Raw genomic sequence first — 132,309 nt, forward strand, 5'->3', positions numbered from 1 at the left:
TGCTTCGGAAACCCCCCCCCCCCAACCCAAGCTTTGCAAAACTCGAGTTCCTATTTAGATTAACAAGGAAAGCCGCGGAAAATTGCTTCACCATATTTCTACAATTGCATCAAAATATCAGCCGCTCTTGTTATGCTGAGCAGTTGACCACAATCCCACAGAGGCCTTGAAATAATATTATGATGGAAATTGAGCAATACTTGGTGTGTCTATACTTTAAATTTCAAAGGTAGATATTTCAAGGCAACATTTTCTATTCTATCCTCATCCGTTGAAAGACTAATTGAAGGGTGGCTTTAGTTTTTTTTTATTTTTCCACAAATCAGAATACTTTCCAAATTCCCTGTACATACATACCTTTGGTTTTGCAACCATTTTACCGAAGCAACTCTTGATTTCTCTTAGGGGACAGATTGTTCTGTTTATTTGCCAAAGTGGACCTCCTCAAACAAGCACCCCGCGTTGACTACTCAGTAAGCAAATTCAAACTTCATGCCCAGGCTCCTGGGTGCTGAAAAGAACCTGACACAACCAAATGTTAGAGCAATGTAAAAGAGCAGTTATTGTCTGAGAGGTCATCCCAACAGATGTACTGGATCAGGGATTTGAAGGACATTTATTCAAACTGGGCCCGCTGTCATAGTAGATATTCGGCGTTCCGCTCTGTTTCTCAGATCGAGGGTCAATCAAACACAAATGCATTATTTACATACACTGCGCACACATACACACACACACACACACACACACACACACACACACACACACACACACACACACACACACAGAAAGACCGACATGATGTCCCTTAAAAGATAACGACTTTTTTTTAAAGGCAGTAGATGGTCATAGAAGGGTTCTTCTGGCTGAATTACTCAAAGAATAGAAAATACTTCTGGTGATGTCAGAGTTGATGGCGTGAAATGGAGGCTGGAGTCCTTGGTGCTTCAAAAGGACTAAAGAGAGAGCCCCGCCATTTGTTTCAGGGGTGACTATGTTGTATATTTTGTTAAGCGCTCCACCATGTTAAATACCTTGAGTTAAATTACCACATCCTCGGGTAAGCCGTAAGTCATTTTTACTTTTGTGCAAAACAACCAAGTGGACAAGCGGACATTTTGACAGTGTTTTAGGGGAGAAAATCGATCTTTGAATTAAACTCAAACTATTTTTCTTGCATGGCTCTCTCATTGTTTAGGACAGAGCAGAGTTATCCAGGGTCAGCTCACCCGGAGGCGACTTTGACCACCAGCCGCCTTGGTGGGCAACAACTGGAGTTCTCCACGACCACCTACCTGTAGAATACACTAGTGGACGACAGTAGACCCAGCCACCCAGATTGGCTGTCAAGTGTTGTACAAAACAACTTAAGGGAGAGGTCATGCCACATGGCCATTCAACAAAGAAGCGAAAGGGGAGACAGATAAATGTCTCTTTACACAAAGTCACCGGCACAGCACTACTCACATGACCGAGTCGGTAGGCCGTGCTTGTTGAATACCTCTCTTAAATCAGATCTGCTGAAATGGTGTTGACCATGGGGCTGGTGTGTGTGTGTGTGTGTGTGTGTGTGTGTGTGTGTGTGTGTGTGTGTGTGTGTGTGTGTGTGTGTGTGTGTGTGTGTTTGCGTATGATGGCTCTGCACCTCTCTTAAAGTGGGATTTTCCAATGGACGAACCAAAAGAGAAAATTGGTAATCAGTAATTGGCTATATTTGTGAGACAGTTAATCACGAGAAACTTAAATGGCCTTAAATTTTGGTTCAATATCACCGTGCGTGGATCGTAATTGTCAATGACTCTCTTCTACCATAGTCTGACCGATGGGGAAAGGAGGATGTCTGGTACAGCAAACCCTTGGAATTATTTGTACGCCATATTTTGTGTTGATTTTAAAACTGACCCTGATATGAAAAGGTTTCTGTTTTCTAAGCGGACCTTTTCACTCCTGCAAAATCAGCCACTTCCCTACCAGTTTAGGTAGACTGTGCATTCACAGTAAGTGGTAGCTGTGAGCTGAACCTAAAGTAGCATAGAGAAAGGGTATCCTGTACAGGTGGTAGTTAGCAGAGGTTTCCAGACACTGGTAAGCACAATTTAGCCTTCCTGAGGTGTTGAAGGCCTAACTTAACAACATGTTAATGAGAGATGGCACCTCCCAAGATAACCCCAATGACTTGCCCCTACTTAAAGGCTTAACCCTCTAACAACTGATATGACACAATGTATGAACAAATCAAATTTATTATGGCAATGTTGAGGTCCAAAAACACCCAGTATTGGTAACAAGCCCTCATTTAGGAGGATTTTCGGCCCATTTTTTTCACTCTGAAACAGTTTTTGAAGTAAAAGTAGAGGGACTGAGTATTATAAATCAACTCAAACTAAAAGTGCTATGAGTTTATTATACTCATAGATACACCATTATGGGGATCAATTGATTCAACAGCACAACACCTTGTTGGTAGTTGCTGCCAGAGGGAGGGACAGATCTGAGAAATTATGGATTTCAACTTTAACCCTAAAAGTTAGAGTGGTTTGGCCCTGTGATGGCCTGACAGCCTGTCCAGGGTGTCTCCACGCCTGCCGCCCAATGACTGCTGGAATAGGCTCTAGCATCCCCGTGACCCTGAGGGATAAGCGGTTCAGATAATGGATGGATGGAAGTTAGAGTGGTTATCTGTGTTTTTTTTCCAAGTAAAAACTGAGATATTTGATACTCTTCCCCCAGTGGCATTTTGGAGCAACAGCCATTCAATGTATGTAATTCATTCTCTGAATGCTATTTTTCACTGGTGCAGGCCGGTATTTGAATGTAACGGCACCCAGTGGAAATGCGTCAAGTCAGCCACAAAAGGAAGAGAGTAAGAAAAAGGAAGTTACATGTTGAATGCAAAAGTGTAAAATACAAACCTATGCATCATCTATTGTTTAATTGGGTTGACTTTAATATTGGATTTGTTGCTCAGTATTACCACGTGAGATGATGTTGATCAGTCCTCTTTCTCCAAAAGATGCACGCTATTGCTAGATTATCTTGCTGGTGTTACACCAAAATCAGCAAATGTCAGAAATGATGACCTGCATGTAATTTGTGAGTTCAGAATCACGTCCGTTTCGGATGGAACACCGGGATTTGCAGGATGAAAACAAACTGTTGAAGAAATGAAGGATCGCCACTTTAAGTGACCTATCAAACTCAAAGCGGTATTGGCTTCTGTAGGGGCACTAAACTTGTTCATGAAATGCTTGTATAGATCCCCAGTATAGACACAAACACAGACAGGAGACAGTGCTGCTCGGGTGATAAAGGTCTGGCCTCCTTGCCTTCTGAGAGGCCATTCAGCTCCTGAAGACCCAGCACCATCTTTTCAGTTTGACATCTACTCGAACCCCAACTCCTATCAATCAATTGATAAATCTATCTCTAATCCTAGGGTTCGACCCTATATATAGTCTCCTTCACAGTCTCGGATGACTTAAAATGCTCCCAGCAGGAACACCCCCTCGGAACTAAAGCAAAGTGGTCAAAACCCATTCAACTATACATTGACTAACATAATACATGTCATATTACCTATGCATTCTCCATTTTTAAAATAACTAACAGCAGAACATTATTTAACCCTGAACTCAATCTTACCCGATTTCCCCTCAGGGATGAATAAAGTATTCTGATTCTGATTCTGATTCTGATTCTGATAACCTTACATATCTTTCTATTCCTATCTATCTCAGACAGCATGAGTCAGCACTGAGGGACTCTCCCCCTCCCCACTTGTGTGCATCACCATGACAACGTGGCAGTTAGAATTCAAACGGTCTGACAGGTCATTTTTGAAAATTTCTGCATCAGTGCGTTTTCTATGGACGGTCACTCTCCGAACAAATGCTCGTATCTCAAAAACTGTACATCTCACAGCATAGATTTTTACGTCGTGTCACAAGTATCAGTGTCGGTGTCACAAGTGTTGGTAAACCAGCCCCAAACTCTTCATATAGAGAACCGCATGACCTCCAGGCTCTTATTATAGAGCCACGTAGCCTCTTCAAGTACAAGGCACGAGCATGTGTATGAGGCGGCACGTGTGTTTGGATGGATGGGATTTCAAAACGGGACTGGTTGAGGTCCCTCAGACAGACGTCTGGGCCTTCACAGGTGTCCCCAACACCTTCCTTAATGACTGACAGTTTCAGATAAAGGCAGATCTTCGTGCATTGCTGTTTTGACTGATAATTGTCTCATTATAGAAATGATGGTTTGAAACTATTTCTTTAAATTGTTTTCAAAAACACTCCCGTCTGCAGCTGTGATTTGGCGTATTGTGAATAAAATCTCTTGTCGCCTACCATAAAAGACATTCCAGCGCAATCGCTGTTGGATCCGACCCCGAGTGATTCCTCCCCCATCCGTGCTTATTCAGCTCAGCAGAATTTAAACTATAAGGGCTTAAGACTTGGAACTGGGAAGACCCGACAGCTCTTTAAAAAACAGCCATGTGGTCGGATGTAATTTAGTCCATTGTTTACACATAATAAAGGACATTAACACTGCGAAAAAAAATATTCGCTTTTTAATCCGTCGTCCCCGTTACAGGGATTTAAGAGAATACCAGTCTCGGCTTGGCAACAAACGTAAATGTTAAAAGTGAGATTGGTCCAACTAGTAGCATTCTGTCGCACGAGGGCTTAATGAGAGACAGCAGTTCTTAAAACGGCTGCTTACTCTCAGCGGTTTCTGCAACAACAAAGCAGAGCGACTTTGTCATGGATTAAGAAACTGAGATGCTCATTTGTGGCAAACTTTATCGGTGGAAAATAGAAAAAGTTGGCAGCGGGCTTCAGTCAAAGACAAAACGTGTATCAGCCAGGTTTCAATAATCTCACTATTTTCAGTTTGATATTTTTGTTATAATTTTCCAATGCAGAGTTCATGAAAAAAAAAAACACGTAATACGATTCAATTCTAAACTCATGTTCTAAACTCGTGTGTCACCAATCTACAAATCCTCTAAAACAGTGGTTCCCAACCTTTTTTCCTCGGAGCCCCCCTTACTTTACTCTAAGAAAAGCTGAGCCCCCCCTGGCCCGCACACACACACCAAGAGAAAAGTGATTCAATCCAAATATTTATTTGCAAAAATTAACGTCAATTATAGTTTTTTCCCCACCTTCATCTTCAATAAATGTCTCGTTTCCATCCTCAGAACATCTGTGTTTAAGTGTCTCTTGTCTTATATAAGCTTAACATTAACAACCCAACAGAGTAGGCCTGTTGTCATCTGACTCAGGCTCATTGAAACATCGAATTATTAATACTGTTGTCATTTTACAACCCAACAGATTAGGCCTGTTGTCATCTGCCTCAGACTCACTGAAACATCGACATTAGAACTAGTTTTCATCTGACTCAGGCTCATTGAAACATCAACATATTAGTACTAGTTTTCATCTGACTCAGGCTCATTGAAACATCGAATTATTAATACTGTTGACATTTTACAACCCAACAGAGTAGGCCTGTTGACATCTGACTCAGGCTCATTGAAACATCAACATATTAGTACTGTTGTAATCTCACATCCACATGCACATCACGTAAAGTTGTGAACACTGTTTTTTGACAGACAGTAGGCCTATGTGTTATTTTCGCACTAACAGTAACATTTTTACTGAGTCTGTACTATCCTTTTCATTCATAAACCAATAACACTGTTTGGTTTTTGGTTTTGTTTTTTTGACAGGCATTGTGTGTTATTTGGCTCACACAGTCACAATAACAATAACTTCTACCTTACATTTTTTACTGAGATAACTTCTTCCTTACATTTTTTACCGAGTCTGTGCCATCCTGTTCATTCATCAACCAATAACGATGTTTGTTTGTTTTTGTTTTTGACTGGCAGTGTGTGCTATTTTGATACACACAATGACAATAACTTCTTGCTTACATTTTTTTATTGAGTCTGTGCCGTCCTGTTCATTCAGAAACTAATGGCCACCTTGGGTTTGCATACCTTTGACCAGGGATGGAATGTCAGGTGTGATGCTTGTGACAGCAGCCTAAAGTCCTGATGATGATACCACCCTCGTAAAGGACCAGAAGCTCATCACAAAAAGATGGGCAGAACATTTTGAAACCCTTTTGAACCAGCCCTCCCCAACAGATCCCTCAGTCTTGAATGAACTACCTGTCCGCCCCACCATCCAAGACCTTGATCTTCCACCAACTTTTGAAGAGGTTCATTGTACAGTTAGGTCACTGAAAAACAACAAGACCACTGGCCCTGACACTATCCCTGCAGAGATTTTTAAACAGGGAGGCTACCTCTGCACCCGTGCACTTTTCCTGTTCATCTCACACGTATGGAAGAACGAAACCGTTCCTCAGCAGTGAAGGTATGCTAACATCATCTCCATATGTAAAGGCAAAGGAGACAAGTCCCTCTGTGGCAACAGCCATGGCATTTCACTACTGGCTTTTGCTGGATAAATCCTGGCCAAAGTCATGTTACACAGGCTGTTAAAAAACATATCAGAGGAGCTGTTGCCTGAGTCACAGTGTGGGTTCAGGAGGAATAGGAGTACTGTGGACATGGTGTTCACAGCACAGCAACTCCAGGAGAAATGTAGGGAGCAACACCAGGACCTCTTCATAGCCTTCATCGACCTGTCAAAGGCTTTCGACACAGTCAATAGGGACAGCCTATGGAACATCCTCCTGAAGTTTGGATGCCCACGAAGGTTTGTCAACATCCTTCAACAATTTCATGAGGGGATGATGGCACGTGTGACTGTTGGAGGCCAGGAGTCCGAGCCCTTCAGGGTGTGCCCCGCGGTACGTCAGGGGTGCATCCTTGCTCCAGTCCTTTTTAACATCTTCCTACTTTGTGTGTCATTGCTGCTCCGCGAGGAAATCAAGAAGGACAGTTGGGTTACTGTGGACTTCAGACTTGATGGAAATCTGTTTAACATCCGTAGGCTCCAAGCGGTCACAAAAATAACATCTGAGCACATCATCGTGCTACAGTATGCAGATGACTGTGCAGTTGTGGCCCACACATCGGAGGCACTGCAAGCTACCCTTGCAGCTGCTGCAAGGGCATATGGTAGGCTGGGTCTTTCTATAAACGTGGCAAAGACTGAAGTAGTATGCCAGTGGGCATCTACTCCTCCATGTCATTCACCAACCTTCACCATCTCCGACAAACCACTCGCAACAGTGGAATCCTTCAAATACCTGGGCAGCTTCCTCTCTGATGACTGCAGCATCGACAGGGAGATATGGTTTAAACAAGCGTCATCCTCTTTTGGCAGACTTAGGAGAAGGGTCTTTCAAAACAAAGACCTCAACCTCCACACCAAAATATCTGTCTACTTGGTAGTTGTCATCACGACTCTCCTCTACAGCTGTGAGGCGTGGACCCTGTACAGCCCCACCTCAGGATGCTTGAGGCCTTCCACATCAGATGCCTAAAATGAATCCTGAGGATAACCTGGTGTGACCGAGTGCCCCATACTGAAATACTCCGCATGACCAACTGCATCAGTATGGAGGCTACCATCACTCAGCACCAACTTTGCTGGCTCGGTCACGTCATCAGGATGCTGAAGGAGCGCTTACCACGTAAAGTGCTGTATGGCCAGGTACATCTTGGCCTCCGCTTGGCAGGGGGCCAGAAAAATGGTACAAAGACCAACTGAAAACCATCATGAAAAAGTGCGGCCTGAACCTGAGCCAGCTGGAGGACATTGCCACCCAATGATCCGTCTGGCGGCAGCTCTGTCAGCAAGGGGTGCAAAAGCTCAGGGAGAACCGAGGTGATCAACGGACCAGGAGATGTCTAAAAAGACATGAAGCCAGTACCACACCTATACCCCCAGTCAGTGCTCTTACCTGTTCTGTCTGTGGCAGACAGTGTGGATCATGGATTGGGCTTTACAGCCACAGGAAGACTCACAAGTAGCAGAGGCAGGATTGTCATCGTCGGACACGACGGACAACCTTAAGCTAAGCTAAAGTCCTGGTGTACATGGAGTGTGTTGCGGGCTTTTGTTTTTATTGTTAAAAGGGCACTGAAGGCTGTCTCAGACACATATGTAGTGCTGAATGGGAGAACAACCCTTGTAACTGCGTGTTTGGCCAGTCTAGGTGTAACAGCGTGTCCTTTGACTATCCAGCACTTTTTGTATCCGTTCTCCTGGAAATATTTCTTTGACACCAAGTCGGCTTGAAGGTCAGCAAACTCATCATAGCTGCAGCCCCACTCATGCAGCATGCAACAAGGTTCTCATAGGGCAGATTGTTGGATGAGCAATAGGAGTCCACAGCCATAAAAAATATCCTGGCCTGTTGTTGTGGTTAGATTCGTAGACATAAGAATGTCTTGTTTCGAGTCATCACCGTCAACATATTGAACATAAACGATGACCACGGACTCATCTGACACTTGTCTTTTCATCCAACTGAATGGCAAAGGGATCTTTCCTAAGCTTCTCGTGCAGCTGGTTCTGACAATCTCCAGCCATTTTATCAATAATGTCTTTGATGGTGTTGTCAGAGAGTGGGACAGTTTTCACTTTATCAACTGCGTGTGGGCCAACAGCTGCTGTCCAACAGTGTGTGGCTTTTTAGCCTTGGCAGTTAATAGCCAACACTCAAATGACGCCTCCGTGGCTCTGTGCAAATAACTGCTTGCTCATTCAAATGCTTTTCTGATGTCGTTGGATCTTCTTGATAGCGCCACCTGCTGTTTCCTCTCAAAACATTCCTGACTTTCACCAAAAGTCTCTTGATGTTTTGTCTCTTGGTGTCGTTTCATTTTGCTTGGCTTCATGCTGTCATGAGCTAGTGTCTCACCACACATGACACATTCTGGCCGAGACTTGTCCTGTCCTTCCATAAAACCAAAGTTAAGGTAGCTCTCGAAATAAAGCCTCGCTTTCTTTCTTGACACTGAGTCACCTGCACTTTTACGTTTCTCAGCCATGTTGTTTATTCATAAAGTGCTGCTGCTGACTGCAGGAACAAACCAAGATGAGCTAACGTTAGCTGTTAGCTGAGTAGCTACCTGACAACACTGCCCGCTCAGAGTTTGACAGCGCAGATTGACAGGTCACAGAGGTGTGGTTACTAGGTGTAGCCCAACTATATTTTAGAAGGTGGGGGTACCAAAAATTTAACTTTTAAAATATTTTTACATACAGATTTTTGTATAAATTAAATTATCCAGTAAGTGAGTTATTATGCTTTTATTTAACATGTGCACTTGACTACCTCAGAGCAGACAAAGCCTCGCGCACCCCCTGGGCTCTCAGGCGCCCCCCCCCCCCAAGGGGTGCGCGGACCCCAGGTTGGGAACCACTGCTCTAAAAGACTCTTAAGAGAAAGACAACAAAAAGAAAAAAAATCAAAACAAAAGGCAAGACGGGTGAGGATCTGCATCCTCATGCATCACTCAGAAAAACAAAACATCCTCCAATATCTCTGTTGATACACCACTTATTTCATTCCCTCCTATAATTTCACATGGATCCCGGAGCCGTGGAGTTCTTCCAATACGTAAAGACCAATCTGAGTGTTGTTATGATAAACGTGCACAGTATTTCAGACTTTATGTGGGGTTTTCGCTTCCCTTTTACCTTAAACTTAACTACCAGCAGACAGCCTGGTGTTTCAGGTAGAGTAAACCAAAGACCCAGACATTTTCGCTCCCGTGCATCTACAGCATAAATCCCCTTCTTGTGATAAAAGTTTTCAGGTCGGGGCGTCCGGGTGGCGTGGCGGTCTATTCCGTTGCCTACCAACACGAGGATTGCCGGTTCGAGTCCCTGTGTTACCTCTGGCTTGGTCGGGCATCCCTGCAGACACAATTAGGCGGGTCTGCGGGTGGGAAGCCGGATGTGGGTATGTGTCCTGGTCGCTGCACTAGCGCCTCCTCTGGTCGGTCGCGGTGCCTGTTCAGGGGGGAGGGGGAACTGGGGGGAATAGCGTGATCCTCCCACGCGCTACGACCCCCTGGCAAAAGTCCTCACTGTCAGGTGAAAAGAAGCAGCTGGAGACTCCACATGTATCGGAAGAGGCATGTGGTAGTTTGCAGCCCTCCCCGGATCGGCAGAGGGGGTGGAGCAATGAAAAATGGGGTAAAAATCCAAGGGGGAAAAAATGGTTTCCAGTAGAAGGTATCTAACACCTTTCTGGAGATCAAGGGTTACTTTAACTGAGACTGTACATTCAAGATGGCTGACCTAATTTACTTATTGAAGGCAGTGAATGTTCACCTCCCTTATGAAAGGAAGGTGAACATGTTGCATGGATGAGGTAGTTCTGGCGGGAGCATGACAAATCATCTCATTTCCCCCATACACCCCAACCACACACATGCACGCACACACACGAACACGTGCATGTGCACAAAAACACACAGGTCATGTCTCTGTCCGTGTGTTGAAAAGTCCCGTGCAGACAGCAAAGGTAGTGGTAGTAGCCTGAAAACATGATAGCCCCTGAGGAGGAAAAGGGGATTTCAATAAATCCTTCAGCAGGGTGAGTAGGGAGGAAATGGAAAGAACTCTATAAAAAAAAATTTGTTCCATTAAAAACAATAAGCCGCCATGATTCTCCTTTGGCCACACATCAGAGTGAGGGATCTCAAAGTCGACCACTTCGCTGTGACTGCTTTTCCAAGAACAAGGGTAAATGGGGCAATTAAAATGTTTATTTGCTTGGGTGCCAATCGAAGGAGGTTTTCAGCTCAAGACTATAGCTATATATATCCGTGAACATAGACATACCAATTTCCAAGTTATAAAAAGAGATAAACTAAGTGGCCCGCAGTAAAATAGATAGATTTGAATCCATGGCTGCATGGCTTTCATACCTTGGTCATTGTGGATTTGGTACAGGACATCCAAGTTGGTAATATTAAGTAATGATCCTATATGACTAAATGCATCTGAAACCATACTACTGCTCGCTAAAAAAAATCCCAATGCCCCAGTGCAGTGATGGGGACACTGTGCTGTAGGAGATGCCGTCCTTCAGATGAGACATTAAACCAAGGTCCTGACTCACTGTGGTTATTAAAGATCCCATGGCACTTATCGCAAACTGTAGGGGGGTTTCCCGCTGTCCTGGCAAAAATTCTCAACCTGGCTCTCTCCATCTGGTCACCTAATCATGGTTGAAGTGAGTTTCCAATTTAAATGTGAAGTGCTTTGGGTGTCTAGATAAAGCGCCATATAAATGTAATCCATTATTATCATGCAATCAAAGGGACGTGAGGCCTCTTCCTGGGACAACAAGGTGTCTCTTTCACCTCACAATGAACTGATTTGTTGTTGATCAGGTGGAAATGTGCTTTAACAATTCAGAAACATACACAAAAGTATGCATTAATGTACATACATCGCTCAGTTGTGACATATAGCATGTTGATAAAAGATCAGAGTGCCCCAGTGCCCATTGTACTGTCCAGACTGTTTGACCCAAAGCACTAAAGAAACAACATAATAGAGACGGTGGAGAAAAAGCTCAGAGGAATCCCTTTGACGTTTCTGATGCAAAGCACTGATTTCTGTGTGAAGCAGGTCAACTAGGGCAGGATGTAGAACTCTTGACTCTTTTCCAACTCTTCAGATGTCAGCATCGTCTTTTGAAGCCCTGAGATCACATTACGGCATCACAACGCCTAATGCACAGAAGACAGAGAGAGAGAGATGTAATTTTCCCTCCAGCTCTTCAGTGGTGCTTCACTTGCTGACACTTCACTTGGTTTTCCATACCATCACCGTTGTTGATTGTCGACTCTTTGCCCCCATGCACTATGTCAGTATCCACAGTTATCACTAGAAGCTCCTCTCTAATTGGATTTAACAGCCAGCAAGTCACGGCACACCACCTCATTTTAAGGCCTGTCAAAACATTGGTGATATTTTTCTTCGATGGTTATTTCTAATTTTGCATTGATTATAAGAGGACACCATAGACTCATATTGTTTTGGTGACCCGTTCATGTGTCAGAGTTTTGCTTCTGGAGAAGAAGATTGGATATGGGATCAATGTATTTTGTGGATACCAATTTAGTCATGCCGAACATTATTTGGCCACTGTTCACCAATTCTTCATGAGACCTTAGGCTTTAGGATTTATTTGTCTATGTGTCACAAGTGCAATGTGTTTATTTTGCTGACTATGTTGCCCATACAGAGTACTGCACAATGCTGCAGCTGCAAGGCACTCCTCTGCAGCTGCAGCTAGTTCCTGATACCCGCAACCCTCCGTTTTCCAGGCCAAACCAGGATTACACAGCCACTCCTGGGATTCAAACCAGCAACAGCTCGCCCGTCTTACTACAAGGTTATGGCCATCCCTGAAGACTACATAGTTTACAGCTCTGAGCAATGCAGGTCAAAAGGCTTGTGCTTCATTTCCTAGAGTCTTGCATGGGGCATCTCTATATCATATGAATCTGTGCTTTGACCTCCATGTGGAGTGGACAAAACGAAGAGACTTTCTCTACCTTAATCAATAATAATACTTATTACTATAGGTTGCTGTATTTCTATCGGCCCAATCTTGTGGAATGTGCCTACTCAGCAAGCTTCCAAAATTTCATTTCAGAGAATAAATGTCCAAAGATCAGGGCCAAGCATTATGCCTGTACTCTCTTATTCTACAATTTCACTTAGAAAAAAAACCATGCAGAGGACTACTGTTCATTTGTCAGAAGTACATCAAGAAGCATTACGCTCCTTCTATTTTTATCCTTATGCATAGCAAATTTGAAAATATGTTCATGAAAATTGAATAACGAAGGCCCTTTATATTCTCTTCCAGGCCTCCAAACTCAACTAGTATCTTATCTTGGCTGTGTGTCTCACTCCTGACGGGGTCTGGAAAACATATCACAGCAGGGTGCTCCACTAGATGTTGCCATTCATTGCTGCAGCCCAGCATGATACGGACCCCCGCACTATGCTTCCCAGGGGGAGCACCTCCGGAAAGTGTTAGTCACGAGACTTTGCCATCCACAACCTGGAAAAACCAAAACACTTAGCTTCTGTTTCTCCACTTTCACTGACACAGCACTATAATGAGGGCACATGCCTGCTGTAAAGGACCTCCAGTGGAGTCAAACAGCCTTCGGTACAGATCGTAGCAGCGCAGCAGCTCTAACTCAAGAGGGACTTGGATATGAGTTGGTGGATAATTATGAAACTGGCTCCCTCAGTGGAACTGTTGTGCTGTGTCACGTCATATTGAATGTCTCATCCATCAGCCTCAGCTGGCTTACACCACATCGCCTTTCAGCAGATGACAAAATGGCCTCGCAGGGCCAAGACTCACAAGGACAGCTATCTGTAAACACACCGTGGGTACAGTTGCATGGTAAGACTGTCAGCAGCACTGACCCTGTGATCACAGAGCCTGGTAAATCTCTGCTTTTAAGCCTTGAGCTGTGATGTTGGTTCTGGTGTGCACTATGGAAAGCCTTATAGCTGTTTGATGTGAAAATCAATATCTAATAGCCATTTTAGAGGAAATATCCAGAATAAGTGACATGGCAGTTGGAATATTTCCTGGCACAATTCATGTCCAATCAGGCCCGTCTGTGTAAGTGGCAGAAAAACAAAGAGTCTTCAGTGCAGGACTTGGGGTGCGCAGCAATCTTTGATTGATTCACCAGTTCGTCCACATCAGCAGTTAGAGGAGTTTGATGAAAGACGCTTTGACCCTTCTGCTGATTTGGAACATTACTCATCCCCTGCTATTTCTTTAAGCCCTTGATGGACTCCTGCCTTCTCCTCGGTCTGGTATCATCTGCTAAAGAAATCTTAATTTGGACTACTGGTGATGTATCTGTGTATGAAGAAGCACCACCGACCCGGTTTACAGAAACAGGCTCCCTAACCAACTTATCCACATCATTAGAGCGAGGCCACCCCGACTAGGTAAATGTACCATTCACAGGTAGTGTTCTCGTTTGTAGCACGTGCAAACTCAGATGACCGTGGATCAAAGTTTCCTGAACATAGCAGTGGCAAATAGTGTTATGCTTAAGCGTAGTCTTCTGTGTGGACAAAGAGTCATCTGTCAAAACCAACAAGGAGCCAAGGGGTAAGAACTAGAATGTCCCCGGAGCATGCACGTGTTCCCGTTTACCAGCTCTATCCGCAACTGTCGACTGAAAAAAAGGTGGCCATCACGTTAGTTTCTTTACTTCCATGCAAGCACGCTCAACAGCAACACACACCACAGTCTACTTGAGTACATGGGCATGCAATCTGCCATTTGTGGTATTTGTTGGTAAATAGTCATGGGTAACAGGATAGCGGTGCCCGACATGTGCCTACGAGGGAAAGGGTAGCTCAAAGAAGCCGTAACTGTATTTCAACAGTGCTCAAGTTATTGTTATATATAGAAGTGTTGTTTACAGTAGAGACACGTGTTATCTATAGAATAGACCCCCCCATTTCCCAATTTTCTGTTCTATTATAAATTCAGATTTTCTTGCCTAGTGATATATTTGAACTCCCTCCTGCATTCACAGCCCCTTTATATTTCTGTTTAAAGCTTTCTGCAGCATCTCGTAGCTCTCTGATAGCATGCTGTCATTGCATTTATGCGGGCTCTAAGATTGTGTGCCTACTATATCATCATCTTTGTTGTTATTTTTCAGTTTTTTTTTAAGCACGGAAAAAACAGAAGTGTTTGGAGGTAAAACTTTATGACATGTTAAAAGGGCCCAAGCCATTTAGTTATATGTGTACGATTCCGGTCCGTCGTTGCTATTCAGTCCGCTGGAGCTGCAATATCATTGCAGAGTCAACCCCATTCTTACTCCATGCTGTAAATATCCCTTGTCTCCTCTCTTCATCTAGGTAAAGCTCTAAGTTTGTCCAGAGACATCCAGACTGACGCCTCCGCTCACCTAACTTCAAAACAGCCGGAGGAGAAAAAGGCAGGGTTTCCTTTGGGTCCCCAGAGAGATGACGGCTCGTGCATGCTCCAGCTTTATCATGCTTTGACATGCAAACATGAGTTATATTCCCACCGCTGGGCAAGAGGGTAAAAAGGGATTCCCGGTACTCTTAAAGGTTGGTGAACCAATATATCACCTCCTTTTCTCAGAAGCACCCTCTTTTTTTATCAACTAGGGAAACGAGAAGCCCCTAAAAAGTGTGGAAAATTCTTCGCATTCTTACTTGTTCCAGTAAATCTAGGGGGGTGTTCAGTCGGTTAGTGTTTCATACGTTGTACTTGGGAGTCTCTTCCATCTTTATGACACACTCGGATCTTGTGTTTATTTCCATCAGCCTCCCTACAAACCCAGGATTTTGTGCCAAAAGCTAGAGAAATGACTTTTAAAAGTTATTCATAGTCTAATTATAGCAGAAACTCGCCGTACATGTGGCCAACACATGGTGTGAGGCTTGCGGTGGCTGTTGATGCAAATGTTCACCATATTATTCCCTTAAATATGTAAGTATCTTTAAGTTGCAATTTACAGCATTAAGGGCAATACACATTGTTCTTATACCACAGGAGAAGTCCCGCTCCCATGTTTGAGGGCCATGTTAGAGATCAGCACCACCATGCCATGCAAATGTAAAACACCCTGACCAGTCTCTTAACATTTTCAAAGACTACACACGATCTGACTGCCTTGTCATAATTCTCAGAAAGACGACTTTCTTGAGAAGTGTAACAAGTAGTGTCCAGTAGTTGCATGCACTCAAACCACAGCAGCCAACATCTGCTTCATCTGCAGCATCCCAAATGACTGGAAGTGATGCACAGCCCCCGTGAGAGTGACATCAGAACCCCGTCGGCCTTTAAAATGGATCACTCTCCCCAACATGGATGCTGCCCCGTTTGTGGCTAATACAGGAGTCATCTATACTGGTTATACACATCTACTGGTATGACCACTGCAGTCTATGCTTCACACTTGTTAGGTGCTTATATATATATATATATATATATATATATATATATATATATATATATATATATATATATATATATATATATATATATGAGCACGGGGAAAGGTCAGTTTCCATCAGGTGTCCAACACATTTCCCCCTTGCAGGAAAACTAACACAGTGTTACAGTCACAGGTAACACCTGTTGTTTGTCCTGGGAATACTAGAAAAATTGACATCCCGCTCTGTGGATTAATCGTATCATAAGATTTCAATAACGAGCCGTGATACATGTTTTGACAATGGTCACCGGCGTGAAGGTGAAGCTAAACCTGGCAAGAGGCGTTACTCAAATAAATTAATTTTATATCCTTCATGTCTGTCTGGAGCCTTCCAAGAACTGAACAATAACAAAAGCCAATGAGGTCAAGCAATGTGTAACTCGATATTTTTCACCTGAAAATGATTTATTAAGTCATGCTCTAATAACGTTTTAAAATTATGCTATTGCCATATTTTTAAACACGGTGTGTTGCTTCACTGAGCTTGACCTAAAAGACAAATGATGTAAAGTATTATAATGTATTATAATGTTTTAGTGGCCCCCTGAGCGACCCAGACAACCTCAGGGTGAGCTTGCACCCTTGGCACCAAATGACCCATTTTTGAACAAGTCCCGTTCGGACTCTGTCTGATCCACCAGGACGCTCAGTAGAGAATTTAGATCTGCACCAGGAAGCTGGCTACACTGCGATAAAGACAAATGTACCATGTTATTTCATGTTGTTTTAAGTCTCATAATGCTTATTTCAAGATACTGCCAGTTGGATTTTCTTAACCCACTGGCAGATTTTATTGCTCGTTTCAAGAGCGACTACTTGTTTCGTTATAATAAGACTTGTGGGAAATTTTCATTAAATAAGTCAAGAAATCTTAAAACAAGGAACTTTATTTGAGATAATCCTGGGTTGTTTTTATTTTTTTAGAGAATACATGTCTTGAAACAAGTCTTATAATCAGGAAACAAGCAACATCATCTGCTAGTGTAGTATGGACACTTTACTAGCAATGTCTTGAAATAAGCATTATGAGAAAACTTAAAATACCTTTATAAGCTGCTCTTTTTTGCAGTTTACATAATAAATGATGTTGATAGGGCGGCATGGTGGCGCAATGGTTAGCGCGGTCGCCTCACAGCAAGAAGGTCCTGGGTTCGAGCCCCGGGTTACTCCAACCTTGGGGGGTCGTCCTCTGTGTGGAGTTTGCATGTTCTCTTCGTGGGGTTCCTCTGGGGGCTCCAGTTTCCTCCCACAGTCCAAAGATATGTAGGTCAGGTGAATCAGCCATACTAAATTGTCCCTAGGTATGAATGTGTGGGTGTGTATGTCTGCCCTGTGTGATGACCTGGCAGCCTGTCCAGGGTGTCTCCCTGCCTGCCGCCCAATGACTAGTGGGATAGGTTCCAGCATCCCCCTGACCCTGAGAGCAGGATAAGCGGTTCGGATAATGGATGGATGAGTTAATAGATCCAAACCCTACATAATTAAGCTGTGATACTCACTGTAAAATTGTTGCATGCATAGTTTCAGGTTATTAAGATACAATGCATTAAATGTTTAGGAAATATGTCCTATCTTATGGCATCTGAATTCATGCAAATGGAATAATCACAGCACCAAGTCCCTGTGACTCAGTGTTAAGTTACCTCAGCCCATGTAACATATCTGGACTTCATTCCCGTAATATCTCACAGTGAAGCCAAATCCAGGTGGAGAAATTTACTAAAATCATACCTAAGAAAATGATATAACTCATCTTCATCTCTACGTCTACCAATGGGAACATTCAGCTTCACTTACATTTGCACTTTTCTTCAACCACCCCCTGCAGCTCCAACAGGAGCAAAGAAAATTGGAGGGCTGAGGCGAATGCCATGATAGATTTTCAAGATGTACAGACTGCAAACAGTCATCAGCACTTCTTCATATGTATCCTCCAAGATGTTAGTGAGGGCCTTACAGGCCCAATGGTAAAAGATTCACTTGGAGTCAACAGAAGCCAAGACAATGTCTGTGCTTGGGTACATTCTTAGGCAGCTTTCCCAGACACCGACAATGGCCTCTGTGGCTCTTGGAGCCAGAGCTGGCTTCGCCAATTTTACTTAAAACAAGGTAGTGTGTAGAAAATCACCCAAGACGGTGATTGATGGAGAGAATGAAAGGTTATGTATGCAGTGGAGGTGAGTTTCCTGCCATGTCACAGCAGACAATCTGAGAATATTAGCGATAATATTTACTTCTAGAGATGCTATCATCAAGTGTGGACCATTTGTCTATGCTGTGCATGGCTGTGAGTATGGTTAAAAAAAAAAACAACTCCTTTTCAAATGAAGTTCTTGTCTTTGTTGCTGCGCCGGCGGGGTTTGGCAGACGCCTTGCCACTGCTTGGATGGAGCAGTGCAGCAGGCAGTAAATAAAGGTTGCTCTCTGCTAAATAAAGAATGATGAAGATGATAAAATAAAATTAGCCATTAATTAGCTTCTTTACTATGACTCCGACAGCCTCCGTTGATTGGTTTCCAAGAGGAGAGCAGTGGAATGGTCTGGCATGGCAAACTCCCCAGAACCCAATGGACACCTCTTTGCAAGGCCGACTGCTTGGGTCACCATTGAATCAAAGAGCTTGTAGGAGATGAAAATCAGCAAGTGTGAGAAACTAGAAGCAGGCAATTTTCATGTATGTATGTCTGGACAAGCTTGGCTGTAAACATACAAGCAGGGCTGATCTAAGTGCACGTTTTGTAGAAGGTTGACCTGAAGTCATTTAATTGCTGTTTTGAAGGCTTCTCTTAAATCAGGTCATACAGTGACAAAACTTTAATCATGTGCAGTCTAAGTTGGGAATTCCAGTGGACAGCATTTTTGAAGCATATCTCCTATAGCTTAGGGCAACTTTGTGCAATAAAGCTACTGGAAAGTATTGAAAATACCACCTGGTTCTACTCAACAAAAACACCTGTGAGCATGTGGAGAATTCTATAGATAGTGTAGTTTTAGATGCAGAACCTAGGATTTTGCATCATTACATAGATTTAATCAGTAGCTATTACATACAAACAATATAATGTGCCCGTTACTGATAAGGGGCACCCAAGAAATTGAAAGAAATGACAGCACTTCACTCTCAGAGGTTTATTTATCCAGGTCAAAGAATGAGTCAGAGGAGGCAGTTTTACAACTGTAATCTCCAAAGTAGGTCAGTCATGTGCCATGGGTCCTAAAGGAGAACGTGAGGGACACATCTCACCAGTGGGGGTGTGGCGGCAAAGAGATTCCTATATCAAACCCCGACTCGGTGGGGATCCTCTCTGATCCTCTGGCTTAAATAGTAAAGAATGTGCTTCCTGTACATGAGCGATGATATTTTTCAAGCGTGTTTTGTGCCTGATTTGCACGGCCTGTTAACCCTAAGCACACGTGAGTAAATCCTGATGGCAGGGATAAAAGAGACCCCCCCCACCACTGGTGCCCAGAAACGTAACCTGCTTTTACGTTGCACCCCGTAAACACAAGCAGCTGACACAGCTGAAATGTATATATGACTTTCATGGATGTAGAACCGATGCGAGGCTTGCTCTTCTATAACAAGAGATATATAGATGGTGCATGCACGGTGCCAAGTGCCTTTGATTTTCAAGTGATTGATATTGACATTTTTTTTCTATACGGGGATCATAAATTGCATGACTGTTGCACATTTTAAGCCATGGTGTGTCAATGCACACCATTGGGGGAGTGATATTTCGTGAAAGGTGTTTTTAGGCTAAAGTGGTGAAAAATACACTGCAAAAATGCCATGTAAAAAAAAACAGAAAAGAAGAAGACATACTTCAGCATATTCAAGTAAGAAAATCCCCAAGACAAAACAAAACAAAATCTGCCAGTGCATTAAGATATTTCAACTTGCACATATTTCTTGAAACAAGTTAAATATTCTTAAATCATGATGAATAATCTTACATCGTCAGTTCTTAATGAGTAAATTATTCTTGAAACAAGATGACAAAATATTTCTGTGAATCTAAGACTGTCAGACTTGTTCAGATGAGCAGTTTTTGCAGAGTAGATTCAATCAATCAATCATCCATCCATCCATCCATTCTCCGAACCGCTTATCCAGCTCTCAGGGTCGCGGGGATGCTGGAGACTATCCCAGCAGTCACTGGGCAGCAGGCCCCCGGGGAGACACCCTGGATAGGCCGCCAGGCCATCACAGGGCATTAGGTTATATTTTATATCAAAATATTTTTTCATCAAAAAAGGATATAAAACATATTTTTTATTGGATTTCTCCACATTCCCATGTTGATGGCCTCGTGTGCCACCATAGGCACACATGGTAAGGGTTGCCAAATCCTGGCATATACCAATACCAAAACTCTACAACTCATCATGCCCATATATGATACTGTATGCACACACTATATTACACTATATTATCTTATATACCAAAAGTATACACTATATGTATTCACCTACCATCCAACACAACTACATACTATATTCTAAACCTATGTTACAACTGCATCAATAACAGCAAAAATTTGTAACCAAAAAGTATTGCACATCTGGTTTAAAAAGAGGTAGTGTATATTATAGATGTGTTTTTGAGACATCCTGGCCAGAGGGGGCTATTTACAAAGTATCATAATTACATCAATCAATCAATAAAGTTGCATTTTATATAGCACTTTTCTAGCTGCAACAGCCACTCAAAGTGCTTTACAATTAATTAATTAATTCACATACACACACACACACACACACACACACACACACACACACAAAGAAATGGTCTTCAATGCCCCACCTTTGCTATGACATGATAGTCATGAATATCTGAACCAAGTTCGAACAAATTCATTCTTCACTTATGCCAGTGGCGTTTCTAGAATTTGAGGACATTCAGGGCTCAGCCCGGAGCTCGGTCCGGAGGAATCCTCCCTCAGAGAGCTCTATTCTTATGCCTTTCTGCACTCTGGCAGCTTATCTACATTCAAAGTACATGTCATAACCACTGAAAAATGTAAATGTGTACCTCAAAAGCTTTTGTTCACTTTCCAGATTAATTATCTCTGCCAGGCAGTAGGTTTGATTTGTGTGTGTGTGTGTGTGTGTGTGTGTGTGTGTGTGTGTGTGTGTGTGTGTGTGTGTGTGTGTGTGTGTGTGTGTGTGTGTGTGTGTGTCTGCAGCTAATCTTGCAAACTACTGGACCTATCAGCCTAATATTTTTTGTGCACAGTTATGACTGTATGATGAAGAACCTCTTGTGGTTGCGGTGATTCAAAATCTTTGAAAAACATTTTGTTCTCGCTCCTGCCGCTCCCTCTCTTCATCCACTGTCTAGCTCGCTCAACCAATGCTCTCTTGCTCTCTCTGTCTCTCTTCTCTTTCGCTCTCCCTCTCTCTCGTCTGAAGCCAAAGCTGACCTGACTGTGGTTTTCCACAACATTAGCAAAGGCACAGCTACTGGACAGCGACCAAAATGGACACATACCAAACCTTTTCTTTTTGGAAAGTGCAAGTTCATATTAGACTTGGTCACATTCGTGTGAGGGATCGCTTAGGAGGCTGCACATCCACAGACTGACAGGCAAAACATTTTTATTAGGTAGATTTTTTTTAGCTTGAGCACTGCATACTTAATACTAAAAACATGCTAACTTCTCAGCTGGTTTTTCGCCCAAGTCCGAGCACCGGAGAAGAGGAGATACACCTGGTGGAGCTCTGCAGTCTACCGAGTCCACTCTTGCAGTTATGAATTGTGATATTAAAAATATTAGTAGTTGTTAGTAATTAGTATTAGTATAGAGTAGAAGCAGAATAATTCACAACTGTTCTCATTAAAGTTATTGGCATGCTACAGTACCAGACTAGAGAAAAACAGTTACATTTATTTATGTTAACATTAGCTTATTAGAATATTACATTTTCTTTCACTAACATACACACACACACACACACACACACACACACACACACACACACACACACACACACACACACACCATTTTCTTCATGCAGTGTAGTGCTTTACTGTTCACCTCTCTATCATCCCCCAAGTACTGTATTTTACTAAAATGTTATGGGTTTCATTTGACTACAATACAGCAGACCCGTTATTAACCTTCAAAAACCACATCCAAGGATGTAGGGTAGCACTCACCAATTTGAAAAAGGACAGGGGCAGTGCCTCATTTTCACCAATTTATTTTGGCCAGCACAACATGCTAACGTTTCGGCCTACTGCTACAGGCCTTCATCAGAGCATGAGTGTAACTAATGGCATGTGATCCATATAGGGCTTCATCATAGTGGTCACATGGTACAGGACATGAAATGGTCACATGACACGCCAGCAAGGTCACATGCAAAGGTTACATGACATAGATCAGCAAAGGTCACATGACAGACCAATAAAAAGGTAATAGGTTCAAACTTAGTTCATACTAATACATTCCTGAGGTAAGATCAACATCCAATTCAGCAATTATTAGTCACAGAATAAAGATTAGGTACCTGGGAAATAGACAATATAGACAAAACTGGAAGAAATACAAAAAACACAGTAGGCTACTGCTATTAATTTACAGCGCATGCAGTAGCTATCAGCAACCCTAGGGGGCCAAGTAACCAATCCAAAACCACATAGGAAATAGTGGCCAGCAACAAAGCAACAATTCTAGGGGCAAATCACAACCATTACTCCCATTGCTGCTGAGTCTATATACAATATATACAAAAGATCTGAGTGATACAGCTAATAATTGATAGTTTTTTTTGTTTTTTAAAATACATTTAGAAGAAACAATTCAAACTGAAGTCATCATTTAAGCCAGCTGGAGCCATTGTATTTAGCATGTAAATCCAAAACATCTCTCTTTGAGAGAGTAGCTTTGCAATATTACCACCTCTAACTGGACTGGACACCTGTTGAAGTCCAACAAAGCTTAAAGAAGCTGGAGAGCCATGGCCGGCTTCATGGTAATGTTTGGCCATTGCATAGTCCATGTTGCCGGTGCGTATAGCTGTTTTGTGCTCAGACACCCTTTGCTTCAGACAGCGTTTTGTCTGGCCAACAAAAGCTTTTCCACAAGGGCAGGTTAGTTTATACACCACAGAGGTGGTGCTACAGTTAATGAAGTGTTTTATATAGAACTTTTTCCCAGTATGCAGGTGTGTGAAGAACTTCACATCTGTTGTATTTTTGCAATGGCTGCATCTACCACATCTGTAGTTGCCCTTTAAGTCAAGCCAAGACCGTTGTGGCATGTTTGGTTGAAAGGTGTGAACAACGTTGTCCTTGATGGTAGGTGCTCTTCGAAAGGTGAAGAGGGGAGGAGTTTTAGTATGTTCACAAAGCCTAGGCTCAGCTTGCAGAATATTCCAGTGTTTGGTGATGATATTGCGCAATTGTTGATGACAATGATTCAATTCTGTAATGAAACATAATCGGCTTGCTTTTGAAGGTCTTTCTTTTGGCTTGAGTAGATCAGGTCTGGAGACACTGGGGGCATGCTGGTAAGCTTTGTTTATTGCTTCAGATGGACAATTTCTTTGTCTGAAGTGAGTTTTCATGTCCTCTGCTTTTTGTTCAAAATCCAGTATGCTTGAACAGTTTTGCGTCAATCGCAAAAATCGACCTTTTGGTATGTTTGTTTTCAGGTGTTTTATATGGTTGCTTGAGCCATGAAGAACTGTGTTGCATTCCATTGGTTTTCTGTAGATGGTGGTCTCAACATGTCCATCAGAAGTTTTGAAGATTGTGAGATCTAGAAGGTAGATAGAGGTGGGATGATATTCTACAGTGAATCTTAAAAAGGAACTACTTAAAGTGACATAGTCATGAAACGGTTTGAGCTCTTCCAACTGTACCATCCCAAAAGATGAGTATATTATCCAAGTATCTTTTCCGCAGCTTAATTTTAGCATGGAAGGGGTTTTTAGTAGTATTGTAGATTATGTTTTCTTCCCAGTGTGCCACTGCTAATGATGCAAATGATGGAGCTGCTGGTGTTCCCATTGCTGTCCCTTTGGCTTGAAGACAGTAATGATCCTCAAATATGAAATAGTTTTTGGATAGTACAAGATTGAGGATTTCTAAAAGAAACTCATTTGGAGGTAGGGCTTGGGGTCGCGTTGGGTCAGAAAATGACCCGCAGTGGCTAAACCAATCTCATATGGGATGCAGGTGTACAGGCTCTCCACATCAAATGAAGCAAGAATTGTTGAGCTATCCAAACAGTAGTTGGTGAGGCAATTTAGTACATCCTTAGTATCCTTTAAGAAAGAGGGAACTGACATGACAATGTCCTTCAGGAAAAATATCCACAAACTTGGACAGTGGTTCAGTGATGGAACCTATCCCAGAGACAATGGGTCTCAGAGGGGGTTCAGTTGGATGTTTATGGATCTTAGGTAGACTGTATAGGATAGGCATCCTCGGGAACTCAACAGTGAGATAATCAAACTCCTTTTTTTTTTAAATCCAGTCAGATTGTAATACTTGTTTTAAGAGGTTGTCGATTTCTTCTTTAATTTCATTGACTGGATTCTGATGGAGGGGTTTATAGGCCTCTGTGTCCAGATGTGCAAACATTTTCATCTGATAGTATTCTGAGTCCATAATCACTATTGCACCGCCTTTATCTGCTGCCCTGATTGTGATATCCGAATTATCTTTCAGTTCTTTTAGAGCTTTGCACTCAGCATCACTGAGATTGTGATATTTGGGTCATTTTGTCATTCTTGATCATTTCATCTATATCACGGTCAATTAACTTGCCAAAAGCAGTTAATAAAGGGCTGGTATTATTGGGCATAAATTATGATTTAGCAAATAGAGTTTTAGTAGAGCTATCAGTAGAGAGAGTATTGTTGTAGCTTGTGTTTTTATTTAAGGGGGAGAAAAAATGCTTGAGATGTATTTTCCTCATGAACTTGAACGTGTCCACCTTCAAACTGAATGCATTAACCCGGTTTGTCAGGGAGTAAGAAAGGCCTTTACTGAGGAGAGAGGTATAGGCAGGGCTGAGACCTGTTTTTGAGAGGTTTATTACCTAGGCCTCAGTAACCATCTCAGGGACTCTCTTTCCCCTTGAGCCTCTTCTCGTCTTCCGCCTCCTATGTTGTGTCCACGGCCTCTTCGACGTTGGTCCAAAAAAGAGACTTGTTGGTTAGAACAAGAATCAACATCAGTATCACTTGGGGCAGTATCACTCACTGAGGAGTACACAGACTGGAAAGGCCCATTCTGTGGACGTCTGCGTATTGTGGTACATTGCCTTGTTTGAGTGTGAGATCTTTTCTTTTTTTTATGCCATTCATATACTCTGCCCTCTTTATAGTCATGTATATCACGTTCATATTTCTTACGTTTGTAGTCACTTAGTTGGTTTTTGAAAGTGTCCATTGAAGCCCTCAGTTTTTCTTTCCACTCAACATAGTCATCGGTTTTGGGCATTTCCTGGATTTTCTTTTCAATTGTTTTAATTTCTTCCAACTTTTTCTCCCTTTCAGATTTGGTTTTCTCAGTTATCAAGACTTCCAAGTCAAGAGAGCACTTAGTAAGAATATTTTCCCATTTTCTGGTGAATTCTGGGTCATCTATGCCAAAAGATGGCGATTTATTAATCTGCAAGCCTCGTGGTATTCATTGTTGGCGCCTGTACTCAGATAAGGTCACTGTATGTCATAATAGGCGGGTTTCTTCTTTCTTCAGATCTTCCAGGTCAGAGAGCAGCGAGAAAGAAACTTGAGGATTTGAGTTTTGTACTATTTCATCAAAAGAGGGTTGTGGCAGTAATATGTCTTGGTTTATTCATAAGTAAACCGCTGCTAAAGGACAATAAAAGTATGCTGTGGGATCAGACGAGTATGACCCGCTAGCTGAACAACAGGTTGGCACCTACAATCATGATGAAGAGAAATTCTTTTCATCGTGACTGTAGGTGCCAAATCTGATTCATATCGTAAGTCAGCAGGACATTTCAACAATTATTGAAAAGTTACTACATAGGCTAAATTCTTACCCTTCCTTCTCTGTTGGAAAACCCCAAAAACAGTCCGTGAGTGAGTGATGGACTTTCCCCATTGGTCGGACGGCCGAGTTCCAGCCACCGGCGACCAATGACGTCACTGAAGTTACACGATTGGTCGGCCGACCAACAACGTCACTGCTAAACACAGAAATGGGAGTTTCCTTATTGGCAGTGGAACAGCGCAGCGGTTCGCACGCTAACGAACGTAATATAATGTTGCTCGTGGATACTGCTGACACGCCTCGTTGCAAATAACAGCGCTAGCCAAACACAGCGAGCATCACTGACGTCTTCAGAGCTGGTGGTAACTGAAGCGCACTCATAAGGGATGTCCCGCCCAAACGTTCCAGTGATCATGACAGCACTTATTGTAGCCAGGTAATTATATCATATTATGGTGGACACGTATTGAGGATAGAATTCACCCCAGGAACTAAGGGTTAAGTCAGGGTTGGCCTGACAGGTTAACGCAGGGTTAAGTTATGGTTGTTCAGCCAGTTTTCTGGTTATTCTTGCCGCCTCCGCTCAGTCGAGCTGTGGTTTTGTTGTCTCTCTGTTTTACCGTGGATTAAAGAAAGTCGCCTACACGGCTAAAGTGTGAACCTACTGTCTTCTCCATTCCTTCGGCTCTACAATATAAAAAAACAAAATGGCGCAACTTAACTATAAATAATCAGGGTTTGAAAACGGCTGTCCAGTACAAACGCTGTTCGCGGAACCGATGTCAAAACAGACACTTTTTAAATGTAGTCGCGCATAAACAGACGCTTTCTAAATGTTGCCGTGGTCCAGCCATATACAAGGCGTTTTGTTTCCTGTACGTTCGGCCATTTCTCCGCGGCTTGTCTCTTCCCGCTCTAACTTTAGTCACTGACCAGTGACGTGGTGACGTCACTCAGCGCTGATCATCAGACACCCTCCCACACACACACACACACACAGCTTAGAGACCGTTATTTATTTTGACAGGCTGTTATGTTATGATGACTATCGCACATTCACACACATTACGTTTTTGGTCAAGCTTCACATAGGCTTTAAGCCTCGACAAAATGACCTGGCGACGCCGATGACTTCTGCTACTTCACTAAGGCTCTTGTTCACATTTCACAAGAAAATAGGTCGAAGGTTGCCCAGTTCAGGCTGCATTCACTTGACTTCTTCCAAAGCTCGGTGCTTGTGTAAAGGGCCCAATAAAAAGCCATGGAAGTGTTTAAAGTAATACTGTAGCAGCACTGAGTGGCGGGGCTCCCTGTGGACTAATTTTTAACTCCATTAAGTGACTTCAACCGAGCTAGCCTGTCTACATCAGCACAGTGCTATGATGTCATGGGGATGATGCAAACTGGCACACTGTGGGAGGCAACGCTTTCAGTGGGTGCTCAGTGTCTGTGGGAGATGGCAACATGGAGAGGTTCACCTTCACTCAGCTGCCATCGCTCAAGCCTGTCTCACCGTATGAGTCTAAATATCCTTCTGAGTCTGCATGGTGAGAATCTAACCCGCTTCCTAAAATCAGTGTGGAGTTTGAAGGGGAGGGGGCCAAGAAAAGCAGGCTTGCATAAGCAAACCAACCTGGAAGTGTGTCTGGGAGAATGAAATAGTGCTGTTGATCCTTGGTTTGTTCGGTAAACCCCAATGCACAAAACTATCAGCGAGGTATTTTCTTTTGTAGAGATCTGTGTTGCCTCGCTTCCTCTTGTGGAATTGTGGGAGAGACAGGCTCTGATGGTGTTCTGTTTGCAGGGTTTGCACAGCTTCTCTGATCATAGACTTCACATCTTTGACAAGGCACCCGTAAGAGCGCTCGTATTATACACAGATGAGTTGAAACTCTACCCGCAGTCCTACGGTGGTCCTCTCCACCAGAGTTACCCGTAGATCTGTTTGGAAACAAGATTATATAACCCACGGGGAAATGCTGCATTTTGCAATGGAACAGGATACGTTTTGAAGAAGTTGATGATTCCAGCTGCAAGAATTCCGGTCGCTATTCTTGGAGGCCAAATTGTGCATACTGTGACGTACACGGAAGTATTACAAGACCTTTTCATCTAACCCCAGAATAATTTCTATTTGACAAAATTACTCATATGGTAATATTCATCTGATTTTCCAAAAATAGCCATGAGTTATGTGACTATGTGACATGCATGATGCTGGGAATAGGTGAGGCTCCTACCAAGTCATATCACTTCCTCATGCATCTGCGACAACAGGGGAAAAAAGTCTCTCCTAAAACAACAAATCAATATTTCTGAACATGAACAACTTTTTTCTCTGGGCAGTTAACCAAAGACTCAAGACATTAATCTCCAATTTCATCAAGAGATAAAACCTGAGATTTCTTACAAAATATTTGGGCTTTCACAACCAAATGAGTCCTTATTCAGTGCTGTCATACCTGGGCCTAAGCTTTTATAAAATCACCTTATGTTAATGTCAGTGGCTCCATAAATTCTCTTTATCGCTGTCAATTAAGCAGCATTAAGGGCTTTTGGCTGCGAACAATCCAGGGCTGTATAGCACCTTTGTCCTTCGTTCAGGGAACATTTTCCGTAAGTCATTACCAACTTGTGTGGTCGTCAGGAGCTCTCAGATGATGACACCTCTCATTGGCTGACTTCTCGTAATGGGTCTTGTGCTTTTACAAACCACAAACACCCTGTCTCGTGCCTCTTTCAAAACCCTTCAACATTCCTGCATACAGTTTTCCTCGGAGAGTTGAGTGGCATGGCTTGTCAGCTCATTAGTCAAAGGTGTGCATTCAGCAGGAGAGCCAGTCCCAGCACAGCGGCACACCAGGACTTTGTCCATTACTCTCGTCACTCACCAAAACGAGAAGGCTCCAGGCTTGTGCAACTGGCATGCAAGGAGCACCATGGATGAGTTGGTGTCTGTCCATAAACACTGAGTGAAGACAAGCGTTCGGAGCGTAGCAGCGTCGATCCAACATAATCAGACTGTGACATCATTTGCCGGAATCAAGCAGGGCCACGATTAATCACGTTCTTCCACGCATACATCCACTGAATACCGAGCGACACACCACCAAAATAACGCTTAACCCCCCCCCCCCATCCATTTCCTCAGCTTTTACCTTGATAGTAACCTAATCCTGAGACGGTCCACTTCAATAGTGTGTGCGCAGCCTAAATTTTAGGCATCACACATACTTGACTTGTGTTACCGGCGCTAAGCGAGTTGTTCGAGAGAGTCGACATGTGGATTAGTCAGATAGGGTTTTTAACGTGTATGTTTACAGTGAGCTGAGCAGAGGTTTATAGAATCATTTCATAGGACATATTCATCACACCGTGCCAGCTCCAAAGCCACTGGAAATATCCATATTTCCTCCTTTAGCCTTTGGAGACCAAGCATGGATTACGATCAATGATTTACCATGGCCAAAAGTTGAATTTCATTTCAGGCTTCTGGCATGTTCCAGAGAGTAAACAGCTGAACAAAGCGAGGTCTGGCAATAAACTGTCTTCAGTTCCCCTCATAAATGATGGATGACTTTTGACTCCCAAACAACTTTGGAAGAGCCCTTCTGTCAGAAAAAAAAGGGGGATAGTGACTTAGTTATGCATCTTTCTCTCAGCATGACACTCACCACCTAGAATTTTACCCTGCAAAGAGCTCTTTTTCTTAAATATCTAGTGTGCAGAACTCTATGTATCTTGCTGGTTACGGGTTTGGGGACAGCTTAAATCATGTTCGTCTGCATGAAAAAAAAAAGTCATGTAGTCTTCATTTTATTTTGCCCGTTGCTTGCAAATTAATTTTACAGCAGCACCGGCTGAGTTTTGTTCCCAAGCGACGACTTACTGAAGTGTCCAATAAGGAGACCAGCGCCTCCGGTTGTTTCATGACATGATATGCCAGTTGCGTGAGGACTGCTGCGCCTGAGGATGGCCTACTGGCCGAGACAAACTTGCAAAAACACACGTGTCTCTTAAACACGTCTGCAGACGCCATAAGAAATAGCATAGCCGCAGGTGACACACCGCAATGGCTCATGTCCAGCATGGTGGTGTTTGGGAAATGATAAGGTTCACTGGCACGCTCGTGGTCAAAAATCCAGGTCTTCGGGGAAATGGTAGGCTGTTAAACTGCCATAACGTTAGCATGCAGGATTATGCATCGGCCATAAAGTAAAACCCATAATCTACCTGCGTGCAAATTAATGTTCCAGTCGGACATACTTTGCACTGTCTGTCTGTCATGTCCAGATAACTGATGAATCTTTAAAGGCAGAAGGGCCCGGAGGCTCACACACTCAGAGAGAATCGATTAAGGTGACAGGTTGTCAATCAAACTCAAAAAGTGTCCCCCCCCCCCCACATGCAAGGTTCAGACTCTTGTGTTTTATGATTATAAACCGTTATAAAGTCAGTCACACTTTTCATACTTGCTCTTACTTTAGTGTCATGACACGCAATGCATAAACTCTTCTCAATATAACAAGCCACGCCGTAGTAATTGATAGATTTAGGATAAAATATGGCAGGGGTACCGCCACATTTGTCTCTAACCGGCATTCACATAGATCACACGTCACCTGTTAATTTGGGTTAAACCGTTTCATCACAGCAGATCGGGGGGGTGCATGTTAAATTTGGTCTCTGCACATTCCCCAACCTGGCTCCTTAATGTTATGTGGAACGAAATTTCCATCTCTGACCCATATATGTCAAATGTTCGGCTAATAAGCAAATTTATGACCATCCAGGCAAGACACAGACATTACTTGGCACAAAAAAAAACAAATTATGATGCGAGGCTCTTGTGTGCATTGGACGCTGATCCAAACGAGAAATCCGGAGCAGTAAAATTCTGAAGAAATAAATTCACTTTAGCGGTTCCAATGAAAAGGGGTGTGTGTGTGTATAGATGTGTGTGTTTGTTTATGTGTATGTGTTTGTGTGTGTTTGTTTATGTGTATGTGTTTGTGTGTGTGTGTGTGTGTGTGTGTGTGTGTGTGTTAGTGTGTGTGTGAGTGAGAGAGAGAGAATGAGGGAGTAAGTGAGGGTGTGCGAGAAAGAGGGAGTAAGTGGGTGTGTGGAGGGAGGCAGAGAGAGAGAAAGGGAGTAAGTGGGTGTGTGGAGAGAGGCAGAGGGGAACAGCAGAGTAAACTTTTACTATCTATGGGTTGTTTCCGCTGTAGTGTTTGGCTGCCTTTAGTGAGTATTCATCAGAATTTGGCGTGTCTCTCTGCTACCAGCTTTCATAGTCTGTGCTCTATCAAGCGCTTGTCAACTCCACAACCTCCACCACCCCACCCAACGCTGTGAGGTCACAGGCACACACACACACACACACACACACACACACACACACACACACACACACACACACACACACACACACACACACAGACATGTCCAGTCACACCTTCCTGCGTCACCTGAACCCCTCCAAAAATTTACCCTGAAATCCAAGAGTCTTGTCTTGACTACACACCCCGTCAGAGATCTCAACCTCCAGGTAATTTTCCAACAGTTTGACCCCTGAAACGTCATTACTACACTTCCGGTATGCCTCATTAAGGTGAGTACCAAGTGCTGTAAATCTTAGCACAAATGCCAGGGGTCATGGAGACCTCACATTCCCTCCGTCTGTACACACTCGCTGAAGAACAGGTGTCCAGATGTTGTGTCTCCTCTCCATCAGAGGCCCGTATATCTAACCTATTTGTCAGCAGCGTTAAGTCATCATGTAGGGTGACGGTTTTTGTTTTTTCTCTTTCTCACCAGAATCCGTCCTTCCCGGCCACACAGTCTCTCCCTTATTCCGAGAATCAGCTGATATTTACTGAACAGGAAAAGATCAGTTGCTTTTATGGATCGCCAAACACAATGTCTCTATCGGCACATGCAGCTGTTGCCATTGCACAGCAAAACTCTCGACGGGACAGATAGACCCGTTAATGTGATGTGAGAGCGGGGGAGAAACAGAAGCAGAGAAAGAGGGAGAAGGAAGGGCTCGAGGAGAAGAATGGATCCCGGTTATCTGTCAGCGTTACCTGTCACCTGCTGGCTGATGTCCTGGACAGGTAGAGCATCGACGCAGGCGAAGGCTCGCTCGTTATGGACATCGGGCTGAGTTGAAACGCCATAGTTCCAGTGTTCACAATGTAAATCAACATCATCGCCACATATTCACATAGTGGAAACAGACACGTGTGATATTAATATTAGCTTTGTAAGCATCATATCAGATTTTGCTAGATGGGTCACCATCCTTCTGTCAGTATGAGTTCAAGTCTGACTCGAGGCTCAATGGGGCCCCTGGCGTTTAACGTCAAAATATCACACACACAAAAGAGAGAGAGAGAGAGAGAGAGAGAGAGAGAGAGAGAGAGAGAGAGAGAGAGAGAGAGAGAGAGAGAGAGAGTATAGCTGTGCACAGTATATCACAGCAATTAAACATGAGACGTATAAATAGTAAGCCTGTCCTTTATGAAACATGACTTATTTTAGATACATGACTTGTTTGAGTGAATATTCACCGGGATCCACTCGCGGTGGATTTTCACATCGCAAGAAATAAGGACAGGTCATTATTCCGGGCGATATTGAACAATATATATATATATATATATATATATATATATATATATATATATATATATATATATATATATGTGGGTTAGTTAGCGTGTACCGATGCCCTGAGCGGGACGAGGAATATTTAACAGATAACTAAACGTTTACAGGAAACGACTGCTTGGCTCATACTGAAGAAATATTTCTCCGCTGATGGAAATTTAACTCCGGAATGCGTCTACCCCCACCCTCCCCTCCTCTCCCCGCGTGCGTCTCGGATGTTACTCTGCCCGCTCGTGAGGTAGGACGCGAAGTTCGTCCCTCTTCTCCCTGCGGTGCTCTGGTTGGATGAGACAAGAACTCAGGAATGTCCTGAAACCGTTTAAATAGCGCTCATGTCTCCAGTCTCGTTAGAATTAGTCCAAGCATCGGAATAAGAGCGGACAAAAGACTCTTCTCTTTTTATTTCCCCCCAAGGAGAATCGCCGCCGTTTCAAAGCTATCACAACGAACGTGCTGGCCCACCTGAAGAACTTACCAGAGGAGGAAACGGATCAACTTTACAGCACGTGCAGGGACTTTCTCCTAGGTTGTTTTCCCAATTCGTATTTTTATCAATAGGTTGGTACTTCTTTTTCTTTTTTTACCCGTTTTTATTGTAGAGATGTAATTGATTGGTATAACCTGTCACATGATTCCAAGTGCGTATTATGTCTGCTATATATATATATATATATATATATATATATATATATATATATATATATAAATATGTGTCAAATATATATATATATATATATATATATAACTTTTTAAAACACATTCATGGCTTGTTTTAACACATTTTTACTGTTATTTCCCTCATAAGAATTAGCTGGAAAGTGAAGATGATGCTGTGTGGCATCTCCCTGCTGCTGATGCTCTGGACGTGTCAAGGGGCAAGAGTCGCAGGTGAGCATATGGGGGGAATATGTTCTGTTGCCATCTCAAAACAACATTTCAATACGTTATAGTTATTACCATCTCAAAACAAAAGTTTGATATGTTCTTAGGCTATTATATAGTTATCACCGTCCCCAAATAGCATTTAAATGCATGTTTTTAGTGTGGTTCAGAATCATTACCATCCCAAGGTTTCTTTTGTTCATTGTATATGTATATATTCATCGTTGTTTTTTTCCCCACCTCTGGGTTATTTTGTTGTTATTACCACCCTAAAACTACTTTTAAATGGTTTTTTGGGGGTTGGGGGGTCACTTTATCATTATTACCATCTGAAACTAACTTTTAATTATGTTTTCATGGTCTCCTTTCATAGTTATTACTATCTCAATACAACAATTTGATATGTTTTTAAAGGTCGTTTCATGGCTAGGAGAAAACAGTAAATTAACACCATTGTCTTCCATCCACAGAGAGTGGTGAGGACAACAGCGTATATGACTTATTTGAGCTTGCACACGTAAACAAGAGACGCCATGGAGTGACTTTGGTTAAAGGAGCAGATCCATACAGTCCTGCCTATAGGATCCTCAATGCAGACCTGATCCCCTCAGTTCCCGACATCTCCTTCAGGGACCTCATTGACTCCATTCAGGCTGAAAGAGGATTCCTTCTCCTGGTCAACTTTAAGCAGTCCAAGAAAACCAGAGGCAGCCTTTTGACTATCGAGAAGAAGGACGGATCCGGACCAATTTTTGAAATCATCTCTAATGGCAAAGCCAACACTCTGGATGTGGTCTTCACCACCAAGAACCAGCAACAGATTGTGTCCATAGAAGATGTTGATTTGGCCACCGGACACTGGAAGAACATCACCCTGTTTGTTCAGGATGACCGTGCACAGCTCTTCGTGGGCTGTGATGAGATCAATGATTCAGAGATGGATGTGCCAATCTACAAAGTGCTGACCCAGGAGGTCACAGATGTTGCCCGTCTCAGGATTGGAAAGGGAGCCGTGAAGGACAGATTCATGGTAAGTGCTGAGTTGTTTTGGCTTAAAACGGAAAATAACTTAATGTAGAATTGCATAATAATGACCTTTTTTTCCAATGTATTTTTTATTGAGAGCATTTAAGTCCCTGCTTATGCCAACTGATTGTATTATTTAATGAAACATCTTCTGTGAGTAAATCTACAATTGAAGGCTTTGAATAGTCCCTGAATGGATTGCATTTTCCTGCAGGGAGTACTTCAGAATGTGCGCTTTGTCTTTCGGACCACCCTGGATACCATACTGAGGAATAAGGGATGCCAAAGTGGAGGTGAGTTTAACAAAGCCAATATTCACCAAATCCTTGTGGATTTGTCTTGTAAAATATTTGAAAGGCTACAGTACAAAATACCATAGCAGTCTGTAATCTGTACATCAGCTCCTATGGCAATGACTGGAGATTCACTTGTCTCCCCTTTCCCTGCAGCCACATTGACTGATGTTATGACCCTGGACAACCCAGTCAATGGCTCCAGACCTGCCATTAGGACCGATTACACCGGCCACAAAGCCAAAGGTGAGGCCCCTCCTTCTTAAGAGAAACAGTGAACAGCTTTCTTCTGCTGGTCGGTCCTGAATTTATAAGAGTAACTGACTGGACGATTCTCTCTCTCTCGCTCTCTCTCTATTCAGATCTGCAGTCTGTCTGCGGCTTCTCATGTGACGATATCGCCGGCATGTTCAAAGAGCTCAAGGGACTCGGCGTGGTTGTTAAACAGCTGTCGAATGAGCTCCGTAGAGTGGTAAGCACCAGGGGCCAGCTGGGTCTGCTCTCTGTCTTCCTTCATTCTTTTTCTCTTCTCTACTTCCAGTTAATGCATTCCCAGTGCGCAGCCACTTGTCGCTGTAATGGTAAATCCCTGGCCAAGACCCTAATGAGACCCATGTGAATTCACAAATATGTTTGGCTGTCGATTGCCTTTGCACTGCTTCACTAGAGTCAAGCAATGTCTTAATCATAGATTCGGCCTGTGATTCATTCCTATTGGAACCTTGGCAGCCTCAGTGTTTTCCATCCATGTCTGAACACCCCCCCTCCCCTCCCCTTTTCCATTTCTTTCTCCTTCCCAGTCTGAGGACAGCACACTGCTAATGAACCAAATGAAGATCCACAGTGGAGTCTGTTTACATAATGGCATTGTACACAAGGACAAAGATGAGTGGACCGTGGATGGTTGCACCGAGTGCACCTGCCAGGTAAATATCATCACAGCTGCTGGAATGCCACCTTTAACCCGGCCAAGAACCAGCGGTGTAAATACATAGCTATAGTTCCTCTATCCCCGCTGTAATGACGTGATGATAGGCTCTAGTGTTTATGTCAGCACTTTCCATCATAATCACATAAAAAGATCTGTCTGAAAGCTATCAGCTAAGCTTTGAAAATATCAACAAAGCAGCATGGGGAAATATTGCCCTATTGCCATAAAAAACATGTAGTCTGAAGCCTAGTAATTAGGCTTGGCAACGTCTCAGCAGTGTTGTACTTTTTTCAAAGGTTTTATTTATTTTCTTAAGCCTGCTAGCCAGTCATTATCCTTGTACTTATTCAACCGTTCCTCTGTATAGAACTCTGCTACCGTGTGTCGTGAAATCTCCTGCCCTCTGATCCCCTGTGCTAATGCCACCATGCCTGATGGAGAATGCTGCCCTCGCTGTGGAACTCGTAAGCACAACTCCATTTTAGAGATTCTTTGGTGACCGTAACCATTTTTAATGAATTTGCCAGATTTTCTTTGCAAGCATCACTTCTGACATTGGGTGTCCCCCCCCTCCATAGCGAGCGACTATGCTGAGGATGGTTGGTCACCCTGGTCTGAATGGACCCATTGCTCGGTGACTTGTGGTCGGGGCATCCAGCAGCGTGGACGCTCCTGCGACCGCATCAACAGCAACTGTGAGGGCACTTCTGTGCAGACTCGTGACTGCTTCCCCCAAGAATGTGACAAACGCTGTAAGTTGACCCTCTTCGATATTTCCAATGTAATTGAATATATATTCTTACATTGATGGCATATTGAATCATGTGTTTGCACTTTTCACAGTCAAACAGGATGGTGATTGGAGCCACTGGTCTCCCTGGTCCTCGTGCTCTGTGACCTGTGGTGAGGGTGTCATCACTCGTATCCGTCTCTGTAACTCCCCAACACCACAGATGGGTGGTAGGGATTGTCAGGGACAAGGACGTCAAACTGAAATCTGCCAGAAGTCACCTTGTCCTAGTAAGTTGAGCAGCAGTGCATAAGAATGTATGGTGTGTAAATTTAAGAAAACGTGATTGCTTGCCTTTGTTGAGATGCTTTATTTTAAAAGTGATTTATTTTATTCCATAGTCGACGGTGGTTGGGGACCCTGGTCTCTATGGACCACCTGCACTGCTACCTGTGGTGGAGGAATCCAGACCCGCAAACGTCTTTGCACTGACCCTGCACCAAAATATGGAGGAAAGGACTGTGTTGGTGATGCCACTATGACTCACATATGCAACAAGCAGGAATGCCCAGTTGGTAAGCACCCGAGAATAAGTAGTTACTAAGAAAGTGTAGTTCACAACTGCTTAGCCACTGGAGTTATTAATCTGATTCTCCTTGCAGATGGCTGTCTTTCCAGCCCCTGCTTTTCTGGCACTAAGTGCACCAGTTTCCCTGATGGCTCCTTCAAGTGTGGCAAGTGTCCAGTTGGCTACAAAGGAGATGGTATTACCTGCAATGACATCGATGAGTGCAAAGAGGTCCCTGATGCCTGTCACACAGTTAATGGAGTTCACCGCTGTGAAAACACTGTGCCAGGTTACAACTGTCTGCCCTGCCCCGCACGTTACTCTGGTCCTCAGCCCTTCGGAAGAGGGGTGGAACAGGCCACTGCCAAGAAACAGGTGGGAATTAGAACTGACTTGCTGTCTAAGAGTATTGGCTCTTACAATAGTTATCACTAGGCTAGCTGCTAATGTTCCCTAACCTTCCATACTGTCTTTTAGGTTTGCATACCCCGTAACCCCTGTGCAGATGGCAGCCATAACTGCAATAAGAATGCTAAATGCATCTACCTGGGCATCTTCTCCGAATCCATGTTCCGCTGTGAGTGCAAGCCAGGATATGCCGGAAATGGACACATCTGTGGAGAGGACACTGATTTGGACGGATGGCCCAATAATAACCTGCATTGTGTGGCGAACGCCACCTACCACTGCAAGAAGGTGGCCAGACCCCACATTGACAAAAATCCAAAAGAACATTATCACACATTTCTGCTCTGTGATTATGGTTGTTTCCTCTCTAACCAATCCTTTGTTTCCTTATAGGACAACTGTCCCAACCTGCCCAACTCTGGCCAGGAAGATCATGACAAAGATGGACTGGGAGACGAATGTGACCATGATGATGACAACGATGGGATCCCTGATGACAGGGTGAGTCATCGCAACAGTTTTGTACCTCAGGAGCTTGTTCTCCTCAGAGACCAGAAATAGCATTTAAAAGCAGACCTCTTTCCTTTTGGCGATAAGAATGTTATCCTCCATGAGTCCATTTCTCCACAGAGAGAGAGAAAAGAGGAAAGCTAGAAGCATTTAAAAAGTTTGACACAGTTTGAAGCCAGAGCTCAGAACAGTGTGGGTTGTTGCTTGCAATTCATAATGTGTATTGGGAAATTCAGGAAGAAAAAATGCAGTGGTAAGCTAATAGTCCTCTCAGAGTGGAACACCAGATTTAAGGGCAACGATGATATCCAAGTTTCAAACCCAGCTTTTTTTGTCCCTTAAGTACTCTTCCTTCTTGTAGTAATATTTTAGATTATGACTTGTTTTAGTTATTGGATTTTGTTAATGGTATGTTTTTATGGATTTAGGACAACTGCCCCAGAGTTTATAACCCAGCCCAGTATGATGCGGACAGAGATGATGTTGGTGACCGCTGTGATAACTGTATATACGAGGCCAACACTGATCAAACTGACACAGACAACAATGGGGAGGGTGACGCCTGTGCTATTGACATTGACGGTGATGGTGAGTGACTTCTTCAGAGTCCACTTTCAGTATCTGAAATGGCCACGTGTTTCCAATAGATCTTCACAAAGTTATCTGGGCTAATTCAATCATGTTTTCAATCAACAGGTGTCCTGAACGAGAATGATAACTGCCCTTACGTTTATAATGTGGACCAGAGAGATACTGATAGAGATGGGGTGGGAGACCATTGTGACAACTGCCCTCTGGAGCACAACCCTGATCAGGTAAAGCCAGATTTCAACTTTCACTTTCCCATTAGAAGTCCCCTTAAAATGGGTTTTTGCTAGATCTCTCATGTAACTATGCAGAAGCTCCCTCTGGACACAGCATAAAGGCCACAGATTGCACCTGTGCTCTGCCTTAATGAAAGAAAGATTGTGAAAGATTTGAGGAGAAAAAAATAGTCCAATTCACCGCCCCCCCCCCCCCCCCCCGTCTCTGTTCATCCACCTTTTGAACAGACATGCACATAATCTTGCCAAAGTGCAAGGACACTGGATTCTTGTCTCAAGGGACATTGTTAGCATACCTGAGGACAAGGGGCTACATTTAGAAACGTCAAGAATAGCAACCCTCATATTGAGGCTGGTGAAATACATTGAAGGGTTTTTCAGTGAGAGGGTGCTTTCTATAATGTAGAAGTCTGTCTTTGAATTCTAGCAATAAAGGAATTCCCTCTTCCCACAGATTGACTCCGATTCTGACCTTGTGGGAGACAAATGTGACAGCAACCAGGACATTGATGAGGATGGTCACCAGAACAACTTGGACAACTGCCCCTATATCCCAAATGCCAACCAGGCTGATCATGACAAAGATGGCAAGGGTGATGCCTGCGACCACGATGATGACAATGACGGCATTCCTGATGACAAAGACAACTGTAGACTGGCCTTCAACCCTGACCAGCTGGATTCTGACGGTGAGTCATAAGTCAGCTATAGTTCTGTAAAACATTGGTGCCATGCATTGGTCAAGTGTAAAAGACACCTCAGTGCACTGGACTTCCTCCTACTCAAATGTCAGTTTTGTTTTACAGAGACTAGTTTCTTCAATGTATCAGTAGTTTTGATTCTCATGTCTAAATTTCTATATTTTCCTCTCAGGTGATGGTCGTGGTGATGTGTGCAAAGACGACTTTGACCAGGACAACGTGCTGGACATTTATGATGTGTGCCCAGAGAACTTTGACATCAGTGAAACAGATTTCCGCAGGTTCCAGATGGTTCCCTTGGATCCCAAGGGCACCTCTCAAATAGATCCCAACTGGGTTGTCCGCCATCAAGGAAAGGAGTTGGTGCAGACCGTTAATTGTGACCCTGGCATTGCTGTTGGTATGTAACACATTTGGCCAACTCTTCTAACAGCAAAATCAATAAACATGGTCACAGTTACCACACTATAGCTTGACAGATACCAGCCAGCAGCTTGCCAACTCTGAGCCATCTTCTGTTTGTTTTTCAGGTTATGATGAGTTCAACGCAGTTGATTTCAGTGGAACATTCTTCATCAACACGGACAGAGACGACGACTATGCTGGGTTTGTGTTTGGCTACCAGTCCAGCTCCCGGTTCTACACAGTGATGTGGAAGCAGATCACACAGACCTACTGGTCTCATGTCCCAACCAGAGCTCAAGGCTACTCTGGCCTGTCCATCAAAGTGGTCAACTCCACCACTGGGCCTGGAGAGCACCTGAGAAACGCCCTCTGGCACACTGGAGACACTGCAGGACAGGTGAGCATAGATTCTTTATTTAGCTGGTTGCTAATGGTTATAGAGATGAAATATGATTGGTACAACTTTGAACACTTGGCTCATTTCGACCTATTTAATTATTCTTCTCCAGGTGCGTACTCTGTGGCACGACCCTAAGAACATTGGCTGGAAGGACTTCACTGCCTACAGATGGCATCTGGTCCACAGACCCAAGACTGGGCTCATTAGGTGAGTTCAAAGCCAATGTAACACTTAAGATCACCCTTCAATCAGCTTCATAAATCCAAAGCATGGTAACTGTCTTAAGTGCTGATGAACAAATGTGGTTACTATTCCATGTTTAGAGTGGTGATGTACGAAGGCAAGAGAATCATGGCCGATTCTGGAAACATCTATGACAAGACGTATGCTGGTGGACGGCTAGGCCTGTATGTCTTCTCTCAGGAGATGGTTTACTTCTCTGATCTCAAATACGAATGCAGAGGTAAGATCCTGACATAGCCCACTAGTGATACTTTTGAAGTGCAAGAAAAATTGTATTGATGTTGAATCTTAATTAAAACATGTTTTCTCTCCTCCCTTCCTTTCAGACACATAATTGGGTGCCAGAAGGGCTTTCTCCAGAAGAATGTATCCGTCTGTGTCAATATGAATACAAATGTAAGAACTGGGACAATTTTTTTTTCCTTTTTCCTTTGAGATGTGGACATTGGTGGAATGGAGAGCAAGTGAGTTGATGTGAGGTAAACTGACCTCAGGACTTGAGTCAATTGACTGTTCTATGATAATTCTGCACCTCTGCAACACAGACAGAGTTGTGAGCATAGCATTGCTCTGAAGAAATTGATCCTCTCCCTCTTGCTCTGATGTGTATTGGAAGAGGACCACACAGTTTGCTATGCACCTCCGAACTGTAGTTGGTTTGTGGGTTTTCTACTCCAGACAATGATCCAAAGGGAAGAGATTCTTTTATTTTGATCTACTAGCATTAATTCCAATCTGCTGTGGACATGAAAAGACTTGTTTCAATATGAAGAAAGCAATAGGAGAAGGTGGTAAGGGCGGGCCAGCAATGCCCTTTGAAGGAACTGTTGAGGGACCATGGACAGTAAGGACTGACTGTTACAATCAGAGTGTGTGTGTGTGTGTGTGTATGTGTGTGTGTGTGTGTGTGTGTGTGTATGTGTGTGTGTGTGTGTGTGTGTGTGTGTGTGTGTGTGTGTGTGTGTGTGTGTGTGTGTGTGTGTGTGTGTGTGTGTGTGTGTGTGTGTGTGTGTGTGTTTGTGTTGCCAAAAAAGTACATAGTAATGAAGACAACCAAGCCAAGTGGCTTTTCTTGTTTGACCCCCCCCGCCCCCGCAACCCTTCGTCCCACAAACTTTGCAAACCTGTTTGTGCCAGGTCCTTGGTTTATTCAAGGCTAAGGGACTAGTCTGCTCAGGATAAAGAAAGAGAAAAAAACAAGGAAAGCACAAAGTCCAGGACAGCACAGGGCCCCAAAGCAGGCACATACTGCTTCGGAACAGTAACTGTTAGCATAATATATAAATATTATAACTCTGATCTGTATTGGAAGTTTCAAGGGACGTAAACAGTGAGGGCCAGTCTGCTTCTTGCCATAAGTGGACCATTTACTACTACATGGCTGTACATATGTTCTTATTTATTTGGGCATCAGAGATTATTTACAATGAGGCTTTCACTTTCACTAATTTCTTCATCTGACTCTCCTTAAAAATATTGGAAACCCATCCCAAGTAACTGGAATCTTAAATACCTAATGAAGTCCTCTTGTGGCAAGGTAAAGTCGTTCGCGTGACCAAAATTCCTCACAAAAAAAATTACAAGGAAAATTGATTTTTTTCCCCCCTCAGTAGCCTTCTTTTTCTGCACAGTGTGCATGTCTCGTGTGGCTGAGCATGTGTGAAAGTTTCTGACAAGGGAAAAATCAAAGGAAACCCTTTATGTACAAATATTACCTCATTATTATTTGTATTAGCATCGAGGCCGGCGAAACACAAGAGTATCTTTTCCTAGCAGCAGAGAGTAAATTGGTTGGCTTCTTTTTTTTTTCTTTTTTTTTTTTTTGAGCAAGATTTAAGTACAATCATTTATATGCTGTATATAAGATATTTGTGTAGCCAAAAAAAGGGCCTGAGAGGAACGTAACGGATGAGAGAACATGTTGTTGCTAATGTATGTCCTGTGCATTTTTTGATAAATTATTATATTTGTTTTATGTTAAGAGGTTATTTCATTTGTGTAGATATATGCTATTTAAATAATTTATCAAGAAACGTAGCCTCATGCAGAATCGTTTCTGTCTGTATAAACTGTTTGCACACTGACATGAGGGTGCCTTTGTTGTTTTTGGTTTTCGTATTTCTGTAATTTTTTTTTATTATTAGGGAGGCTTTTCTATAAACATTTGTACCATAGTTTTTATCCACAAAGTGCTGTTTATACTCCTACCAGTTATTTTATAATGTCAACTGAACAATAAAAAAAAGAAATTTCAAGGAAAAACGTCTGCGTCTTTAGTGAGTCGGCACACAGTAAAGGGTCAGCTGAAGAACCTGAAACATAAGCACATCTCTCAGCGATCCTCGGCTTTGCGATCACACAGCCCACTCCCTAGAATAGCAGAGGGAGCCGAACCACGCTGTGTCAACCAACTGGAATCCATTAGCTGAGTCTCGCCAAGCCGTGGAGAGGGGAGTGTACTTGGGAGTCAACAGCAGAAAAACTCCACATGAAGTATAGCCTCCTTTAAAAAAACACATCCGTTTCAGATGTGATTGCACATCACACAGGCATCTCCTTGCACCTTCAGAAGACGGCGCTCCATGTGAGGCTTAGACACGGGGACGTCAGGTGAGCGGTGCAGACACGAGGACTCTCGCACTCTGCGATGATGAATTCACTCACTTCAAAAACCCAAAGTGATGCTTTTGTCAATCACAGCTGGATACGACTTATTGTTGCCAGTGCCACGTGCATGTGCATCAAATCCGTATGCTTCGTGTTAAACAACTGTGGTATGTGAAACAGCCTTTGAACAGTCGTGCCATCATGAGGCGTTGCAATAAACATGGTTTTTGGCTGTTTGACCTCGCTGCAACTGTTAAAAAGACCCTACGCTAGTATATAGTCTGCAAACAAAACTAAGACTGCTGATTTGGATCTTTTACAAGACCAGGCGGCACTACAGTATATGGTCCTGTCGGCAAACCCAGACAGCCCCAGTTAGCCGCGGGTCTCTTTACATCTAAACTGACCTCATTCTCATGGAATGGGGGTTAGTAGACCATATACCAGACCCACTGTGTTTCCATTACCTCAAATGAGAAACAGTATATCTCTTCTGGTGGAAACGACAATACATTGCGCTAATTAAATGCATGGTTTCTATAATACAGACAAAAGCATTGTATATTTACTCATTTATTATTTATCTTTAAATCAGAGCAGCATAGCCTCAGCAATCATATTGATTATTATTGTTGCACTGTTTTCCATATTGTCAGACTGATTCTGCCTGTGCAACAGGCAGGCCAAGAAAGTACTCTTGGTAGCGAAAATTGTGCACGATTGCTGCTGTCGGTCTGCCCTTGGTTGCCGTGTAGAATCATGGACTGAGTTCAGGTTTGACCTTGGAGACTCACCTGGCCGACGTGTTTTCAGCCCAGAGGAATGTAGGATAATTCCTGCAGCTTAGAGTTGGGGGCGCGGGGTCAAAATGCGTGGGTGAGGTGAAGAGTGAGACCCGCGGGCCTGTAGGTGTCCAGTGCCAAGAGAGAGCAAAGGCGGGACCTCTGGCCTGAGGTCAGCCAGGTGCAGATGAGCCGCTCACATTTTGCAAGCAGGAGCAAAAAGGAAACATGTCAACAGCTCCCCAAAACTCCAAAACAACCCAAAGAGACATCAGTTCTCCATGCTGGCAGCCCTTTGTCGCTGGAATCCTGGCTTTGGAAATAATGAAACATTAAGATCCAAAAAGGTCATACAGGTTCCAGTTTCAGGGCGTTAAACTAATCTTGTCCCACTCTGAAGCTGATCACCTATGGGGTCAGGAATTCATGGAATGCCTTACATATTGGGAGTGGGAGTTGAATTGGGCGCGACTATCACTCCTGTGGAGCACACCGTCGGCCCTCTATCCTGTCTGCCAAACGTGTCTGATGTCCATCCACTGATTGCCAACAGAGACCTTATGTATGTCATGACAGAAGACATTCATTCATTCATTATTTAGCCTAAATCGATCTCATCCCGCATGCCCACTGCTTCCGACTGAGTGCTCATGTGCATAATGGAGTGTTCTGTGGTCGCCATAGTCAGTAAATAAATTTAATGAGAGCACAGTTCTGTCCTCCTCTACACCACTAAGATTAAAACAAAGGGCAAGCACGGCTGTTCTCCCTATATATCTATTAAGCTTTTGTAAAGTCGGTTAGTTATGCCTACATTTAAATACACACATTTTCTGAGCTACAGCTGTCACTCAAACCATCTTTTCAACCTGCATGTTCTTTTGCTCTGGATTAACTGGGTTAGGACCGCAAATTGTAAAAAGTGTATTAGTTACTGAAAGATGTCATTATTCAAAAGCTGTTTAGTGAAGAGCTCGGTCTTTGTCGAGCGTTTGTGACGGTCGCAGAACCAGAGCTTACTTCTTATTCTTCATGGGACCAGTTCTCCAGGCTGCTGACACTGGTGGTGTATGCATCTGTAAGCAATTCAGACAGCAGATCCTCGGGGAGTGGTGGGGCGAAGTTTAGGAGACGGTCTGTGTCTCTGTCAGGGTCCCTAGGCGCGATGTCCTCAGCCCCCTGACCCTGCCTCCAGCTCTGCTCCAGCTCACACTCTTCCAACAGGCCGAGTAACTGCTCCTCTTCCAGTTTTGGCGACTCGCTCTGTATTGAGACACAAGTATATTGTATGCATTAATCCAGGTATACACAGATATATGCACGCACAGGGTGCCCATCCATTTCAATTCGACTTAGCACAACTCAACCTGCAATTCATCTGCACAGTTTAAAAAGCAGCTTAGGAAAAAACAGAACAAAAAAACAAAACAAAAAGATTGTGATCAATGAGAGAGGAAAAGAAAAAAATTGGAAAGAAATAAACCCATTATGTTATAGAAACACACACACACACACACAGACACACACACACAGACACACACACACACACACACACACACACACACACACACACACACACACACACACACACACACACACACACACACACACACCTCTAACAATCAAACATAATCGAGACCAGGTTTCTTCGATTGCTGAAGGCAGGCAGCTGATGGATCTGCTCAAAGGGTAGCAATCTCTGTTCAGCTTAAGACTGACTTCATGATCAAGGTCGAGGGAAGTTTTCCACTACTGCATACATCTACAAGAGTGGCGGCGTTTCGCGATAGTATATCGCACTGCTATGAAACTCCCTTGTGCAGAGTTGGATGGTGTCCTGCAAAAACAGATAAAAAAAATCTCAGCGTTTCTTAAAACACTTCCAGTTGGACGTGGCCATTGTTTTCTTTGGATTTTTTTTTTTTTTTTTTTTTTTTACTGATAAGTCAGATTCTTCTGGGGGAGACCTCTGGGACTACACGTGAGTTCAAGGAAAAAAGCCAACAAAACCTTGTGAAACTAGGTTATAATGAGGACAAGCTCAGCATTTCAAATGTCAATATTCACTCCTGTGAGGGACATCTCAGCCTGAAGTATGGAGCTTCGTGAATAACAAGGTCCTCTCTCGAATCTGTTTCAATAGTAAACCTACTTTCTTCTTAGACATTAGGTGAAGGATGACTCATTCTGCCTTGAATGAGTGTTTAACAACGGGTGCTATTTTTTGGCGAGAGAACGTTACTTGGGCACTTGAAACTAAAGAGCCCATTTAATTCAATAACATCAAGTCCTTCCCTCGGCGGACCATCACACCAGAGACTCGTCCTGGAGAAGTAAGACCTTACACCTTTGAGCTTACTAGTAGTCAGTGTCGTCATTCTCCCAACATGTGCAGACATCCCTCTCCCCCTAGATCTGCCTCTGAACTGAATCTGCTTGCCCTGAGTGACCTCTGCTGGATTTTAGCCGTCTCGGGACCTCCGCCCAGAGACGGACAGAAGAGGATGTCCGCGCAGTTGTTTGCACCCTGTCTCCACATGTCGCTGAATGAATTGAGACAAATTCACATTCCTGCATCTCAGCTATGCCACCTCCTTGCCAATAATAATGCTCTTTATCTGCACCTCTGCCTCAACACGACCTTCCTCTTCCCAGAAACCACTTGCTGATGGACATCTCCCCTGAAAGTAACATGTCCATGTTCAAAGTCTTCCAGAGTAATGATGCCCTTCAGGTCATGATTGGGCGGTGTTAGTTACTTATGACACCCCCCCCACTTCCATTTTCCAGACACTGTATATCATCTCCCAACTGACAGGAGACCACAGGCCCCAATGGACACATTCCAACCTCAATACCCCCCACTTAAACACTCTATGCTGTTGTCCTTTGACATGGCAAGACAAAGATACACCACTACTTGCATGTGGACTTGACCCCCAACTCTCAATGACCATGAGAGGGGAAATAAGCTTGTGTGTGAAAGCTTGTGTATATTTACATGTGCATGCGTGCAACTTGCATACATGTGACGTGTGCATACATTGCACACAAACCAACCTGAACACGCATCACACACATTTAGCCCCCTCAACTGTCCGTCCTCTGCGATTTGCAAAGTACAGTCTAGGCTTTGCTGATGAAAAAAGAGAAAGTGTGAGGGGCATGACTACTCTAACATGAAAGCGCAGAGCCGTTACTGCAACCTGAGAGCCATGCCATTAAAATCTGCTGTTCAATTACCGGCGTGAGGGTTCTTTGAGTGTTTCATGAATGGGCAATAAAACGTGTCCCAGTTGTGTGTGTGTGTGTGTGTATTAATGGTCAGAAATGTTTCTTAATCAATACCAGGCGTCTTGGACATGGAAACTATACGGGAACAAGCCTTTCCGATGGAGAGAGAGGGAAAAAAGTGGGGGGGGGGGCGTTGAGAGAAGGGGAAAAAGCACTGGTTTTACAACCATGACAAAGTGCTGTGACACTTCAAAAAATGGCTGACCTCAGCTGCCCCACAGCCAGGCCAGCCAGGAGTGTCTGTGGGTGACTTATGTACCCTCCTGTCTGTCTGCCTCTGGCCTGCCTGTCTACTCTTTATAGAATCTGTTAAACAACGCTGTTTCAGTCGTTTCAGGCATTTTCAGTCCAGGGCTACACTCCGGGCCAGGCTTCAGCAGCCCAGATACCACATTCTTTCCAGCAAACAGCACAGGAAAGTGCTGGGTTTATAGGAAAGACATCCAAAGGAAACAAATTGATAATAAAATGTCTTGTTTGATTGAGGCGATCTAGGACAGGGCAGTGCCCGGCTCCCACAGAGTCACCCCTGATTCAACAGCAAGGAAGTCCTACGCCGATCAACACTGGCAATGTGCTATTGTGAAGACTGGGTGAACTTGGCTTTTTTTCTTTCTTTTTTTTTTTGGCATATAGAGGATATTGTGAGACTAGTCATGTGATATTATGACACCGGGGTTAGTTTTTCTTGTCCTTATCTCAGTATAGCTTTTCACTCCCATTCAAAGGACATGAGAGTTGCTGTGCACGGAGCTGGTTTTGGCAGACCTCTTCCCAGATAAGATAAGACATACTTTATTAAGCCCCATGACGGGAATTCATCCTCTGCATTTAACCCATCCCAACACACACCGTAGCTAGGAGCAGTGGTCAGCTGCCATGCAGCGCCCGGGGACCAACTCCAGTTCTTCTTGCCAAGCCTCGGTCAGGGGCACAGACAGGAGGATTAACCTCTGCATGTCTTTTTGATGGTGGGAGGAAACCGGAGCGCCCGGAGGAATCCCACACAGACATGGGAGAACATGCAAACTCCTAACAGAAAGGACCTGGGGCAGCCTGGAGTTCAAACCCAGGACCTTCTTGCTGTGAGGCAACAGTGGACTGACTCCACTGGACCACCATGCTGCACGGATACACAGGGACATGTGAAACGCACTGCAGGGGTGGGAAATCTATACATCCTACTTATGTTATGGACCTTGACTGACAGCTTTCAGCCAAGGCTTTACCCACTTGCATGTTCCCAGTGGTATTGAACGCTGACATTTATTGATTGATTTAACAAAATTAACCTGGCTCCATAGCTAAATACGAGCGAGGAAAAATCATCAAAGCTGATTCTGGTGCTTTGGGGTTTTGGTTGTTCCTGGGAGAGTAGGCCATTGAGTTACAGTTGAGTTATGGTTGAGTTAATAGCCCTGTACTGCCATATATTGTCCATCTGGCGGTTATGAACAGTCCTGACTAGACAACGCTCAGTGCTCCCTGTGCTCCAGCTATGGCACCTGCCAACCAGACACAGCTGGCTGAGTCCAGACGGCCCCATTTTTAAGGGTCTTTATTGTATAGTGCATCTCAGTCTGGTCTGTTGGCACACAGTCACATATAGAGAGAAAAAAATAAAAACAAGGGTAAACATATGTGTATACTGACGATTCAGTCAATAAACCAGATAGTCAGCGTCCGGGTAGCGTAGCGGTATATTCTGTTGCCTATCAACATGGGGATCGCTGGTTCAAATCCCCGTGTTACCTCCGGCTTGGTCGGGCGTCCCTACAGGCACAATTGGCCGTGTCTGCGGATGGGAAGGCGGATGTGGGTATGTGTTCTGGTCGCTGCACTAGCACCTTCTCTGGTCGATCGGGGTGCCTGTTCGGGGGGGGGACTGGGGGGAATGGCAGGATCCTCCCACGTGCTGCGTTCCCCTGACAAAACTCCTCCCTGTCAGGTGAAAAGAAGTGGCTGGCGACTCCACATGTATCAGAGGCGGCATGTGGTAGTCTGCAGCTCTCCCTGGGTCGGCAGAGGGGGTGGAACAGTGACCGGGACGGCTTGGGAGAGTGGGGTAATTGGCTGGGTCCAATTGGGGGGAGGGGACCCATCCCAATAAATAGACAAATAAACCAGATAGTTTAATTTAACACAGCAAGCATGTTCCTTTTTCTTCTTATGAATTATTTCAAAATGGCGGTGAGCTCAATATGTCATTTGCCCTGAAGACAGGAGAGTCGTGTTCCTCTCCCAACAAAACAACAGCAGGATCATTCTTTGGTCGACCCCAGACACAAGGTACGAGATGAAGGTTCTCAGTCAATGTCATGTGTCTGTTTTCTGACAGGAGATGACACAGAATCCGTCGAGCCCTCCCGCCCTGTAGCCGTCCACCTCGGTCGGAGCCACCAAACTTGTGTGGCTCACTGTTGGGCCCCAGCACACACTGAGTTCAGGCACAGATTACCACAAGCATGGGTTGCTCATGTTACGTACGGGACTTCAGTCACATATCTTGGCTTCCTTGGCCATAGACACCCGGAGGCCACCGCTCTGCTAATGGACGAGGGAATACTATTCACTCACCATGTGCTCTGGTTTAGACAGAAACCCATACATGAGGTAAGGGAATCCCGCTGAGGTAAGTCAGTGTTATTCATCGCTATAATAAACCGACGGCTGTTTGGTTGTAAGGGCCGCTGTCAGTGCCTCATAACAGGCTTGAGAAAAGACGTCGATTTAGGACAATGCCGGCTAATGCGGTGACGTTCCTCTTCTTCCAGGGCCTCTTTTGGGATAGCTCGTTAAAGTCCACTCAAGTTCATGACAATGAACTAATCCTGTTATTAAAATCTTAACTAGACCATCACATTTTTTGGGCTTACCAACATTTTATATCTAATGTATATCTAACACACAGAACGGGAAAGACGGAGAGCCAAACATCTTACAAGTGAATAAGAGGGTGCGCAAGCATTTTACTCTTATAGTCTGACAAGTGTTATTACCGACCAAGCTGAAAGAACCCATTGTGCTGTGTTCAGCAATACAACCTTAATAATAATGGATTACATTTATATAGCACTTTATCTTGATGACCAAGGCGCATCACAGTGAAGGGGGGGGGGACTCATCTCAACCACCACCAATGTGTAGCACCCACCTGGGCGATGCACAGCAGCCATTTTGCACCAGAACACTCACCCCACATCAGGTTGAGGTGGAGAGGGAGGAGTCATTGAGTAGATTACACGGGGGGATCATTAGGTGGCATTAGGTGATCACCAGGTTGGGAATTTCGCCAGGACACCAAGGGATCCTACTCTTTGCAATAAGTGCCACGGGATCTTTAGTGACCACAGTGAGTCAGGACCACAGTTTAACGTCTCATCCGAAAGACAGCACCTCCTACAGCACAGTGTCCCCATCATTACACTGGGGCATTGGGATTTTTTGCTGTTTTTTTATTTAAAAGTGCTATATAAATAAAACGCTGCTTGCTTATTAGGACCAGAGGGAAGGTTGCCCCCTACTGGCCCAACAACACCACTTCCAGCAGCAACTTAGTTTTCCCAAGAGGTCTCCCACGATCCAAGCACATACCTACTTAGCTTCTGTCCGTCCGCAGAACCAGGGTACCTGTTGCTATGGCTTATTGCTGTACTTGTGGTACTACCTATGCCTATTCACAGAGTTCGCCCTTTCAGTGAGTCATACAGTGGCCAACAGTAGCAGCAGCGTCAGCAGCCATCTAGTCTAATCCAGAACCCTTTCTGGATTAGACTAGATCTGATTCAGCCTTGGCCCAGACTGGGCCAAGGCTGAATCAGATCAATGGATGAGAGAGGCTGAAAGGAGAACCCCTCTTCCCCCCTGGCTCCTGTCCTGGAGCCAGCTTGCTGGTCTGCTGTGGAAAAAGTGTTGCAAAACTACATAGCTGGCAGGATAATGGGAACCAACAACCTCTGATTAGTGAACATAGATTCAGGCCAGCTTCATCCTGTCACAGTTGGCTGCCCAAGTTAAGGTGAAAGTATGTGTATGGGTGTTAATTTGTGTGTGTATGACTGTGTGTGTGTGTGTGTGTGTGTGTGTGTGTGTGTGTGTGTGTGTGTGTGTGTGTGTGTGTGTGTGTGTGTGTGTGTGTGTGTGTTAGGGGAGCAGGGGGATTGTGTGGGTGTGTGTGCCAGTGTGTGTGTTTGTTTGTAGGTGAATGCATTTGTGAGTTCTGCTACATTTTAATGCTCTAGCTGGATTATTGAAATAATTTCTTTCACTGGGATAGACTAGAGTCCCACTTGATCGTGCCAGGACACACTGGAAGACAGTGTCAGTCACTCAAAAGTCACATTTTGCTCAAACTTCTGATGCATCTTCACAAGCAGATAAGGAAGTGATCGGGTTCACATCGGCGTCTGAATTCCATATGGTTTAGTTCGGCTGCAATGTGTAAAACAAGCAAAGAAAAGAAATGGTCAGAAAGACAGTGACAGAATTCAGTAGATACAGAGGGAGGTGTAGAACAAAAAGTGAGGCAAGATCCTAAAAACCTATCTTTAGAAGCACATCTCAAAAATCATGTGAAGAAGAGAGATAACTGCAACCATGGTATAGTGTCAGTCAACTCAGGGAGGGAGCAAAGCCACACAGACTATTCTGGCCAGACTACTATTTCTTTGTCTGGCACAATGTAAATCATGACCTTCTGAAGCATTGGCTGCATCCTGGCTAATGTTGGTCTGATTATATTGGACGTCCCCTGCCCGAACTATTCTGCCAAGCTGCAAGTTTCAAGACTGCCCTTCCCTCTTCTAGTTGATCTAGGAATGCAGCCAAACGAGGTGGCAGGGAAAATAGCACCAGAACAGTGGTTGAGAATCACTAACAGAAAGATTAACCTTGCACTGTTGATGAGAGCACACACAAAAAACCCAAAACAAAACAGGGTTATCTCCAATTTCTGGAAGTGATTTGTTTTACTTAGCGAGAAATCATCATCATACTGTGGAAAGTGATGGAGAGGATGACAGGGGTCAGGGTACAGTTGTGCCTAGGTTTTTGAAATGTCTCTTGACATTAACAAGGTCAGTGTCCTGCTCAACAGAGAAGTTTTATCTACAGTGAAAGATGGAAAGTCAGAGGCAAGATGAGAGATTCTTTGGCAAAGATATGAATTTCATTGGAGGTCTGGAAATTTCAGGACTTGGCACAAAGGAGAAGTGGCGATGACGCACATAACCTGGATCTCAGATCTGAATCCAACTAAACATGGCCATTGTTTAAATAAATTATGCCAAAGAAGTAAATCAGGTAGGTGTCTACACCAATACCTGAATCATATTGGATAATTTTAATTCCAGCCTGGAATCAATCAAAATGAAGACGGATAGGGGAACTCTTGTCATCCATCTCTGAATAACATCAACAATTCAGGAGAACGACCTTTTTAATATATCAACCTTTCTGAAAGGTTTTTAACTCCAGTAGAACCGCAAACTAAACATTATGTGTGTGTGCGCACACGCATTTGTGTAAGTGTGTGTGTGTGTGTGTGTGTGTGTGTCTGTGTCTGTGTCTGTGTCTGTGTGCAGGCGCATGTGTTTGTGTGTATGTGTGTGCATCTGTGTTAGTATATGTGTTTGTTGGTGTGTGTGTTTGTGTGCATGTGTGTGTGTACGTGTGCGTACGTGCACGCGTGCATGCACACGCGAGTGTGTGTGTGTTGGTGGGCGCATACTACTTTAATTAGGTTAAAAAGCCTTTGGAGGGAGCGCATCTATTATCCAGTTTATTCATTCGAGGTGGTAGTTTAAGGTGATATTCTACTTTAGCAAAGAATTTGCATTTTTCGAATAAGCACATGTTGGTAAAATAATTGAAATATGAACGCTTGACCTCAACAGTTAATAAACAGCTAATAAACAGTTAATATCTACCACGGCTGTCCTCAAAGCTAAGATGCCTCTGGCGGCAAGTTGTTTTTTCCAGCAGTTGTCCCTGATAACAGTAAACAGACTAAAGGTACTGATTTAAAAGGATGAAGCGGGACACAGAAACAGTCCGTGTTGTTTGGGCTACATCGCCTGTGTTATTAGGAATACGTCTTTTTAAAACAATTCCATGGAAGTGACGTCATCAGTAGCTGTAGCAGCCGGTGGTTGATCGTTCATGACTTGGTAAAAAGCGCGGGGGGGGGGGTCTAATTTAAGTTAAATAATGTGTCATGGTGCTGGAATGTATTTATCTTGATCTATTAATCTGAAAGGGTATTCTCTCTTCCCGAATGGGTTTACAACATGAGACGTAAGACACAAACTATGCTATAAACATGGTCGGTAAAACAGAAACTATGGTCAGGACATTGGCGCGGCGTAAGAGACGCAAACTAAACATGTCGAACTTCGACGTTTAGCTTTAAAAAAAAAATATCAGCGTCGCCTTCTCGCTTTTCTCTCATCCATTCTATCATACTGATAACAGGGGAAATCTTGTGCTCCACTCACAAAACAGCCCTTTTCCTGGTTGCGCAGCTCAAGCCACAAACAAAGTGTGTGCGTGCGACCTCAAGAGCTGGCACGCGCCCTCGGACGTGGGCTTCGGCGCCATTGATGTGAGCGTTCACCCGGGTTGGGGATATGTTAAGCTAATCAGAGTCAACTGCTTTATGGGTTATGTTGGAGCTGTGTGAAACCGGTTCAGAAACGCGTTCCAAGCAGAAATTCTATACAATTAAATCTCCTTTGACCGCGGCTCAGGCATGAAATCACTGAAATTATACAGAATGCGTGTGTCATTTACGTTGCCGCCGCTCACTGGGCTCCTGCATCACCATATGAAACGCTGGGGCGCATATATACAGCCGAGCATGTGCAGCAGCTCTGCAGAGACCCGAGTAGGTTAAGAGACCAACGGGGTTTTGATGCTGGGTGACTACAAATGTGACAACGGTTTCATCAAACGAAGCCCGTCTGAATTAGAACAAAACGTTCCGTTTGTTTCTCCTTTAGCTGGGCCGAGAATAGGTCCTGATTTCATGGTATGGTGCGGGCTTTGATGTATGGGTGTGGCCGTCTCTGCAACCTTTTTTTATCACATTACAGTTTTGTGACCGAGAGGGGGATCTTTTTATGTTTAAATTAAGCGTGCATACATCATGCTGCGGTTCGCCATAGTGAGAGTGGAGGAGACTTGGTGCGTCTTCGGCGTCATATTCCCTTAATAGCGGAGTTGTCATGCAGCGAGCAGCCTCGTCAGGGAGCGCTAGCCCGAAAACACTAAATCAGATTCCCATGTTCTCCTCCTCTGAACACAGAATTTAGAGACAGAGAGGCTTTAAATTCAGTAGACGCAGACACCAGGGCCCATCCACCTTTGTTCTTGGAAACATTCTTGAGCTGTGTCCATAGCTACTGGGTTTTGGGGATGCGTGACAGTTTAGTGGTTGTAACTCTGCAAGGGGTTGGAAAAATACACTGGGCTCTGTGGTTCCCAAGGGACGCTGTGGAGGTTGAGCTCCAAAGAATAGTAGAAGGCCATTGAGCATCATGAGGGAACCTTAGACAAAAAGGTTACCGAGTTTCCGTGTCCATCCTGGCCTTTAAATCAAGATAATAAAAAAATGTGGGGAAAGGAAGTAAACACCATGCAAAGAATGACTGAAAGGTATTTAGTTAATTTTATTCAACTTTATTTTGCTGCGGTGCGATAAGCTGTAGATGTAAACTTAAAACTAACATTAGCAAACTGAATGAGACAGGGGGAAAATGGGAGGGTGAGGGAGAAATATTATCCTTCAGGGGTGTTTATTTCTTCTGTGCATGCCTACGAATGAGTATTCGTCAAGTATTGTGTACATAGTACTGTCTTTATATGTGCGTGTGCATGTGCGTGTGTGTGTGTGTGTGTGTGTCTATGTGTGCACATATGACTGTAGATGCTTTCAACTCACTATCGTCTCTTGGATCTCCAGCTGCTGTTGGATCTCCTGGAGGCACTTCTCCTGCTCTCGCCTCTCCCTTACATCCTGCAGGACCCTCTCTGCTGGCTGCAGGTCCTCGTCAAATTCCCAGCCCCCCTCTGAGCTGTGGCCCTGACACATAACAGACAGGAGTGGATCTCACAAGGAGCAAACAGCTCATCATTTCACATGTGCATGTGTTCATTTGACAATAGAGGCACTGGGGACCTCTCACAGGCGCGGTTAAGACTGTAATTCAGAAACAACAAAAAATGGAATCAAAACCATGAGATGGTTCAAAACAAGTATTTCTTCACGTGGGAATGTCCTGTTGCTCCAAAACCTGTTACTACCCTACAGCATGCCTTTGTCAAATAGCCATATGGTGTGTTGCCATGATCAGTAATTTGTGTCAAAAACAACCACACATTACTGTATTTCCTGCTTTATACTGATGCCAAGGGGTCAGACACACAGACAGCAAAAACATGTACTTGCGATAAGGGCTTAGAAAACCCCAATAACTCAACTGCAGCTACACCCCATCACGGGGTCCAGCATAAATCCCACGTTTATAGCATCCACGTGCAGTAGGCTAACACATAGTGCAGAAAGCTGCATCCAAAGCAAACGCTGAAAATGGGTCAAGAGGAAGTGGTTGAGTCAAACCTGGAAGGCCATCCACGGACGGTTGATAGACGAGAAGACCTCAGCAACTTGTCTCTCTGTTTCACCAAGGCTCAGTTAGGGAAACATTCTTAATGACAGTCATCGTTTCCAGATTGCACATAGTTAGATGTTTATTACCCCCTAAATATCAAAAAGGTCTTACGTCTGTCACACGGATGCCGAGATGCTCCCGTGCAGAGAAAGAGTCGGTTCTGCAGGTGTACTAGACTGTAGGTGTAGGGACTAGGCTACTGCAGAGGATTACACACACTCGTTTAAATGGGCAACATGCCTCGCCTCATTCATCTCTTAACAGGGTGGGCTGGAAAAGGCGTAGCAAAATAAATCAAATGCAGACCACTGACCGGCGAATAACCTATGGCAGGGTCTTTTTTTTTTAATCCCTAAAAATGAAGAAATTCACAATAAAGTCATAGCAAGGTCAAAAAAATGTTCTTGGAGCTCTGGGAGGATGTTGCCAACCACAGAATTGTTTCGGAGTGTCCGTCCAGTACCATGTGGTTGAAAACTCCATCTTTTGGTTCACCTAAATGCCGGGCAGGCCTAAGTATGATCTAATACTGTTGAAATTGATGGATTTTTCTTGAGATGTTGACACGTCGATAGAGAGCTGCTCACTGGCAAATGGTAGGTTTACTGGAGACAGCTTGATCTAGAAAAAATTATGAAGATAAGTTACTAAGTTACTAAATCTGGTGTGACACTTTTATGGTAGGATGTAATCTTAGTTGAGCTCAGGATGGGAGGAAAGCTCAGTCAATTGGCCAGTATGGTTTATTAAAGGAGTAGACGCTTCATAACATCTCCCCCGCTCCGCCGTGTAACCAAACAATGCTCCACACTTAGACTGATTTTAAACTCGAAGACGGAGGTATGGTTTCACTTGAGATGTTGTAAAAAGGTAAGTTTTACAGTGCAGCCGTAGAAACGCTAACCATCCGTTCCTAGGAGTTTCATTTTCCTACGCCAGCCTTCCAAAGTGTGTGTGGCCTCACCTACCAGAGCCCCGAGTCTCCCGAAGAGAAATAATGATAGCTTCTATCCGAGGCCTCTTTTAAGTGGTCGTTATTAGAGCCCTCCAGTAGAGACTCATCCAGACTACAAAAGCCTGGAACATGGCAGAATCAGGCTCCTGTCATGCACGAGAGTGAGAAACAGCATACCAAAATAAAAATTAAAGTCTAGCTTTACCACCCTCCTCACACCACTAAGTGCACGTTTCTAAAAAAGCCCATATCTTTGGAAGAGAAAGTTTATTTTCATTTGGAGACGATGACTTCTTCTGCCCTACTTTTTAATAACGACGAAGACTAAACTGCTGGTCATGTGTGCAAGACGTAGTTTTGATTAAACTATCACTGGCCTGATTTTGAAGAAATTTGGGATGCATATAACTACATTCTGTATTAAATCTATCCTGACTGGGAACACGAGCGAAACAGACATCCTGTGATTTCTATTAAATATAATTAAGGGGAAGACCACGGTGGAATAGCGTTTAATTCAGCGGTCTGCCTTTTAATGACAAGGACACACATTACTGATTTGACCTTAATAAGAGCACAGGCGGATGAACCGCAAATCACAAATGACCTTTCCTGGCTTCATTTTGGTCCTGGCCCTAGAAATTCTCACTGGCTTTCACGGCTTGGTAATAACAGCGATGAAAATCAAGAAAAGCTGGTGAAACATACCTGCTTTGCCATATATTCTACTTTTTTCGGGGGGGGGGGGGTCAAGAAAGCCAAGTCAGATGATATCTTGGTCTCCATCAGGACACTAAAATCCAAAGATTTAGAGAGACTTATCGCTCATGTAAACTAATGAGGAGTTCAAAGAAGCTCAGAGGAGGAATGTTGTCTTAAAGCAGAATTGTTGTTTTCCCTTCTAACCCATTCTCCATACATGTTGCGTTTTACAACACTCACGTGTACGACAGCTACATTCTCTGCTTCAACACACCGCGGACTGAACGGGAATCTTCAAACTGGCAAAACTGATAGATCAGAAGCTTCAAGATGACTATCATATCATTCGTCTGTATCATAACAATGCAAAAGACATATATATTCATCTGCACTTTTGAGTTGTGAGATACACTTGAGATGCCCAATCTAAAATGCCACATTTTGGCAGTATCTTTACATTGTCCCCACCCCTACCCCCTTTTTCCTCCCTAATTGTATCCAGCCAATTCCCCCACTCTTCTGAGCTGTCCCAATCTCTGCTCTACCCCCTCTGCTGATCCGGGGAGGGCTGCAGACGACCACATGTCTCCTCCAAAACATGTGGAGTCACCAGCCGCTTCTTTTCACCTGACAGTGAGGAGTTTCACCAGGGGGACGTAACGCGTGGGAGGATCATGCCATTCCCCACAGTTCTGCCTCCCCTCTGAACAGGCGCTGTGACCGACCAGAGGAGGCGCTAGTGCTGCAACCAGGACATATACCCACATCCAGCTTCCCACCCACAGACATGGCCAATTGTGCCTGTAGGGACGCCCGACCAAGACGGAGGTAACACGGGGACTCGAACCGCCAATCCCCGTTTGGTAGGCAATGGAATAGACCACCACGCCACCCGGACGCCCTATCTTTACATTGTTATTGGAAAACTGAGACTGTATAAAGTCCTTATTAGTATTATAGTTTTGTAGCATGGCTTGACATTGTTGCAGACCTTGAAATACACACTTTCACTTAAAACTGAGCACTACAAGTTATCACACCCAAGCTATTCTGTATAAGTATAGCTAGTACTGCATAAAGTATAGCGTTATAAGGTCTATGTACCAAATCTCTGTAGGGTTCAATTTTTTTTTTCATACCAAGTACCCATGCTGATAGATATAGACTTGGACTTTTAAGAAATTGGGACAATGAAAAGTTAAAACCTACTTCCTGATGGGTTGGCGTGCAGTACACAGAAGTAGACGAGCCCCTCTTGTGCCAGTCAAACCAAAGGAGTGATTCATCTCTTGGAGACAAAAAGAATAATGTTCCTTGAAACTAATAGACTCCAGCTATTATTCTACTGTGCTACAGTGTTAGCGTATGCCTGTTTAATACAACTCTCTGACTTCTATTCTGCAGGAATGTGCGCTGGCTGGGAGTCAACATGGGGTGAACGTGAGTGGCTTCCAAGTAGAGCAGCCGAGAGACGGGGGTTCTGGTTATCTGAGCATCAGCCAAATGGTGGGGGATTGGCTCACTGCTGGTCTGCCACTTGACATACTGTTGAAGATCTCTAATAATCATATCATCTATCTGGGTCACAAGGTCTATGGAAGACCACGGGGATCTGGACTTTGTTTTCTTTATGTATGAAAAACATGTCAAACATGATCAGTGTGTTGCACCAAAGCGTGCTAGTCTGTTGATGAAATATCAGCCAGTAAGTCCTGATAACTCACTCAGAATGGCATAGTGCATATAAGATGAAACAAAGCATGCCAATGTAGATTTACAGTATATAATATGTAAGTAAAATCACACTGACCACCGAGCTCACCGAAATTGAATACAGGCCTTTATATAAATATAGGCCCCAAGGCCATTTGAGGATGCTTTGGAGATTGCTGAGAAACTGGCTTTTTAAAGCATTACAGCCTACATTTCGCTGACTATAATTGGAGAGAAAACAAAAACATACAGTGACCTGCCAATTGTCAAGATGAAAGCCGTAGACTTTGCCTGCCTTTTCAGAGAGAAGATAACCGTGCATTTCCCAAGTCATCCAAAGGGTACTGATATCATGAGATCAGTTTTTGGAATTGAAATAATGGCGCAACAGCATGTCCAAAAACTGTCAAAATTAACGACTGCGCAGCAGCTGCAGCGGTTGACGTACGGCCCAGTATCATCCAGTGTGACGATACAAGAGAAATGGTAGTGACGTGATGTCTTTGAGGTCAAACGCTTCATGCGGAATTAATTCAAATTGGATTTTGAAAGCCAAACACTCAAGCGTTAACAGTACCGAGCGACCTACATCTTGTCGTTCTCGCTACAGCGACCGCAGCATCGTGTCACACCGGTCATATTTGCTTTGCGAGACAGTGGAGGGAGCCACTCAGTTGGATAATGTGGAGCTGAGCGCCTGCCGTGCGCCAATGTGGGTCGCATCTGTTTTGCGCTTCGCCAAACACAACAGTTGAATCCCTCAACGCAGACGCCTTCTTCATACGTCGTCCCTACAGCAACAAAAACAAGGCAAATTATTAGGTCGACCACATGTATGAGCGTGCTGCTGCGGCATCCTGCTGTGGTGCATATATTTATATGTGGCAACAGGGTATACAAGCCTACTGTTTTGTTTCTTTTTGGGGGGGGGGGGGGGGTTTGGGTTTTTTTGTTGTTGCTCAAGTCCACTACCATCATGAGGAATTAAGGAGGGCCATGAGGAGTCAGAGCCAAGGTGCAAAAGGTGTTGACAAACTGGAAGTGCTTCATGACCTCATCAACACACTTAAGAGAAGCCATTCAAGGTCAATGTTTCCTTTTTTCTTTTTTGGGATTTTTTCCTCCTTTTTCTCCCCAATTGTATTTGGCCAATTACCCCACTCTTCCGAGCCGTCCCAGTTGTTACTCCACCACCTCTGCCAGTCCGGGGAGGGCTGCAGACTACCACATGCCTCCTCTGATACATGTGGAGTCACCAGCCACTTCTTTTCACCTGACAGTGAGGACTTTTGCCAGGGGGACGTAGCACGTGGGAGGATCACGTTATCCCCCTAGTTCCTCCTCCCCCCTGAACAGGCACCCTGACCGACCAGAGGAGGCGCTAGTGCAGCGACCAGGACACATACCCACATTCGGCTTCCAACCCGCAGACAGCCAATTGTGTCTGTAGGGACGCCCGACCAAGCCAGAGGTAATACAGGGATTCAAACCGGCGATCCCCGTGTTGGTAGACAATGGAATAGACTGCAACACCACCTGGATGCCCAGGCCAATGTTTTTTAGGGTGGCTTCAGTACCTCAAGGAAGTTTGCAAACGTAAAACAAAAGGATGAAACGGTGCCCCTGACCAAAGCACAGGGCCCTTCAGTATACAGAAAATGCCGGTCTGTCATATTACGTTATGTATTCAGGGAACAACAGACTATATGCAAAATTGAAAGATGAACATGCCAGGATAATTCCTCAACTATAATTTCTCTTTAGAAAGTCCATTGACTGGAAAATGTATAATTTCCTCTTGCAAATGGAATCTACCAAATGATACACTGTGCTTGCAGACACCGAGTCTTGCTGATGGCCGCTGGACTTGCAGCATGCTGTCAAGAGAAGCTGTTATGGTGAAAAGAAGAGCCAGCCAGGGTAACTCAGAGATGGCTGGTGTTTTTCAGAACAGCATGCTCCTCTCTCTCTCTGTGTTTCACTCTGCTTTTCTCTCCCTTGCTTTCTTTCTTCCTCTCTCTCAGCAAATGAGAAGTATAGTACAGGCTCTGGCTGTGCCACGTGGACACAGGCTACCTGCCAAAGCCTCTCCACATGCTTCACCATGAGGGCTTCCTGAGAGAGCTCTGGAGTAAGCTTCTCGGTAGCTATGCTGGGCTACTCTTAACTTCTCTCTCTTCACTCGTCTTGCGGTCTTAAGCTGTGGTACTCAGTTACAAGCCATGAAGGGCCATGTGTACGCAGGTTTTCATTTCAGTCCAACCCCACGCCAGCTGATTTCACTTAATAGCCCCTTCCCCGTCTCGTTGAAGGTGTACCATTGTGTTTAAAAAGAAAACTGGCACACACATGGCCCTCCATGGCACACAGCATCACTGGATTATAGACTGGTTCAGCTGTCGACATGTAGTCATCAGCTCAGCTCTGAGGAAGATGTTCTAAAATACAGCTGTCAGACTTTGATGTACCCATCTGCACATTGACATCTGGCCAAGAAGAGCAACACAGGGGCGTCCGGGTGGTGTAGCGGTCTATTCCCTTGCCTACCAACATGGGGCTCGCCGGTTTGAATCCCCGTGTTACCTCCGGCTTCGTTGGACGTCCCTACAAACACAATTGGCTGTGTCTGCGGGTGGGAAGCCGGATGTGGGTATGTGTCCTGGTCACTGCACTAGCGCCTCCTCTGGTCGGTCGGGGCACCTGTTCGGGGAGGAGGGGGAACTGGGGGGAATAGCGTGATCCTCCCACACACTATGTCCCCCTGACGAAACTCGTCACTGTCAGGTGAAAAGAAGAGGCTGGCACCTCCACATGTATCGGAGGAGGCATGTGGTAGTGAGCAGCCCTTCCCGGATCAGCAGAGGGGGTGGAGCATCGACCGGAATGGCTTGGAAAAATGGGGTAATTGGCCGGATACAATTGGGCAGAAAAAGAAAAAAAAAACAACACAAAAGCAACGAGGCCTTACCTTTACACCACTAATCAAAGTTGAGTAAAACCCACAATCTTCCCTCTCTCTTCCTCTAAAGAAGCAGACAATTGACATTTATGGAACAGAGATGATAGTACTTCAATGTCTGAAAAAGACAAGGCTATGCATCTAATTATGTCTAGGTTATCACTTTTCCACACCAGTAGTTGAGTTTTTACCAAAGCACACCTGATCCCTGACAGATGACTCTGTGATTGCTGAACATTCCTGAAGCGTTAGAAGATTCACTTGTGGGTCATCTGGGCTTTAGGTCAGCTTTTCGAGAACTGAGGGTGGTCTGGAACAATCACTTCTTCACAGGTCAAAACCTCACGGTAGGTTCTACAACCGGAAATAAAGGGGGTTTTGGATGCTACGCTGAATTAAGATATGTGACAACCATTTGTGTGAATGAATGGTGAATGGCCAATTCATCAGTACAGGTTCGATATACAGAGCTGATGAAGAACTGGTACAGAGCTGATGAAGATCTAAAAATAAATGTTTGGTACGTAGACTGGATGTGTCTGAAGCTATGTTCGATTCACAGGATGTTCTTGACAGTCTTTGTGCTTCTGCTCATAAAACCACTGAAGCTCAACATCGCTTTCCTTCCATTCACTTATCACTACCGAAAGTGTTCGCCAGATAATGACACATAAGTAATAAGTTATGAGAGTGAGCTTAAGAAACACACTACATTATTATTTATCCAAAGCATCTGGAGGAAAATGATGTCCAAGCATCTTTTCACACTTTTGCCGCCTAACTACACAGTGACACAAATGTTTTCAAGCACAATACCTGACCTACATTTTAGATGTTAACAACCTTGTGCATCGGGGTGGTACTTTCTTCTTCCATTGATTAAAGACAGACTGTGGAGCTGTGCACGCTCTCGGAGAGCGGAGGCTTAATGCTTAGCAGGCCAACCATACGTTTCGATAAACGAAGGGACTGCAGAGGGATCTGATTGCATCCTATCCTTTTGTCTCCCGTTCACAGGCACAGGAGACAGGGAACTGGTTTTTATGGGCTCTAAATCCAGTAGGTGTTAAACTATGGCTTGGAGGATAATGTGACATTGATTTTTTTTAAGGCAAGGCAAGGCAAATGTATTTATATAGCACATTTCAGCAACAAGGCACTAAACAAAGTGCTTTACATAAAACACATAAGGCATTAAGAGAAGCAACATAAGGCAATAAAAAGACAGCTAAAAACAAATAAAAAGAGTAAAAGTTACAATTTATTAACTTAATAACTTGGTGACTTGACAATCCAGTTTAGAGTATCAAGCTAATGGGTGTGTATACTTGCTATTGTGGGTATTTTTGATATTGTGTATATTGTATATATTTGTGATATTGTGCCTTTGGATTATGCAAGCTGTAATGACACTTTAATTTCCCTCAGGACCAACAACGTATCTATCTATCTACTTATCTATCCATACGATTAGGAGGTTATGAGAGGGTGGCATGGCTCAGGAGGTAGAGTTGGTCATTTAGTAACTGGAAGGTTCCTGGTTCGAGCCCCAGCTCCTCCAGACAGCGTGTCGAAGTGCCCTTGAGCAAGACACGGAACCCCTAACTGCTCCTGGTGAGCATGCTGGCGCCTTGCATGGCAGCCTCCACCATCAGTGTATGAATGTGTGTGTGAATGGGTGAATGTGATGTGAGGCGTACACTGTAAAGCGCTCTGAGTGGTCGGTAGACTAGAAAAGCACTATAAAAATGCAGTCCATTTACCCTTTATGTGCTAACCCTGACATGGGAAAGGCCTCTCCAAAGCACTTAACACCATTGCTCCTGTGGATAACACTTCTGGGATACATGTATATTAGAAGATAATAAACTGGTTCTCTTGGAAATTACAGGGTTGGGAAGGATATATATTTAGACTAGTTACCCTTGCAAAAAACACCAAGCATGCAACAGGACAATGTGACATCTCAGTTTTTGCATCTCCACAGTCCTAAAAAACAAAACAACCCCTAGGCCTCAAGGATCTGTGGATAATCGCAAATATTTTACAGCACCACGCAATATGTTTTCAGCTGTGTTGCCTTTATGAACGCACGTATTTCGTGCTCATGCAGATGGCGGGTCCCCTTCCATGCCAAATGTTACCAGTACGAGAGCTTACGAGAGCTCCTGAAGGTTGGAATTTAAAACCTCAGCCATTGCCAGGGAACAAAGCACAACCAAATTTCTTCTGCGGACACTTTGCTAGCATGTTTTAAATATTTCAACAAGGACAGTTTCTTCTCCATATTTCAGCGAGGACAGTTCTTCTTTGAGGATAAAATATTTCCTCACGTTGGCCTGGGGATGTCGTTTGGCGAAAAAGTACACCGATCCATTTTTGCACTGTTGAAGCAAAGGCACAGCACAGGGATTACCTATCAAACTAAACCTTGAGAGCCAAGACCTTGAAAATGCAGACGATCCTTGGCCGACGCTCTTGACACAAGAAAAAGTGAAATCTCAAACAGGTGTTTCATATGTATGAACACTGCTGCTGTGATAGGTCAACTGGCAAAACACATTTGTTATAACTGTAGGGCAAGTTTGGCCAATGAGTAATGGCAAATTAATATCTGTGCTGTACAGCCCTAATTTTCACGCTGGACAATGACTTTACATCCAAGGATGTATCTAGCCCTTCCATTATTGCTGATTTATGTGTCAAATAATAATAATAATAATAATAATAATAATAATAATAATGGATTACATTTATATAGTGCTTTTCTACACACCCAAAGCGCTTCACAATGAAGGGGGCAACTCACTTCAACCACCACCAATGTGTAGCACCACCTGGTGATGCATGGCAGAACGATCACCACACTTCAGCTTGATGTGGAGAGGGAGGAATCATTGAGCCAATTTCATGGGGGGATGATTAGGTGGCCAGATGAGAGAGCCAGGTTGGGAATTTTGCCAGGACACTGGGGAACCCCCTCCTCTTTGCGATAAGTGCCATGGGATCTTTAATGATCACAGTGAGTCAGGACCTCGGTTTAACATCTCATTCGAAGGATGGCATCTCCTATAGCACAGTGTCCCTGTCACTGCACTGGGGAATTGGGATTTGATATTTGTTTTTGTTTTTTTTAATTAGGACCAGAGGGAAGACCGCCTCCTATTGGCCCAGTAACTCAGTTTCCCAAGGAGGTCTCCCATCCAAGTACCAGCCAAGTACATACCTTCTTAGCTTTCTTCATTCAGTAGAACCAGGGTACATATTGCTATGGCTGCCAGCAATCGGATGTGGTCCTGAAAGCGAGACAAGAAGCATATGGAGATGCTGAGCTGTGGGTTAAGGAAGTGTCGCTGCTCATCAGGGGGCTGCAGAGTCTCAAGGTCTGTCTCAAACTTCTCTTCTAGGGTGAGGGTGTCAAAGTGATTCTTCAGCAGGGCATGTTCCTCTTCCTCCATTTCTGAACTTCTCATGGAGCTCAGAGACTCAATGTCATCTGCAGGCTGCTCAAATAAGCTGAGCTTGCACTGTACAGTAGACAGACAACCCTTGAGCTGGCCGCATTGTGTTGGTTGAAAGGGCGTTTTCTGCCCTGGTCGCTGCTCCCTGACTCACCACTCACGGTAATGACACCAAAGGTTCTCAGCAGCAGCCACATAATGTGCCTAACTGACATCATTGCCTGAAATAAAAAATAGCCAACCACCACACACAACACCAACAACATATGAGTTACTAAAGCAAACACAGCAGTTAAAACCTTTATTGGGGGGGGTTCATCACATGCAGTCAAATAGAAAGGAACGAGTGACTGGGAGTCTTAATCCCATCCATTCGTTTTCATTATAACCACACTTTTAAACTGGGCGGCATGGTGGCGCAGTGGTTAGCGCTGGTGCCTCACAGCAAGAAGGTCCTGGGTTTGAACCCCAGGGTTGTCCAACCTTGGGGTCACCTCAGGTCGTCCTCTGTGTGGAGTTTGCATTTTCTCCCCATGTCTGCGTTGGGTTTTCTCCGGGTGCTCCGGTTTCCCCCACCATCAAAAAGACATGCATGTTAGGATTAATACTCCTGTCTGTGCCCTTGACCGAGGCATGGCTAGATGAACTGGAGTTGGTCCCTGGGCGCTGCACGGTGGCTGCCCACTGCTCCTAGCTACACTGCTAGGATGGGTTAAATGCAGAGCGTAATTTCCCTACAGGGATCATTAAAGTATAGCAAGGAAAATAGCAAACTGACATTTTGAAGAACTGGTGTACGTAGCGCACACACACACACACACACACACACACACACACACATACACGCATGTACACATGCATGCACACAAACACACATGCACACGCCTATATGCACACACCCAATCACTAGTGCACACAAAGGCACATGCACTCACACCCCATCACTCAGTGATTCTGATGACGAAGCCCCCTTTTTCTGGCTTTGACGTGTGGGTGGTGCATGCATTACCACACACTGGTACAGTAGGTGTGGTGTATTGTACATTAACGCTGTGTATTAACATCTGTTTTTGATCGGAAAAAAAGGCAACTTCAGCTGAAAATCAACACAATGTTGTCACAAGTACATTATCAGTATCCAGGAACATTCAATTTCGGGGAAGAAAGTTGTTTTACTTCCAGTCAATACAGAGCTTTGCATGTGGCATAGTTGGCCGCTTGACCTCTCCTCAAAATCAAAACCCCGACAAAGCAAAAGAAAGGGAGCCAAAGCCCTGTCTCATGTACGCTCTCACAGCTTAACACTGCAGGTGCAGTGTGAAACGGCTATTCAAAGGTCAACTATGAGCATCAGTAACTGCTGAGTCTGTTCTGGTTTGTGACCCATTTAACAAAAAGAACGTTTCAAGGGTCCGTGCAGCTCCAGGTCTGTATTAATGTGAAGGAACTTCAATGTCAAATGGCTCACTCTATCACCTTTGTATAGCCGATGGCTAAAGACCATTTGTCTGAATAAAGACAGGACACAGAAATTACCACCCCTGCCCTTAATATTCTAATCTGCTACCGCGAATTAAAAAAAACAAACATGAAAAACATGTTCATTTGCACAATGAGAGGCCTGAGTTTGCAGAGATATGCACAAAGTAAGAATGGAATATAAGATGGAGTGATCCTCTTGTCCAACGTACAGTAGCCTCTGCATATAGCAAGTCTTACTGCATCTCCAAATGAAAGGGGTGGTCTTGTGCCTTTTCTGGAGCTGGCACTTCTCCTTCTTAACTTGCCCTATAATTAAGGACCGATGGGTGTTGACTCTCCTCTGTGGCACTATCGGGGCCAGTGCCAGGCCCCACAGACTGAATCCACCCTCTTTGGATGAAACTAAGGCCCAACCGGACAGCCTAATGCTGAGGTGAGAACTTATATATATATATATATATATATATATATATATATATATATATATATATATGTGTGTGTGTGTGTGTGTGTGTGTGTATGTATGTATGTATGTATGTGTATATGTATGTATGTATGTATGTATGTATGTATGTATGTATGTATGTATGTATGTATGTATGTATGTATGTATGTGTATATGTATGTATGTATGTATGTATGTATGTATGTATGTATGTATGTATGTATGTGTATATGTATGTATGTGTATATATATGTATATATGTATATATTCGATGAGTGGCAGGGCTTTTTCCTCTTAATATCTTTCATGGCTTTTTGAGAAAGAACGAAGCCAATCTGTGCCAACACAGATTCAAGCCCTGACTGATACAATATGAGTGAATGGACGTGATGAATAACTTCTTTTTAATATGACTTTATCAAACCCAGGAGTCAATTTCACCATAAAACTGGCACATACAATCTCACAACATGGGGAAAGGAGACTCAAAAGTGTTGAAATAGCAATACGGTTCTATTTCATTTACTTTGGCCTAAGTACTGCCCTGCCTGTCTGATATGGGCACACAAGCCGCTTCCTTAGGTGCCATCCAAACGGTATTCTGACTGGTGCAAGCAACTGCTGAGAAGAAAGAAACCGCAGTTTTACGACTGCCTCTGGATTTACCACCACTCACGCCGAATGTACGACTGGCTCTAAAGGTGATTTATTACGACAGCAGTCTGCCACAACAGCAAAAGATGATGAAGGTAGGGAGAAAGAAATGGCAGTTTTTAAACCCTTACACAGGTGTGGCCATCACAGAATTTTTTTTTTTCACACACACTGCATGCAAAACTGAACTATTGCACAGTTACCCATAAATATCTCAAAATTTGGCTTGCTTAATTATTTTAAACCGTCAGGAGCTGCAGAGAATGGCCTCACAAACTGTTGTTTAAGAAACACATGTTCTGTGTTATACTGAATAAATTATATTTTACAATATTTGAAAAGGAATAGGCAGTGCTAATGGAGAACAGATGCAAGATAGATGATGAGGGACTCCGACCTCAGCTGAAACGGTTTTAAACAAAGGAAGAAGGCTAAAAACACATTCTTATTTGCAGCAAGAGCCTGAGGAAGTAGTCTCTAGTGAAGAGAAGGTCTCTTGTCGATGCATCTTGGAGCTGCCCGGCACTTCCCCTAGTTTTGCAATAAACAGCCTCTTTGTCTTATCAAGAACTAAGTGCCTCGCTCAAGGGAACACCATCATAATTATTGAGGCAGTGTATAAAACAGCATTCTTTCAATTATCAGCTCATGTCTCTAACAATCTCCCAGTATTTCCTCCTGACAGACGCACTGCTCAGCGCAAACAGATATTTATTGACAAGCTAGACCAAAGATAACTTGCAGAGGCCAAAAGTCACTTGAGAACAACAATCAAAATAGGGGCATCCGGTTAGTGTAGCGGTCTATTCCGTTGCCTACCAACACGGGGATCTCTGGTTCGAATCCCCATGTTACCTCCGGCTTTGTCGGGCGTCTCTACAGACACAATTGGCCGTGTCTGCGGGTGGGAAGTCGGATGTGGGTATGTGTCCTGGTCGCTGCACTAGCACCTCCTCTGGTCGGTCAGGGTGCCTGTTCGGGGAGAGGGGGAACTGGGGGGAATAGCGTGATCCTCCCACATGCTACATCTCCCTGGCGAAACCCCTGACTGTCAGGTGAAAAGAAGCGGCTGGTGACTCCACATGTAACAGAGGAGGCATGTGGTAGTCTGCAACCCTCCCCGGATCGGCAGAGGGGGTGGAGAAGTGACCGGGACGGCTTGGAGAGTGGGGTAATTGGCCGGATACAATTTGGGAGAAAAAGCGGGAATAAAAATCCAAAAGAAAAACAACAGTCAAAATACTGGGAACCCTGTGCATCTCAAAACCCTGCTATGTCACATTTCATCAATGGCATCTGCACTCTGCCTTCAAATGGCGAGCTTTCTTAACTGCCATTTTCTGAGACTGACATCCTTTGAATGGTTAAGCAACTCTGCGGTGGGAATCTGAGAGACTGAAGCTAAAGTTAGAAAGAAAAGTTTCCCCCTTGCTTCCAGCACCATAAATATTCCGGATACTACGACGCACATCATGTGCTATTCCAGCGTCGAGATTCAAGGAACAAACTTTTTCCTTGTCCATGTCCAAAGAGTGTCAGTAGTAAATGGCACCATGGGTTCACAAAACTTCATCGTAAAAGTTTTTATGACTTCAAAAACATCTTTTCCCTCTGACTGTCTATGAAAATGATGAGCATGCCATCTGGCCCTGAAAAAGTAGTGAGATAAGGTCCTGAGATAACTCAATGAGCTCACATTGAGGAGACAAGCAGCAAAACCAGGCCTGGAAAAATATCTCAGCTATGAATATCTGCAAAGTGAAGTTCTCTGCAGTCAAACCCACTTAGCAAAGTGGTACGGGTGTAAATTTTCGCCGTAGTGATCAATGGGCACACAAACATTTGTAATATCTCATTTGGAAGTTAATGAATGCATCACATGCAACTTAATCCACAGGTGAAATACCAGCAATTAGAGCAATTAGAGTTACTGTATATGAATTAATAACTGATGATCAAAAACAGAAAAGTCAAAGACTTATTTCCACTGTAATCCTCTATAACACTGACAAAGATGGACAAGGGGGATTCGAAAGTGCAGAATCTAAACTTATACACCTTTGAAAATACTAATAAGTATGAAAGATACAATTGTAAAACTATCATATAAATCCCTTAATGTACAAAACTGACCTTTGTCATTGATAAGGTCTTAAATTTTCACCAGTTTAATATATTTACATTATAGAAATACTAATGCTCTGCCATTTTTTACATTGCCAAGTTTACTAGAAGCAAGTTATGCACAGTAGACTTGAATATTCCTCTTATGGAAACACTGAGTCAGCCTATAGCTGCAAAGTAGGGGAGAAACTTGCGCAATACAATCTTTCCTTATTTAAGCATAGGGGAGGGACTCCCTGAGGCCCGATAACAAAGAGATTTTACAAGATGCAGCCAATGATACCATACTGCGCTGATCGAGTAATGAGGTTTAATGACCTTGACTCAGAGCATGGTGTCTGGAGGAGTTAATGGCACCCTGAGAGAAAACAGATCTGTAATACTGTAGGCAGTCGGGCTGTGGGTACATACCTGAGACCAGCAGCAGTTGATGAAGAAGCTTCTCACGGAGAAGGATTCTTTGAAAGAAAGGAGAGGGTGCAGACTGGACTCAATGTCAGCCAGCCTCTTCAGGCTAGAAGACTCCGGGGTGTAGCCCTGACCCATTGGGGCTGACAATGTCCATAGGTTATCCTGGGAAACATGTGGGACATTGGCTCATCAGCTTCCCAAAAAAAAAAATTGCAACCATTATTGTAATATGTATGATTTTATATATATAATTGCATGTATACATATGTGTGTATGTATGCAGGCAAATAACTTGAAAATGAAAGACAAAAAAGTTTGGATGGCCTCAGTCAGTACACACACACACACACACACACACACACACACACACACACACACACACACACACACACACACACACACACACAGACACACACACATATATATATATATATATATATATATATATATATCATGTCTCACCACACTTTAATGTAATCACATCAGCATCATCACAGTGGGTATAATCTTATTGTATTGGTGGCAACCCTAAGCCTGCGGGACTGATGAACGTTGTTTATCCCCAAGATGACTTAAAAAAAAACACACACAGACTGCTGTCTCAAATAAAGGAGAAGAAAAACTCTGCTTTTTGCACCTGGTATTTACTTCTGGATGATGGACAGAGTGCTGATCGCAGTGCTCCACAGAGCTCGCCAAGTATTTGGCAAAATGCCGAAGGTATAACAATTGTCTCCTCCTCACAATTGATGACTGTCCCACTGAGGGCCTCATTTTATCATAAGGAGAGTGGGTGGTGAGTTCATCAGGACCCAGTAGTGAGGGAAGAGCTGTCTAACAGACCTGGAGTTGCGCTCAAAGGCCTAAGAAGCTCACAAATCCACAGAGAGAGACAGGCCCTGCTGAGTCGTGACCTCGACGCACAGCGATGGGAGATCCATAGAAAACCAGATCACCCGCCAGAAGGGACTATTAACAACATGCAGCGAAAAACAAAGCCAAGGCTTACAAAGTGAGACCTACAAAGGCATCGTTTCAACTCACGCCTCATGTTACAGATTCTTTTATTTACGCTTAATTCTACAACTATGTCTTCCCCATGACAGTGATTTACTGGTTTTGCCTTGGTCAATCATCCCCTGAATCAAAACATGGTTGGATTTGTCTGTCGCGTTCTGATGTCCCACTCTAGGCAATTGCCGAGTCTTTTGCAGAGCAATAGGCTCTTCATGCATGGGTAGTGTTTGTGACTGGGACATAAGGTCAAAGGCTGAATAATGGTGAACCACAGTGTCTGATGCTTCCGTGACCTAAATCTATTAAATCTTCTGCTGTTAGCAACCCAACTTTCATTGAGTCACAGGAAGGTGCTGACAAGATGCCGTCATGAGCCAAAGTGTGAGACACAGACCTGGCACACAGAAAGAGGTCTACTTTGTACACTGCACCCACATTAATGTGACACACTTACAGCTTGACACAGTCACACTATTGCCAAGTCCAAGAAGTTAATTGCCTCTAACTTAACAGTAAGATGACATGTGAAAGAGAGACAAAAAGAGCTGTCATGATGTATTAGAGCAATAATATACAGCGTTTTTTTTTCTTCCTGGAACTACCTGGTATGTGTAGATAAATGAAAAAAACAAAAAAGATTACACACTAAGTCCCTTGTTAACAGATGGGATTTAATAATCTAATAATTTACAGGTTGCCTTGCTTAGTGGAAATAATTTGCCCAGCTGGAACATGCCTTTAACCAATCAAATTGTTTGGCTTCAAGTACCAGTTATATACTTCTTTCGGCTTGTTCCCTGTTTTTCAGGGGTCGCCACAGTAGATTTTATAGTTTCCATTGGTACCATGTGGCGGCCATTGTTAACCTGGGCCTCGACTGATTCGGTATGATATTGTCAATCCGCATTATGATTTGGTAAAATTTTACGTCAGATGCACCTAAATTTTATGTCGGATGCCAGTACCAGCTGTATACGTACATATTTATCCATTTTTTGAAGCTCTCATCTCAAACTTGTTCATTAATTACAGTGATGAAGCATACTGAACGTATGAGATTATACCCTCTATGCATCAGCATTTTCAAAGACTACTGACTATATCAAATGACTGAGGTTATCAACGCATCAATAAACTAGGGAACCGGCTAGCGACGCGGGTAGGTCAGCGGCATCACAAAATTGAATCAAGAGCAGAGCGAGACAAACAGTGTCCATGTGTTCTGCTGAATTCTGCCAAAATTGCTATGATGTACACAAAACTAGGTACTCTTAACTGCCAAAGTCCTTTTGTCATGAATAATGAGCTTACTTTGCTACCGCCACTCATAATAGCCAGCCCCACAACAACAGGAAGTCTTCTTCTGGCCAACAAAAGAACAGAAAGCATCTGTTCCCCTTTGTTTTGCTGTCTGCTGACACAGCTATAGTGCTCTAGAAATCAACAAAACAATGATAAAAATAAAAAAGAACATATTATTGGGGAAAAAAATCAAATAGGCTTGCTATCCCAGGGATGCATAATTGTCAAATTCACATTAAATGGTAGCATACAGTATAGCAGCAGCAAACCCTGGCCTGAGTACCTTCTAATTTCCAAAAAGGTTTAATCTCATCTGCCTTCAATATGGTCTTTACAGGGAGAGACAGGGGGCTACCGAGGCAAAAAACTGTTGAAAATAAAAGACAAAAAAGTTTGGATGGCCTCAGTAAATGCACGGTGAACTACAGCGCTGGTCCAAGTGGTAAAGGCTCTCAGATGAATCATCAAAGGGAAACAAGAGGCCTCCGTTTTAAAACAACTGGCTTTACTTTCCATCATTGTGAGCTAACGAGCACGTACAACATTTATTAATAGGCTTGGGCCTGGGTTTGGATCCAAACTCAGGACATTTGCTGCATGTCTTCTCCCTCTCTCGTCACCCGGTATCTTCTGTCCATCTTCACTACCCTAACTGATGAAGAACAATCAAAAACAATTTAGTTCAAAAAAGATTTCCACTCCCGAATTTCACAAACACCACAGAGGGAAAGGTTACGAAAATGCAGTCAATAAAAGCGCCCCCCCTCAATAGCATGAGGCTTTCCATGTGAACTGTAGAAGACGTTTGACATCTGTTTCAAAATGTGAAACTATCTGAAGACTGTTACTCAATGTGCTGTTTCGTGGAATAAAGTCTGGCTGAGTTACCGGGCCTCTTCAAATTTGACAGTCATTCAACAGGCCGACTGCATCAAATGACAAGACAGATTCCAAGAGGGAAAGAAAAACAGGGGAACAACGCCTAGATTATGCATCAGATACTGCTACAAATTCCTCACTGTGTAAACAATAGCTACTTAGTAACCATATCAAATGATGGAAGTATGGAATGCCATTCAAAAAAAACACTAAATGCTGGAATCTAGAGCGACCAGGGTAAGGAACAGTGGACGGGATCGTGTGTTCTCACAGTGCTCTCTGAAGACTTCTGGATGTGGAGAGGAAGTATTAAAGCATTTGAAAATAGGAGAGACTCGTTCTCAGCCATATGTTGTCCATTAGGGCCGCATGTCAGCCTACCTCTCTGTCTGCTCCTGTGGCACTGTCCTCTTCCTCCTCCTCCATTTCATTAAGGAGTTCAGCTAGACGCTCCTTCTCTGCCTGGGTCATCAATGCATGCCCCCCTGCAGCGCTGGCCAGCTAATATATGTATGCCAAACCGTCATAAGGGAAAGGCAATGAAAGTCATAAGTCACATTTTACTTCTTTTTAATTCTGTTTGAGGATTCTTGAATTTAACTTTCTCCTGAACGGCAGACAGACAAATATTTTCCCTTTGTGGAAATGCAAACATTCTTGAGAGGTGCCCAGCGTTACGTGATACACCAGACACTGCTACTGGCCCAATGTGAGCTCTGACATACCTCAATGTTTTTCTTAACAAAGTCTTCTTGTTTCCTCTTGCTGTCCCTTGGAGCCCCACAGTGGCTGCCTTCTGACTGCTCTTGCCCATTGTCCTGTCTAACATCAGATGACTCTTGCATGTTGCCCAGCCTCTTATCACCTGAGAGACAAAAAAGTCTTCAGATTTTAGGGTGATATATGTGGAAAACATGAGTCAAACTTCTAATAATCCCCATTAACCAATTCAAAAACCCACGATGAAACAGCATAGGTTGGGAGGTGGCCGCTCGAGTAATCTACAAACAGAACGAACTAAAAAGGGATTTTCATTTGCATTTTCATGCATTTTCATTCTAAAGCAGTAAGATATTCTTTAGAAAATGCTGATGAACGGCATGGTGGGTAAACTGTAACGTTCACACATGAAAAACCTCCACGACAGACTAGACAGAGGTAGAGAGGCGACGGTATTGTTTTTCCTGAGCTCATGGCGCCATCAAGTGTACATTTTGTCGGTAAAAGTGAATGCTAAATTTTTTATTTTTTTAACAAGAAAGCTAAAGCACTTTAAAATAAACGTTCATTTTCCTGTAGAGTTCAGTTTTTATAGTGCTGAAACAGTTAGTTTATTAATTAGTCCATTTTACAGAAAAATTATTCACTGAACGTTTTGGCCATTGTTCGATGGTTTTAGTCATTTATCAACTAAAAATGCCAAAGATTTGCTGGTTACAGCTTTAAAAATGCTAAGATTTATTTGTCTTTCAGATTCATATTGTTGTAAAATGAATACCTCAGGGTTTTTTGTTGTTGTTGTTTTAGGCTGCTAATCAGACTAAGTAAAGCGTTTTAAGACATCACTTTGGACTCTGGGAATTTGTGATGGGCATTTGTCATTATTTTTGACATTTTATAGAATAAACGAGTAACGAATTAATTGAAAAAATGATGGACAGATTAATCATTGAGAGAAATAATCATTTGTTGCAGACCTAAATTCACTGTAACCTCACTTTGCTCTCTTTGTCCACTGTCTTCTTCACACTCTTGGTTAAGAACTTCAGTTTCAAATGTTGGTGCAAAATCAGCCTCCTCTTTGGGTCCTTGAGTTTAAAATAAATGACAGTGAGCAAATGGATTTGCAAAACCTCTTGTAAAAATGCTGCCATTATGTATGCCATGATGTATGCCAGCTAGAAAAGCGCTATATAAAATGCAACTTGATTGATTGATTGATTGATTGATTGATTGATTGATTGATTGATTGATTGATTGATTGATTGATGATGAATGCATACCACAGGTTGCTTCCAGAGCCAAAAACAGTCTTGTGTTCTCAGCTTCATAGGCACACACAGATAAACTTTCCGGCTTAATCTGCAGCAGACGATTGACAACAGTGTGTTCTCAACCCACAGGCATTCCTCGCAGGATGAAGTACACTTTTTTTGTTAAATTCATCTAAAAAATGTTTCAGATGACCATCAATTCATATGACTAAAATAGTTATATATACCAGTAGTTCCTGACAGATTTTTTGTTTAAGTGCCTTTCCCTGACACTTGACCTGTTTTTCTTCGCAAATCTTTGCAGCCAGGATAATATCAAGTCTTTTCATCTCATCAATGGCCATCTGGATATCAGACTCTTCATTCTCTTTGTCAACGACAGCTGTATGACGTTGAACTACTGTAAATGAAGAACACACACACACACACACACACACACACACACACACACACACACACACACACATACACACACACACACACACACACACACACACACACACACACACACACACACACACACACACACACACACACACACACACACACATACTTTAAACTGGTATATCTATCTGGTATATCAGGCTTGGATCCAGTGGATAAATCTACAGGTTTAAAGCATGATGCTATAAATGATACCCGAACTGCAACTTATTGTTAGAGGTCATTTATTCCCCCTTTATCACAGATCCACAACAACTTTGAAGGCACACTCACTTCCGTCAGGACTTCCACTGGAGAGGCGGATGGCGGTTTCCTCCGGGATGCCCTGGTCCTGTTGGGAGTCGTTATTCAAGGTCTTTGCGTCATGTTATTGTGATTATAAGTATTTTCGCGTCGGTAGCATAATGTGACGCTAACTCTAACCTCCTTCCTTACCTTCACTGTATCCGCATCAGGATTTGATGACAGCGACACGCTTGATAGACTACTAGTACACGTTCGCTCACCAGATGCAGGTCGGAAAATACTATCTGTCATTTTCATGGCGGTACTCCTAGAGGGAAATACTCTCTCTGGTCATTTTCATGGCGGTATTCCTAGATTTAACCTACACTTACCAAAGCTCACATTTATAACAATCTACTCTGGCGTTTATCATTATTGTCATTATTATTATTATTATTATCATAGGCATTTTATAGCTTTCGGTAGTTAAGCGCGAATTTAATAACGACTTGCTCGAGTCTTTTCCTCCCCCAATTGGTTTGGTTGCTAAGGACGCAAACTTTACCCGGATGTCGTAACTATATAGGAAACCGCCGCGTATTTTTAACCTGCTTTATTAAACAAACAAAATTGCATATGTTGTGTTCATGACAATACAACACCAAACAAACAAAATGAGCGAGCAGTTACAATAAACAGATTTTAAAAATTTTCGTAAAAAAGAAGTGGTCATCAGAGGTCAAAGTAAATAGATATTCATACAGGAAGCTATAGTGGTTCCTATGGATACGACACGAAATCGAGGCAGCACAGCTGATGGAAGTCAATCAACGCAACTAGCGTAGCGGATTCCAGGCTAGCAATAAGGAACTAGCTACAAAACTGGTAGCTGTAGCGATATCCCCGTTGGTAGCCGAGCAAAACATAATTTATCAGTTTCTGGGATATGTCTTCGGTGTAGCTGGGCTATTTGGATACCCACTGCATGTCTGCAGTGTGACTGTGCGAGAGTGGAAGAGGGTGGAGGATTCGGACAGGGTTGTGGTGTGTACCTCCGTGACATTTTTTGCTGTTTAAGCTAACGTTAGCAAGCTAACCAGGCTAACAGCATATTGGACGCTAACAATGAGACATATCTACGGGCGTGTTGGTTTGGGCGTTTTTTGTTTATTTCCTATAGTATTTTGTGTTAACAACACTGCTAGCAAGTTAGTAATCAACTTATTTGATCCGTTTAGTGTACAGTCTGGTGACATTTAATGTTTTAAACTCTGGCCTTGCTACCTGTGTCAGTGTAGCGTACGTTACACAGTTAGCATAACGCCTTAATAAGGAAGCGCTGAAAATGGGTGGCTAGCAGCTGTGGTAGTAAACCATTGACAATGAGATTTACACTTTTACGTTGCAGTGTAATGACTGTCTTCACTGACGGTATCAAGCTGAATAATTTAGCAACATTATTGACCCAGGTTAAGTTGAAAAGGTTACATTAATTGTCTCGATATTATTAATGTTTTTGTGGTTTTCTTTTATCGATGTATCAAAGCAAGTGATATAAAGTACACTCATTCCTTAGTCACGCCCATTTTACTGGCAACTGTCCAGCGATGCAGAACACTTGTACCAGGCAGGTGTCAGCATATGGTCAATGCCACGGGGTATATCGTTTTGTCAGACCATTCGTGGCTTTGAAACTGATTGCACTTTTAATTTCACCAGAATGACCTGAGTCTGCAGAGAAGATGTGCAATGGAATGATAGAACCTATATCAAATGCCTTTTGGCCTTGCATCTCAGGCAGCGGACAGCCCCTCTCCCTAATTCTGGTCCTGACTGTGGTGTCCATTGCGCAAGGGACAGGTAAGATGTTACCCTAAATGAGGATTTATAGTACCCATGTAGTACACACTACACAGTAGCAATATGCAGTACTCGTTTTATTATAATATATTGCGTCAGTGTTGCCCCTCCCTGTTGAGGAAATACTACTGACTGACTTATAATAAAAGATATAACAAGCTTTGGAGGGAAGAGAGCAAGCTGTGAATGCCTGATGTCTTTGCATAGTCACCTTTATCAATACACACTCCCTCTCTCAAAACTAAAATGAGGAAGACACTAATAGTTTGAGACTGCTGCTCTTCCTGTCTCTGTTACCTCCTCCTACTGCCTACTGCCTATGATACATGACTCATGGTTATTATATAAGGTGCTGTGCTGTGTGATGTTTTATGAAATGATTTCATTTCCTCAACAGAATAGACTTGATCAGCATGCTTCATGATATGCTGGTTTATCTTAGTAAGTTTATTACAAGGTCTGCTAAATGTATGTCCAAACTTTAGACAATTTTTTCAATATTTTTGGTCGGTGGCACAAGTGCATAATTGCTATTTTTGAAAACAGCATCACAGGATGATGAAGACATTGCCTCATCACCTTAATGGGTCACTATGATCAGTGAAAATTTACGTACATAGAAGATGGTGGAGCATTGAAACTGTTTATATATCCAAAAGCACCTTCGGAAATGTGCAGAGGTACATTTGGCCATAGTGCTTCTGTCATCAACTCATAGCAGCTAAGTGAACAAATATAATCTTTGTTCATACAGTATGGTATCTCTGGATGTGAAACATACAAGGGGGAAAAAGTGGCTGTATCTTTTCGCTAAGTGAGCAGGTCACAGTGACGCATACCTACACAAACCAGATGTAGAGAGCAGCGATGAAAAAAAAGACAGCGTTTCTGTGGGAAGAGAAGTAAGTATGAATACAAAACGCTCCTGGTGTAGACCAGAGGTTAGCCAAAAATATTATTGAAATATTGGTTTCAAAGGGGAATCCTTATGGTCTCAGTGATTCCTCAGAGGATTTTCTGCCTCATCAAGACAGAAACTCGTGACGAAATAGTTCACTGTTTAACCCGGTTATCATTTTTGTGGCTCTGCTTTGCTTGCACTGCATATTGTTAGCCTTGCACAAGAAGCACAACAACCAGGGTTGTTGTGCTTCTTCTGCAAGTGGGGGCAACTTACGGCCAGTAGTTGGCTTAGTAATCATCATTCTTTTCATGAACAAGGAGCATCAGAACACCTATGCTCTTATGTTGTAGCTTGTCTTCGCTGTCTTCCATGTAACAAGGTCTGCAAGAAGCTAAAGCAGGGGTGCTTTTTTTAAGCAACTGATATGCTGGCTTGGAAATATGTTTTCACCTGGAATAATATCATCTGGAAAGGAGTGAATATTATAGTGGAGTAAAACTAAGGAAATGTTGTATGTGACAGTTGCTTTGTAAAGGATATTTCATTGAAAAGCGTAAATCCAGAGCAAAATGCATTTATATAGTGGTATCAATTTGGAAATAAATGGAAAATATTTAATATCTGCTGAAATGTTTTATATTGATGTCGGCCAGAGTTTTATTTTTTCATTTCCCTACTTACCTACTACACTATAAGACTATGTCTGTTTCACTCTCAAAAACTTTCTCTGTAAATCCAGTAACAAAAATGTTTTTGGCTGGACCACAACAGCAGGGCCACCGCTAATCTGCTATACATGTGACTGCCTGTGCGTGAGTGACCAAGTGCGTGCCTTAGTGAGTGATTGAGTTTCACGATTGGTCAGACGGCCAAGTTGGAGTTTCCCAATTGGCCGTTGCTCTTTCAAAATGAGTCAAAGCAAAGTTTTCTATTATGTCAGCTGTTCGTGGAACCAATGTTAAAACAGCCTCTTTTAGACCTAGTCACGCAAAAAAAACAAAAAAAAAACATTAATAAAATGTAGTTGTGGTCCAGCCATATACTAGGTTTTAACCTAGTCTTGTTACTAGATGTATAGAGTGAAGCACTGCAGAAAAAAATGAATAGACTGTGTGATTTGTCATACGAAATTAACCTTTTTGTCTCATGAAAGCGTTTCTTCTAATTAAACTTTTTATGCCTATTTTACTCAAAGTAAGAACTACATTGTGTAATCTGACTGAATTTCATTTGTTAATTAACTTTAGAAATTAATGATTAACTGAAAGAAATCATTGGATGCAGAACAGGTGACATCTGAGGGAGGGTGTCATCGGTCCCTCACACACTTCTGACGTTAGGCTTGAGTAGAATTGTTGCATTCTGAAGAGGAGCAACACAATCTTTTACGTACTGTATTATTTGTAGAATGAAAATTGCCACTCATTGGAGTAACCAGCGGTGTGCTCCAGAGACCCCCTCTCCAGAAAAAGTAAAATGTGTCCAAAAGGTTGTATGTCAGAGCCTTGTAGTAACGCACATTCAGATGTCCATTCTTTTAGTGATTAGAATTCACTCATTGGCCTCAGTGCTGATGATGGTTAACATTGATCATTTTGTTTTTGTAACCCTATTGGCTATATGGTGTAATGTGTCTCAAGCAGGGATCACATAGGTCTACTGTTGATAGCCTTACTTCCAATAAAAGCCTCAGTGGTTTCTGGGAACACCCTGTCCTTCCTTTGTAGGATGTGTGAGGCCCTACATGGTCCAAAACAGCTGGGTCAACCTGACAGAAACCAACAGGGGCTCCTTCCCTGTGGGCACAGTGTTGCAATACAGCTGTGAACCCGGTTACCTTGCAGATGGACCCAGCATCCTCACCTGCACCTCACTGGGATACTGGTCCTCTGATCCACCTCGCTGCATACGCAGTGACGGTAAGACATTCTATCCATCTTTGTTCTCTGATCTATGAAGTAACCGACTAACTGTATTGTAAACACCCAGCCTACCCCTCACGTAAACATAGTCTCTTCTCCAGCTAATGAAATATGAGTTTACTTTTAGTCCTATTCACTGCATCCATAGCTTTTACATGTATGTTAAATTCAGCTTTCTCCCTTTCCATAAACATGTAACAACAGATATCCATGTTTTCTGTGTTTGTATGAGTTAACAATGTAAGGGGTCTCCATGTTTATTTTCAAACCAAGATACTGTAGGGGGTGAGGATTTCAACGGGTCAAGTCAGACATGCACTGTAGTTAAATCCCCTCCACTAGATTGTTGATTATTTTTCTAAAACTTAAAGCACCTCCAGTGTTTTTATACAACTTACAACTCTAATGTGAAGTGAACACGAGGATAAGAGTTTATTGACAGTAATGGTACAATGATTGGGTGCCATCTGATGCTATCTGAATGGCTGTTTGCAGCATTAGGGCCATAATCCAGCTGTAGGAAAAGATGATTTTTTTCTGTCTTTTTTCTCTGTTGGTCTAAAGCACGTGAATGAAAGTATTCTTATCTTTGGTAAGGTACTCTAGAGAACGTATTAGCAACAACAGTTATAGAACTGGACTGCAGCAGAGAACTCAAACTAGTCTTTGGAGTAGAGATTTTTTTTTCCCCCATGTCTTGTATTTAAGAAAATTTAAGCAAAAATTAAAGAAGATGGAGAAAAGTGGATTGTGTGTATAGTCTTGTAGCTAATCATTTAATTTCATATCTATATATGTATTTTTCATCCATTAGTCTGTCTACCACCCTCTGAGCCGGAGAATGGACGCTACATCTGCCACCCGTCACCATGCCACAGGTTTTCCCATGGCACTGTGATTGAATTTCTCTGTGATGACGGCTTCATTCTAAAGGGAGACTACAAATACTTAACCTGTCAGGATGGACAATGGGATGGCACCACACAGATCAGCTGTGTTAGCCAAGGTGGGCAAGCCCATAAACATTGTAGGGACTCTGTCAGCAAGCCCAGCATTTTCGCCTAATTTGATAATGGGGATTGGTAATCGTGGGGCTGTTTCATAAATTCCATTTGGTTACAGGTCAGGGGGTGTTTGTTGTATTCAGAAAGCAAAAAAGATTGGTAACAGGAGTTGTGCTATAATTAGTTATGATCCATCACTGTGATAGGTGGGGTTGTAAAAATTCTATCATAGTCTATTTTTACCTGTCATATTTGTTTTCATGTTTACCAATATGTTTTACGCTACATTCATGTATGTGATTATAATGCCTTACTAACGCTACAGTAGGTCCTACTAGGGCTGTGCTTAACAAAAACGTTAAAAGTTAAGGAGAGATAAAAAAGGGCAATTTATCCATTTCTGGAACCTCACGTGCATGCATTGGCAAAATTGAATGCACTTTTTAAATGCAAGTAGCCTACTTCACACAAACTGCAAACTAACTTTCTACCATGTAGACTACCGTGATAATGCTTTTGCAAAGATGGTTATTTGTAAACATTTTTGACAAGTAAATATAAATATTGCTATGTGATATTTTCTCCACTCTGCTCCAATTTATCAGCACTGTAATTGAAACGAATGTACACTACCGTTCAAAAGTTTGGGATCACCCAAACAATTTTGTGTTTTCCATGAAAAGTCACACTTATTCACCACCATATGTTGTGAAATGAATAGAAAATAGAGTCAAGACATTGACAAGGTTAGAAATAATGATTTGTATTTGAAATAAGATTTTTTTTACATCAAACTTTGCTTTCGTCAAAGAATCCTCCATTTGCAGCAATTACAGCATTGCAGACCTTTGGCATTCTAGCTGTTAATTTGTTGAGGTAATCTGGAGAAATTGCACCCCACGCTTCCAGAAGCAGCTCCCACAAGTACTCCCACAGCACAAACAGGCTCTAACCAGAGTAGAAAAAGAAGTGGGAGGCCGCGTTGCACAACTGAGCAAGAAGATAAGTACATTAGAGTCTCTAGTTTGAGAAACAGACGCCTCACAGGTCCCCAACTGGCATCTTCATTAAATAGTACCTGTTAGAGCCTGTTTGTGCTGTCCTCTGAAGGGAGTAGTACACACCGGTGTAGGAAATCTTCAATTTCTTAGCAATTTCTCGCATGGAATAGCCTTCATTTCTAAGAACAAGAATAGACTGTCGAGTTTCAGATGAAAGTTCTCTTTTTCTGGCCATTTTGAGCGTTTAATTGACCCCACAAATGTGATGCTCCAGAAACTCAATCTGCTCAAAGAAGTGCCCATCCAACCAATCCAACTTGTGGGAGCTGCTTCTGGAAGCGTGGGGTGCAATTTCTCCAGATTACCTCAACAAATTAACAGCTAGAATGCCAAAGGTCTGCAATGCTGTAATTGCTGCAAATGGAGGATTCTTTGACGAAAGCAAAGTTTGATGTAAAAAAAATCTTATTTCAAATACAAATCATTATTTCTAACCTTGTCAATGTCTTGACTCTATTTTCTATTCATTTCACAACATATGGTGGTGAATAAGTGTGACTTTTCATGGAAAACACAAAATTGTTTGGGTGATCCCAAACTTTTGAACGGTAGTGTAAGTCAGAGTATTATCGAAAATCCTATAAAATCAATTCCTTAAGGTTGTTAACACAACCCCTAGTTGGTTGTGACCAACTTACTTTTGTTGATGTCATCTTCTTTCTATTTGAGGTTGTGTAAGGCCGTTCATGGTACAGCATGGCTCAACTAATTTGACCGAAACCAACAGAGGCTCCTTCCCTGTGGGCACAGTGTTACAGTACAGCTGTGACTCAGGCTACCTGGCAGATGGATCCAGCATCCTCACCTGTACCTCACTGGGACATTGGTCCTCTGAGCCACCTCGCTGCATACGCAGTGATGGTAAGGACAAATGTGCATTTGTGTGTGGATGCCTACATATCTTTCTCATTCTGCCCTTGACTAGATAGTAACCCCTTCAAGCATTGAAATGCTGGTTTAGAGTTGTTCTGATGATGATTGCCCTGTGTCTTCTGTGCAGTGTGTCTGCCCCCCTATGAACCAGAGAACGGGGGATACACCTGCCACCCTTCACCGTGCCAAAGGCTCTCACATGACACTGTGATTGAGTACTTCTGTGATGAGGGCTTTATTTTGAAGGGAGACTACAAATACCTGACCTGTCAGGATGGGGAATGGGATGGTCCCATGCAGATCAGCTGTCTCATGGACCAAGGTGAGCCAATTAGCTAGCAAATGTTAGAGCTGTTAGACTGTTAGACACAGAGCTCAGTATCAAAATATCCATTACTTGGCAGTTGTAACAGACATTTAATTTTAAAAATAACTAATTTCTAGTGGACTCTATATATATCCATCTCACAGACCGAGACCCATCTCTACCATTGGGGATGCCCACCTTATCCATAGTGGCCTCAACAGCCAGCTCAGTCGCCCTCATCCTTCTCTTAGTGGTGCTTTTTGTGCTGGTACAGCCAAAACTTAAGTCCTTCCATCGGTGAGTCAGGCTCTAATACCAAAGGCTAGGCATACCTAAAAATTAGCTTTTGAAATGACATAAGTGGATAGGATGTAACAGTTTTTTGTTTACCATGCCCAGGAGAGAGCAGGGGGTGTCTGGCCAGCCTGTTTCAATAATGGTGGAAGGGGTCCAAGTAACCCTTCCCTCCTACGAGGAGGCTGTGAGTGGAGGTGGTGGCGGAAGGTCAGCATCAACTTTCAGCTCTGAGTCCCGCATCCAGATAGTTCTGTCAGAGGGCCAGCACATGACAGAGCCAGCGGCTGGGCCCTCCAGGCCCTCCTCTCTCACCCACCAGCATTCAGAGATGGCTGTGGTCCACCCTGTACCACCATCATCTTCATCACCCTCTCCCATATCGTCTTGCTGGGGCCTGGAGCATGCAGGGGCTACAGCTCCTCCACTGTCACGAAGGAGGCCGTCCACAGGCAGTGACCAACATAGCCTGCCTCTCTTGGACTCTGAGATGGACTACTCTGATGGTAAGGGCCCTTTTTATGCACACGTTTCAATGTGTTGGTAATCTAAATCTCCACCTAGTCTTAATGCAGTTTTGTTTGATTTTGCAGATATGCCATTGTTGAAGGAGACTTGAAATATACTGCAGCTCCTCAGATGTATCAGAGACCACAGGCTTTGCTGTTGATCTGTAGCGTTGAGCGTGATCATCAGAGTTCCACACTGCAGCAAATGTCAACAAAGACTAGCCCAACTAAATGAGGCACTGAGTGAAGCTGTGGGTCACTCAGAATAGCTCCATTCCTTATCCCAAAGGAGGACCAAGAGGGAATTCACATGTACATACATGCTTAAAATTTTGATAGGAATTCTTACATTACGTATGTCTGAAGTCTGAAACACAAACTTCCATTTGCTCTTTTAGCCATTGGTTTTGCTGGGAAATGTGAAACTGATCTGATGTGAAATCGCTCTGGAGAAATTTGATTTTGTTTAATGGGTTTCATTCCAATGGATGAAGCTGAAAACTCACTTTGGGAGTTAAAGGTTCATGTTTTTGGCCCTGGACCTCGTTAAATTCTTGTTGAGCATCATTTAGAATTGTACCGACCTAAACCTTACTAATCCCTTTAGTATTGATAAACTTGCCACTTTGCTGAATCTGTATATTACCTTTACTTATTTGGAAGATGCCTTTATCCAAAGCGATTTGCAAGAAAGGCAGCAATTAGCCGATAAATTTGAGTTTTACCACCTGGCATCATAGAGTGCTGAATCTTCCCACTAGGCTTCAACAGTCTTATGTCGCAGTTGTTTGAGCCTTCAAAAACAATTACATATCTCCTTTTCCAAAATGGGAAGCTCATCTTACAATCACATGTATCTTTTTTTGTTTATTCAGAATATTATCGTTTTGAATTTGTCCAAAATCCATTTTGATTTGGAAATACTTTTTGCGCCTCACGGACATCCCAAGTAACCCAGCCCAACCCAAAAAATATCTGCACTGTTGCCTAGAAGAAAACAGCTGGCTTGCTAGCATTAGCTACAGCCACGTACTTTCAGCGTAAACAAGCCTTCCATCTGCAACTGATGGTGCAAATGTAAAAAACTGATAGTGCAAAGGAAAACATATTCATGGAATTACAATATAGTCATTTTAACTTGATAGCATGGTTTGAAAATATTTTTTCAATGGAACTTATGAAGACATGTCTGACTGTACTCTGAGCTTCCTGTTTTTGAAAAGGATATATATATAACTTCGTTAAAAGAAACACTCAACAGTAGAAAAAGTGCTCAACAAATGAGGAGCAAAGTAATCCAGTGATTCAAGTAATTCGAGGCAGTTAATATATTATGTTCTTTCCCATGTAGCTTTATTTATAGCTGATGATAGCTTATGGCATGAAACAGACTTGTACTGTCTTATAAAGAATTTACTTGACTCACAGGATTACATATACATATATATATAATTCAGCTGTCAAATGACAGCTAATGATTTCTTATGGCATGAAACAGGCTTGTACTGTCTCATAAAGAATTTTCTTGAATCACTGAATTATTTTGCTCATTTGTTGAGCACTTTTCCTACCATTGAGTTTCTTTTAACAAAGTTATATATGTATATATTTATATATAGGAAAAAAAGAAGAAAAATATATATATATGGGAGACGCCACCAAATGTGGTTGAGAATGGCAGAGCTAAGGTCCTTTGGGACTTCAAGTCCCAGACTGACAAGCAGGTGCTGGCTAACCAACCAGACATTGCGGTGGTTGACAAGGAACAGAAGACAGCAGTAGTGATCGATGTAGCATCCCAAGCGATGGAAAAATCAGGAAGAAAGAGTATGAGAAGCTAGAGAAATACCAAGGGACTGAGGGAAGAACTAGATCGGATGTGGAATGTGAAATCTACAGTAGTCCCAGACGTAATAGGAGCACTAGGGGCTGTGACCCCCAAACTGGAAGAGTTCCAGGAACAACATCTGAGGTCTCTGTCCAGAAGAGTGCGGTCCTAGGAACAGCTAAGATACTGTGCAGAACCCTCAAACTCCCAGGCATCTGGTAGAGTACCCGAGCTTGAGGAAGACGCACACCACCTGAAAAAGGGTGAGAGGGAGATTTTATTTTTATGATCCATTTTATAGGCTTAAATGGATGCCCAATGTGAAGATTCAGAAACCTGGCATGTTTCTCAATGCTGAGAGATTGGTGAAGTTTTTGTCTGTACAATTCTAAATGATGCTTGGCAGCATTTTAATGAGGTCCGGGTTTTAAGAGAAATGAGCCCATCCTCTGATCATCATGGCACGACGTCTTGTCCACCCTGTGTTTTCATCACATCGCATCACATCACATCACATCACATCACATCACATCTTGTAAGCTGCATCTTTGGAATAGTGCATGAATGCAACATGTGCAACCCATGCCTATATGCAGAACATTTACTTCTGCCTCTTTGGTTATCTAAGATGAATGAATTGCACTATGGGGTGTTATAATTCACTAAATACCACAAATTGCTCTATTAGACAGCTTTTCCACTCACCAAATGATTTTGATTTGAAATGATTATTTATCAAAGGATTGAGAGTGTAGATTTCCTCTGCTTGCTTTAAGTGGTTCAATGTGTCAGATCATCCTCACGCATCCAGTTTCTCCTCCCTCTACAAGATAATTCTCCAAATGTATTCTCCTATTTATATTCATACTCTCTGTCCCTGATGGCCTTAGCTTTCCACTTCTATGCACAAACATCTGTAATAGTTTTCATTGAAAAATCTCAAATATAAAAAAAATGAATTGTCAGTTGAATGCCTCCATAGAGTTGTGACGTTACATGGCTTTGTCAGGCGCATCACTTGTTAACCCGGGATGGGGGGAAAAATCCAATTTATTTATTCAGGCTGCTTTTTAACAAAAATAAATCATTATCTAATTAATTCTACCTAGGAAAAAAATAAATTAAGTATTTAATATATTTGTGTCCAGAATGCTGTTGATCAGCCATGGTTCCTTCGATGCATCCACAGCTCTTGAGACGTTTGTAAGAAGAAGAAAAAAGTAGCTTTCCACTTTGCTGCTTCAGTTTAACGCCACTGCAGACTCACAACATGACACTGTAAAATGACTGGGTAAATCCAACTCAAGGTAAATATACATAAGTTGTTGTACAGCTTTAGTGTTAAGTCAAAATTAATTTGAACCTGTTTTGAGATTTTTTTTTTGGTTTGGAGATTGTATTTTAATATTTTGAAAGGGTTTCTCTCAATATTTCTTTGTATATACTATGCGATTGCTTTGAATAAATATTTGACGTGTTCAAATTGCATGTTTTTAAATTTCTTTGGGATTTACATGGGAAATAAGATGTCTCACCAATAGCTTTAAACCTTATTTGTGAAATATTTGAAAAATTTTATTAAAAAAAAAAACTGACAGTACAATATGAATACCCTTCATTTAAATTTACAAAGTACACAGCATCTGTGTTAGATGTGATGTTAGGAAATAGCCATTTCATTAGTAAATCATCAGAATAACTGGTGCTTTGTGACCACAAATACAAAAAAAAATCAGCTCATTAATAGCGTTAGTCATTACAGGTACGTAACTAAACAATCATTCTAGTTGCCTCTTTTATTGTTTTACATTCCAGGGCCTTTATCAAGAAAAAATAACCTATAAAATGACATTGGTAGACTGGTGCTGCACACTCTTAACCAAATGCAGGCCTTGGGTGCTTTCAGTTTCTGTCAGTTTCAACAAAGTGAGGAGTTTTTTCCTGGGTCCATTTTGAGAGTATTCATCTAAGATTCTGTTTCCCCTTTGTTTCCCACTTCAATGACTCCAACCACATGGTCCATGATGTCCTTCGGGCTCTGCTCCAGTTCTGACCCTTAGGCACTATCGCTTCCAACACATGACCATCAGCTGCCTGGCACTGTGACTTTTTTGAGACGGAAGAGAAACAACATGTAAGGACAAACGTTCAGTGTTACAGTCATTTAAATTTAAAGACACCATTACAAAAGTGTGGCAAGATTGTGTTCCTCTGATACTGCCACCGCCAAACTTCCATTCCAGCTTTCTCGCAAGTAGCTGATTCATTTATCCTCTGCCGGTGGCTTGAGTGCCTGGTAACATCTAAAGAGGATGATGAAAATCAGGGCCTCAGCTCCCTGGAATACGATGTAGATGGCGGGAAAGAGATACAGGGGTCCGATGACCTGAGGCGTAAAGGCCACCTTCAAGATGGTGGCGCACAGCTGGATATTTTGACAGCCTGTCTCCATGGAGATAGTCCTGCAGCATCTGAAAGGCATGAAATAGCCTCAGACATTTTTCGCCTCTTTCAGTACAACAATTGTTATTCCACCCTCTGCAAGAGTCATGGATAGCTCCATCATAGCAGACTTTCACTTACTGAGGACTGAGTTTGAAGATGCTCGAGATGAGGTATCCGAATATAAAGCCAGTCAGTGGCATCAGGGCAGCCACGGCCATAAGATGAGGTGAAAAAACTATCCATATTGTTAACCCTAAGGTCATGCCAGACAAGACACTTACTACCACAAGGCAAACCAGCCAGATGCCGAGGCCAACCTGTTGAGGGTGCATTTACAGCATGTCACAAAATTCAAGTTATCCCTATTAAAAGGGACAGTTCTATAACTGGATGGATGAGCTATTCGTGAAATGACAGTCAGACTCACCTTGAGGATGACTGGTGAATAATGCGGTTTGTGGTGATTGATGGTGATGCCGATGCCACATGGCACCAGGGTCAAAATGAGAGAGAAGAGGATACTGGTGAATGATACAGCACTGCCCAGATTGTTAAAGCCTTTAGAGTATAGCAACAGGAGTAGAGGCATTATCCCCAGGGCTGTGATACTTGAGCATGTGGTCATTGTGATGCTTTGAATAAATCAGAAAGGGAGAGAGAGAGAGAGAAAGAAACAGGTAAAGAATTTTACTGTCATGTATAAAAATGTCAAACCAATTCTTTAAGGGCGTCTCATATTAGATAACATAACATTGATGGGTATAGTTGCCCAGGTCCATTGTATTGCATAATTTTCAAGTTTACATGCTTATTACTTATTTTATTTTATTTTTTTCTTCTATTTTTAGACGCTAAGTAAATCATGGACTTGAAAAGGAACACAGTCACTTGCTCATTCACATACTGGTCAACTAGTTAATCTCTACAGGGCAAAAAGCAACAACAACATGAGAAAAATATAGCAGGGCTTTAAGTATAAAATGTTTACAGGGATGCTTGAATATGAATATAAAGAAATCATGCCAGTACCACATAAAAATGATCATCTCTGTGTTCAGACCCCCTGTGAGTCCCCCACAGATGATTCATCCAATTTTCCCTGCTAATACATGAGCTACTTACAACCTATTGCTGCCAACCTGGCATTGTCCCCGCTAGACCGTGACTTCTCAGAACCTCTTGTGCCAGGATCAGACTACATGATTTCAGCCCAATTTTGACACGATTTTGTTGCCGATGACAAATTTCCTGCGTCGGGCCCAATTATGAACGTCGGGAACAACGAATGGGCGTCTTTACCCCGTGTAATGTGACATAACTGAAGAGCAGCGATGTAGCGTCTGGGACACCCCACAACAACCCGACGAAAAGTCTAGCATGTCAGAATTTTTTGTGTTTTCCTGCCTAGTCTGACAACTCCTACGAGTGTTCCTTGACCAGTAGGATGACAGACTCCTCTCTGGTGCACATATGTAAACATGGCAAAGAAAAACATGCTGCTGTTGCTGCTGTCGGGTGGAACGATGAAACCGAGGTAAAGTTCATTGAGCATTGGCAACAACACAGGAAACTGGTATGACCGCAGCGGTAGAAACAGGAAGTCAGTCGACTACAGTTATAGTGTCTGTGTGTGGGAAGCCGGATGTGGGCAAGGCTGGATTACGGACTGGGCATGTCGGGTGACTGCCCCGGGGCCCCGGACCACAAGGGGCCCCAAAAGGTCAGGGGTATTCTGTTCACGTATAGTAGGGATCCCCAATCATACCCTGCAAGGGACGTTTGTTCCAACCCTGCTTCGCGATGCAGGGCTCAAGCTAGTCTCTATTGATGCGGGGGCCCCATGCAGATTGGCATAGCGTCGACTACCATGTTGGGTATTTGCATTAGTTTTACATTCAACAATGTTTAGTATCCATTCAATTCAATTCAAAACTTTATTGCAGACTCAAGGTCCGTAAAAGACAAATAGGTAAAAGACAAACCCTAGACAATACACAGAGTAAACACAATAAAATAACATAAATGGAACAAGTCAGTGTGTTATTGTTATTGTTTGCGTAGCCTATCTGACAGGGTAGGGGGTGGGGGGCAATGGACATGCGTGCCCCAGGGCCCCTTGGTGAGTTTATCCGGCCATGGATGTGGATATGTAGTGCAGCGACCAGGACCTCTAGGAAACGAACATGACAGAGTCAAAAAGCGGAGGCACTTCAGCAACCCGATGAATAGCTGGTTAAACTATGCTAGGTTAGCATTCCCCAGTAGCACTAACAGCAACAGCGTCAAGTCAATTTTATTTGTATAGCCCAATATCACAAATTACAAATTTGCCTCAAGGAGCTTTCCACAAATGGGTTTTTCTTTCTTTCTTTCTTTTCTTTTCGGAACACAAGACCGCCAACATCACACATGATTTATTTTCTTGACCCTCCTCCCCAACGACCTATGAAATTGCCCAAAATTTAGAAAGGCAGCATAAATGATTGATCGGGGTCATACTTGTGTTGCCAGTCTCACAGCCAAGAATATATGGTGCCATGATTGCCTAATTTGACATGGTGACCATCATGAAAAAGAAAAATATCGTGTAGTCTAATCGAAGGGGCTACATTTACTACAAGTCATGTATACTTAACATGCACCACAAATTGGTCCACCCCAAGGATCGGATCCCATGGCACAAACAGCAATATAGGATATGCTGTTAAGTGCTGGGGGGGATTGCCGTGGCTTGTACTACATCGGGGAAACCAAACAGATACTGGCCAAAAGAATGGCACAACACAGGAGAACTAGCACATCAGGCAAGGACTCCGCAGCCTACACCCATCTACAGGCCAGTGGCCACTCTTTCAAGGATGAAGATGTGCACATCCTTGATAGGGAAGAATGCTGGTTTGAACAGGGGTCAAAGAGGCCATCTATGTGAAGAGTGAACAACCACCCCTGACCAGGCGAGAGCTAGGAGTACATCTGTCGCCATCTTACAATGCTTTGATTCCAACCATTCCCCAATCCTCTTTGAATAGAATAGTACACAATGCCATTGTAACTCTAGTTAATGGTCACGGCAATCTGCATACGAAACTGATCTTTGGTTTTGGTCGTTATGCCACTGTATTGGTTATAAGGGTGGGGATACTTGCAGTGAGCTGAGGCTGAAGATGTCACTTAGATGAGTGATGAAACGTTTCTCTCTCAATAAACGTTGTGTCCAGATGAACTGATTCAACTTTCTGTGATTTTCTTACCTGGATTATTGAACATGCATAAAGACATATATACTTTACAACCCAACCATTCTGCGAATAATACAGTTGAAAGTATGGATTGATTTGAGAATTTCTCCAGGGTGGTTTGCGCTTTCAACTGCTTTATTCTACCAGGATAATGCAAATCTCGGCGAGTAGATTTCATACCATACTAAAATGAGTGGAAATCAATGGCTGCCTGGATGGTATGAAAACGCATTCAAAATATCTAGAACACTAAGGTATGCTTTAGAAAATGGTCAAGAGTAATGTAAAGCATAGGCAGTTTGCAGTAAATGGGCTGAAACATGCAAAAATACCATGTACTCTAATGGCTTAATTCCTCAAAAGCAACTGGCACATTTAGCAACAAAGTGAAGAGGCATGTAAATCGCCACCCCATTATTTCACCCTCGCACCTGTGCTTTTCTGCTTTGACAAAGTGGGTCTAATGCTGCAATTACTCTGTATGGTAATTATGGTAGGTATGACTTGCTTGCTTGCAACCACTGGGAAGCGTTGGCACACTTGACGTCGACTGAATCGGTTTTTCCACCGAGATGGAAGTTTTCTATAGACTTTACTTATCCTCCTTATAATCATCTTTAGATTTTTCAGTGCTATGACATACAACATCCTCCTAAAAAAAGACATTGATGAGCAAGGACAGATTAGTTATTCCAGTATAACCTTGTAGTGAAATGCTAGATGCTTTTCTCCAATGACCGCCCAAGGCATAGTGGAGTACAAACGATCAGAGTAAGGGAATCTAAGAAATAATACAAATTAAAGGAAATCAAGAATACAATCTAAATCTAACCCCCCCCCCAAAATATCCAAGTTACTAGAAACAGTTACATACAATGTGCAGTGTGCAATGTGTGTACCCATGTACATTCTATGCAAATAAATATTGTTTTATATGTTCTATGCAGAAGTACAGTGGACTTGAATGTACTGATGTGCAATGTCAATGCAAGTGCAATTAAATATGCAATGTAGATAGGTTTTATGGACAATGGCATGAAATATACATAAACTATTATACAAAAACTGGACATTTGCGCACAAGTATGCAGGAAACGGTGGCTGTACCCAGACATGTTGGAAATAATACCTGAAAAACAAAACGGAAAACACAGATCGCTAATCTAACAAACATAACAAAGCCTATAAATGTGAAATGTAAAAAAAGAACTGAACGTTGTGAAGGAAATGACGCAAACGTACATCATAAATAGTGACATGACACGCACGATGACTCGCGGTCACTTTGACCGCTCATGGTCGTTTTAGCTAGATCTTATAACTTTTTTGTGTGCAATTGATCTAAAACTAATTTTAATGCAAATATATGCAATTTTAGGAGCATTCGGGGAGCGGCAGGTCTGTATCTTTTATTTTTTCACCAAGTTATTAAACTTTGAAAATCCAAAACGGTCGAAATGACTGCCTTGGTCGTTCTAGTAGTTTTTAAAAATTTTAAGCAATTGTGTTACACAACAAGAAAAGATTGCACAAAATTTTGTTAGAACATTTGCACTTGCATTACTTTTGAATACGTGCCATGATAATGCCAAAAGTTGGGCCTAATTCTTAAAATAAATCAAAACTAGAGAACTGCAATGGTGTTTTGTCTCTTGCTTACCAAGGCATCCACCATATCGCACTGAATCGAAATCGTGAGCCCTGAATTGTGAGATGTATCGAACCGTGGGATTTGTGAATCGTCCCACCCCTTACACACACACACACACACACACACATATATATATATATATATATATATATATATATATATATATATATATATATATATATATATAAGGTGTTGGACAATGACTTATTGTGTGATCTTGAAGGCAACTGGTTATTCCTGAGATAGTTTAAGGGATGCTAAAGTAAAGAGGGTGCATACTTGTCAAACCAAGTTGTTTATTTTCAATTAATGTTACACATTTTTTTTGATTAGATCTTCACTTTGAAATTGTTTATTGTGTGTAGATTAGTAGGAAAAAATGTAGCTTTATTGCATTTTAGTTCCAGGCTTTAGGTCAACTAAATAGGAAAATTGTTCAAAGGGGTGTATGTTTTTTTCTTATCCATCGGATGTAAAACACAGGGATTCATAACCATTCATGTTGCAGGACTTGGAACTAACTAATGACTCTTAATGTAATACAACTAGTTCTCGTTTTATTTTTTTTGCCAGATTTCTCGTGGTCATTAAAAAATGCATGACACATGAATAAAAGAAAGCTTACCTTAGGTTCATGTCACCCTTCAGAGCCAGGGCAAACATGTTTGACAGGCTTCCCCCTGGACAACAACCACAGACCAGCACAGTCAGGGCCTCGATGTGCTTTAACTTAAAGACTTTGGCCAGGCTAAAGGCAGTCAGGGGCATAATGCCAAACTGTGCCACTAGTGCAATGACCACCCCTCTTGGCCTGAGGAAGTGAGCCTTGATTTTGGAAATCTCCATGGTGCAGCCGAGGGACACCATAGTGCTGATGAGCATCAAGATTGTGAAGCTGTTGATGGTTTTGTTCATGGTGGGGGAGATGAGTTTGCCAAAACCTGTGCTCCCATTATTCTGTTCATTATAGAGTCCTTCTGTCCAGTTCATGGTGCCATTCATCCCAAAACTATCTTTTCACAGTACTGCGTCTTTATCCTGACATGCAAAACAAACACACAAACAGTATGCGTTAGTCAAGAGAAAGAGCCAGGATATTCATCTTTTCACTGATCGATAATTTAGTATGGAAGCTGAAACTTCAGATGGTGTAGCAGTACTACATATGTCATTTACAAGCATGTATTTCTGAACCCACACCAAAGTAAAGTGTGGATGAAACATGGAAAAGCTGGTATATGCTGTCATCCCATAGGAAAAAATACTATAGTATAGTATAGTGTGTACTGCAGCAAACTGTAGTTTACTATAGTATACTGTAGCATTTACTGTAGTAAGTTACTATATGCTGTGGTATACTATAGTATTTTTTCATATGAGGTGGGTTCTCGGTACATTTGTGCAGTAGAAGCACAAATATAACTTGATCCCTAAAAGGTACGATAAAAGATCAAGTTGTAGAGGGGCTCAAGCAGGAGTCGTGACAACTTTCTCTTTCAGCTACACAACGTGCACCATTTATTCCTTCCACCATTACAACAACAACAAACGCCCGCACAGCGGAAGTGTATCACTGCAAACCCGAACTGAGAAAACAGCAGCTGTAAACCAATGTTCCTACTAGCTCAATAAGGGGAATTATGTATCCCCATAACCACTACAAAGTCATCCGTGTTATCTGTGAGCAGCATTCCCTCAGCGCACCTTTCATAGGGCTTGACGTTTGAAATCTCAACTTTGTGACTGTAACCGGACTGCTCTGATACTGCTGGCAGTAATACACTAGCATTAATTGACCAAAAAAAAGTTCTCCTGTGGTTACAGTGCACGTCTTGTTTCCTTGGCAACCATTAGCAGGGCCTCTTGTTCCCTAACGGAGGTATTCAGACAGCCAGAAAACAGTCACAAACACACATCAGGGAATCCTGTCGTACATGCAGTCAAATGAGGCCATCCATTTGGGAAAGTTGCTGTAGGTATCTTGTCGTGGACAGATTTGCCAATAATGATTTAAACAGCAATGCAGACGATAACAACCTGTTTTCATGTTAAAAAAAAAAAACACGGTATAAAAAGAGCTGCTTTTTTTTGCATGTAGAATATGGATTCTATGTCCAGATAAATCCACGAACGTCTGTTACGTTGTCCTGTCAAAATTAATTGCAGACTGGAGTTTGATTAAAAAAAATCCCCTCTAAAGCATTTAAACATTGACACAGATGTACAGAGAATCACACAGTTACTGATGTTCTTACCTTCATTGAGTGACTTGAATTTGAGATGCTGCCTGTTGCTCCTGCTCTCTCTTATTCCCTTTTCGCTCACGTTTCCCCATCTCTCCTCCTCCTCCACATTCCGTCACTGGCCCCTTTTCTGTGTGCAAACTCCCCCAACCCACCCCTGCCCCTGTCACACAAGCTCATAATCATATGGAGCAGGGTCAATACTTATGTGACCCCGTCAGATTTGCTGATTTGTGGACTTTGTACTTTGTGTGCACATCCTGACTTGTGTTCTTCGTAAAAAATAAATAAATAAATAAATAAATAAAATGAACATTTGTAGTCACTGTGACCAAGAAGCAAGGAAAACGTGTTTTTCTACTCGAAAAAAGAAACTGTGTTTCATGGTGCTGTGCGGTTCCAATGAATTTAACATCCAGTGTTGTTGTTAAGAGTTTATCTCCAAATCTTACCTATGTAAAACGCCAAGTTGCTTGCTTTTGCGTAAAAGTATCCAGTGGAAATGCCCTACTTTGCATCAGTGCAGGGGTTCCATTATGTTAATGTGATATATTTGCCACTGTGGCACTGAGGAGGCCTTTTATTCACTTTGTTTCAACTCACACATGTAAACAAACCATCAACCAACCAAGCAGAGGATTTAATTTGCCTGGGAATACCACCGGTCTCTCCAAAGGGGCCCCTTCCGAGCAAGACCTTTCAGTCACCAACATCCTCGACCAGCTACGCCCAATAAGGCTAATATCTTGCTTTGCCCTGTTCTACAGTGGATATAAAAAGTCTACACACCCCCGTTAAACTGGCAGGTTTTTGTGATATAAAAAAATGAAACCAAGATAATTCATGTCAGAACCCCCCACTTAATGTGAAATTGCAATCTATGAAAATAAAGTGAAAAACTGAGACATTTTAGAAAAAGAAAAAAAAGAAAAAGTAAAGTTTTATTAGTGTTCATGCCGTGAGCCAAAATGTTTTTTTAAGCATTTGAAAGGTGACTATCAAAGAAATATCTTGAATTAATTGGAATAAAATAATAAAAATAGAATATTATATAAAATACATATTCATCAAGTGTATGGCAGTTAATGTCTGAATGAACAGATCATTCGGATATTAACTGCCATACACAGCATCATCAGAACTGTGTTTGTGTAAAGAAATAAAGTATAGACATTTATTTCTGCAATTGTCATCTTCATTATGTGTGGTCAGATGATTACAGGAATCAACAAAAAAGAAAAAAACAGTATAATGTAATTGCTACATGTAGTTATACAAGTAAAACTAAAAAAGTATATTTTCGTGGCACCTTTATTCATCTCAAATGCACCAGAATGCACCTTTTAAAGAGTATGTTTTCAAAATTTTCCCCAGACCCCCCTCTGGTGGGCTTCGCACCTTTGCCACTCACAGCTCCGCACATTCGGTGCTTGTCCATCAGCTTCCCCCACTGTGAGAAATATTTCTGGTTAGAACACCGATGTGCAGTGGAGATGGCTAAAGCTTTTGAAGATGATAACATGACTAAGAACTTTGAAATGGTCTCTGTCCTGTCGCACAGTGACGCCAAGGATTTTCTACTTTCAAAATCATGCCGAGAGAAAGCTAAAACAAGTCATGCTTGACTGCAAGTACTTCTCCTTAGCGTTGGATAAGAGTAGATGTGATGGATGTTAGCCAGCTTCTCATTTATACAAGACAGTTCATTTGAAGTGCACGAAGTTATTGAAATTCAATTCAATTCAATTTTATTGTCATTAAAAACAATGTGCAGGCACATGTTAAAAATGGAATGAGGGCCGTGGCTTCACCAAACAGTGCAAGACAGACACAGACAAACACAACAAACACAATATAAGATATACACACATGAAGACCAAAAGCTAAAAATAAGTTTAAAAAAAAGAGCTCGAGTACAAAATATTTAAAAATATCTACAGACATTTAGTGGGTAGCCAGGTTCAGGTGGGCAACAGCTTGTGGAAAGAAGCTGTTTTTGAGCCTGGTAGTGCGGGCTTTGAGGCTCCTGTAGCACTTCCCAGAGCGCAGGGGGAGAACAGTCCATGGTTGGGGTGGGTGGGATCTCTGCTCATGCTCAGACCCCTTCGAAGGCAGCATTTGTGATAAATGTCTTTTATGGCTGGGAGCTGGGTACCGGTGATATGCTGGGCCGCCTTGACGATCCGCTGCAGAGCTTTCTGGTCTACTGAGGTACCACACTGAGATGCAGATGGTCAGGATGCTCTCTATGGTGCAGTGGTAGAAGTTGGTGAGAATTTTGGGGGGTAGACGGGCGCTCCTCAGCCTCCTCAGGAAATGCAGGCGTTGTCGGGCCTTTTCCACAAGGGCCTGGGTGTTTAATGTCCACGAAAGGTCCTCGCTGATGTGGACTCCAAGGAATTTAAAGCTGGAAACATGCTCCACTTCCACCCCATTGATGTGTATGGGGGAGTGGCTGCAGCTTCTAGACCTCCTGAAGTCCACAATCAGCTCCTTTGTTTTCTGCACATTAAGGACAAGATTGTTGGTAGTACACCATGATGTGAGGTGCTCAATCTCGTCTCTGTAGGCCATCTCGTCATTGTTGGTGATACGGCCAATGACTGTGGTGTCATCTGCAAACTTAACTATAACATTTGAAGGGTGAGTTGGCAGGCAGTCGTGGGTAAAGAGGGAGAAAAGAAGGGGGCTCAGAACACAGCCTTGAGGGGCACCTGTGCTGACGGTCAGGGTGGAGGAGGGGTGGAGGAGGTGTGGTCACCTAACCTAACAGACTGAGGTCTGTTGGTCTGATGATAAATTGGTGTCTGCATGACACTACCAAGGGCAAGGATGTTTTCAACGCCGTTAAAGGCGTTGTAAATGAGCATGGGGTCTCTGACAAGCTTTCAGCTGTTGTTACCGATGGCGCATCATCAATGCGAGGAAGATGCACTGGATTCGCCGGGCTCCTCCAACACAGCGGCATTGACTGTCCAATATTGCTCTGCATCCCGCCTGTGAGGAGATGCGCAATGATGTCCCTGAATGTGAGAAAACATTTCTCAAGTACAGCACAGGCATAGAAACACTGCAGCAGCAGTTCAAGTAACACTTTCAAGATTTCCATGCCATGCAGCCACGAATTGCACTATTCACTGACCCCCTCTCTGCTGCTGTCAGTGAGCAACCCCCAGAGTTGCAGCTTGAACTTTGCGAACTACAGTCAGACCCCTTCTTTCAATCAAAGCGCAATGAGAGGAATTTAATTTTTGAGACTACTACGCGAGCGAGTCCCACTTTCCACTCCTCAGGGATTTTGCACTCTCTCAATGGCCAGCATGTTAATGTGTGAGTTTATAGAACTAACTCAACTAAATGTTTTCCCTTTATTGTAGACTATAACTATTCACTATTGTTATTATTATTATTATTATTATTATTATTATTATTATTATTATTATATGGGTTTCCTTCGGGGGTTCCGGTTTCCTCCCACAGTCAGAAGACATATAGGTCAGGTGAATCGGCCATACTAAATTGTCCCTAGGTGTGAATGTGTGTGTGTGTCGGCCCTGTGATGGTCTGGCAGCCTGTCCAAGGTGTCTTCCCGCCTGCCACCCAGTGACTGCTGGGATAGGCTCCAGCATCCCTGCGACCCTGAGAGTAGGTTAGGCGGTTTGGATGAATGTTTGGGAGCACTTACGTCTGCGAGAGCAGCTTCTCAACAATGAAGCGCATCAAGTCAAAAGAGAGAAACAGGCTGACAGATGAAACTCTGTTCCAGCTCATGCAGATAGGATGCACAAACATTGACATTGGCATTCAGTCTATTGTATGCCAACAGGAGAGGCCACAAGTGTCTCCTTAAGACAGAATTTTATACTGATCCACTTGTGGGTGAGTTTTAATGGCTTTCAATGGCTTCATCGGTGTATGAATGTTTGTGTGAATGGGTGAATGTGAGGCATACATTGTAAAAAAAAAAGTGCTTTGAGTGGTCGGTAGACTAGAAAAGTACTATATTAAAATGCAGTCCATTTGCCATTTTACCATTTAGAGCTAAATGCATGTTTATTTGAAATGCGTCATGGAATGGGAGGGCAGAGTAGAAATGTGCTACAAACATGAATATTAGTGGTTGCACTTAGTATGAATGTTAACTTTTGTACCATTGTTTAATGATGATTTTTGAGAAGCCATCGCACTGAAATGATGATATATCACTCAAAAATGTGGACGTTTTGTTTCTATGTTAAGCTCATTGAATAGAAATGTTGGTATAATAAATTTTGATTAAGGGTATTCTTTCATTCAATTAGTAGCTATAATTGGTTAATTGATTGATGGGGTTACAGTATCCCACTGTCGGAAGTGCACGGTCACAATCTGACCCTTTGGTAGTAAGGATAAACATTTTGTGGCCCTGTCTGTCATCAAAGTTGCCCATCCCTGCTCTAATATACTCATTCCTAATGCTGTCCATCTTCATCACTACGAACGAAAATCTTAGGCTCAACACGCCATCAACTGTTTTAAATCAGCCCTGAATCTTGCAAGGCCAGTGCTGATGTAGAGTCGACCGGTTAGGACTTATCTACGTAATGAAATTGAATTTTTTTTTTAAAATGTTAATGCCCTCAAATCAGAGGGGGGCCTAACCACATCCCCAGCCCCTGCCCTTGAATGTGAGTCTGTGAAACCACATTTTCCAATATATGCTTGACGAGACTCACAATTCACAGGCGTTCACTTGCTAACCTTGCGCCGTTATTACATTTTCTACCAACCTTTTGAGTTTCTCTCAATTTACAGTTAGCTGTAGTTAATTTTTCATCATTTTCAATTTTGGCTTAATGGTTCAGACTTGTGCTTTTGATGGCTGTAGGAGCACCACCGGACAACTGGGTCAGTCAGGCTGGGCTCGCAATGTGGCTAGGGGAGCAGTCGCCTGCCCCATTCTGTCTGTGGTGCATCCGCTTCATGGTGGTCGGGGTGTCTTCACGGGGTGGTATCCAATGCTATGCTGGAAGGCGGGCCGATGGATGGGACTGGGTATGGCGCTTTGCCGGCTCGTCACTGCACACTGCCGGGCCCTTCTCGCGGATCTTCCCAGCTACTCCTGCCCATGCTCCTGCCTCACCCCCCCCCCAGCCCCTTGCCCACTGTTTAGCGTTATTCAAAATTGTGCAGTGGGTGGTGTTAGGCTCAGACCTGGGGATTAGTTACACTTTAAACAGTAGTTAGCATACTCTTGCCATCAACTAAAGTGACTGTGATTAACTCCAATTTGGTTTAACTTCTTGGTTGCATCCAACTTGCCATGGTCCACAAAGAGCTTACAAAGCATGAATGGGATTTCAATGTTAAAAGGTGCTGATCAGGAGAGGGGTACAAAAGAATTTCAAAGGCATTAGATATACCATGGAACACAGTTAAGACAGTCATCAACAAGTAGATAAAATATGCCACAACAGTGACATTACCAAGGACATCCTTCTAAAATTGATGAGAAGACAAGGAGAAAACTTGTCACAGAGGCTGCCAAGAGGCCTAGGGCAACATTAAAGGAGCTGCAGGAATTTCTGCCAAGTCCTGGTTGCTCTCTACATGTGACCACAATCTCCTGTATTCTTCATATGTCTGGGCTATGGGGTAGGGTCGCAAGACGGAAGCCTTTTAATACAACAAAAAACATCCAGGTCTGGCTAAATGTTGCAAAAAGATACATCCAGTCTCCCAAAACCATCTGGAAAAATTTGTTCTGGTATGATGAGACCAAGGTTGAACCTTTTGGCCATAATTCCAAAAGGTATACTTGGCACAAAAACAACCCAGCACATCACCAAAAGAATAGAATACCCACAGTGAAGCATGGTGGTGGCAGCATCATGCTTTGGTGCTCCTTTTCTTCAGCTGGAACTGGGGCTTTAGTCAAGGTGGAGGGCATCATGAATAGCTCCAAATACCAGATGACCTACCTCGAACTACCTAACTATGAGCAACAAGTCACTTGCCATAGCAGAGAAAACAAAACATTAGATCACTGCCACATCTCAATTTCAAATGCTTACCGTGCATTCCCGAGTCCGACCATGCTGTGTTACTCCTCATCCCAAAATACAAACAAAAGCTTAAATCCATCAAGAAAACATCCAAATCTGTCAGGTCCTGTTCCATGGTTGCCATTGAAACGCTTCGAGGGTGTTTTGAATGCACTAATTGGAATATATTTAGTGCAGCTTGCAACTCCCTGGATAAACTCACTGACACAGTGACGTCATATATCAAGTTCTGTGAGGAAATGTGCATCCCTACCAAAACCGTGACATTTTACGGCAATAAAAAACGCTGGTTCTCTAAAGAATTACACCTCCTATACAAAGAAAAGAACTGGGCATACAAAAACGGAAACAGGGATCAGTACAGAGTAGCCAAGTATAAGTTGCGTGCTGCAATAAGAAAAGCAAAGTCCAGCTACGCAACAAAACTCGAACAGCAATTCTCTTCCAGTAGCTCCAGAGCAATATGGAAAAAACTTAAGGAAATGACAGACTACAAAAAACACCCCTGCTCCCCTCCAGATAATGACCATAACCTCCCAAATAAATTAAATACGTTTTATGCAAGGTTTGAAAAACCTATTCCACCAGCCATCCCCCCTACTCCTTCTCCAGTGCCACCCTTCTGCGTCCAGGAGGATGAGGTGAGAGCAACATTCAAAAAGCTGAACATTAGGAAAGCAGCAGGGCCAGACGGCGTCAGTCCTGCTTTGTTGAGCCACTGTGCAACACGATTGGCCCCTATATTTTCACCATATTTAACACCTCTTTAAGTCAATGTACAGTCCCCCAGTGCTTCAAACTCTCTACCATCATTCCTGTGCCAAAGACCTCAAAGATCACCTGCCTCAATGACTTCAGACCAGTTGCCCTAACTTCTGTGGCCATGAAAGCATTTGAGCGCATCATTTTGTCACATTTGAAATCTTGCACCTCCCCAATGATGGACCCATATCAATTTGCCTATCAAGCCAACTGGTCTGTTGAGGATGCAGTTAGCATAGCCCTGCACCATGCCCTGCAACACCTGGAATCACCAAATGCCTACGCACGCATCCTGTTCATAGACTTTAGTTCCACCTTCAATTCCATCAACCCACTCAAACTCTTTACCATACTCTTGGATATGAACATTGACCCAGCCATATGCCACTGGATTCGGAGCTTGCTGTGGAACAGGCCACAGAGGGTGAAGGTTAATAACCTAACCTCACATCCTCTTACCCTCAGTACAGGTGCTCCTCAGGGCTGTGTTCTCTCCCCCTGGCTCTTCTCACTTTACACCACCCACCTCACATTCACGGACAGTTCTGTTAAAATAATAAAATATGCAGGTGACACAACCATCGTAGGCCTCATATCCTACAATGATGAAACTCAGTACCGCACTGAAGTAGACCAAGCTGTCACTTGGTGCGCAAACAACAATCTTCTGCTTAATACAGCCAAAACCCAAGAACTCATTATTGACTTCCGATGCATGCTGAATCCTAAAACACCCATACAAATGAACGGAGACCCCATCACCACCACCGACTCTTTTAAATTCCTTGGAACATACATCAGCAATAACCTGAAGTGGAAAACTAACGCTGAACACATCATTGCAAAAGCTCAACAACGGCTTTACTTTCTTAGGCAGCTTAAAAAATACCGGATCAAACATCAACTTCTCGTTCTGTTTTATTCAGCCATTATCGAATCCATCATAACATCTTCTATTACAGTATGGTATGGTGGCACGGACAGTCAAACACGGAAAAACTGCAGCGGATGGTCAACAAGGCATCCAAAATCATAGGCAACCCACTCCCCTCAGTTGAATCTCTACATACTAACCGGACTGTAAAGCGAGCAGGGAAGGTCGCCTCTGACCCCTCACATCCTGTTCATCACCTCTTCCAGCTCCTTACCTCAGGGAGGCGCTACAAGTCACTGTCAACTAATACGAAACGCTTTGAAAAGTTTTTCCCCCTAGCCATCAGGACTCTGAATTCCTCCCTGCAGTCCCCTCCTCATACGACATTGGCATAAACGCCACCATTCACCTGTCTGTGAATGTTCTCATTCATCCAGGTCATGGTTATCCAAAGGAGTTGAATCAAGTGCAACTGGACTTGGTATATATCCGTGAAGACGTTTCGCCTCTCATCCAAGAGGCTTCCTCAGTTCGTGCCTTTCTGACTAGACGAAGCTAGTCTGACTGGCTGGTGATGAGACTCAGAATTTATCCTCTTGGAGTCTGTTTCGTGTTCTCATGAATGACGCAGGGTTAGTATTCATAACCTGGTTTATTAACCAACACGACGTGGATGCAATAAGACGACATACGTGTAGCTGGCATCCAGCACTATCGCTTCGCGGGCCCTCACCCGGTAACCTGTATAACTGAGTGTTCCTCAGTACGGTGTCTGCAGTGGCTCAATAAACATCATCAATGACACAGTCACTGATCTACATCCCCCTTTCTTAGCTCATGCTCATACCATAACAAAACCATGTTGTCAATTATCAATACTTGCTGAATAACATATATTGAACAAACCTTCAAATAACATACATTAAATAACTGTTCAATAATCACAGAGTGAGAATTATCAAATGCAAAGAAAACAATTTGCCCTTAATGAATAATATGAAAATAGTTGTCTTAGCAAAGCATATAGTTATACTTTAACACAAAATTAGGTCTTTTATATGTGAAGATACCTGAAACGAAACACAAAGACCTCAATGTCAGCTCTTAGCAAATCAGAGAATTAACTTAAATAACATACACTTCAAAATTTTGAGCTGACAAATTGACTCAATCTTTATACTTAGGATTTGGCTTGCTGACACGACCATCGCGTGTTGTGTACAGACTTCCAGTTGTCTTAGCAGGTAGCACAGCTGTAGGTGTTTTCGTATGTGACTGTTCAGTGTCCAGCGTGTTGTGTGACACTTTTGTTGGAGTGTGCTGGTTGTTAAGTTCATGTCCACTGTCCTGACATTCACTTTTCAGGCATTCGGGATCCTCCTTGGATTCAGCGGGAACGAGGACTTGTCCTCCCTCGCCGGGTGCTCTCACTTCTGCTGCATACACAAAAGACCGTTCGCGTTCAATGGCCTCTGGCCCTGCTAAGTTGAGGAGAATGTATGCACGGGTGCGGGCTGCCTTGTCAGAGTGTGCCGCCGCCGCGACGAAAATGTCATATTCTTGTTCGAAGATCCACCAGTTTTCACTGATGTTGCCATCAAAGACGAGAGGGTCGGGCCGCCGAAATCCGTCCACCATGTTCGCTGATTAGCTCCGTAGGCTAGGTGGCTCCGTTGTCCTCGCTAGAAAAAATAAAAAGTATCGGCCGAAAAAATGTGCGTGAAAGTTCCAAAATCTTCCGCTTCTGACACCATGTTTCGTGTTCTCATGAATGGCGCAGGGTTAGTACTCATAACCTGGTTTATTAACCAACACGACGTGGATGCAATATGACAACATACGTGTAGCTGGCATCCAGCGCTATCGCTTCGCGGGCCCTCACCCGGTAACCTGTATAACTGAGTGTTCCTCAGTACGGTGCCTGCAGTGGCTCAATAAACATCATCAACGACACAGTCACCGATCTACAGAGTCGTTGTCAGAGCTATAGATGTCCATGGCGCTTTGTGTCCCGATGTTTACCAACGCCCGTCGCTAACAGAGCCATAGATGTGAGTGGCTCTTTTGTGTACCGATGTTTGGCCGCGCCACCATTCACCATTCACCTGTTATCCCTGATATGTTTATTTCTGTTATTGTGTAACTGTATTGTTCGTGATAATATGTGGAGTGTCTGTTGTTGTCTATGTATGTATTGTGCTGCAGAGTGTAAAGCGTACCAAAAACAAATTCCACCGGCCTTGGTCGTGTGGCTAATAAAATAATCTATCTATTCTGGCACAAAACCTTCAGGCATCTGCTAGAGAATTGAAGCTGAAGATGAATTTCACCTTTCAGCATGAAAATGACCCAAAGCAAATACATCCAAATCAACAAAGGAGTGGCATCACCAAAAGTAGTTTAACGTTTTGGAACGGCCCAGACTCCAATTGAAAAGCTGTGGGGTGACCTGAAGAGGGCTGTGCACAGGAGATGCTCTCACAATTTAACGTATCTGGAACGTTTTTGTAAAGAAGAGTGGGAAAATATCAAATATAAAAGTCAAGCTGATGAGACTCTTACCCCAAAAGATGGAGTGCTGTAATCAATAGATGCTTCAACAAAGTATTAGTTCAGGGATGAGCACACTTGTGCAACCAGGTTATTTTAAGTTTTGTACTTTTTTCCCTAAAATGTTTCTGATTTTCACTCTATTTTTATAGATCGCAATTTTTTTTAAAAATGTGAGAATAGTTCCAACAAAATGTATCTTAGTTTCATTTTATTCTATTACAAAAACCTGCCATTTTAACAGGTTTGTAGACTTTTTATATCCGCTGTATGTAACAGCAGTGTTTGTGCTTAGACCAATGCTGCAGTAGGCTGCCTATGTTGCAGAGGTAGAGGTTAAATGGGGACACAGAACAAGGGATAAAACGTTTTCTATCAAACAGACTGAAAATAGGTGTGGTCAGCTTTTTCTTGCCTACAGTAAAAGAAAAGACACATATACTTTGCATGCTTGAGCATCTGTCTTCATGATTAAGGATTAATAAAACGACACAAAGTCAGAGACAAAGGAAATCATGACCAAACTTTATATGAAACAATTCTGATTTAATGCTAATGTACAAACCTTGGTCTTGATTTTGTGCAAGTCAAACAAAAAAAAGCAACCTTTGCAGTGAATATGCTTGTGCTGCAACACTGGGCTTACATGGTTTGGTAGCCTAGTGCTTTATAAACAGCCAAATATCACGTAAAGGTCCTTAGGCGAGAGTGTAAGGATGTGTGCAGGATGAAGGGTGGGGGAGGGCAGTTGAAGCTGGGCCACCATCTGGCCTCATAATCATACGCTGCAAGGGGAGAAAGGCCTAGTTATTGAGGCCTAACGCTACACTGTTGATAATGGACACTGAAATCGGTAGAATAAAATATAATGGCTTTTTGAACTACAGAGTTGAACACCATAGTAAGTAGTATCATAGCAGGCCTGTGAGTAGTAAAAAAACAAAAACAAAACTAGAAACATATCTGTATATCAGAAGGATTTTTGCAATTTGGGCATAATTCATCATTTCAAACTCGCGTCCTAAAATGCTATTTTACACGTTGGTCTTTAACAACTGTGCAGCAAATGACACGCTATTTCCCCTGAGAAAATGCCAAACTACCTGCATGTAAAGGCGATAAGGTCGGGGTATTGTGGGCATGTCAAAGTGTGAAGGCTCGTGGGCACTGTAGTTTCAACAGAACTCTCGCGCAGTTGAAACCACCGCCACGGCGAGGCGAGAGACCTTCATTGTCCACAAAGCCGTGCTCGACCGCGCCTGCCCAGTTTATGTTTTCCTGTCCATGTGTAGGCGAATCACGTGTAGGGAATCCGTATTCCCTGCTGTAGCGACTCTGTTTCGTGACACCCTTTTATCTGCCTCCAGTTGTTACAGTTTGCTCTCACGGCTTATTTATTTAGGTGTCCCAAACCCTTCACCGAAGAATGAGCGACAACGACGATATTGAAGTCGACAGCGATGTATGTTGTTTATGTAGCTCCGACATAGCTAGCCAGCTAGTTAGCTAAACAGCAGACGTGTTTTCTGATTTTTATCAGTCTAACGCTAGTTTGGCGAGCTAGCTAGGCTAACGCGACAACGTCGACTTTTAATACCCGGAAATTTTCCACATCTGACGAGTGTGGTCGTTTTCCCGGTCGCTTGTTTTGTTAACGCCGCGCAAAAGGAGAAGTAAAATTGAACGCGCTGTTCCGCATTTCCCAGGGTTTTGGTTTTTCTTCTCTCCTCTCGACATTTTTCGTGTCGACAGTCCAGAGTGAAACTCGGCACTTGGCTTTGTGGACATATCCGTATAAGACAACATTAGCTCGTCGCATCAAATAAACAACGGCCGTCCTCACAGTTCGCAGTACGCTGTCGAAAGTGAGCCGCCGAGCCGAGTGTGTTTAACGTCGATTTCTGGTCAAATGCAAAATGTCACGTCAGGTCCTCAAAACCTGTCGGAGTGCGACGCGTTTAAACTATGTACTTGTCACAACGAGCAAGGTCAGCCTGTCGTGGGGATTTGCGTGCACGGTTGGCAGTGTGTGTATCCGTACTCCGTCTTTGTGGTTATTAACCAACATGTTGCGAATGTGGAAATACCCCCGGGGCTGGGTACCCTGTGTACCCCGTGTACCCTGTGCACCCTGTGTACTGTAAATAACTGCGGTATTATGCGCGCATACTACCGCACGAAGGGCCAGTTCTGCCCGACGAATGTAAACGCGTCTCGGCTATAGTTAGCTGGCCCGGTGAAATGTCCGTATTTTTTGCCGTTCGTCAGAGCTGCTACTATTGCTGTGCAAACGCGTAAAACAGCAACCGGTGCTGAGGGGCTGCGCCGAGTCAAGGGGGAATGAAACGGAAGGCTTTGCCCGCGTTGTCACGATTGCCGACAACAATTATTAGCCGGTCGGGGGTTGCTTGTTTTGCGGTCACCCAGATTATCTCTCACCGATCATTTGTGAATTGGTGCGCGGAAAATATATATTGGACGTTTTATTTCACAATTGATATTTAAAAGACAATATATATATATATATTGAAACGTTTAATTGGGCATGCCGGTTTTTATACGGTCTAAACTTGTGGGGTTTGAGTTTCCCCCCGCAAATGATTTGTTTGCAACGTGTTGTCGAAGCGTGCGTATCAGATCTTGGAGCTGGTCCGTTGTTTTCTCCGGGGTAGGAATTCCTGTCCACCATGTGATTAAGCTGGATCAGAGTATTCCGTTACTCTGTCAGGACATATTGGCCTGCTGTGATACGTTAATCCTGCAAGCCTTCATGTGTAATGTTAAGGGATAACTCCTTTTTTCATGTCATTCACAATGCTCTTGAATCTGGGGGTATACTAATATATATATAGAGAGAGAGAAAGATAATATGCACACACAAGGTCTTCCATTTAAAGTTGTGTTTACATCGGTGATTGGTAACCTGCACAATTTTTTCCCCCTGTAGTGGCTTTAGTCTCGAGGCCAACTCTTGATTCGCCAAAGTGCGAATAGATGATCATACAAAACAAAAACTGAGTTAATCACCTATCTATCAGAACAATAGCCACTCGGGAAGTCTTTGTTATATGCGTAATTCTGCGTAAATGACATGGGTTAAGGATAGTCAGTCATAATGTAACTGAACCTCCATTTGTAGGCAGACAAGCGAGCACATCACAACGCGCTGGAACGCAAACGCAGGGACCACATTAAAGACAGCTTTCACAGTTTACGAGATTCTGTGCCTGCACTGCAAGGGGAAAAGGTGAGAAAATAAATATTGACATTCCAACCCCACCCTACAGTGTAAGCAGGAAATTGAATGGAAACCCAATTAAGATTGGAAAAGTGGCCCATCTCCATCTTTGGCTCCTATCTTCATTTCCTAATGAAGACTGGAAACTTAAGTCCAACAGTTTTTGTATAAACATTTTGTAGATTTGTGATGTGTGTGTGACCACAACTGGCCAACTAACAGTTTTTGTTTGTTTATTTTTTGTTTGTACCAGAACTGACTTTATAATGGATAATGCACATTGGCCCATTGCTTAGTTCTGTAATTTTTGCTGACAGAATTCTGTCAAACAGGCTTCCCGAGCACAGATTCTAGATAAAGCCACAGAGTATATCCAGTATATGAGGCGAAAAAACCACACCCACCAGCAAGACATTGACGACCTAAAGAAGCAGAATGCACTGCTGGAGCAGCAGGGTGAGTGAATTCTTTTGGAGTCCTGGATGGGGTGTGGGGATGGTCAAGATGTCACACTTTGCTGTTTTCACAGATGATTATGAAGAGACAGTGTCTTTTGTTTCAAATGTTGTTGAGAAATATGTTATGAGAGATTGCTATTCAATCCATGTTTCCTCTTATGTGGTTCTGCCCCTCTGTTCTGTGGCATTTTGTTGTAGTTCGTGCACTGGAGAAAGCCAAGGGGAACACTCAGCTCCAAGCCAACTACTCCTCTGACAGCAGCTTGTACACCAACCGCAAGGGAAGCACAGTCTCTGCCTTTGACGGTGGCTCTGACTCCAGCTCCGAATCAGAGCCAGAAGAGTTACCCAATAGAAAGAAGCTGCGCGTGGAGCCGAGCTAGACTCGGCTTCCCCCAACACTCCCACCAGAGACTTTTCTTTTGTCCACCAGCTCCCCCTCCTCCTACCTGTCCACACTCAATCCAGCCTTTTTAAGACAGGCAAGGATTTGAAGAGGAGACCATGTGAGAGAGGTGCAGTTACATATTAAAAGCTTCTACCTTTCTCTCTCCTGGCCAACATCCCGTCACTTATTTGTGGCTCAGCAACAACTCTCAAGACCCCTGAAGTGAGGCAGCTCTGCAGTTTTGAAGGACTTAATGCTTTTAGAAACCTCATAATAACTGTTCATAATCAAATGTGGAGTCAAGGTGCAAAGCTTTAGTAAAGCAACAGCAAATGCCCTTTTTTCTATTTTGTTTTGGACAACGTCTTCAAACCTGGTTGGAACAGTTTTGAGACTTGCAGTTTTATGAGAAATTGTCCGTAGGAATAGCTTATCTTTTTGATATTTGTACTTTTCCAGAAGAGAATGTGAATTTGCTTTGGAAAAAAACATTATTTCATGCAAGATGCACCCCCCTCCTGAATCAGTGCAGATGACTGGTTTGTCGTCTCTTAAATGTTTCAACAAACGAATTCCTATATTTAAATCAATATGAAAGTTGTTTATCCTTTTTTTTTTTGTCGTTTTGCTGAAGAATTTTCTACTGATTCATGTGAGTGGACAGTTGTATTTCTCAGCAGGTTCAGCTATTTGTCTTCAGCTATTTCCTTTATTCTCCAAATACAATGTGGGTTTAAGAATAAAAATCCCCAAGTAGATACTGAATGTTATGTAATGCAGTCAAAAGGCAGTGACCTTTTTTTTTTTTATTGGAAGAAGTCTATATCAGTGTGTAGTACTTAACACTGTATACTCTTTATTGTTGTCAATTCTGCAAAGAAAAAAACCTTCCCTGAAATGTTTGCCCGTGTTGGGAATGTTTGGTTGATGTTTTTTTCTTCAGTTCCTTTTTTTTTTTTTTTTTTTTGCAGAGGCAAATTAGTGTGTACGAAATTTATTTGTTTATTCCATTCCATGGAAATTACAGGTATGTTGTACATACTGCCAACAATTGTCTTGCAAGTTGAGGCGTACCTTTACTATGAGACTATAAATAAAACTATTTTATCCTTTTGGCATGCGTTTATTTGTGAGCCGATGTGTTTCAAATGTGGTAGAAATTTTATCACTGGTTATACAGTGGCGAGGAGTACACAGTTGAACAGCAATTTTCTATTTAGTCCAGTCTCATGCTTTAGCGGTAATAATCTGACAGAATGGACAACTGTATTTCAAATTTTCAGACTTGAGTCAGTTGAGATCAGCTAAAAAAAATAACAAAAAAAAGAAACAGCTCCCACGATTCAAAATAACAAGTGAAGAGTTGACAGAAGATTTAAAACCTTCAAACGTGCTATTTTGCAGCCCTCAACTGTACTTCCAGTTGTGAAAAGTTGAACATTAAAGGGCCAATTATTAAATTCAACTATTTTTTATGAAATTGTACTACAAATGATATTTCTAACTTGAAGGGAAAGAAAACTGCGCTCCTATCATTTCTTTGTTGTATCGCAAAACTAGTTAATGTATTTCACTATGTAGCTACTTCCTGCTCACCTCATCCGTCGTGGCAAAGGCAAACATTAAGTCAATGAACCGGGATTTTATTTATTTTTGACTTTTATTTTGATGTCCACATAATTGAAAAATATAGAAAACTCAAAAGACGATACACAAAACAATAGTTCGTTTGCAACTGAGGGCAGATTCGGGGGGGGGGTCAATGCCCTCATTATAGCAGGCCACCCCCTGTTGCCATCCTCACCATCAAAACTAAAACAAGACTAGATCAGAACCTAGTATATGGCTGCATTATGTATGGCCAATGTTCGAAATTGTGACCAATTTGTTAGAGGGATAGTCAGTGGTGGTGTCTATAATGTGAATTCCTGGATATTGCAACGAATTGGGGGGGGGGGGGGGCAGTCCGGGAACCGCTGCAGCCGGGACGCGACCCCGTGTTTCCCGCACCGCGGGCAACAACCAGTCGAGTAAAGGTTCCGACCCGTTAGCCAAGGGCTAACGTGTCTACTTAGGCAGCGACCCAGCAAATATGCCTCTTTGGGGCCCATGTGGGGCCCACTGCGGGCAGGAACAGAGGGCCCAGTGGGCATGAAATGCGGGGCACGTGTGGACCCCACACTAAAGGCCCCTGGTGGGGGCCAGTGGGCAGCCCACACTCAGCCCAGTGTGGGCTGAGTGTGGGCTGTCCACACTAAGCAGAGTGGGCCCTCAGCATGCCCATAGTATGCCCACACTTTGGGCTGGGAACACGGGCCCATAGTGCCCTATGTGTACCTGGTATGCTAGTGACATTTATTGACAGCCAGCTCAAACAAAAAATTGAAGAAAATATAAATTATATGAAGAAAGAATTTATTGAAAATTGGAAACAATTGGAATTGAAAAACAAAACTATATACCAAATTAAATGCTTTTATAAAACAGAACGACAAACATAGAACCACATTTGAACACAATAAGAACATTAAATCTAAAAAAATCCCAAATATTAAATCTATTTATTTTTTGCTTCTTCTGCTCCTTCCTCCGTCTCTATCCCTGGCATTTCTGAGCCACATTTTGATGGCAGCTTCCACCTCGGATGCTGTGGCCCAGCTGCTTTTTGTCACAGCATCTGAAGAAAACAACAATTGAAATGTAAGTGCACAGTGTGAGTTAGCCACAGGTGGAGCATTTAATCTAGCCTGGGATTCCATTCACCTGTTGGGGTAGAGGCAAATCTCGAACAGAGATGTCTCGAAACCTGGGCAAGTAAAGCCAAAGTTATCTGTATGTGACCGTGTTTTTTTATTTAGGTAAACTGACACTTCTGTGGACTCAGGCGAGGCAAAATTCAAATTAAACTACCCAAATCCAACTTCTTGGAGTATTTAAAGTAATGAGGATTAGCACCACCTCGTCACCAAGCCCAAACTGAGCCAGGGCTATAGGCTATATTTACTTGTGTACTGCTAGAGTGATGGAGTGTGTCAAGTTTATTACTGCACACATGCATAACATGTCAGATGTATTGCAGACTATATGAGACTACAATACGCTGCTGTGTGTGTATGTTTGCTAAATTTCTGATGGTTCAAAATTTTTAAAATTTTAAAGTTATGAGTAATAGTTAATCTGTAATTAAGCTGGTTAAAAAAACTGCATGAGCTGCTCTATGTGAACATTTAAGGGACAAAATATTAACAAAAAAACTAGTGTTGTTTCTCATAACTATAATATGAAACAGCTGCGACAAACCAAAAAGTTGAGACGGTACCTGTCTTGTTGGATGGGCAGTTTTAGTTAAGTATGGGATGGACCGGTTATACCTTGGACAAGTTGTTTACATTTTAACTGTCATTTTTTCAGAGGTCTGACTATATGCAGCATTGGGCATGGGATGTAAAAAAAGTTTGAGTACCGCTTACCCTAAAGCAGTTGTAATCTTAAAACGTTTTAACTGTACTGTCAACAGGGGGTTGATCTCAAAGGTCAAAACTGCTGTGGGCCCCGCATGGGCTAACCACAGGGGGCCCATGTGGGCAAGACCACAGTGGGTTGCCCACAGAAAACCCTCATGGGGGCCTCAAAGGGCAAAATTGCTGTGAGCCCCGGATGGGCTGACCCACATGGGGCCCATATGGGCTTACTGTGGGCAAGGGCACAGTTGGGCTTGCCCACAATAAGCCCACTTTGGGGTGTCAAAGGGCAAAACTATTGTGGGCCCCATGCCATGTGGAATTAGTGCGGGTTTGTCCCTGCCCACATTGCCCCACAGTAAACCCACACCTACCCACAGTGGGCCCGCACAGGCATGTTTGCTGGGGAATTCAGGGGGACAGCCCGGGAACCGTCACCACAGCTGGGACACGAACCGTATCTTCCGCACCGTGGGTGACAACGTTAACCAGTCGAATAAAGGGTCTGGCCCGTTAGCCAAGGGCTAACGTGTCTACTTATTCGTGTACATTACAATATTACACGTTCATATGCAATTTTCTGTAGTGGTCCCAGTAATATTTATTGTTGACGTGTACTGAAGTGACATATCACATGACATGGTTAAGCTACGTTAGAGTAAAAAAAAAGACTAAAATGCAGTTGCAAGAACAGTACTTTCCACTCGTGTCTTGGGATGTTTGATTTGAAAGAGAACTTAATTTGATTGTAAGTATGCCAGCCCAGTCTCACGGCAATTCGTGAAATAGTCACGACATTTAATCTATTGATTCGTGTGCACGGACAGCCACGAATTTTCCGGTTTTTTTCCGTGACATTCAGCACGACTTTCAAACTCGCTGAGGATGATGGGTAGGCTAACGTAGCCTTCAGCTATTGAAACCGACCAAAACAAGCTTGAATTCTCAGAATCCAAGGAGAAATAATGAAAACGGATGGGCGTAACATTAGCCCATCATATTATAGCGAATTCGGGGGACAACGCAACCACAGAAACTGCCGCGGCCGGGAAGCGAAACCGTATCGCCCGTACCGCAGGAGACATCGCTAACCGCTAGACTAAAGGGTCAAACCCGCCAGCCAGCGGCCAGTGGCCACCGTGTCTCCTTATCCATGCACGTTACACTACCCCCCTCCTTCGGGAAGCGCGTCCCCGCAAACTCGTGTATTCCGCACCGCGGGCGACAACGTTAACCAGTCAACTAAAAGGTCGATCCGTTAGCCAAGGGCTACCGAGCCTATTCATCCGTGATCCCATCTCTGGCACCAATGCAGCGAATTTGGGGGGGGGGGGGCAGTCGAGAACCGCCACAGCCGGGACGCGAACCCGTGTCTCCCACACCGCGGGCGACAAAGTTAACCAGTGGACTAAAGGGTCCGACCCGTTAGCCAAGGGCTAACGTGTCTACTTATTTGTGTACGTTACACGACCCCCCCCCCTCTCTTTCGGGATGGGACGTCCCCAGCCGGACCGTCACAGCCAGAACGCGAACTCGTGGCTCTCGCACCCCGGGCGACTACGTTAACCAGTCGACTAAAGGGTCCGACCCGTTAGCAAAGGGCTACCGAGCCTATTCATCCGTGATCGTTACATTATCGGGATTCGCGAAGGAGGGGCATAATGTAACGTTCACGGATGAATAGGCTCGGTAATCCCGATGGGCTACCGAGCTTATTCATACGTGATCGTTACAATATGTTAACTCCCCCTACTCTTTCATCTGTTTCTATCTGCGACTGTCTCTCATTTTTCTAAGACTCGCTCTGTATTGGCAGGTGAATTTACAAATAATGGATTGCGGCCTCTGATAGCACCATGAATTGCGGATCAGTTGCAACCGCTGTCTGCTCCGTCTCAAGGTCCGATTCACAAAAGATATTACAGTGCAAACATGCCCATGAAGTTTTGCAGCCGAGTGCAATTTGCCCTTGTTTTGCAACTGTTTGCAGTTATCCATGTGGCAAAGTATAAATGGTGGCTTTGCGCAATGAACACAATAGGCACGTTCAATGTCATCCTTGATGTCATCAAGTACAGCAAGAATTGTTGGACCTGGTGTTATTAAATAGTGACATTCTCCTTCAAAATTTCGCTCACGAGTACACCTGGCATGAAGATGCCCTTGCCTGGTTACAATCACTGCTGCCATGATCACTGGAAAGTCTGGGTGCCAGTTAGCACCAACTCTCTGAAGAGACGCTAATACACTCTAACTGTGTGTGGCTATTAGCGCGGGTGTTTGTGAATTAGACTTTTTCTTTTTGCAATGAAGCTCATTTGCATAGAAAGGGGTCCATTTTGCAGCAAATTTATTGTAACGTGCATGGATAAGTAGACACGTTGGTCCTTGACTAACGGGTAGGACCCTTTAGTCGACTGGTTAACGTTGTCGCTTGCGGAGTGGGAGACATGGGTTCGCGTCCCGGCTGTAGCGACGGTCTCCCAGTCTGCCCCCCGAATTCGCTACTGTACGCATCAACCATTCATCCATCCATTATCCGAACCGCTTATCCTGCACGCTCTTCGCGGGGATGCTGGAGCCTACCCCAGCAGTCATTGGGCGGCAGACGGGGAGACAACCTGAACAGGCCGCCGTGCACATCGCGCCGGAGCATGGAGACGCTATTTTCTTGGCAGGGCAGTTAGGGGTGCATTTCACCCTTTGCGGGTGCTTTTAGAATTACACGGTTTCTTTTTGTGTTATTTGTGCAGGTTTAGCTACCGCAAAAGCCACACAATCCTCTTGTGAATTCGCACGCCATATTTTGTCAGAGTGATTGTAATTTTGGGCGCTTTAAAGGTAGAATGAATAGGATTTGTCTTATTAAAAAAAATTGCTTAATTGCAACTTTTTCTTGGAATTCTGAGTTGCGGTTTATAGTCAGGAATCAGGAACCCTTTATTTGTTATCTATAAATACAACGTTCAAAGTTGGCCCCTCCCCCAGCTCAACAACACGAAAAGGCCACGCCCCCTGACCGCAGTAGCCAGAACACATCCCAGTATGCAGGCCAACTCAGCGTCGCTCTTCATTCCCATCGTCTCCTTCAGTCCTCGCCCCCAGATTCACTCTCGCTATGGAACTAGCTTTGTCCACTTGGTGTTATTGGCATCTTTTCGGCGCTGTGTCCGCCATTGTCGTGGCTTCCTTTTGGATGCATGCTTATGATCTCGATCTGGCACCTGGTTGTGAGTCCCGCTGCCCAAAGGTTAACGCCCAGAAACATCCCGTACACAGCAAAATAAGAAAAATACGTAAAATAAAGGACAGAGGACAGTTTCTTCAGATACAGCGGTTAAGCGGTTCAGATAATGGATGGATGGATGGGACTATGCAATTCAGTCACCTCAGCAACAAAGCACAGAGCTACACACCTTCAACCTAACTAATGAGACAAAATAAATGAAATCACCTGTGCTGGTGGACAAGACCTTTGGAATACCGGTATGGTACATTTTGCGTTCATGTCAACATCCAACTGGTAATCAGAACTAAGAATCTATATATATTAAAATGTACTTATAAGTACATTTTAAAAAGAGACGAAAGTAAAAGTAACACCAGTTATTCAGACATGCCTGACTTACTGAAAAAGTAATCTTTACATATTTCATTTATACGTCCATAAAGTTCTCAAAAAGGATTTAGTTTACAAATCATTACATATGGCAGCTTAAAAAACTGGGATGTTCTGGTTCATAACAGTTTGTGGTCGTGTGTTTAATGCGCATATGCAATTTGTTTAAAATATGCTGTCCAACAGCATTTAAAAGTTAACTGTACTTGTTCAACCCCTGTACCTAAGTAGAAGCAGGGCACAAGTGACTTTATGTTTAATGTAGTTTAATCTCAATCAGATATAGAGTCGTTTCCTTTCCATTTGAACTGCAACTTTCTCAGCCTTTCTTTTTTTCCTCTTAAAACAGAGAACAGACTCTTATGCACCAGCCCCAGCAGGCGGTATGTGCGTCTAGTTGTGCTGTCAGAGGCAGAGAAGAGATCTGTTCCACAATAACCCTGGTACTGGAAATCACAATGACATCGGAGGACAAGAAACAGGCTTATTGCTGGCTACTACTGGCCTACGCTGATACAGGATGTTAAAGATTGGTTAATGACCTGTTACTTGACACATCTGCTGATTTATTTAGACTTGGACATGATTTTTGGCTTTTTGTGATGTTGCATGGAATGAAATGGCCACACAATTTCCCAATTTGCAATTGGTGTCCTACAGGTAGAACGTTTGTAGGGTGGGCTATTGTTAGATATCTTGTTAGATACCTACTTGATTTAGAAGTTGTTTTTATTGTCCTCATCAGCTTGCATCAACTGTCCGTCCTTTCAATAACATATTGAAAGGACGGACAATAAGACATTAATTTTGTTTTCAAAATGTATTCATTTGTATTAACTTGTCTTTCAGGTCAGATGTCACCGCTGCTAGTTGAAGGATCCCATCAAGACTGTTGCGCCGGTGTTACCTTCCATTAAGGTACTGCTTACAATGTTTTAGCTTAGTGAAGACTAATGTGGATTAACATGCTACTCACAAGCTTGTGCACAGGCAAAAGAAGCTTGGGAGGTGCTTGGTTTGGATTTGATTGGACTGCTGCCAGAAACGGCACGATATCCTTACTGTAATGAATGAAAGGTCACGTGTTTAACTTGACCTACTCACGGATGTACGTGCAGTGCGTGTGACGTATACAGGAAGTTAGAAGCGCATGTTATGAAGGTTGTATGTCGGATGAACGCTAGTAAAAGCTACACAGTTAAGAACCTACGAAGTCGGCTCGTTCTTGAATTATTCTTATGTCAGTAAGACAAGGCGTCTACGGACATTACATGGTGTCAGAATAGTCTGTGTATCGGAACACGAGTGGTCATGCCGAAGTTTAATCCGCCGAGTGAATTCAAGTTTGACTGCCCCGTTGAATGGCCGCAGTGGAAACAACGGTTCTCGCGATTCAGGCTCGCGACAAAGCTGGATAAAGACGACGGGGAGATTCAAGTGAGTTCGCTGATTTATGCAATGGGCGGCGAGGCTGAAAAGATATTCAGCTCGTTTGACTTCGCGGCGGAGGGTGATAAAGTGGACTATGATTTCGTACTGAAAAGGTTCGACGACTACTTTATTCCCCGCCGTAACATCATACATGAGAGGGCGTGCTTCTATCAACGTAGCCAGCAGCCAGGAGAGACAGCGGAGATGTACATCCGGACATTGTATGAGCTGTCTGAACACTGTGAGTTTGGGGACAAGAGGGATGAACATATCAGAGATCGTCTGGTAGTGGGCATAAAAGATAAGGTGCTCTCCCGTCAGTTCCAGCTCACAGCGGACCTTAATCTGGTGAAAGTCATTGAACAAGTGCGCCAGGCGGAGGCAATAACAAGGCAGCTCAGCCTCCAAGCTAACCAACCAGAGGCCCTGCTGGCTAACGTCAATGTTGTCCGATGGCGGGACGAACGCCAAAACAAAAAGGGCGGACAGCGTCATGGTGGCGGCAGTCCGGCAACCAACAAAGTAGATGAATGCGGGAGGTGCGGCAAGACGCAGCACACCGATGAGCGGAAGTGTCCTGCAACGAACAGTAAGTGCAACAAGTGTCATAAAAAGGGACATTGGGAGCGTGTATGTCACTCTAAAGCGGTGAGAGAAGTCACTGAAGAGGTTAAACAGCTGTACTTTCTGGGAGAAGTTGGCAAAGAGAGCAGTCAGGAAGATTGGACTGTTAGTTTAACAATAAGTGATGTACCAATAACCTTTAAAATTGACACGGGGGCTGACGCTACTGTTATCAACCAAGGGACATTTAAAAAGCTGAAGCCAAACATAAAACTGGGACCTCCTGACACATGCTTCATAAGCCCAGGTGGAAACATCAGCTGCATAGGACAGTTTCAAGCCACAACCAACTACAAGGAGAAACAATACTCCTTTCCAGTGTATGTGATCAAGGGGAGAGGCAACTGTCTGCTGAGTCGTCCAGAGGCAGTGGAGATGGGTCTAGTGAAGCGGATGAATGAGGTCAGTGGAGTTTTCGGTTCAAGTGGACTGCTGAAAACAGACCCAGTGAAAATAGCTCTGGTGGAGGGTGCCCAGCCATACGCGGTGCATACAGCCAGACGGATACCGCTGCCACTTGTACCACTGGTTAAGAAAGAACTGCAGCGCATGGAAAATGAGGGCATTATTGAAAAAGTGACTCAGCCCACAGAATGGTGCGCCGCTATGGTGCCGGTGCTGAAACCGAACAAGAAAGAGGTTCGCTGCTGCGCTGACCTCAGGAGGCTGAATCGAGCGGTGAAACGTGAGAAATACGTGCTGCCCACTATGGAGGAAATAATGCCAAGGCTCGCAGGGTCAAAGTTCTTCACAACGTTGGATGCAGCAAGTGGGTTTTACCAGATCCCCTTTCATGAAGACAGCAGGGGGCTCACCACTTTCATCACCCCATTTGGGAGGTATGCTTTCTGCCGCCTTCCATTTGGTATAACGAGTGCTCCAGAGATTTTCCAGAGAAAGATGGCGGAAACTCTGACCGGGCTAGAGGGCACAGAGGTGTACATGGATGACATCCTTATACATGGAGAGACTGAGGAAATCTGTGACCGGCGCCTAGCAGAAGCGCTGGGGGTCATTGAAACAGCAGGTCTCAAACTGAACCAAGCGAAATGCAAGTTCAAACAGAAACAAGTCCGCTTCCTTGGTCATATCATCAACGAGGCAGGCATCAGACCTGACCCGGACAAAGTGGCCGGAATAGAGAACTTTCCTCAGCCCCAGAACGTGACGGAACTCAAGAGGTTCCTCGGGATGGTGAACTATTTGGCAAAATATGTCCCAGAGCTGTCCACTGTAGGTCAGCCGCTTTATGGACTGCTTAAAGCAACGACAGAGTGGCTGTGGGGACCTGCACAGAACACAGCATTCCAAGACCTTAAAGCAGCACTCGCCACCGCCCCGGTACTCACCTTTTATGACGTCACTAAGGCTACGGTGGTGTCAGCAGATGCCAGCAGCTACGGGCTGGGAGGCGTTCTGCTCCAGCAGCACGGGGAACACTGGAAGCCCGTGGCCTACTGCTCCCGACGGCTGAGTGACGCAGAGACAAGGTACGCACAGATCGAGAAAGAGTGCTTAGCCAGCGTCTGGGCATGTGAAAGGTTCGAGAAGTACTTGTTTGGGCTTGACAATTTCAGACTTGTCACCGATCATAAACCACTAGTGCCTCTCATGAACAGCAAAGACTTGGATAATGTGCCCATTAGGTGCCAGAGACTGTTAATGAGGCTGATGCGTTTCAATGCAGTGGCTGAATACGCACCAGGCAAAACTTTAGCTGTGGCTGATGCACTCTCCAGAGGCCCAGAGCAGTGCTACGGAGATGGTGCTTCTCATGATGATGTTGCAGCGCACATTGATGCCATCGTGTGCCAGGTACCTGCCACACCTCAAAGGATGCAGGAGATAAAACAGAGCACGGATGGGGATCTGCAGCTCCAGACAGTGTTGGGCTTCATCAGACACGGCTGGCCTGAGTATGTCGATAAAGTGCCGGAGACAGTCAGAGACTTTTATCAGGTGAGAGGGGAGTTATCTGAGGTAGATGGTTTAGTCATCAGAGGCAGTCGTATCGTCATTCCCACAGAGATGAGGGAGGTGATCTTAGACAGAATACACGACGGGCACCAGGGGATAGTTAAGTGCAGAGAGAGAGCTAGCCAGTCAGTGTGGTGGCCCAAAATGACAGAGCACATTACAACAAAGATACAGCAATGTCAATTCTGCAGAGAACACAAGAACACACAGAGAAAAGAGCCTTTAATGTCAAGTGAGCTCCCATCCAGACCATGGCAGAAAGTTGGCATAGACCTGTGTGAGTACAAAAAGCAAAACTACTTGATAGTGTCTGACTATTATTCCAGGTTTTTGGAGATCCTAAATCTACCAACAACTACTAGCAGTCAGGTTGTAGCTAGGCTGAAGGCTACATTTGCACGTTTTGGTATCCCTGAAATTGTAGTTAGTGATAATGGGCCACAGCTAGTTTCAGAAGAGATGAGGAGGTTCAGTGAGGATTATGATTTCATCCATGTGACTTCAAGCCCACACTACCCCCAGAGTAATGGACAGGCAGAGAGGGCTGTTCAGATAGCCAAAAGCATATTAAGGCAGGAAGACCCTCTCCTCGCCCTGTTGACATACAGAGCTACACCCTCTTCTTCCACTGGAGCCAGTCCAGCGGAATTGCTCATGGGTAGGAGACTCAGAACCACCTTACCCACATTGCAGCATAACCTGAAACCGGCCTGGCCTAAAGAGGAACTGATCAAAACCACTGACGCCGCAGCCAAATCGAGGCAGGCTTTCTACTACAACCGCAGGAACGGCGTGCGGACACTGCGCCCACTGAACTCGGGTGACGCAGTACTCACCAAACCTGATGGACAGAAAACATGGACAATGCCAGCAGTTGTTCACAGTCAGAGCTCCACTCCCAGATCCTACATAGTGGAGACAGCTCAAGGTGAACATTACAGAAGGAACAGGCGCCACCTGTTGGCCACACCCAAAACACTCACCTCTGTCAGCAGGGATCCTGACCATGTCACTCCAGGGGAGAGTGGAAACACGGATGAGTCCCGAGCAGCAGAAATGCCAACTTCCACACCATATGTTACTCGCTCTGGCAGGGTGAGCAAGCCAGCAATCCGGCTGGATTTGTGAGCCGTATGGACTTGTGTACTGTGGGAGATTTTTAATTTTTTGTGAAAAGGGGGGTGATATACAGGTTAAAATTGTTGGCAGTAAATGTTCAGAGAAATGTTTAGAAAATAATCTTAGAGGGGGAGATGTAATGAATGAAAGGTCACGTGTTTAACTTGACCTACTCACGGATGTACGTGCAGTGCGTGTGACGTATACAGGAAGTTAGAAGCGCATGTTATGAAGGTTGTATGTCGGATGAACGCTAGTAAAAGCTACACAGTTAAGAACCTACGAAGTCGGCTCGTTCTTGAATTATTCTTATGTCAGTAAGACAAGGCGTCTACGGACATTACACTTACCATGACGGACCTCTAGACAAAGTGGGTGATTGTAGAGCCTCTGCCATCTAATACAGCAACTGAGGTGTCTGCAACAATAATTTTGAAGTTGTACATGTTTGGTATGGTCAGGAAACCATCACAGACCAAGGGAAGGAGTTTGTCAACGAGGTGAAATTTTGTGAAAGTCTCTTTAACAATGTTAAGTTTTGTTTTTTCCTACGTCACTCTCCATATACAGTGAGCGCCGTAATTCGTTGGACAGTGACACATTTTTTGTTATCTTGGCTCTGTGCCCTAGCACTTTTGAGTTTGAAAGGATACGGTGAGTTTATGAGTTTTCTTATTCTTTGACTTAGGCTTGACTGACACTGATGTAGCACAACGTAAGCGAGAGGCAGATTGGAAAGCTTTTGGTTTTGAGGCTTCGGTGTTGTACATTGCAGATACATGGGCCAGGAGAAATCTGTGGTTTCAACAAGTTGCACACTCCGTAAGGCTGGCAAGTCAGAATGGCTGACCCTGTATAGTCAGAGTTCCATCTCCCAGTACATGAGATTTGATTTTTACCTGAACCACTACATTTGTCATGTCAATTCACTGTGTTATCATGGTTGTTTTATCAGCAACATGCTCCACGTGGCGTTTGGGTTTCTACTTCTATTAATTTGTTCAGACCCAGAGCTCTGTAGATGGTTGATTGAACAACCATATATAGATTTAGCTGACCAATTTGGGGGAAATAGGATAATACCTGAATCAGTTGATGTGAAACCTTTGAGAGTGTAAGCCATTGTCCACATCTCAAGGTCGTCGTCGTTGAAGCCAGTCCATTGTTATGTTCTCTGTAGCCTCAGAAACCACGGGCGGGCGGATTTCTCGTCATAGTCAATGTCAAACATAACCCAGCCTCTGAGGATGCACAAGCCAGTGCATCCTTAGTGCCGGTCCCAAGCCCGGACAAATGGGGAGGGTTGCGTCAGGAAGGGCATCCGGCATAAAATCTTTGCCAAATCAAATATGCGGATCATAAATTACGGATGATCCGCTGTGGTGACCCCTAACGGGAGCAGCCGAAAGTAGTAGTAGTAGTCAATGTCAAACATATAGTCCTCTAAACTGTAGTCTTCCTCACCTCTCTCAACTGGGTCTTCTGCTGCCAGTAGTGGCATAGTAACCCCTGCTCCATCAGGTATCGTAACACCAACCCATTTCAGTAACATCGCCTTCGCACAGGTTAACGTTACAGTACAGCAACAAAACATCAATCCTAATATTACAACAGTTGGCACCAATGCCTGGACTATTATAGCTCTCCATGGTCCCAACTTGTCATGTAACCAAGCATCCGCGGGCCACCCTGCACCCTCGGATGCACAAAATGTGTCTCTGGTCTGTTTCAGTGTATGATCCCGGAAGCAACTGAGGATTTCACACTGTTAGTACACATTGTTAATGCATACTGATATAGGATACTGATATACTAGTCATACACCTATAGTTGGATTACACATATTGAACTCGACTGTGACAACAGGCGAAATGGTCATTGTCTCTGGAGTATATGCGTTGGTAGATACTCCAGTGACCAACTCTACAGTAAGTTTCCCCTAGGTAAGATCATTTCTAACACATAAGTAGGTAAGATTTTTGAGGGACTAGAAGGCTGGTGGACACTGGACGGACACCTTCGTTTACCAGCCCTACGTGGGACATGACATGGAACGGAGGAGTCTACATGACTGAAGGGACTTTATGTTTAGGCATGATATGCTACTGTGATTGTTATACCTCAATCTTATTATACCCCATTTTATGATTTGTATGAACTTGATGAAACAGACTGGTACCAAATTAAAGCGTGCCCGGTCACAGGCTGGTGAAGGGCCACAGGGGAATTTTTTTCCTAGTCTGGAAAAACTACAAAACTAATGTTAAATTCTGGGTTTTCGTCTTGTGATTGTGTTTATCATTTATGGTCTTAATCACTGTTCATTACATTTATGCATGTGGCACTGATACATTAGGTTATTTTTTATCTCTTACCTAATGTTCTTCAGAATTTTTAGTTGTCACAGGGTTGACAAAAGGGGGGTAGAGAGAAAAACTACCTTTTATTTTACATTATAATATTTATATTATAGATTTATTTACATGTTTGAAGAATGTTGGTTTATGCATGCAAGTAAGGTTAAAGCTACAGTACTTAATGACAACATACTTAATTTTATACTATTCTATACCCTGAATATTGTATGTTTTATACATATATTTGATATACTGTGATTTAAGGTCAATTTTGATACCCTATTAAGTGATATAGCCAGTTGTGTCGAGACTATTAAGTCTCGAAGGGGAAAATGAAGAGGATTTATAGGTTTCATTTAATGTATTGTATGATACACATAAAAGTTCTAATCTTCTCTCCTCTTTCTCTCCTGCTCTTTGTCATACATGCATACACACACATGCACATACACACATATATATAGACACGCATACAGGCATGCATACATACACACATACATATACACAGGTATATACACTCATACATAGACACATAGAAGACATACATACACACATACACATAGGTACACAAGTTCGTGATTAGTTTCACCCAGTTTTAACCAGTTTTTACATGCACACGTACATACATGCACACATACATACACGTATATTCACATGCACACACACACACATACACACATGCACATGATTCCCCCCCTTTTTTTCCTCCCAATTGTGTCTGCCCAATCAGTCTACCATATGTAGACGACTACACGAGGTACACTACAAGATGCAAACCGCTGATACGCCTGAAGAACAGAGAGATGAGAATACAGTTTGTATCTTTTCAAACTCAAAGTGCTAGAGCACAGAACCAAAATAACAAAAAAAGTGTCACTGTCCAATGAATTGTGGTGCTCCCTGTATATATTGTTGTCTGCAAGTACTTCAGTCTTGTGACTTTAACTGATCATTCCTCTGCAGCTCATTGCCAGTATTCTCAGTATGCTGAAAATCAAGCACGCGGTCTCCAGTGCTTACCATCCCCAGACCAGTGGACTGGTAATATTTTATTTACTCTTTGGCTGTCTGTCCTCTAAGATCTGTTGTTGTTAAATGACTTATGCTTATTCATATTCACAAATACATTGAATTGTACAGGATGAAAGGACCAGCCACAACATCAAGTGTGCTCTCAGAAAGTATGTGAATGACAACCACAATGATTGGGACCTCCACCTTCCTGCTGTGGTCTATGAAATTAACACTGCAAAGCAGGTTGTATCTTAAGACATTTACATTTTATATATAATATCCAATTTTTATTATTTGAAAGAGAAATAGTAGTGATCGACTGTTTCATATCCCCAACTAAGAATATAAATTTTAGTTTATTTTCACAATATTTTGATGAATTTTTGATGAATGAGTTGATGAATTTGTGATGAATATTTAGTATCAAGGGTGGATTTTTTTTAGTTGTTTAATAGATTTAGTTATTAATGGGGAGCTTCTTTGTGAGCAGATCTCCCCTTGGCACAGTCCCTACTTTCTCCTTTTCTACCGACACCCGCGTCTGCCAGAAGTGATTAGTGGGTGTCCCATGGGAGATGATTTTGAAGTTGCTGACCCAGAAGATGACATTGACACCACAGTCAATGAGATGAAATTTCTCAATGAAATGGTTTTTACTGAAGAGAAGACACCAGAAAATTCTATATTCATTTTCAGTAAGTATTAATTATTGGGTACTGTTCTTTGCAGCATAGAGAGAGCACAGAGCATGCAACAAAAGAACGTCAGAGATTGCAAGCGCAAGTATGTGAGAGTATGTTCAGTTCAGGCTGGTGATGATGTTCTCATCTCACAGGACCCATAAAACGACGGACTGGGGGCTATACACACTACTCAGTACCTTATTCTGTCTACTGCAGAATTGACTACTTTTTAATGAGTACTGGTGAGAGTCACAGGGTCAAAGAGTGTAAAATCGTGGTGGCAGATGTATCAGATCATAATGTGATCAGCTTGACAATACACCTGAATAGTAGGAAAATAAATATGTTATGGAGGCTCAGTGTGGGTATGTGGAACAGATAAGGGAAGAGATAAAAAGGTATATAGAAGAGAATGATAATGGGGAAGTGGACCTTGTAATATTGTGGGATCGCCCTGACAACGTCACATAAAAAGGCCTGGCTAGCCACCTACAAACACAAAGTAGGAAAATTGAAAGAACTGGAGAGAAAAAAAAGAACATAAAAACACAAGAGGATCAGTTGGTATTACAACAAATTAAGGAAACAAGGGAGGAGATAGATGAGACCCTCGGGGGATATATAGAAAAAAAGGGCAAGATTTGTAAAGCAGACTTATTATGAAGCAGATCCAAAAGCAGCTAGACTCCTGGCCAGACGCCTGCGTAAACAGCAGACCTCTAATACAGTTAATAAAATAAGGGACCCTCAAACAAACCAATTATTACATGAGCCAGGAGAGATAGAAAGAATGTTTGAAGAGGGCCCTAAGAAACTCTATTCCAAACCACCATCAGCTGAGAAAAACAATGTTTTCTTCATTCACTCGACCTGTCATCTATTAGTGAGATACAGAATGACACCATTACGTCACAATTTACAGTTAAGGACCCGGAAGCTGCAATTGGTAGGCTAAAGTCCAGTAAATCACGAGGCAGCGATGAGTGTCCATCAGAATGGTATAAGGCCTTTAAGACGGCGCTAACACCTCTGCTTCTGTCCTGTTTTAACTGGCCCCATAAAGAAGGCAGCCCCCCCCCCAATCTTGGAAGGAAGCAATTATTACCATTTTACCTAAGGAAGGTGAAGACAAAGAACAATGTAAACATTTTAGGCCAATCTCACCTTTAAATATAGATTACAAGCTATTTACTTCAATCATTTGCAAAAGATTTGAGACCTTCGTACCAGACCTGATTAGTGAAGATCCAACTGGATTTATTAGAGGGTGCCAAAACAGGACAATATTAGAAGAACCCTCCATATTGTAGACAATGTTCAAAAAAAAGGGTACAAGTACAGTTCTGGTTAGTTTGGATGCAGAAAAAGCATTTGATAGTGTTAGTTGGGTATTTTTACATGAAGTACTGAAGAGATTTGGTTTCAATGCAAATGCAATTCGGTGTATCAAAACTATTTATCATGAGCCTACATCTAGAATTAAGGTAAATGGAAGCCTGTCTAATAGGATTTAGTTGGAGAGAGGGTCAAGACAAGGCTGTTGTCTTTCTCCTACTCTCGTTGCTTTATATGCCGAACCCTTAGCACAAGCAGAGTGGAGACCTGCAGGGTGTTAATATAGGGGGAAAGAACATATCGTTAGTCCTTTTGCAGATGATGTTATCATTTTTCTTGAACAACCAGATGTATATTTCCCAAACCTAATGAAGCTGCTTGAAATATATGGAAAATACTCAGGGTATAAATTGACTATAACAAAAACACAAATTCTTTCATTTAATTATTCTCCATCCCAACAAATCAGAGATACATATAGTAATCTGAAATGGAACTCTAAAACAACGAAGTGTCTTGGTGTAACTATAACCAAAACACTTTCCAACACGTTTTAAACCAATTATAACAAAATTGATGAAAACATCCAAAAGGATGTTGAAAGGTGGTCTACCCTCCCTTTAGACTTCAGTGCCATAATACAAGCAGTTAAAATGAGCATCCTACCTAAACTACTGTATCCATTCCAATCTCTCCCAATGAATGTCCCCCCAAACAAATGAATAGCCTGGGATAAGATGATCTCTAGATTCATTTGGAACAGAAAAAAGCCAGGAATAAAATGTATGACACTCCAACTGCCTAAAAGTAAGGGGGGAATGGCATTACCAAATCTTAGGGGATATTTTTATGTAGCCCAACTCAGACCTCTGACCTATTGGTGTAGACCTGACTATGAATCTCGGTGGAAGAAATGGAAAGGGAGATACAGGCTTACTAGACCCAGATTTTGGTGGGAGACAAAGATTTAATAGGGGCAATGAAACATGTTGTGGATCCAACAGTAGCATTTACGTTAGAAATGTGGAATGTTATAGTAGAAAAATATAAATTAAAGGGAGGGGCTCGCACACTGAGATTGTTTGCATATGACTCAATGATTAAGCCAGGGGTTTATGATCCAATATTCAAAGAATGGGCACAAAAGCTCCAGTGATTAAGATATACTTTATCAATCCCCGTGGGAAAATTTATCATCTTCATTTAACCCGTCTTTGCTGTGTAGCAAGGTGCAGTGGGTAGCCGCAGTGCAGTGCTTGGGGACCAACTCCAGTTCTTCTTTCCTATTGCCTTGGTCAGGAACACAGACAGGAGTAGCAACCCTAACATACATGTATTTGATAGTGGGAGACATGGGGAGAACATGCAAACTCCACACAGAAAGGACCTGGGATGGTCTGGGGTTCAAATCCAGGACCTTCTTGCTGTGAGGCAACAGTGCTAACCACTGGGCCACCATCCTGCCAGATGCTGTCCACCAGCTGCTCATAAACAGTACCCATGGCATAGTCAGAAGTATCAGTCATAAGGGCAATGCCGAGCTGGCAGACTATATCCAAACCTGGAGAGGATGGTGGTCTTGAGGGTATAAAGTACTGGCCTGCACGGGGATTGGGTCCTGACAGGCTTGTTGAGCTTCTCTGGTCAAGAACAGGGCTAGGAATCCTACCCACTCTGCCTGTGGCTACCCTGCATGGTCTGCAGTCCTCTCAGATATCTCTGGGTAGGCCTTTACATCATCCTCCGCTGTCAATTTTGTCAGTATCTGTCTTGGTGTCAGGTTCTGTCCTGGCAGCGTTGGCCCTGCTGGGATAGTTGTTGCACCGCCGTGGCCAGGGTGGTTTGGCTCTTTAAAAATTCTGAGAGGGCTGCTTCCATTTCTCTTGTTAGATGTTGTGTTGCTGTAAAGCCCCTTCAGGCAAATTTGTAATTTGTGATATTGGGCTATACAAATAAAATTGACTTGACTTGACTCTTTTGGGCAGTTGGGACAATCACAGTGCCCGCATTCTCCACCATATGTGGGCTCCCGGTCTAGGAAATATGCTAGACGGGGACAAACTAGTGTTGCAGACCTCATACACTTTAGTCATTAAACAGTGGGGCAGGGAGTGGGACTGAATCAAACTGAGGTTCTTCCTAGTTGGGGCCCTTCTTTACAGTGTGCTGGGAGACTTAAGAGGGGTTGCTCTGGAAGACAAATGAGAGGTAGTGAGACAAGAGGGAAACAAGGTACCAAACTGTCTTTTCCATTCATCTGTCGTCATCTCTCACTCCGCCGTATGGTCGCCGGGGGTCATTCTTCCTCCAATAGCTCTTGTCAAAATCCCACATCTCCTTTTTCAACAAGCTGTACTCATGTTCCTTCCCTCCACTCCTCTCTCCAAAGTCCTGGTATTTTTGGCTTCTGTAGAGTGATTGGTAGTTGCAGCTGGTCCAGGTCTGCCACAGGTAGGTGCGGTGCCGCGGTAGTATTGGGAGTTCAGGACTACTCCCAATGGCTTCCTTCTAGGCGAGCCCTCACTATATGTGAATACACACCAAAAAACGTGATGTAATTAATAACACTAGACACTGTTGATGAGATCACTGACCTGGTCCTCATCCTCATCCTTCAGGTTACTCTTCTTCAGCAATACTCATGGAGTTCATGCTGCAACCAAAGTAGAATCAAACAGACAAAATAGGGCATGTTAGAAGGAAACTCATCAATACATTTAACTACTGAGACCAGGAAAATGCATCAGAGTTGGTGTTAGGTAACCTTGTGCTAATAGGCTGTCTTGTAATACATAAACCTCATCCTGTTCATCCCCAACTGGCTGAATCCCAGGAATAGCAAACGTATCATCCCTGATTCAAAAAGGGGGGGGGGCACCCCAGTCACAATCTTTTACACTCATGAATAAAGCAGGAATATGTAAAAATAAATAAATAAAGCCAATCAAATAAAAACCAATTGCAAAGACTAGCTTTTGCCAGTACACAACAGTAAGCTTGTATATTTTATCCCAGTTCTGAAATAGTTTGTATACCTGTCACAGTCTGAATCAGCTGCAATGGTGCATAATGGTGGTGGTGGTTAATAAATGATAATCAATGCACACTTTTTTTTTACGAGATAGATTTTTGATGTTTGCAATGAATGAGTTACACATCGGTTGGGCATTGGGAGGCACCGTTCTAGTGTACACACTAAATGAAGCACGAGACCAAAGAGGAGATGACACATCTGTACAGCTGCAGATAAAATGAGTGGTGCACACAAACGAAGTAGCATTTAAATGTATTTCAACCACTTAGCGAACACTGGAACAAAATGTCTAATTTTCAAAATGGAAAATTCATATTGGGCAGGGTCTACTTGCAACCTTTAACAGCACATTAGACCTGTTCACCCAATGGTGCCGTTTAAATCAGAAAGTCTGATTACATTAAATCATTACAGATGTTATATCTGTATTGGAAAGAGAGTAAGATTCCTCTACAGGTTGAAGGGATAGATTAGACGTGCACAGCAATGCTCATAAACTGACAATTTGCTAATTAAAAA

General features: G+C 43.2%; 5 protein-coding genes across 6 annotated transcripts; 3 read left to right on the top strand and 2 right to left on the bottom strand.

Moving 5' to 3' along the window:
- Positions 1-33,010: 33,010 nt before the first annotated feature.
- On the top strand, positions 33,011-42,825 carry LOC130125903 (thrombospondin-1-like). Its single transcript, XM_056295245.1, has 22 exons — positions 33,011-33,200; positions 33,448-33,530; positions 33,995-34,554; positions 34,765-34,843; positions 35,000-35,089; positions 35,206-35,315; positions 35,644-35,769; positions 36,142-36,238; positions 36,353-36,526; positions 36,618-36,794; positions 36,906-37,079; positions 37,167-37,447; positions 37,550-37,768; positions 37,874-37,981; positions 38,419-38,578; positions 38,687-38,805; positions 39,269-39,503; positions 39,688-39,915; positions 40,046-40,317; positions 40,430-40,527; positions 40,644-40,783; positions 40,890-42,825. The coding sequence occupies exons 2-22, from the start codon at positions 33,467-33,469 to the stop codon at positions 40,895-40,897; spliced, it is 3,519 nt and encodes a 1,172-aa protein (XP_056151220.1). The 5' UTR covers positions 33,011-33,200; positions 33,448-33,466; the 3' UTR covers positions 40,898-42,825.
- Positions 42,826-43,754: 929 nt separating this feature from the next.
- Positions 43,755-77,000, bottom strand: fsip1 (fibrous sheath interacting protein 1). The gene is made up of 9 exons (XM_056295364.1): positions 76,893-77,000; positions 76,731-76,788; positions 76,248-76,395; positions 76,023-76,111; positions 74,745-74,884; positions 74,401-74,520; positions 70,822-70,983; positions 55,186-55,326; positions 43,755-45,215 (listed from the first exon to the last, which is right to left on the bottom strand). The coding sequence occupies exons 1-9, from the start codon at positions 76,998-77,000 to the stop codon at positions 44,976-44,978; spliced, it is 1,206 nt and encodes a 401-aa protein (XP_056151339.1). The 3' UTR covers positions 43,755-44,975.
- A 545-nt stretch (positions 77,001-77,545) lies between these two features.
- Positions 77,546-88,763, top strand: LOC130126431 (sushi domain-containing protein 6-like). Its single transcript, XM_056295945.1, has 9 exons — positions 77,546-77,726; positions 78,402-78,542; positions 81,174-81,365; positions 82,183-82,374; positions 84,103-84,294; positions 84,434-84,628; positions 84,778-84,910; positions 85,013-85,413; positions 85,501-88,763. The coding sequence occupies exons 2-9, from the start codon at positions 78,425-78,427 to the stop codon at positions 85,524-85,526; spliced, it is 1,449 nt and encodes a 482-aa protein (XP_056151920.1). The 5' UTR covers positions 77,546-77,726; positions 78,402-78,424; the 3' UTR covers positions 85,527-88,763.
- A 744-nt stretch (positions 88,764-89,507) lies between these two features.
- On the bottom strand, positions 89,508-95,569 carry LOC130125990 (hepatic sodium/bile acid cotransporter-like). The gene is made up of 4 exons (XM_056295365.1): positions 95,205-95,569; positions 90,117-90,321; positions 89,828-90,006; positions 89,508-89,715 (listed from the first exon to the last, which is right to left on the bottom strand). The coding sequence occupies exons 1-4, from the start codon at positions 95,567-95,569 to the stop codon at positions 89,508-89,510; spliced, it is 957 nt and encodes a 318-aa protein (XP_056151340.1).
- A 12,780-nt stretch (positions 95,570-108,349) lies between these two features.
- On the top strand, positions 108,350-112,240 carry LOC130126275 (protein max-like). Of its 2 annotated transcripts, none has more exons than XM_056295722.1 (4): positions 108,350-108,514; positions 110,192-110,299; positions 110,623-110,746; positions 110,947-112,240. In XM_056295722.1, the coding sequence occupies exons 1-4, from the start codon at positions 108,479-108,481 to the stop codon at positions 111,129-111,131; spliced, it is 453 nt and encodes a 150-aa protein (XP_056151697.1). In that variant the 5' UTR covers positions 108,350-108,478; the 3' UTR covers positions 111,132-112,240. The 2 variants fall into 2 exon arrangements, with proteins under 2 accessions (XP_056151697.1, XP_056151696.1); XM_056295721.1 differs by having other exon boundaries at positions 108,351-108,514; positions 110,608-110,746.
- Positions 112,241-132,309: the final 20,069 nt, after the last annotated feature.

This window comes from Lampris incognitus, chromosome 16 (genome assembly GCF_029633865.1).
Source record: "Lampris incognitus isolate fLamInc1 chromosome 16, fLamInc1.hap2, whole genome shotgun sequence".
Classification (NCBI taxonomy): domain Eukaryota; kingdom Metazoa; phylum Chordata; class Actinopteri; order Lampriformes; family Lampridae; genus Lampris; species Lampris incognitus.

Excerpts from the sequence above, each read along its gene's own strand:
- LOC130125903 (XM_056295245.1), top strand. The coding sequence starts at position 33,467 with ATGATGCTGTGTGGCATCTCCCTGCTGCTGATGCTCTGGACGTGTCAA. Across the intron at positions 34,844-34,999 it reads TAAGGGATGCCAAAGTGGAG|CCACATTGACTGATGTTATG; the intron begins GTGAGTTTAACA and ends CTTTCCCTGCAG. Across the intron at positions 37,982-38,418 it reads ATGGGATCCCTGATGACAGG|GACAACTGCCCCAGAGTTTA; the intron begins GTGAGTCATCGC and ends TTATGGATTTAG.
- fsip1 (XM_056295364.1), bottom strand. The coding sequence starts at position 77,000 with ATGAAAATGACAGATAGTATTTTCCGACCTGCATCTGGTGAGCGAACG. Across the intron at positions 76,789-76,892 it reads CTGATGCGGATACAGTGAAG|GACCAGGGCATCCCGGAGGA; the intron begins GTAAGGAAGGAG and ends GACTCCCAACAG. Across the intron at positions 74,885-76,022 it reads GGCTCTGGAAGCAACCTGTG|GTGATAAGAGGCTGGGCAAC; the intron begins GTATGCATTCAT and ends TTTGTCTCTCAG.
- LOC130126431 (XM_056295945.1), top strand. The coding sequence starts at position 78,425 with ATGTGCAATGGAATGATAGAACCTATATCAAATGCCTTTTGGCCTTGC. Across the intron at positions 84,295-84,433 it reads TCGCTGCATACGCAGTGATG|TGTGTCTGCCCCCCTATGAA; the intron begins GTAAGGACAAAT and ends TCTTCTGTGCAG. Across the intron at positions 85,414-85,500 it reads TGAGATGGACTACTCTGATG|ATATGCCATTGTTGAAGGAG; the intron begins GTAAGGGCCCTT and ends TTGATTTTGCAG.
- LOC130125990 (XM_056295365.1), bottom strand. The coding sequence starts at position 95,569 with ATGAACTGGACAGAAGGACTCTATAATGAACAGAATAATGGGAGCACA. Across the intron at positions 90,007-90,116 it reads ATTCACCAGTCATCCTCAAG|GTTGGCCTCGGCATCTGGCT; the intron begins GTGAGTCTGACT and ends CACCCTCAACAG. Across the intron at positions 89,716-89,827 it reads ATCTTCAAACTCAGTCCTCA|ATGCTGCAGGACTATCTCCA; the intron begins GTAAGTGAAAGT and ends CATGCCTTTCAG.
- LOC130126275 (XM_056295721.1), top strand. The coding sequence starts at position 108,479 with ATGAGCGACAACGACGATATTGAAGTCGACAGCGAT. Across the intron at positions 108,515-110,191 it reads ATATTGAAGTCGACAGCGAT|GCAGACAAGCGAGCACATCA; the intron begins GTATGTTGTTTA and ends CTCCATTTGTAG. Across the intron at positions 110,747-110,946 it reads TGCACTGCTGGAGCAGCAGG|TTCGTGCACTGGAGAAAGCC; the intron begins GTGAGTGAATTC and ends ATTTTGTTGTAG.